General features: G+C 38.4%; 6 protein-coding genes across 8 annotated transcripts in view; 4 read left to right on the forward strand and 2 right to left on the reverse strand.

Annotated features, from left to right (window-relative positions):
* Positions 1-3,362, reverse strand: part of sspn (sarcospan (Kras oncogene-associated gene)) — a 6,354-nt gene extending 2,992 nt beyond the window's left edge. Inside the window, exons 1-2 of the mRNA XM_083552142.1 lie at positions 2,818-3,362; positions 392-478 (exon numbers count right to left, since the gene is read on the reverse strand). Of these exons, the coding sequence (XP_083408268.1) occupies positions 392-478; positions 2,818-3,051 (321 nt within the window). The 5' untranslated portion in view covers positions 3,052-3,362. The remainder of the gene's footprint in view (positions 1-391; positions 479-2,817) is intronic.
* A 2,103-nt stretch (positions 3,363-5,465) lies between these two features.
* On the forward strand, positions 5,466-10,054 carry bhlhe41 (basic helix-loop-helix family, member e41). 2 transcript variants are annotated; one of them, XM_083551541.1, is made up of 5 exons: positions 5,466-6,244; positions 6,365-6,428; positions 6,586-6,693; positions 6,788-6,899; positions 7,015-10,054. In XM_083551541.1, the coding sequence occupies exons 1-5, from the start codon at positions 6,183-6,185 to the stop codon at positions 7,884-7,886; spliced, it is 1,218 nt and encodes a 405-aa protein (XP_083407667.1). In that variant the 5' UTR covers positions 5,466-6,182; the 3' UTR covers positions 7,887-10,054. The 2 variants fall into 2 exon arrangements, with proteins under 2 accessions (XP_083407667.1, XP_083407666.1); XM_083551540.1 differs by having other exon boundaries at positions 5,526-6,244; positions 6,583-6,693.
* A 12,818-nt stretch (positions 10,055-22,872) lies between these two features.
* Positions 22,873-29,149, forward strand: ctsd (cathepsin D). Its single transcript, XM_083552119.1, has 9 exons — positions 22,873-23,453; positions 24,860-25,016; positions 25,857-25,980; positions 26,112-26,230; positions 26,480-26,679; positions 27,037-27,159; positions 27,743-27,887; positions 28,040-28,138; positions 28,410-29,149. The coding sequence occupies exons 1-9, from the start codon at positions 23,392-23,394 to the stop codon at positions 28,569-28,571; spliced, it is 1,191 nt and encodes a 396-aa protein (XP_083408245.1). The 5' UTR covers positions 22,873-23,391; the 3' UTR covers positions 28,572-29,149.
* A 546-nt stretch (positions 29,150-29,695) lies between these two features.
* Positions 29,696-48,269, reverse strand: slc6a15 (solute carrier family 6 member 15). Its single transcript, XM_083552069.1, has 12 exons — positions 48,154-48,269; positions 46,739-47,073; positions 39,014-39,171; positions 38,719-38,833; positions 38,444-38,625; positions 35,202-35,312; positions 33,821-34,062; positions 33,178-33,367; positions 30,999-31,191; positions 30,747-30,906; positions 30,224-30,386; positions 29,696-30,117 (listed from the first exon to the last, which is right to left on the reverse strand). Exons 2-12 carry the CDS (start codon positions 47,043-47,045, stop codon positions 29,896-29,898), a joined length of 2,043 nt encoding a protein of 680 aa, XP_083408195.1. The 5' UTR covers positions 47,046-47,073; positions 48,154-48,269; the 3' UTR covers positions 29,696-29,895.
* A 6,142-nt stretch (positions 48,270-54,411) lies between these two features.
* lrriq1 (leucine-rich repeats and IQ motif containing 1) lies at positions 54,412-90,270 on the forward strand. Of its 2 annotated transcripts, none has more exons than XM_083552020.1 (26): positions 54,412-54,594; positions 58,998-59,124; positions 59,285-59,387; positions 59,469-59,569; positions 59,826-59,892; positions 61,362-61,579; positions 61,670-61,741; positions 62,285-64,141; positions 65,151-65,303; positions 65,382-65,532; positions 66,288-66,481; positions 67,890-68,017; positions 68,147-68,220; positions 69,120-69,213; positions 71,405-71,575; positions 75,037-75,450; positions 76,209-76,383; positions 76,939-77,058; positions 78,495-78,584; positions 79,209-79,336; positions 79,967-80,038; positions 80,125-80,216; positions 86,130-86,286; positions 86,471-86,531; positions 86,751-86,871; positions 89,556-90,270. In XM_083552020.1, the coding sequence occupies exons 2-26, from the start codon at positions 58,999-59,001 to the stop codon at positions 89,693-89,695; spliced, it is 5,079 nt and encodes a 1,692-aa protein (XP_083408146.1). In that variant the 5' UTR covers positions 54,412-54,594; position 58,998; the 3' UTR covers positions 89,696-90,270. The 2 variants fall into 2 exon arrangements, with proteins under 2 accessions (XP_083408146.1, XP_083408145.1); XM_083552019.1 differs by having other exon boundaries at positions 54,412-54,571.
* Positions 90,271-93,389: 3,119 nt separating this feature from the next.
* On the forward strand, positions 93,390-99,456 carry alx1 (ALX homeobox 1). Its single transcript, XM_083552545.1, has 4 exons — positions 93,390-93,726; positions 94,981-95,297; positions 96,410-96,538; positions 98,611-99,456. The coding sequence occupies exons 1-4, from the start codon at positions 93,522-93,524 to the stop codon at positions 98,947-98,949; spliced, it is 990 nt and encodes a 329-aa protein (XP_083408671.1). The 5' UTR covers positions 93,390-93,521; the 3' UTR covers positions 98,950-99,456.
* Positions 99,457-134,117: the final 34,661 nt, after the last annotated feature.

Below are 134,117 nucleotides of genomic sequence, written 5' to 3' on the forward strand. Positions count from 1 at the left end.
ATGAGATCATGTGGCACTTTAACTGCACATTTTGAGTTCATTTTGGGCTTTCATTCTTGCTTATACAAGATATAAGATTCATTTTCTTCATATATGTATACTGCACAGTAGTTACCGTATTATTACAGTATTATTATTATTCCTAACTATAAAATGTAATAGGTTTATGTGCATGTACTTCAAAATGGGTAATTTTGGGTAAATTTCTGTCCTGGTGGTGCTATAATGCAGCTCGGCACACATTTCAGGTGTCTATGACCAATTATACAATCCATTGCTAATGTGCAAATGGAAAAGCTAAAGTGTTTCTAATTATATTTTCTCTCATCTTCCTCTTTCTTGTCTTAATTTCTCTTTTTCACCTTATTTTCCCTTTCACCTTTATTCTCACCTTTATGATGAATTGTGTGTAGGTCCTCTCATCAGGCAAATAGGTGATGAAATAGAGCACAAAGCCCAGGACAGATACAATGCACAACTGCAACAAAGCAAAGAGAATATTGTTTTAATGCAAAGAATTCTGACCCCGACAGTAGAAAAATATTTTCGGCACCAAAATAAATACAGTTCTATGATATTGTGCGCTGTGCGAAGCATGAGAAGCACATGTGCCTAAACGTGTTTAAAAACACTTCATTGTGTCTCGAGGCTGCTTGATTGGACTAATCTTATTTGCCGGTCTATTCATTTCTGTGTTTCTGCCAGGCTTTCTGTGATTGTTGTAATTAGCATTGTGCAACTCAGTGCTTCCTTGTCATCTGATAATATAATCACTGATTTTCCAAATTGAATATCTTTTCCCTCCTTTCTAAGATAGCACACTCTTTCTCAGTCCTCCAGGAGTCTTGTGACCAACATGTCGTGTCCAATTTAATTGTTATTTTCCGGGTTCTTAAGTAGAGAAATCTTGATGACTCCAGTGTTTTTTTCTTACAGCACTGGTCTCGTGAGTGGTGAACTGAGGATATCCAGAAACACTGTATTGTGTAAATGCATGTTTGTGTGTTTGAGACCTTGCACCTGGCATTCAACATCTCACATGATACGACAATAAAAATAAGAAGTAAGAAAAGCAAAAACTAAAGGAATGATCATACCCAGAATTATTGTCACATTAATGATATAAAACATTATTAAAACTAAGTGGCATTATTAGTTGTAGAACATTTTCCCCAACAATTCACTTGATTTAATATTGGCATCTCTTACGATTAATATTTTGTGGCGTCTGCTTTGGAATAACAGCACTGAGTAGTTTTAATAATGTTCATAGTTTGGAGACGCCTTCATGCAAATCATTTTAAACATATTTTTAATCTTAGTTTAGATCACAGGTTTCAAAGCAATAGCTATCAAATCTGGAGATCAAGGTGATCATTTAAAAAATGCTAGCAAATTGTTTTTGTGCTTTTCTTCAAACATTTCTCTCTTTCTGAAAGCATATTTGGCTTTTCTTTGTTTTGAATGCTCTATCTATGGGCACTTTCTAGCTGAGGGAATGAAATTTCTGTCTGGACTACTTGGTAATTGGTAGTCAGATTTATGATACCGTTAATCTTCACAAGAGCCCCTGAACAACAAACCATAAAACAGCCACAAACATCAATAATTCACATAAATATTATACAAGTTATCATACAATTTTCACTTGCACTTTTTTATTATCATGTCCCTTTTTGTCACCGAACCTAATGATTTTTTCCATGACCAAAAAGTTCTCATTCTAATCTCATTTAACGGTAAAACACCATACCTAATTAGCTATGAAAGAGCTTTTCCGATGCAATGCTTCCAAACAGTGTATTGTTGTGAAAGTAGTATTTAACAAGCAATTACAACAATACAATTCATACTCATTTACCCTGCTCCTTAAAATGGGGGACAATACACCCATGGATTTTAATGCTTGCAAATTTCCAGCTGTTTCACACATGTGAAGATTTTTTCTTATAACCCTAATTGTGTATAATGATATTTTAGGTGCTTATGTATCTAGGTTTTTCAAAAATGATCTTTTACCTAATATGTGCAGGCCAACCACCGTCTCTATCTTTTGTTATTTTTTTCCCCCCAGATTTTTCCCCATGTGTGCAACTTTATATTCATTCCACAGGACATGACATGCTTAAAGGTAAAGTTTTTGGAAATTGACATAAAATAAACATTTGCATTACATTAACCACATATTTTATATCATTGGTAGTGTTACCGTTAAAAATAATTGACTATTTTCATGTGGTCTGAAGATCATATACATATACTACACAGAGCTCAGAACTGAACCAAAAGCATGGAGCTGTGAGACAGCAATGGTACTCTCTGGGCCATCATGGATTGTTAACAACAGCAAAAATAGTTTTGTTAACTGGATACACAATCAGGACAGAGTTAGATTTAGAACACTGATCATCATATATGCCAAGATGAACCAAATATTAAGACAAAGAATTGAGCGGGAAAACAAAATTTGACAAGATCTAAAAAAAAAACATATATCTGGAACAATCAGAGTGAACATCTGACATAATTGATTTTGAGCACAGAAATTTAAATTGATTCTCAGTAAAGCTGTATGTTGGTGATCTCAGGTTTAGTAATGTTGAAAAATTTCTGCTCAGGTACACAGTATAGAAATGTTTCTACATAAAATACATGCACACTGAAACAGTTTAATTTGAAATGAGGCTCCAGTACAGCTGCAGTAATGGTGGCGTAGCTACTGGCACAGTAAGGTGGAGTGAAATGCTGGCCTCATGCAGGGCCCTGGCAGTGAAAAAGCATGCTGGGAGCTGAGGAAGAGGATGGTTAGATGCTTACAGTGATTCCAGCCCAATGGGGTGTCTCCCTGGCCAGCAGAGAGGGGCTGATGGTGGTCATGAGGAAGGCAATGACCGTGATAGCGATGCCCAGTATCAGCTGAAGCAGGGCAATAAGCAGTGGGAAGCGGCAGCCGCAGCATGTATGGCTTCTCTTAGCGTCTGGGCCTCCTCGATCCTGCTTGGCCTTCTTCTGCCCTCCACTAGACCCGGTTGGACTCTTCTCTGACCCCATGCTTTCTCCAGTCTTCCTTCCTCAGGCACAGACACTTACTCTTCCCTCAAACCTAGAAATTTATTTTCCTCTTTTTTCTCTTCACCCCCTTTTTTCGCTTCTTTTGTCTCCTGTTTCTCTTCTTCTCTCCTTTCCCTGACTGGCCCTCTGTACTGTTTACCACCCCCCCTGCCCTGCCCTACTCCTCCCCTCCCTGCCGGGGGCTCCTCTCCGAGCCAGCCCGCTTGGCTGCAGCTATTTGGAATCAAAGAAGGCTCTGAACTAATATGGAAAACATTTTGAACTGCCTGAGAGCCACATATAGAGCAGCATGCAGTGGAGCAGAGGAAAAGGAGGGAGGGAGCGAGAGGACAGAAGCCTGAAAGGGGGGACTCCAACACACGACTACAATAAAAACTGCAGCAAACTGCCAGTCTCCCAGCAAACAGAACCAGGAAACTGAATCTTACACTGAATGAGAAAGGGGCAGTATGAGTTAATAAATAGCATTAACATCCCACATCACAGTCAAATGTGGGCGAATCTGGACTCCTGCCAAGTGTACACAGTTCACAACACCCAAACTGTCACATGATACCAATTGAGAAGTAATGTGACCTACAGGCATGTGAGGGAAGAATACAACTAATTCTTTATTGATTCTGCATGTTTATCATACTGTGTTGATAGACAGCATCTATGTATTGGGGTTTAATATATAGTATTTGTGCATATGTGCATACATTCAATAAATAATAATAATAATAATAATAATAATAATAATAATAATAATAATAATAATAATTCAATAGAGTACAGTTACATGTTTAGATATATGCATGGTTTACTTAAAAAAAAAAAAAAAGAGAGAGTATAAAACTTTATATTGTTATAAGGTTGAATCAATTTACAGAATAAAAACTGCTTGTTTTTAAAATCTATTTGTAGAGCTTAATGCTTATATTATTGTACCAAAAGGCCATAAATCTGCTCACACAAGAAAGCTAATTGCACATCATCCTTGAGTTAAATTATACTTCAGTTTTGTTTTTTGTTACATAAACAAGTACATGTTGTGTTATTAGCAAGAATGTTAAAGTTAAAATAATCAGCCTACGTTGGCTCATAAAGTTTCTGAAAAATGATATTTATATTAAGGCTGTTTCTCATAGACACATATGTCTAGGACAATGCTAAAATTTTGAAGGTGTTGCTCATGAACTGGAAAACAAACTGAAAAATACAATTAAATAAATATAACTTATTATTACTACTTATATACAACATATTTATTTATGATGATGTGATCTACAGTGGTACCTGAGACATATTTTGCATTTGTTATTCCTCTTTGCTGACATTTTGGTCAGTTTGAATGCTTTCTTTCATTACCCACAGTGCTCTTTGAGTACCTACTCAAATACATTATGCCATTATAAAATGATGACCAGTGAGCGAATAACACTGATTATCAGACAGCAGGTGAACAATTTTTGCCCTAAAGTTGAAGTGTTAAAAGCAGGAAAAATGGGCAAGCGTAATGATTTGAATGAGTTTGACGACTGGGTCAGAGCATCTCCAAAACTGCAGCTCTTGTGGACTGTTTCCGGTCTGTAGTGGTCAGTATTTATTAAAAGTGTTTTAAAAAAGAACAGTGGTGAACCGGCAACAGGGTCATGGGTGCCAAAGAGAAGGCTGTGGTCCTGTTTGGTCTGATCCAACAGACTAGTTTCTGTAGCTCAATTAGCTGAAGAAGTAAATGCTGTTAATGCTCAATGGGTCAGGACTGGCAGGTGGTCATAACTTTATGCCTGTTCAGTGTAGATAATGTACCAACATATCTCTCTCTCTCTCTCTCTCTCTCTCTCTCTCTCTCTCTCTCTTCATGTTATTAATAACATCAATAACATCATGCTTGTCATTTCATAGTCTCTGCCATAACTCAGTGCAAATGTGCTGAAGAGATGCTTTGAATTGAGTTTTAGTTAGAACTTCCTGTTTTGTCTACCTCTCCATTGAATATGATGCTGTGTGAAAAAGAAATGTGAGAAAAGAGGCTCTTTTGCTTGTAGGAGCTGACAGAGAAATCTGAGTGTTATCAGTAGTCTGAGATCCTTGAAAATGTTTACTCCTGGTAATCCCCCATGTAACTCTGTAAGCAACTTCCCCATGTGACGTCAGCACAGCGCATAACCATCAGCTTCTCACAAATGAAAATATTAATCCAACCAGGCACCAGGATCATAAATATTGAACGCACACATATTTAAAAGTGGGGTATATTTTTTTCACAATTGTAATTGCATGGTGTTAGACTCGAATATCATGGTGTCCTGGTAAATATACAAATATGGTCGAAAATCATGTTTGCGTGTAGGATTACAGGTTCACACGGGGCAAGTGAGGTTGCACCTGCACGAGCCAGCTTTCATTAGTGCGAGTGCACTACAGGAGCCATGGCGCACGTGTTAAAGCACGCAGCAGCGCGAGATCATTGAGTACGCGCGCGCGCGCGCCGATCGGCTTTTCAAACGCAGGTTGCAGGCACGCGAGCTGAAGATGATATCTTTTTCTTAATTTTTTTTTCTTTTTTTTGATAGATTACCGGATTGATATTTGCTCTAGGTCCATGTAAGTTTGTAATCAAAGTTTAAACTCCATTATGGAAGCTCCAGTCTGTTTATGAAAAGCCATCGCGGTGTCGTCATCCACGTGCCAGACAGCTGATTGGTTGCACGGGCTGTTCAGACGACTCTCTGCGGCGGCGCGGGGTCTTGAGAGGTCGCTCATTAGCGCGCAGGCTTTTTCGAGCGGCTGCCGTTTACACGTGAGCTCGAAGCGGGTTCCGTCGTCGGAGGTGGTGCGCGCTCCCCCCCCCGCCTCAACACCAACACCACCCCGCCTCCCCGCGCATAGTGGCAGCTCGCGCTGAGCTCCGGCGTCATTCTGTAGCGCTGCGCTACCGGACATAACGCACGGCGCGCGCGCTCACTCGCCGTCTCTCTCTCTCTCTCTCTCTCTCTCTCTCTCTCTCTCTCTCTCTCTCTCTCTCTCTCTCTCTCTCTTCTTGCTGCTCTCACAGCACTTTCCGTCGGCTCGGAAATTACTCACGCGCCTTCACCAAAGAAGCGGATGAGAGAAGGTGAAAAGTTATGGATGAAAGAATATCTCGCCTGCAGGACAGAGCGTTTCTCGAGCACGCAGACTTTCTGGGGTATGATGTCTTTTTTTTTTTTTTTTAATAAACACGAATCCACTTTCTCACTTGAGTGCTTGTTGACATGACCGGATTCGCTTCCTGAGACCTGGGATTTTTTGCCTTTTTTGTTTTCAGGGTCGATTATTCGTCTCTTTACATGTGCAAGTCAAAAAGAGGCATGAAACGAGAGGAGGGAAAGGTAAGTGTGAAGCCGAGCCCTTGTTCCCAGTCAGGTATACACACTGTATAGATGGTGTGTGTGTGTGTGTGTATAATGTAGATAGTTCTAGTTGTTCTTTTTACAGACCATGTGCGAAACTTTCCATTGTTTTCTAATTGTGTTTTATTTAAAGCAGGACGCTTATAAGTTACCACACAGGCTGATAGAGAAGAAGAGGAGGGACCGGATTAATGAATGTATTGGACAGTTGAAAGACTTATTACCGGAACACCTTAAATTAACGGTATAAAGTGCATATTTGATTTTGTTCAGTGATTGGGTGCGACCTTGAAGATAAGGTTGACTTGATGAGACGTGTATATTGTTATATGGTATAGACGCTGGGCCACTTGGAAAAGGCGGTCGTGTTGGAGTTAACTCTGAAACACCTGAACGCTTTGACAGCCGTCACTGAGCAGCAGCACCAAAAGATCCTGGCACTGCAGAACGGTAAATCACATAATCCAAATAAGCAAAAAATCCAAGCATATTATGTGGCTTTGCTATAGTCTATGCGCCGGCGAGACTTTTCTTTTTCTAAATCCAGTCCTCTGTGTGTGATTAGGAGACCGCTCTCTGAAGTCCTCCATCCGAGCAGACGTTGACGCTTTCCACTCGGGGTTCCAGGCATGCGCAAAAGAGGTGCTGAAGTACCTGAGCACGGTGGAGAAGTGGACCAGCTGTGAGCAGAGGTGCACGCAGCTCATCGAGCACTTGCACAAAGTTTTGGCGCGACTCGTGCAGCCGCAGTTGGGCGCGCAGGACAGGGACAGCCAGGCCAACTGTGTCCCCGTCATCCAAAGGACTCAGAATGCCGAGGCCAACGAAAACGACACGGACACTGACAGCGGATACGGGGGCGAGGCGGACAAGAGCGACGGCAGAACGGAGAAAGCGTGTGACGCGGTGCGGGTCGGTGGAGTTAAAATAAAGCAGGAGTTCGGGGACGAGCGCGTCGCCAAAAAGCCCAAAATGAGCTGGAGCGAGAGCAGTGGCGCAGGAAGCGCAGATCAGCCCAACCTGGCGTTTATGAACTCGCTGATAGGAATGGCTGGAGTGAGCCAACAGGCTCCGTTCTGCGTCCCGTTTTACTTCATAAACCCGACGGCAGCTGGTTCCTACATGCCTTTTTTCGATAAGAGCAGTCTGGAGAAGTTAGTGTACCCAGCGCTGAGCGGGCCCTTCCCGTGGCTCTACCCCGGCATCACGGCGCACACTTCAGCCGCCGCGGCTTCTGCTTTCCCCGCAGGATCGCTCGAGAAAAGCCTGAGCTTCGGGGTCGCTTCACAGGATAAAGACTGCTCTTCTAACCCCGACGACGATCAGCAATCCAGCAGGGTCTGTGCATCCTCTTCTACCGACGAGGAACAGAACTCAGACAGCGAGTTTAACCAGGATCGGCCCCACATGAAGGAAACCAGCACTAATGCAGTCTAAAGGAACACTTGACCTTTCGGTCTCTACTGTTGGCTTGTGACATTGTGTTGATCTTTTTCTTAATTTAATCACCATTAAGTACTCTGTGGCCTGTAGTGTTTCTATGGATTTTACCGATAAAAGCAGTTGTCTGTTTGATTTATTTTATTTTTTTATTTTTTTTGTGTGTGTGCAAAACAGGGTTTTGAAAAGATCTTTCTGTAGAGACATTGTAAAAGAGGAACAATGGATTTGGAACAAAACCTAGTGCCTTTTGCACTGAATGCTGACACTGGAATGGGAATCGACAGTGACTGACAACAGCATACAGTCTGTCTTTAATGGCTATTGTTCTATTTTACAAAAAAAAAAAAAGAAGTTACACTGAGATTTTGCTTTTATTCGCTGAGGAAAGTAATGTATGTGCAATACTGTCGAAACGATCGCTGAGTTATAACCTACTGCACCTCTTCTCATTGATTTAGATTCATATTGGCATCTTGGATGTATTGTATGACAGTGACCTCAAGCAAGTTGAACCGACTGATGCAGTACTTTTTTTTTTGGTAGAATTTACTCTACAGGATTTGCCACTGATATTGAGATTCTTCTTTCACAGTTTAATCTTCAGTGCTTGAAAGAGTTACTTAAATACCTCAAGCTACTCTTGCATTGAGAGCCAGGTTCATTTCTACAGACACTCCTCTGGTAGGGGCAGTGCGGTGAGCTGAATAATCTTTGTTAGGAGGAAACTAGTCTTCGTTCTTAGTCAGGCAAAACCTACGAGTAGCCTTGTAAGTTCTTTGAATTACTACTATGACAGTCCTGTCTCTCTTTCTAATAACTCATTTGAACTTGAGTTTAAGTGAGGTGTGAAATTACACTTAGATATTTTGGCGTGTCATTCTTAAGCAATCTCTAAAAGTATTTGCCCTATGAAGATAAATAAAAAATAGATTTGACTGAGTTCAGGGCAGTTTTCTAAACCATTTGGCTTTTGGAATCACCGTTTCCATTAGGATTTTCTGACCAAAGTCCCTTTTAGTCTAGCACATGAATCTGGATTGGTCCACGTGGCCACGATGATAAAACATCTCAGTGTGTGGAGAGCTTCTGTATATGACATGCATCTCCAGATACGTTAGCACCTTGTGGAACTTTGATATTGAATGTAATCTGTTTTCTGTCAATATGAACGTTTGTAAATATTCTGATAAAAGTAGATCTGCGAGGTAAAGTGCACTTGTTGATGCCTTTCTTTGTTTCTCTAAAACTCTTCTCATGCATTATTTATAATCCATTACCCTTTGTATTCTGCCTGTAATTTATATATAAACAGTATATATTTTCTTAAAGAAATCCTCATGATTAATAGGCAAGTCTTGGATTAATGTATAAATACTGAAAAAAACTATAATAGCTACTGTATAGCTGCACAAATTTTAGTTGAAATCTTCAGAAAGCTCTGTTATACAGCAAATGCTTCTGCAAAATTAATCCTAAACGGCTTCTATAAATTGAGTAGTAGTCTGGCTCTGATAGGGCAAAGACTTTTTTTGCTTAAGTCAGTACTGCCTTCAATGCCAATATTTTGTAGTCCCAATCAAGAATCCCTGCACTGGTTCTTCAAGTGGTGTTATTACAACTTTAAGCTTTTGAATAATTACAATCAAGCATACAATGTGCATATACCATGCTGTCTGTTCATGTAGTTCACAGCTGATTAATGGCACAAAATCTGAAGTGATTGGGAATCTTGTAAAACATGGTGTACTGCACATAATCAGTATAGAATGCTAAATAAATGGTCACCGGAAGAAAAATATGAAATAATGAGGGTTTTTTACAAGAAAAAAAAATTTTTTTTAGATCGACTGCAATTAATACATTTCCATTCGATGCAAGCATATGTGTATTTAATCAAAATTTGCCATTTACTTTTGCATAAAATACATTTTATAGGCCCCTTGTAGCCTCTTTGCCTCAACTGTCCTTTTGCCTATGTAGTGGCATGTGTATGTAAATAGTTTGTGAATACGCAAAAATGTCCAATGTTTATCTTGTAGAAGGAATCTTTGGATTTTATAAAGGATAATCTTAAGCAAATGTTGCACATTTCGCTAACGCTTTACACTGCTGTAATAAATTATTGCTCACAGTTGTCAAATAAATATATGCTTAAAGACTAATCAGCTCCTTTTTATTTTTATTCTAGGCACCAGAATGATTTTCATTTGATTACTTTTTAACTACACATTGTTCTTTACTATCCTTTAGACTAAGGGTAAGTACCTTCAGTTCTGAGGAAGTGCTACTCTGCACAGTTTTCCCTCATTCTTAAACACCTGATGCAACTTGTGAAGGTTATGGTCATCAGCTGATGTGCTGATTGAAATGTGTTAGTGTAAGTTCAACAAAAAAAACTGCAGAGAAGTGACTCGAAGTTTTCACTGTAAAATAAATAAATAAATTACCAAGTAAAAATAGTTTAAATGTAGGAAATGCTGTCAAATGAGTTTATTACAAATCATGTAAAAGATTATTTACTAGGTTTAAGATAAAAATAATTCTTAGATTCAATATGTGTTTATTCGCCAACATGTATGGAAGCAATTTATTGAAGCATGATGAAGGTGTGAAAATTCTTTAGCATCTAGTGAGATCCATCACAACCTTGATAAGAATAAAGCAGTTACTGAAGCAGTTACCTAAGATGAATGAACAAATGAATGAATGACAGCACTAATGACTCATGCTCACTGTTAATACAAGCCTACACATTCTTACTGTTTGATATCCGGGGGTTAACTTTAATGGTAGCTTGATAGTTCTATTTTTGAACAAATCAGGTGACTTGAAAGTCACTGAACTGGAATGTACAATAAGCCAGGGCTTAGGTCCAATCATGTGACATGAGATGGAAAAAGAATTGCTTACTTTTCACTCCAGTAGCAAAACAACACCCAGAAGGTAAAGGCGATTTTCTTTTATAGCAGCCTTATAGAAAATGTGTACATGTTATCACACAACTACAAGCGGATCATATTTGGGCAAAAAATATCAGCGGGCACGTGGCGCTGTTATTACTCCAAATGTCCAGAATTAAATGTGTTCCTGGAATTAATGAATTATACACACTTTAAAAGCATGCTGCTATAAAGCTGCTTTTGTTATTGTAATCTACTTCGACAGATCGGTCTCAATCTGGCTTAACAATTCAATACTGTTCATTACAATACACTAGTGAATATCCAGTGTGAATCCTCCTATAAATACCGAAATGCTAAAAATACATACAATACTTAAATCTTTGCTGTTCTTTACTATTATATCTCTACTTAGTCGTTTTTTAGGCTGTACGATGTGTGATAAATTTTGGCCTTTCATTCCCATTCACTTGGCTGTTAAGAAAAATCTTTGTGGTTCCAGGGTAATTTTCAGATTTAGGCTTATTTATAGTGCTTTTGATAAAATCAGGGGTCACAGTCATTCTCTCACCTCCACACATACAAGTCCTTGAATGGGTGCTACTGTAAAAAGCTAATCTTGGCAACCAAAACATTCAGTTTTGCTTGGAATAAGCAGACCTTTCTCACCACCTGCCCTCTTCTAGTGTCTCATTAATCAGCTAACAAAAAAAAAAAATACAATAAAAAACCCAGAAAAGCAGTGTACCATGTGACAGAGAAAGTCCTCAGTTCTGAACACATCATGTCTAAAAATTACTAAGTGCTGACAGTCAAGAGTCCATCCAGGGATGGAGACTATAGAACTCAATGCATTAGAGCAAAAAAAATTATTATAGGCCAGAACTACTGCACAGGCTGCTGTTATAGAAAATTAATCAACATTCATTTGCCATTTTACGCATTATTCAGTATAGTATTTCAGCTGTAAAACTTGTGCAGCTGTATTTGTTGATTTGTCAAATATAGGGTGTCAGACCTAATACAAAAATTACTAAAAATCAGTCTTTAACATAATGATCAGTAAATCTACTCAGTAAGTCTACTCATAGGCCATCTCCAAATTTTTCTGACAGGCTGCTCTTTGTAGATAACAGGCATCATGTCTTATTACCATTTAATGTAACTGGTATCTTTTAGAAGCTTGGAAACCTGTTTATTACATAAAGAACAATGCAGTGTGCTGTAATAGTAAATAATTAGCAGAACATGTGATACAGTCAGTCATGCAAGCAAAGTTACTGTTACCATTACCCAAGGATCATTATTTTCTAGCAACAAGGGTTTCTTCTTCTTCTTTCGGCTGCTCCCATTAGGGGTCGCCACAGCGGATCATCCGTCTCCATACCACCCTGTCCTCTATATCTGCCTCTTTTACACCAACTACCTGCATGTCTTCCCTCACCACATCCATGAACCTCCTCCTTGGCCTTCCTCTTTTCCTCCTACCTGGTGGCTCCATCTTCAGCATTTTTCTACCAATATAATTCATGTCCCTTCTCTGCACATGTCCAAACCAGCTCAATCTCGCCTCCCTCACCTTGTCACCACAACATCCTACATGTGCTGTCCCTCTAATAAACTCATTTCTAATCTTGTCCATCCTCGTCACTCCCAACGAAAACCTCAACATCTTCAGCTCTGCTACCTCCAGCTCCACCTCCTGTCTTTTACTCAATGCCACTGTCTCTAATCCATACAACATCGCAGGTCTCACCACAGTCCTATAAACTTTCCCTTTCATTCTTGCAGATACTCTTCTATCACAAATCACTCCTGTCACTCTTCTCCACCCACTCCACCCTGCCTGCACTCTTTTCTTTACTTCCCTAACACACTCTCCATTACTTTGCACTGTTGACCCCAGGTACCTGAACTCCTCCACCTTCTTCACCTCTTCACCCTGCAACCGCATCACTCCACTGCCCTCCCTCTCATTCACACACATGTACTCTGTCTTACTCCTACTGACTTTCATTCCCCTTCTCTCCAGCACATATCTCCACCTCTCCAGGCTCTTCTCAACCTGCTCTCTACTCTCACCACAAATCACAATATCATCTGCAAACATCATAGTCCAGGGAGACTCCTGTCTGACCTCGTCCGTCAACCTGTCCATCACCACTGCAAACAGGAAAGGGCTCAGGGCCGATCCTTGATGTAGTCCAACCTTCACCCTGAACCAGTCTGTCGTACCTACTGCACACTTTACTGCCGTCACACTGTCCTCATACATGTCCTGCACCACCCTCAAATACTTCTCTGACACACCTGACTTCCTCATACAATACCACAACTCCTCTCTCGGCACCCTGTCGTACGCTTTCTCTAAATCCACAAATACACAATGCAGCTCCTTCTGTCCTTCTCTATACTTCTCCATTAACATCCTCAAAGCAAATAAGGCATCTGTGGTGCTCTTCCTCGGCATGAAACCATACTGTTGCTCACAGATGGTCACCTCTTCTCTCAGCCTGGCTTCCACTACTCTTTCCCATAACTTCATGGTGTGACTGATCAACTTAATTCCCCTGTAGTTACTGCAGGTTTGCACATCTCCCTTATGCTTAAAGATCGGTACCAGCACACTCCTTCTCCATTCCTCAGGCATCCTCTCCCCTTCCAGAATCCTGTTAAACAATCTGGTTAAAAACTCCACTGCCATCTCTCCTAAACATCTCCACGCTTCTACCGGTATGTCATCTGGTCCAACCGACTTTCCATTCTTCATCCTCTTAATCGCTGCTCTCACTTCCTCCTTACTAATCCTATCTACATCCTGCTTCACCAACTCCACATCCTCCAACCTTCTCTCTCTCTGATTTTCCTCATTCATCAGCTGCTCAAAATACTCCCTCCATCTTCTCAACACACTCTCCTCACTAGTCAACACATTTCCCTCTCCATCCTTTATTGCTCTAACTTGCAGTACATCCTTCCCAGCTCGGTCCCTCTGCTTGGCCAATCGGTATAAATCCTTTTCTCCTTCCTTAGTGTCCAACCTCTTATACAGTTCCTCATATGCCTTTTCCTTGGCTTTCGCCACATCCCTTTTAACCTGCTGCCACATCTCCTTGTACTCCTGCCTACTTTTCTCATCACTCTGTCGATCCCACTTCTGTTTTGCCAATCTCTTTCCCCTAATGCTCTCCTGCACTTCCTCATTCCACCACCACGTCTCCTTGTCTTGCTTTCTATTTCCAGATGTCACACCAAGTACTTTTCTAGCTGCCTCCCTCATCACTACTGCAGTAGTTGCCCAATCATCCGGCACCTCTTCACCACCACCAAGCCCCTGTCTGACCTCTTCCCTGAACCTCACACTACACTCTTCCTCCTTCAGTTTCCACCATCTTATTCTTCTTTCAAACCTTACTTTCCTCTCTTCTTCTTCGCCTCCAAAACCATCCTACAGACCACCATCCGATGCTGTCTAGCTACACTGTCCCCCGCCAACACCTTACAGTCTCCAATCTCCTTCAGGTTGCATCTCCTACACAGAAGATAATCCACCTGTGTGCACCTTCCTCCACTCTTATACGTCACCCTATGATCCTCCTTCTTCTTAAAATACGTGTTCACCACTGCCATTTCCATCCTTTTAGCAAAATCTACCACCATCTGCCCTTCCACATTCCTCTCCTTAAAACCATACCTACCCATCACCTCCTCATCACCTCTGTTCCCTTCACCTACATGCCCATTAAAGTCTGCCCCAATCACCAATCGTTCTTTCCTAGGTACACCATCTACCACTTCATCTAATTCACTCCAGAATCTTTCCTTCTCCTCCATCTCACAGCCAACTTGTGGAGCATAGGCACTGATGACATTTATCATCATCCCTTCAACTTCCACCTTCACGATCATCACCCTATCAGAAACTCTCTTCACCTCCACTACACTCTTACTGTACTCTTCCTTCAGAATCACCCCTACACCATTTCTCTTCCCATCCACACCATGATAAAACAGTTTAAACCCACCTCCAATGTTCCTGGCCTTACTCCCTTTCCACTTGGTCTCCTGAACACACAACACATCTACCTTTCTCCTCTCCATCATATCAGCTATCTCTCTCCCTTTACCCGTCATAGTACCAACATTTAAAGTACCAACCCGAACCTCTACTCTCCTACACTGCTCCTTTTCCTGCCGTCTCTGTAGACATCTTCCTCCTCTCCTTCTCCTCCTTCGGCCAACAGTAGCCCAATTTCCACCGGTACCCTGTCGGCTAACGATACCTGTGGCGGTCGTTGTTAACCCGGGCCTCGACCGATCCGGTATGAAATTCTCATTTGTGATCCGCATATTTGATTTGGCACATGTTTTACGCTGGATGCCCTTCCTAACGCAACCCTCCCCATTTACCCGGGCTTGGGACCGGCACTAAGAGTACACTGGCTTGTGCCCTCCTAATGGCTGGGTTCTAGCAACAAGGGTTTAAATCCCCAAATAAATTCACAAGTGCGTTTCATTTGTTTTTATTAATTAAACAAGTACCATGAGACTTTTCACATTAGCTGTAAAAACTACAACAATCTGTTATTTTTCTCTTTCTTTTGAAATATTTAAAACAGAATTAGCAACAAAGGCACATATTAAAATTTTGTTCATACATGCCTTCTGAAGACGTTAAAAAATTACTAGTTACTGAATTTAAAGTCTCGTTCACTACTTCACCAATGCAACATTTATTATCATTTTATGTGGACCATCCACCATACAAGTCCCTGTGTAACTGCAGAAATGATCACGTGTTAGCACATAAACACCCCCCCCCACCTAAAGACATAACAACCATAACTATTGTTAGAGGCCTGTAGATATAAAAAATTATTCAAAACTTTCTAACCAATAAGCAACAAGCATAAAAAAAAACAAGCAAAATATGCAGAGGACTTTAAACATTCTCTGCTACTCATTGAATTTTCCAATGTTATGCTTCTATAATGAATCTTAAGTCAGTTAAAATAATTATTATATATAACAATAGCTCTAACATATTAAATGACTAATAAGAGAAAATAACCTCTCATATGAGACAAGCACAGGAGTCTTTTTTATTTCATTAACTAGAGCACAATCCCACCTAGTGTTCATTCTGCAAAAGCACATACATTTACAGTGTGGATGAAGCTGAACACTACCTGAGCTTCAGATTATGTATCATTTATTGTTTTGCGCCCCCTTATTTAAAAAAAGTAAAAAATGTAAATAAAAACAGAATGATGCAAATTTGACAATATATAAACTCATATTTTATTCACAGAACATAAACATATAAATGTTTAAACTGAGAAAAGGTACCATATTGGGGAAAAAATAGTCATTTTAAATTGAGTATTTCCTATCTCCAAAAGATTTGGGACAGGGACAAAAAAGTCTGAAAAGATTAGTGGTACTTAAAAGAAGCACCTGAAGAGACATTTTTTTTTTTTTGAGAGAGACTCATTCATATTGGTTTTGATAAAATTTGACACTGTAATTTAACAGTATGAAGATTTATTTAGTCCAAACAAATATAAATGTGCCATGGTTTAACTTTCTTTTCATTAAAAATGATCCTCCCTCATTTGAATAAAAGTTTTACACACTCATGGCATGTGGAGAGTTTGTTTCTCCAAACATTCAGCTAAAAGACGTTGCCATGCATCTTGTAAAACTTGCTAAAGATGTTCTTTGCTAGTTAGAGAATACTTTCAGGCCTTGCAATCCAGTTCATCCCAGAGCAGCTTGATAGGATTTAGGTCCAGTGACTGGGCAGGCCATTCCATGATCGATAACACTCCAGCTGACTGTTTGCTCTCGGGGGAGTGGTAGCTCAGTGGTTAAGGTGCTGGATTACTGATTAGAAGGCGAATTGTGGAAAATTATGGCCTTTCATTCCCATTCACTTGGCTGATAAGAAAAATCTTTGTGGTTCCAGGGTAATTTTCAGATTTAGGCTAATTTATAGTGCTTTTAATAAAATCAGGGGTCACAGTCATTCTCTCACCTCCACACATACAAGTCCTTGAATAGGTGCTACTGTAAAAAGCTAATCTTGGCAACCAAAACATTCAGTTTTGCTTGGCATAAGCAGACCTTTCTGACCACCTGCCCTTTTCTAGTGTCTCATTAATCAGCTAACACATTTTTCTTTTAAACCCAGAAAATCAGTAAATCATGTTACAGAGAAAGTCCTCAGTTCTGAATACATCATGTCTAAAAATTACTAAGCGCTGACAGTGAAGAGTCCATCCAGTGATGGAGACTATAGAACTCATAATGCATTAGAGCAAATTATGAAAACAACCTACACAACACAACACAAGTCCCTGTGTAACTGCAGAAATGATCAAGTGTGAGCACCTACACCCCCCCCCCCCCACACACACACACCTAAAAAAAGAAAATAACCTCTCATATGAGACAAGCACAGGAGTCTTTTTTTTTATTAACTAGAGCACAATTCCACCTAGTGTTTATTCTGCAAAAGCACATACATTTACAGTGTGGATTAAGCTAAACACTACCTGAGATTCAGCTTTTGTATGATTTATTACTTATTCCTGAGCATCTATATGCATACTTTATAACTTTATAGATTATTTCAGTAATCCAGAATTCTACCAATTTTACCAACAATTAATCGAGTAATTGGATTAGAAAGTATTTTTTCTTTATTAAAGAGCAATAATAACTATACAAAAGTAAATAAGACGGGTCTCTTAGAAAAATTCACATTTATTGCACAAATTATATACAAGAATGTCTGTGAAAACCAATCTGATTTCATTTATTTAATTGCCATATTACATCAAAATGTAAATACAAATATATACTTTAATAAATCATGAATAAAAATACATTTCAGATTACTCAAAAAAAAGAAAAGTAAACGCACTGTTTGATGATTTCTTTATGGTTTAGATCGAAATGATCCCAAACTTATTTTTTCTCGAGATTCCGAGTTTTTTCTCTCTTAAACATGCAAAATTTCTGGTGTATCCACCGGTAATCATGTTGTCGGCCTGAAGTTTTAAGCTGTTGGTGTATGAACAAAGCTCCTCTGCTTCATCTGTCTTGTTCTGTCTCCTCCAGAGCTGATTGTTAGACAAAGTCAGAGGCTCCAGGAATCAGAGGCTCAGTTTGATAATGCGATTCTATTGGTTGAAGCCTTTTTCATTTTCAATGTGTAAAGCTTTCTGACTTAGGCAAAACCTAACCTTATGCTCAAACTTTTTATTTAATGTGGCGGAAACATATAAATCTTTTCCTCGCCCCTCCATTTTTCATTCTGTAGCATTTTCTGTTTTCCATTTTTTCTTTCTTTTTTGTGTTCGGCCCAAAGCGCTCCAGTTTAGCGGGTGGTGTGGCAGTAATAATGGTTCGTGGGAAACGCAGTGCTTCGTGTGTAGTTAAATAGACTAAACGCAGCATTGAGGCATTGTGCTCATTTAAAATGAACCGAGGTAAAGTGAAAAACTGTATATACTGTATGTATACAGTAAGTTTTCTTCTCCCGTTCATCTCATAAAATCGAACAGTTAATTTATAAGATGTGATACAGAACATTGCTAAAATTAAACATTTATTGATCAACACAAACCTCTCCAATCAGTGCACTTGTTAGCAGGTTTTGGTCCCCATGCTTACCTGTAGCCTAAATTACAGCTGGGTGAAGGATCGCTAACAATACAATTCCTTACTCTCATTCTCTTCCCAAATGTAGCATCATATGACATACATAACGCAATATTAAGTACGAATGAACTTAAAGCCTGGGACACACCAAACTGATGGGGGTTGAGCGTCGGTCGGCTTTAGTTTTTTCTGCACTGTTGGTCACACGTCAGCTGTTTCTTTATGTCGCATCAGCGGCGGAAAAAGATGTTTTGACGTTTTAGGTTGTAGCACAGCAGTTATGCTCTCACCTACTTAAAAATAACACTTTCTAAACATATTAGTCAGGATTTAGGCCTCATCATAGCACAGAGACAGTGCTGTTTAAAGTGGTAAATGACCTGCTATAGCTCTTTGATCAGGGCTGTGTCTACTTGCTTGTGTTGCTTACCTTAGTGCAGCTTTTGAAACATTGATCAATAATATCCTCCTGCTTAGGTCTTATTTTACTTATTCTAACACTAACACTAACCCGAACCCTACACTCTCTGAGGTAAAGTTTGGTGTTCCGCAAGGATCTGTCTTAGGCCCACTGCTTTTTTTCTTTATATATGCTGCCTTTGGGTGAAATAAAATTTAAACATGGTATTAGCTGCCATTGCTATGCTGATGATACACAGTTGTAAGTTTCAGCAAAACCAGCTTAACAATGCTAAGGAATGTGTAAAGGACATTAGACAGTGGATGCTTAATAACTTCCTTCTGCTTAACTTGGATAAGACAGAAGTACTTTTATTAGGACCGCATGCAGCTAGAAGTAAACTTTCGGATTACATACATTACTTTCTGTCTCAGAGTGTACAGCATTCAAAAACCTTGGTGTGATTATTGACTAGTCTTTCCTTTCTGGCTCATGTGAATACCTTTACCAGGATAGCCTTCTTTTACCTTAGAAATGTTAATAACATATGAAATATGTCATTACAGGGTGCAGTGATGTATAAGAGCGGAGAAAGGTGCACACAGGTGGACTATGTTCTATGTAGAAGATGGGAGACTGTAAGGTGTTGGCAGAGTCTCAGGGACAGTGTAGCTAGACAGCATCGGATGGTGGTCTGTAGGATGGTTTTGAAGGTGAAGAAGAAGATGAGAGTGATAAGGGAGACAGCTAGAAAGGTACTTTGGTCACATAAGGAAATAGAAAAAGAAGAAGAGACTAGTTGATGGAATGAGCAAGTGCAGGAAAGCATAGGGAGAAAGAGGTTGGCAAAACAAATTTGGGATCGACAGAGTGATGGAAAGTGTATTGAGAAGATGAAGGGAGTATTTTACACAGCTGATGAACGAGATGTGCAGACCTACAGTAACTACAGGGGAATTAAGTTGATCAGTCACACCATTAAGTTATGGGAAAGAGTAGTGGAAGCCAGGCTGAGAGAAGAAGTGACCACCTGTGAACAACAGTTTGGTTTCATGCCAAGAAAGAGCACCACAGATGCATTATTTGCTTTGGAAATGTTGATGGAGAAGTATAGAGAAGGTCAGAAGGAGTTGCATTGTGTATTTGTGTATTTAGAGAAAGTATATGACAGGATGCCGAGAGAGAAGTATGAAGGTATTGTATGAGAATGTCAAGTGTGTCAGAGAAGTATGTAAGGGTGCAGGACATGTATGAGGGCAGTGTGACAGCAGTGGAGTGTGCAGTAGGAACGACAGACTGGTTCAAGGTGGAGGTTGGATTGCACCAAGGATCGGCTCTGAGCCTTCCTGTTTGCAGTGGTGATGGACAGGTTAATGAATGAGGTCAGACAGGAGTCTTCATGGACTATGTTGTTTGCGAATGATATTGTGATTTGTGATGAGAGTAGGAAGCAGGTTGAGAAGAGCCTGGAGCGGTGAATGTACGTGCTGGAGAGAAGGGGAACGAAAGTTAGTAGAAGTAAGACAGAGTACATGTGTGTGAATGAGAGGGAGGGCAGTGGTGTGGTGCGGTTGCAGGGAGAAGAGGTGATGAAGGTGGAGGAGTTCAGGTACCTGGGGTCAACAGTGCAAAGTAGTGTGTGAAGAAAAGAGTGCAGGCAGGGTAGAGTGGGTGGAGAAAAGTGGCATGGTTTGGACATGTGCAGAAGAGGGACATGGGGTATATCGGTAGGAGAATGCTGTGGATGGAGCCACCAGGAGGGAGGAAAAGAGGAAGGCCAAGGAGAAGGTTTATGTTAATTAATCCATGAAATAACGGACCAACGCAGGAGCTTTGAGGATGGATTTGGTCTTTACTTATTATCAACAGTCTGTTACAATGGCTCAGGACTACAGATTGCATTTGATCACATATTTAACATTTGTTTGGACTTTCTGTGCCACCCAGATGAGGATAGGTTTTCTCGAGTCTGGTTCTTCTCAATGTTTGTTTTTTATGTTATCACAGGGAGTTTTGTCTTGTCACAGTTGCCACCAGCTTGCTCATTAGGGACAAGCTTACAATTATAAAGAACAATCTTATTAATTCTTTAATACTGTATTATCCATGGAAAGCTGCTTTGAGACAATGCAACTTGAGGATATCTACTTTTACCTAAAATCAACAACACATGATTTTTAAATAATTCATATTAAATTCTAATGTATATTGTTTAAGAAAAAAGACGTTGGCCAGCATTGTATTGTATGCACCTTCTTGTTTACACAACAAGGATCACAAGAAATAATTATGTATGCAAAACGTTATGATGAAACATAACAATTAATTTTGTTACACACGTGGTGTTATCAGTAGCTTCACTGTTCTTACCACGCATTCGTGGATACAGTACTTCAGGTCAGTGTTTAATGTTCTGAGTAAAATGTTGTCACATCAATGTGAGATTTATGGGTCTGGTAATTCCAAATAATCATCTATTTTTACATTTTCATTAATTTCTTAACTATTCTGTTTTAGTTAGACTTAAAAAGTGTTAGTCATTTTGTTTTGACATGTCCGTGCTTCAAAAATGGGGCCATCGAAAAATGCTTTAGGACCAGACATTTTTGCAGTATCATCAAAACACATTTGTTATTATTTAATTTCTTGAAATTGACTTTGGATTTATTTTACTTTGATCCAGAATAAGTCTCCAACCTTCCCTGCTCCAAAACAACCTCAAACCATTAAGCTTCCTCCACCATGTTTGATGGTGGGTGTGAGGCAGTCTGGTAACATCTCTCCTTTTCCCCGTCTTATATAAGTTCTTCTGTTAGAGTGAAAAGGTCAAATCTGAACTCGTCTTTAGGTGTTTCCAAACTTGAATGAGGAATATGAGGACTGGGGGAAGTATTAGTCAGTTGACAAATCTTTATAAAAGGGAACGAGTTTATAATTCCAATGTGGAAAAAAAATTTAACTGTGCCAACTAAAAGGGAAGGAAAAGATTAAAATTGGCTCAGTATGTGTGTGTGTGTGTGTGTGTGTGTGTGTGTGTGTGTGTGTGTGTGTGTGTGTGTGTGTGTGTGTGTGTGAGAGAGAGAGAGAGAGAGAGAGAGAGAGAGAGAGAGAGAGAGAGAGAAAGAAAGAACGAAAGAACGTAAGAAAGAAAGAAAGAAAGAAAGAAAGAAAGAAAGAAAGAAAGAAAGAAAGAAAGAAAGAAAGAAAGAAAGAAAGCATGAACAGTGTACTGTGCAGGTGTGAACAGGGCCAAATGTCCCAATGATGATAAGCAGAGGATTGCCCATGTGCAAATTGTAGTATGACCTCTTGGTTGAGGTAAAGGTTTGGGTTATATTTAGGTGTAGACACAGCAATATTAAGCTGTACTATTAATTATGCCCATAGAATATCTTTGCAAGCAAGTTGAGATGAGCCTGGAGATGTGGAGGTACATGCTGGAGAGAGGGGGAAAGAAAGTTAGTAGTAGCAAGACAGACTACATGGGTGTGAATAAGAGGGAGGTCAGGGCAGTATGGTAAAAGTACAGGTGGTCAAGGTGGATGAGTTGAAATATCCAGGGTCAACTGTGCAATGTAAGGAAGAGTGTCATTAGATAAGTGAAGAAAAGAGTGCAGGCAGGGTGGAGTGCATGGAGAAGAGTGATAGCATGAGTGATTTGTGATAGAAGAGTAAAAGAGTAAAAGGGAAAGTTTATGACTGTGGTGAGACCTGCGATGATGTACGGTTTAGAGACAGTGGCATTGAGTAAAAGACAGAAGGTGAAGCTGGAGGTGGCAGAGTTGAAGATGATGAGATTTTCATTGGGAGTGACGAAGATGGACAGGATTAGAATTTAGATTATCAGAGGAACCGTGCAGGTAGGATGTTTTTGAGACAGGGTGAGAGAGGCTAAATTGGAATGGTTTGGTTATGTGCAGAGGAGGGACATGGGGTATATTGGTAGAAGAATGTTGAAGATGGAGCCACCCTCCAGGAAAAAAAAGAGGAAGGTTTAAGGATGTGATGAGGTAAGACATGCAGGCATGCAGGGTTTAAAAGAGACCGGAGACTATTGATCATCTGTGGCGACCCCTTAAGAGAGCAGCCGAAAGAAGAATAAAAATAAGAACAAGAAGACCTTTGCAAGGATTGTGTGTGTGTGTGTGTGTGTGTGTGTGTGTGCGTGCGGTCAATCAACTATACGTATGAGAGAAACCGAGAAATCTAGAGGGACCGACAGAGCATAACGAAATCCTGACTCCCACAAGCCGTGCTTAAACAGTTATTGCGACATTTGCATCCTATGACACTCACTCACTGTGACGCTCGATTTATTTGCACACTTGTTTAAAAACCAGCGCAGTTTAATTGCGCAACACTGAGAGCGGCGAGCAGAACACGCCCGGAGCGCGTGCTTGTGATCACGTGACCTTGGCGTCAAGTGACCGAGGGTTTTTGTGTTTAAAGCAGACAAACACTCTCGCTCTCACTTATACACACATACTGTAACTGTTTGACGGTTTTTATTTTTGTTTTTAAAACAGCAGAGATGAAGCTCGCTTGTTTGCTGCTCCTGGTTTTTATTGCCTGGACCGCCGACGCACTGGTTCGGTAAGCTTACTGTTGTTTTCCTTCAGCAGCGGATCATTTGCAAAATAGCTACACTTAGCTTGTTAGCTAGTGACCCTGCGGTAGTGTAGAGCTCAGTTACACACGTTACAGCTTGTGGTATTCTTTAATTTTTTTTTATTTTTACTATCTCGCTAGATCATCTTTTTTGTCGTCTTAATGTTGGTGTGACTCAGCAAAACTCTTATTATTATATTCACATAGAAGGGACCCCTTCGAGTAATGACTAATGCTTTGGAAACAATAGCTGGTTTGGTAAAAGGCGAAACAATAAAATATACTAAATGGTGTTATATAAGTGTTTATAGCGCCAACCTGCAAACGAAGCTTAAGCCAGTGTGCAGTGCGTTTGGACGTGTTTTTAATGAGTGACTACAGTGTAGCCGGAACAAATGTCTACTGGAAGTGTTTCTGTGCGGTTAACTTCAACGGTTTACAAATGACAGAGCAAAAAGCGTTCACACCAACAGTTTTACACCTCCAGTGTGACCGCCTGTAGCTGAACACGGCCGAACCACAGACACACACAAAGAGAGAGAGACAGACAGACAGACAGACAGACACAGAGAGAGAGAGAGAGAGAGAGAGAGAGAGACACAGACAGACAGAGAGATAGAGAGAGACACAGACAGAGAGAGACACAGACAGAGAGATAGAGAGACACAGACAGACAGACAGACAAACAGAGAGAGAGAGAGAGAGAGAAAGGCAGACAGACAGACAGTGATAGAGATGTGTGTGTTTGTATATGTATGTGTGTGTGTATGTATGTATGTGTGTGTATGTGAGAGAGAGAGAGATACATACATATGCACGGGAGTAGAGACCTATACAGAGAGCGAGCGAGAGACATGCACAGAGATAAAGACATATATATATATATATATATATATATATATATATATATATATATATATATATACACAAAAAGAGAGATACCTATGCACACACAGATACCTATGCAAAGAGATTAATAACTACATATATACAGAAAGAGACCAAATGATCGTATAGTGTTTAGCCAGCAAAGACAACTGGATGTACTTTTGTTTCACTGCCTGGTCACAAATAAGCGAATCCTCATTTGTTTTGTGAGGAATGTTTTTTGCTGTTGAGGCTTATGTAATGGTGAGAAATGCTTTTGTTTAAGCCTGGCTTTTGTTTTTGTGCCCAACACTTCCCAAAGAGCAGGGTATTAGGAAAATGTCCGGGCAAGAGTGCAAATCGTGCTAAATCACGATTATTCTTTTAATTAGACAATTGTTTACTCTCAGTCATTACTATGGAGTGGATGCTGTTTCCACGTGAGCTTGATGTCCTGCTGGTTTTATTTAGAGTATAGTAAATGGCTGTACTGAATCTTTAACCATTTGCATGCTGTTTTGCAGGATTCCTCTAAAGAAGTTTCGCTCGATAAGGCGCACAATGTCCGATTCGGGCCGAGCCGTGGAGGAACTCTTGGCCAACTCACAGAACACAAAATACAACCTGGGTTTAACAAACAAATTTGGACCAACCCCTGAAACACTAAAGAATTACCTGGATGTAAGTGTGGCCTGATTTGTACTTCAAACCTACCAATCTTAGATGATCAGCACTAGCATCTAATCTCGTTGAGTGTTTGTAAAGTGGGTGGCCCTCCTAATCAGTATCTAAAGCTCTTTAGTTCGACCTGTTTAATTTGACCTAATTATATACAGAGAAATTTTTTTGAAAATAATTGCTGTCCAAGTAATGCCCAACATTGTTTGCACGATACCATAAAAAACTGTAATACAGCAGATGACGGAAAAAATAATATTTCTCTGATCTGCTGTGCAGTTGATTGAAAGGCTGCAAAACTTCTGCCAAAATAACACATTTAATCAACAATGGCTATTTCTGTAAAATGGTGCTACTACTTTATGGGCTTGAAAAATATGTCGCCAGGAATGGTGCATATGTAGGTCAGAGAGGTTTTTTTTTCTTTTTTTGGTCCTTTTTTATTTTATTTTAAAGATAAACAGAAAGGAAGTAATTCAGAAGTAAATTGCTGACCGTGTGGGAAAATGAGGTCATGCGTTTAGACATGCTTTGCTTTTTTCTTTTTTTTCAGTAAGTCTTGAAACTGGTTTTGTCATGGTCTTGGAAAGCATGACATGACATTTGATCATGGGTTATGTTGAGGGTGTTAGTCATGCCGTTTTAACAAATGGAGAACTATCACAGTTAGCTTTGGCAACCACCTTGTGCATTTTTTTTGTTGCCTAATATTTGCTACATTATTTTAAATTATTATTATTTTTTTTTTCCTCTTTGTGTTTGGTTTCATTAAATTGCTCTGACCTAAACATTTTCACCCTATAATCTTCAGACAAGCACATTTTTGTATTTGTTATATTATAGGCCCAGTACTATGGAGAGATAGGTCTTGGTACTCCTGTCCAGACCTTCACTGTGGTGTTTGACACCGGATCCTCGAACTTGTGGGTGCCTTCTGTTCACTGCTCCCTTACTGACATCGCATGTTGTAAGTCAACATTTGAGACGCTGCAAAATAGTGTGATTTTTGTGTTCCTAAATAATTGATTCCATTGTTAAATATTTAATGTTGGTCTTGGGTCATTTTAATGCAACTCACTCTTGTTGTTGGTCATACAGTGCTTCATCACAAGTATAATGGGGCCAAATCCAGCACCTATGTGAAGAATGGTACTGCTTTCGCTATTCAGTATGGCTCTGGGAGTCTCTCTGGTTATCTTAGCCAGGATGTCTGTTCTGTAAGTTTCTTTTGCATGTTTTTGTTTTCATTTATGCTTTTGTTAATCTAAAGCTAACTGTATACAATTTGGGTGATGCCTGATCTTGGTTGTTAAAACACAAATATACACTTAATACATATACATGCACACAGCTGCTACTTAGTTGTGTACATCTTACATACAGCTAAAGGATTAAAAAAAAAACCCGCATAGACTAGACGGCATGTTATGTCTTGCTGGCTGGAATTGAAAAAAATTTCTTTGCAGATAGGAGACATTGCTGTAGAGAAGCAGATATTTGGCGAGGCTATCAAGCAGCCTGGCGTTGCTTTTATTGCTGCAAAGTTTGACGGCATCCTGGGCATGGCCTATCCTCGCATTGCTGTAGATGGCGTTCCTCCAGTCTTTGACATGATGATGAGTCAGAAGAAATTTGAGAAGAATGTTTTCTCTTTCTATCTGAACAGGTGTGTATTGTGTTTACAGCAGAGTGGATTTTGATAGTTATTAATCAGTAAGTATATGAGTATATGAAAAAGGTTGACTAAAGATGGATGGTCAGCATGGGTGTGCCTAAATGTGCTGAATACAGAAGAGACGTTTCAGCTCTCTACTGTGCCTCAAAGTTCAACAAGCCCTATTAATCTAATTGGATTAAGCAGAGAATGATCACATGGCTTCAGATTTATAATCTTTTTTTGACACCAGAGTAGAGTTGAGCACAGTGATGAGGATTCCTGATTAGATTGTAAAATGTGTAATTGAAACTTGTTTAAACACATGATTTGTTTATACTTGTACTGTGTATTTTTTTTTTTTAATAGGAACCCCGATACTCAGCCTGGTGGTGAACTCCTCCTGGGAGGCACAGACCCAAAGTTCTACACTGGAGATTTTCACTATGTCAACATCACCCGACAGGCTTACTGGCAGATTCACATGGATGGGTGAGAGCTCATCTTCGTCATACTAACTGCAATGTCATGCTTTTGTCTTCCTTTCTTTAGAGGAAGTTGGTATGTTTCATGTAACCCTCATGGCAAAAACTGTCACGTGCACTTGAAATCACATGTTTCATTAATAACTTAAGTGTATATGATCTAATGATTCCCCAAGGATTGAATTCTTCCATTTAGTGGTCAATGCAGTGCTCTGTATTCATGCAAAGTGGTAAAATGGAAAGCTGCTGAGGTTGGCTCGTGACTCTGGCAAGCTTTCTTTAAAACAAAAAACAATACAAAAGAACAGCGTGAGAAGCAAGCTGCCAGACTTAGCCTGACAAGATGTAATATAATGTTTTATATTTATCTATTGATGGACAGAATTTATCATACAAGTTTTTGTGTTGCATAAACCGGACTTTTTGTTACTTTTAAACAAGTAATTTTTTAATTACAGTATACTTTTCTTTTCTAGATTAGTTTTTTCTTCATTATCATTATGCTCTTCCATAATGTGTGCTACATAATAATACGTTCCAACACAACTCAACTTTTTTTTTTCCTTTCCACTTTATTTTACTTAAATCAGCATGAGCATTGGCAGTCAACTGAGCCTTTGTAACGGAGGCTGTGAGGCTATTGTGGACACTGGAACGTCTCTGATCACTGGACCTGCCGCAGAGGTCAAAGCTCTCCAAAAGGCAATTGGAGCCATTCCACTGATCCAAGGAGAGGTATACAATAACCTACATGCACTAGGGTGTTTGTAGTTGAATACTAAAATCCTTGAATACTATTAAAATGCGTATTTGTTCCTACTAATGATTCATTTCAATTTACTGAATTTGTCGAGGAATGTTACTAATATCATCTTGTTTAATGGTAGTACATGGTTGACTGCAAGAAGGTTCCTTCCCTTCCCACTATCTCTTTCAATCTGGGTGGACAGACGTACACACTGACTGGAGAACAGTACATTCTCAAGGTAGTCAAGTGTGTGAAAATGGCGTGTTGCTGTTTTAAAACACTTCCTTTGTTTCATATAATTGCATAATTGTTTAGAGAACAGCTGCATCACATGATGTTTTACTTAATAGTCGAAAACATTCTTACTTTTCTCAAGCCATGTGCCCTTTCGGTCACTGAAATGTGAATTATGTTGTTTAACCCAACATCAGGAAACCTATACCATTACAAGTAGACCAGGGTGTGTATTTTTGGGTTCATAAACTCCTTGTGTGTGTGTGTGTGTACAGGAGAGCCAGGCTGGTAGAGAAATCTGTCTGAGTGGATTCATGGCTTTGGATATCCCTCCTCCTGCTGGACCTCTGTGGATTCTGGGTGATGTGTTTATTGGACAGTACTACACCATGTTTGACCGTGAGAACAACCAAGTGGGCTTTGCTAAAGCAATTTAGGCCCATCTCTTGGAAACAAGGGTAGGAAAGGAGTAAGGAGGGGTACAGGAAGAAAAAAAACTCTAAACTCTCCACTAAAATCATATCAGCTGCTATAACAATATCTGCTTAGCGATATGATAGTATTGTGTTTGCACTGTGCTTCTTTAGCTCCTTAATACGCCGTTTCAATGAGCTTGAGAAGTAGAATCATTCAGGGAAAGGCCAATAAGTACAATACATGCTATCAAAGTAATGACTTGGTTATGGTTTTTAATTAGCAGTAGCTAGGACAGGATGTGTAGATTTTTAATAGGCTTTGTCATTTTCCTTAGCTACTGTGATTCCTAGTACCCTTGGATATTTTAAAACAAACATTTTAGAAAATTGAATTTCTCAGCCGATCAAGTTACTACCTGTCCATTGATTTAAAATGTTATTATATTTTTTACATTTATGTGGCTTTGAGGACCTGCTTTGAATTTGTCTGCAACGATTTGAAAATTGTGACCTAATTGTTCTACAATTACACTGGTGATTATTGCAATATATACTTTCCTCCAGACAAACAGTTCAGTTTAATAAATGTGTTGAACAAATATGACTTGTATGGGTTTTTTTTTTTTTTTACTTATTTAATTGAAATGCTGAACAAATAATTTTAAAGGAAAATTATATTTACAGTTTTATTAACAATCTAATATCCAAAGAGTAAAAAACATAACGTTATGTTCATAAACAGAGATGCTTTTACATTACATTTGTATATTAAATTTACAGCAGTTACATGCTATAAACAAACACTTAGGTACCCATCATTTAAACAATAATTTTAGGTTGTACATGTCATTCGTATGGTACACATTCAAACTGTTATTTTACCAAACAAATGCAATATAGCATGTTTTATTTCAAGTCAAGCTTTAATTGGCATTTCAACCATAAGAGAACAATGAGAATGTTTCTCCAGAACCCTGGTGCTACATAAAACACCACATTCACATTTTTTGCTTACAGTACATTTAGCAGCTTTTGAAGCTGCTAAACTGTTTCTAATCTTGTTAGTGATTGGACTAAAGGCAGTCGCTGTCAGTGATGCTTTTTAGAGACCCGAAACGCAGGTTAAAGGAGGAGACATGAAGGAGACATGAATAAGTAATGACGTACAAAACATGATCTATATTTTGCTCTACGAGTTTGTCTTCAATATGAAAAACAGTTTCATGTCTCCATGATATGTGGAGAAAATTAGATTGAAGAAATCGTATGTACATGACATTTAATGTTAACCTGATGCACAGGTGCCATGGGCTGGCAAATGAACTGTTCTGTTCCCATGTAAGCCCTAAGGCAGACAATGTGAATTGTCTTTATCAGTCAGATTTGCGTGTGTCTGTCTGTCTGTATTATTATCATCATTATTTTGTTCCGAGGACCCGTTGTTTTTTCTGCATAAGTTAAAATATTTGAAGATGAACACCACGGGGATGGGCAATATAGCAGAGATGAAAAGTAGGAAGCACATAGCCATGCCCCATGAAGGATAAAGGACTGACTGCTCCTTAGCCTGAAACACATGTAGATAATTATATTACTCAAAAAGTAGATGCATCATTATCCATTTAGCACTGCTTTACAGTCATATAAACACTAAAACTTGCAAAAGAACCAACCTCCTCCTGGATCCAGGCAGTGTAACTGGGAGGACTCATGGCCATTTGGACGACGCTAGCAATCACCAGAACAAAAAGTAGCAGAGGAGTAATATACTTCCACATGTAGTAATAAATACGGTATGGCGCGAAACCAAGCATCTGCTTTAGATCTTCAAAAAACCTACGGAAAGATTGGAGATTAGACTTGTCAGTCTAAGACTGGGCTATCATGGTTTTATGTGCATTAAACACGGAGCTTATAATAATTATGTTGCTAGAATGTGAGGTTTATAACCACTTCTTAGAACACACGTGGACACAGTTTCCAGACTTATGCAATAGAGGATGTTTCAAATAATGTTAAAACTACTTCCTCAGTTTTGTTTTACTTTGACTAGATGTGTTAAACTGTTTCTTTTTTAACAGCCTTCAACCATGTCCATCTTTGGATACAACAGTCCATGCTAACAGGACACTTGTTGATAATAAACATAGGACACAGAAAACTCCCAAGTGAATGATTTTTTTGTGTGTAACGTACTTGTCACTGCCATAGACCCAGGCTACAGCTAGGTTTTCCATTAGGACCACGATTAGCAGGGGCAGCGTAGCAGAGTAGTCGTCAAACATGGACACAAAGTAGTTGCCTGATCGCTGGACAAAAATTAGACCAACAACGAACGACAGCAAACAGCAACTGACTACGAGAAGGCCAGAGAAAGAGCTTGTAAGTGACTGCAAACCAGACCATGAAATGTATGTAATCTTGCATTGGGTGTAGTTGGACTTTTACCAGTCAGGATTTCTTTGCGAATTTTAAAAGTGTCCACGAGCGGTGTGATGATCCCCTCAATTGTGCCGAACATGCTGCCCAGCCCCAAGTTCAGCAACATGAAGAAGAACATGAATGACCAGAAAGGAGCGACAGGGAAGAAGGTTATGGCCTCGGTGAAGGCGATGAAAGCAAGTCCTGTTCCCTGCACTGCCTGGGAGAGACAAAGAGAAGCAGTATAATGATTTGCTAACTGATGTTTGCCATATTTCAGCATGAGTGGAAAAACTTATCGTGTAAAATAAACTGTAAAGAATAAACTTGGCATAATTCCCTAAACCTGCTCTCATATCAAATGTAGAAACAAAGATATGGATTTTTAATCATAAGCAATCACATCTATGCTTAAAAAAGACTGCAACATGCAAACCTGTACATTATATATTATGGAAGATTATATAAAAAAAAAAGAACTACAACTTGAACTAAAAATCTAACTGGGTTACTGCCAGGAATAAAGGTAGAGAGACTGTGGTCTCATCTTTGTGTGTCAGCAGAATCTTACAGCATCATGCTAGCAGATTCCAGCCACACTTCTCCCCTGTTTCAACCATGCGAGAAAGTCTTTTTTTTATCTTACTGTCTAATCACACTTGTGCTGCTGCACAGCTCAGAGTGGCAATTTTTATGATTGCGTTTTATTTTAGCTTCTTATAAACCTAATAACTCACTCACTCACTCACACACACACACACACACACACACACACACACACACACACACACACACACACACACACACACACACACACTAAATTCACTCTCACCTCACTCACCCTCAATAGTCGCTTACTCACTAAATTCACTCACTCACCCTCAATAGTCACTTACTCACTAAATTCACTCACTCACTCACCTCACTCACCCTCAATAGTCACTTACTCACTAAATTCACTCACTCACTCACCCTCAATAGTCACTTACTCACTAAATTCACTCACTCACCCTCAATAGTCACTTACTCACTAAATTCACTCACTCACTCACTCACCTCACTCACCCTCAATAGTCACTTACTCACTAAATTCACTCACTCACCCTCAATAGTCACTTACTCACTAAATTCACTCACTCACCCTCAGTCACTTACTCACTAAATTCACTCACTCACCTCACTCACCCTCAATAGTCACTTACTCACTAAATTCACTCACTCACCCTCAATAGTCACTTACTCACTAAATTCACTCACTCACCCTCAGTCACTTACTCACTAAATTCACTCACTCACCTCACTCACCCTCAATAGTCACTTACTCACTAAATTCACTCACTCACTCACCCTCAGTAGTCACTTACTCACTAAATTCACTCACTCACCCTCAATAGTCACTTACTCACTAAATTCACTCACTCACTCACCTCACTCACCCTCAATAGTCACTTACTCACTAAATTCACTCACTCACCCTCAATAGTCACTTACTCACTAAATTCACTCACTCACTCACCCTCAATAGTCACTTACTCACTAAATTCACTCACTCACCCTCAATAGTCACTTACTCACTAAATTCACTCACTCACCCTCAATAGTCACTTACTCACTAAATTCACTTACTCACCCTCAATAGTCACTTACTCACTAAATTCACTCACTCACCTCATTTACCCTCAATAGTCACTTACTCACTAAATTCACTCACTCACTCACCCTCAGTAGTCACTTACTCACTAAATTCACTCACTCACTCACCTCACTCACCCTCAATAGTCACTTACTCACTAAATTCACTCATTCACTCACTCACTCACTCACTCACTCACTCACTCACTCACTCACTCACCCTCAATAGTCACTTACTCACTAAATTCACTCACTCACTCACTCACTCACCCTCAATAGTCACTTACTCAATTCACTCACTCACTCACTCACTCACTCACTCACTATTCTCATAAATACACTGACAATTTTTAAGTTTAAATATAAAATAAGACCTTAGAAGAGAATATCAAATCTTGACTAACCTAAGAGTATTTACATTTATTTGTATGGATAAACTAAAAAAGAAAATGTATTCACTTACGGATGTATACATTCATTCACACAGACAGTAGCCATAATCAATATGGCATTAAATGGAGCACACCATGTTTAAGGTCTAATTATATTGTGTGGAGGAATTTTTAGTTCCTACCTTGTTAAGCTCTTCTTTAATATCACAGGGATCCAGGCCCAGGCCAGCGTAACCGTCCCCCATTGAGTCGTGGAAAATGTTGATCAGCTCATGGTAGCCGTCTGCAGTCATACTAGTTAAGTCGATGTGAGTCGGAATTAAATCAGGGCTTATATCGTTCCCCACGTATCCAACAATCTTTTCTGTGTTTCTGGAATGAAATAAAACATGGCAAAAAGTTGTGGATCGCATTTCCACTATTGTGCAGACTATGAGTGAGTCTCAATCAGTTTCTATGCTGCCTACATGGTAAATCATTATACCGTGCACACGAGTGTGTGCCCGGTTAGGGACCCTTGTTCACTACAGTTCAGGACACGGATGACACAGTTTGACTCGTGACTAACTAACATTGAATTTCCTCATCAGTTGTTGTAAATATAAATAAAATATTTTAGGTTTATATGTATACATATATGTATAATTGTATTAATCACACACTTATCTTAATCACACACATTTCGGTCATGGTACTTTAAAAAAGTTAATAAACACTTAAAAAACGTCTAAAATGCTAACGCGTGTCCGCCTTTTTGTTTCAGCTGAAATGCTTTCGAAAATCAATCATTGCCGATTTTAGTTTTCTGTACGGTAGTGGACTCACAAGTTGACACAGGCCGTGTTTTTGACGTTGGCTTTAAAGCCGAGCACGGCGAACACCACCACTGTGGCCAACACAGATGTGAAGAAGTTGATGAAGGGAACGAGGATGGCATCAAAATGGCAATTGTTGTTGCGCTTGTTGAAACTGGAGAAGGCAATGACTCCGCCGAAACCTAGGCCGAGAGCGAAGAACACCTGCGTAGCAGCTTCACGCCAAACTTTAGCATCCAGCATGATCTCCACCTGATGCGGGACACACAAAAACACACCTACAGTCTCCTCTACACTATTGAGTCCTCTGCTAATGTGCAGTGAAAAACGCTGATTAAAAAAATAACACATGCAGCAGAATATTGTCTCTATTTTTCATTCTGTATTTGCTAGTGTTGCTGTTACTATGGAAATAATAGCCTGAGTGGATTGATACATACTTATCTCAAGTTACTTCTTTTCAAATTGTACTCTTATACAAAAATAATGCACACCTTTTGACTGATCAGATTTGAAAATTGAAACCAGGCCTTTAGTTATGTAAGGGATAAAGCACACCATGCTGTGTGCATAAATTTATTATAACTACACTAGGAGGTTTCACTTCTTGAGGGAAATCTATTTCTGCCAGCAGAGCAAAATGTTCTTCTGAATATCGTCAAGCTGTAATTAGTTATGCGTAAAAAAATTAGCACGTAGCAACAACAAACAGAAATCTTAAAATCATCTTTGAAAATGTACAATTGTTGATTTCCTTTTCTGTGGGGAGATGATTAGCATTTTGGAATGAGTGTCCAGTGTCTTTGTAACAGAGGTGAAACTGTAATTAAGTTTTCCGACACAAGAAAGCCCTCAGGATGCAGGGTTTAACTGTACGTTGGTAACACGGCCCTGGATTATTTTGTGCTACACTTCTGAAGCGTAAGAATGAGGTCATTCTTTAATAAATAAGACAAAATCTGCTTTTGTTTAAGAGAAATAAAATATGGATGCATTGCACCATCCTGTTGGTCCAACAGTATACCTAATGTCTTATTATATACTAAATACTTATTATATTCATATTCTCATTAAATACTGAAAAGTGTAAGGACTGTAAGAAATAATAATGTAAGAATATAAGGACTGTAGTAAGGAGTGAGAAATTAGGTATTATTTCTGTTTCCACAGCTACTGTCACTGTTTTCTAAATATTATATTAGGCCATGCAGAGGAGCCCTTAGAGGAATTGATGAACAGTTTGTCGGTGATTGTAGTAAATCAGCGATGTTGTTTGCATTAGAGTTATAATAAAGAAATAATAGATCCTAACTGTTGTCCCTGGCTTAAGATTACAAATGATATGCATCAGCATATACATCCACACGCAGCTGGGGGTCTCTGTCTCTCACCTTGGGGGTGAACATGTGGATGATGCCGTCCACAGAACCTTCCAGTAGGAGTGATCTCACCATGAAAGAGAATAGCACCAAATATGGAAAGAGGGAGCTGAAGTACATCACCTGCAACCAATCAGAACCGAGCATTTCGTTAATCACAATTAGGCTTCTGGAAAATATAGTAGGCTGTAGTAACATAGCAGAATATTTAATATCTTTTTAATATTATAAGAACACAACATTTAGCAGAACATGATATAAATTTAAGGACAGTGATTACATTTAAATTGATGTTGCATATAAAACATTCTTTAAAAAACTGCAGGAATAGTGGTAAACATAGTGCCAATAATAATAATAATAATAATAATATTAATAATAATAATATTAATAATAATAATTAAGAAGAAGAAGAGGTAAAAGGAATTGTCAAGCAATTGAATACAAATTTTGTTTTATTGTAATTAGTTTATTTGGTACCTACATTAACATACCTAGAATTCTGCACCATCTAAATTTTTTTACCCACCACCTTCCACCCCCAGTATAAAAAGCTCTTTCAACCCTCCTACTCATTAATAATCATGTTTCTCAGCTTTCTTACCCCTATTAAGCATAAAACTTTTTAATTATGCAAAAGAAAGCACATGCTAAAAAAATGCATGACAGGAGGAGTTATTAGTATTAATTTAACTAGCGAATTTAACTGAGCCTTTTGATCCCCAAACACCAGCAGGCTTTACAATGACCATGTTACTGGATATTTCACTCAATCACCTTTAAAAAAGTATTCATCTCCTTCCATAGTCTTTACTTCGGACGTATTTCTGTCCCTACCAAATGGCCGGCACCAGCAACCCTGCCACAAAGTCACTGAGATCCCATTTTCCCCTGTTCTGTTGTCTGATGCGAACATTAAGAGAAGCTCATTACTTCTAGCTGCATGACTGACAAACTGAATAGTCACATAAATTATATGTAAATATAAATTATATATAAATTAGTGTATATATAAATTAGGTACCAAAATATTTTTCTTTTATATGTATTTTTTGCAATATAAAATGCCAATGACTTAGGGGGAGGATTAAAGCATTAATTGAAAAGCGCTAACATTTATTATTAATATATAATAAATATTAAATGCATTATAAATATTTTTATATTTATAATATTTATAATAATACGATAGTATAACATTTATGAACTAAAGTATCTAAAACAAAGCAAATATTGGCAACAAATGGCAACTCAGAAGATTTCACAGTTGAGTTGACTCATACATTTCCAATTGGAATTTTCATAGCAACCTTCTGGATTAATCCACTGTCTCTTAAACCCTGAAGTCTCCCTTCTCGCTACATACTGTGCTCAGAGAGCAGCACATTAAATTGCCAATGCGTTGTTCACTTTGCTTTGCTTTCGCACTTTGCACAAAAAACTATGACAACCTGCAAGGGTTGTTTTTTCTTGAAATTGCTTTAGTGGAAACTCTGAATAGAACATTAAGATTCTTTTGTTGTTAATCTTCAAAGACTTTGCTGATCCCATTCAGTTTTCCAGGCAATGAGGATCATCAGATTGAGGACCACACTGAGATGTCAAGGCCACAGCCACACTGTAACAAGCGGCCTAGGAGGCCATTAATATATCACAGATTTTGTTTTAAACAAGACCAAAACAAAAAAACCTCCCACAGAAAAACAACTGCAGATTTTTATACAAGACTGGACACTGGATCTGAACTGAAATATTACTTCAAGTTAAGTTTGAAACTCCATCCTCCATTGTCTGGTCTAGAAGAAACATGCAATCCTTTAGATATTAAATGAAATTCAATTCATTTAGATGCTATGTACTGCTTTTCACAAGACAATAAAAAAACTAAAAGTGAGATAGAAGTTTTTAGGAGGACACTGATGTCAAACAGCCCAGAAATAAGCCACATCATGTTCACATGGCTCATATGAGGGATATTACTGGGGACCTGCTACAATCAAAATGAAAGGTCATGCTGCAATTACCGACCATGTCACCATTTCACCTGCATTGCTTTTTTTTTAATGCCTTCATTATTATGGCTGTTTTCAAAGAACATTAAATCGAACGCTGAATTTAAAGCTTTCTAAACTTTTAATCCTGTTTTTTTTTTTTTTTTAAAGATTATTTGTTGCCATTGTTACAATCTTTCTTTTAGAAATAAATCTATTAAGTATTTGAATTACTATCTTCATTTGACATCTTTTCACCCGCTTGAGAAACCTGTGGGGCTTCAAGTGGAAGGTGGAGATGCGCCATGTGTCTAAAATCCAGCAGCTCTGTGATGTCATAAAAAGAATCCCCATAAACAACCTGTGCAGCTCTGGTGATCTCCATGCCCAGGAGTATTAAGGCAGTGGTAGATAACAATTGTGCTCACAAAAAATATGCACTTTGGACACACAGAAATGTTCTCTCAGGGTGTACTTACTTCTGTAGCCAGCTAATAACAATAATGGCTGTATGTTGAGTTATTTTCAGAAGACAGTAAATCTGTACTTCTATAAAAGCTGCAGACTGACTACTCTCAAATATATCCAAGTTCCAATCCTCTTGTCCTTTGAGAAGATCTACTACAATAGTTGCTGATATGTGAGGGGTGTACTCACTTTTATGAGATACTGTATCCCACCCACTAACAGGTGCCATGTTGAAGAGATAATTACTGCTATTCACTTCACACATCAGTGGTCACCTGTCAAGTTATGCCTGATCAGTGTATCTTTTTCTTCTTTCGGCTTCTCCCATTAGTGGTCGCCACAGCGGATCATTGTCTCCATACCCCGTTCTCTATATCTGCCTCTTTCAACCCAACCACCTGCATGTCTTCCCTCACCACATCCATAACCTGCTCTTTGATCTTCCTCTTTTCCCCCTTCCTGGTGGCTCCATCCTTAGCATTCTCCAATTAATATACCACATGTCCCTCCTCTGCACATGTCCAAATCATCTCAATCTCGCCTCTCTCACCTTTTCTCCGAAACGTCCTACATACGCTGTCCCTCTAAGAAACTAATTTTTAATCCTGTCCTGACCCATTCTCACACCTTCCTGTTAATCCCGGGGGAATCTCAGTCCTGATGCACGCCTCTAGCAGTAGAGGTGCTTAATACTAGAGTACCTCTATTATAAAACACTAAGCTTTTACCACAGTACATACTATATGTTTACAGTTATCTGATCTGATCTATTTGACCACTCTAATATTCTCTTACCTTCCCTGAAGACTGAATGCCTTTGATCATGCCCAGACACACCATGACCCAAGCACCCATTAGGCACAGTGCCATCTTCCAATTGATTCCTCCACTCTCGGAGATGGTGTCTGATATATTCAGAGCCCCACGGTACCAGTAGTAGGTGGTGGCCGAGCTCTTCTTGCACTCAGGTACCACATCTAAACATAAGGGAAGGGAAAGATGATTGGGGCTTGTGCCCTACTCAAGCTTGTTTTTGCATAATTGTTAGTAATGCTATTTACTCTACTTACCTCCTTCGATTACCGGACAGTGCTGCCAGGGCAGATTTTTAGTAAAAGACTGGGAGAGGTAGTACACGCTCCATCCGATGATTACATTGTAATAAAGACCCACGAAAAGGCATGTCTGCAAGTGGAGAGGACACACGTAAGAACCATGCAGCAAAATCAAGTGCTTTCAAAACCCCCTTTTAATAATGAGTTTAATTGTACTATTTTCTCTCAGGCAGTGGCCATGCCTGCCGTTGGCAATTTTTTATCATAAAGCTGAAATCACATGTATGTATACAGACTGGGCTGAACTAACCAAACAGCTGGCAAAGCCGAGGCCACCCAGTCGAGGGCTGATGTAGTTCCAGATGCCGATGCTGCCTCGGCGCATGCGCTGGCCCACAGCCAGCTCCAGGAAGAACAGTGGAATCCCAATCAGAAAAAGAAGAATGACGTAGGGCAAAAGGAAGGCTCCTTTTAAAGTACAGAAAGAAATTTGCCTTATTAAAACTAATAAACTTTAAATGAGGAATAAAACAAAACAGTGGATAAATCCTTTTATAGAAAAAGTTACATGAAAGCATTTATACTTTTTTATTAAGTAATCAATGTCAAATTACATATACCATATTTTCCGAACTATAAGCCGCTACTTTTTCCCACACTTTGAACCCTGTGGCTTAAACAATGAAGCGGCTAATTTATGGATTTTTCCTGGGTTTTTCCCGGTTTCACAAACTTCAAGGCAAAAAACTGAGCCCCATAACATTAGACCAATGAAATTGCTGAACGGGTTCAGGTGAACCAATGAAACTCTTTATATTAAATCAGATGCGCTCCCACTGAATCGGGCCGCAACACATCATAAATATGGATGAGGTTCCTCTGACGTTTGACCTGCTGCTCACTCGGACTGTCTACAGGAAATGCAAATCATTCGTCACGCTGAAAACAACCGGGCATTAAAAAAAAAAAAAAAAAAAAAAAAACAACACTTCACCTGTGTTCTGAGCTGCACGGCATCGGGAGAAAAGCTTCACCGATGGTAATTTTTAAACGCACGACGATGCCAAAAGAAAAACTCCCGAGAGAAATAGTTGTGAAAGGAAGGAGGAAGACAGTGAATAATTCTTTCTTGGTAGGCTACTGTTTGGATACACGCAGTGTTACAGTCACTGTCTTTCATTAAAACCTGTGTAAAGTTTTGGTTTTACACAATAGTTTCAGTGTAGGCACCTGCGGCTTATAGACAGGTGCAGATTATTTATGTTCAAAATAAAAATCTTTGTAAAATTCAGTGGGTGCGGCTTATATTTGGGTGCGTTTAATAGTCTGGAAATTACGGTAGGTTTTGTGTTACATTTAGCAATGTGGACTGTCTGTAACCTTTGGTATTTCCTTTTTATCATTTATGTTACTGTACCACTAAACTAATTCCCTCACCAGGTTCTTTTTTATTCTTTGTCCTGAGGTCTTAACAATAGGAAAAAGCCTGCTTTACAGCTTTATCACTAACTGTTCAAAAAATGTGAACACTGGAGAGAAAAAAGAAAGTTGCCATTTATCCAGTAAGAACGCACACTGGCCTTGCATGGTGGATGCTCCACATATACAGTGTATAATTGTGAACAGATGTTTATTTATAATTTTTAGAAGGGCCTCGAGTGTCACCTGACAGTGCTGGGGGTCTGCTAGCATGCTAAGCCTGTTAGTAGCTGATGCCGTGTGGTTTGACGGTGTCAGGGAGCACCATGCACTCCCGCCCGCACATGCCCCGCCAACACGGAGCTTCTCGCCTGATTACTAACTCGGCGCACCTGACTTCTATCAGACTCCCTCCCATATAAGCAGCTTCGCTTCCCACCAACACCGTCCGTTATTGCCCTTATGGACTCAAGCTGTCAGCTCTACGATTCCCTTTCTGCTGCCAGTTTTGCTTGCTATTTCGACACGCTACTTTCGATACAGCCCTTTTGCTTTCGCCGCTTCGCTCCGGGTTTCTGTTCTGGTTGTGTGAGTGCTCATTGGACTTTACATCATCTGTCATTAAAACCCTGGTTTTGCACAGCTCCGCTTTCCGCCTCGTCCGTGCGTAACAGAATAACGGACCCACAACAAAGGGGAGAGAGAGAGAGCCGCCCCTCACCTGGAGATGGACGCACACGCCGGCGCCACATCGGACACGGTAGGGGATAGTGCCGCCGCCGCTAACCCCGCCCCCGCGGCCGCCTACGTTCCAATGGCGTTTCCCTCTACTTTCTCCGGCGAACCATCTGAATGCCGCGGGTTTTTGATGCAAGTGGATCTCTTCATAGAGATGCAGCCGCGGCATTTCCCCACCGCTCGAGCAAAGATTGCGTTCATCATCTCCTTGCTTTCCGGGAAGGCGTTAGCCTGGGCCCAATCTCTCTGGGAAGCCGCAGGACCGGTGGTGTATTCCTACACGGCATTCACCGCGCACTTCCGGGAAGTGTTCAGTACCTCCCCCGGAGTCCTCTCCACTACGGATCAGCTGCTCGGGTTGTGCCAGGGTGAGGATTCCCTCACCGATTACAGCCTCCGTTTTCGCACTCTGGCGGCATCTTGTGGCTGGAACGATTTAGTGCTGCTCGGTATTTATCGGCAGGGTTTGGCTCCTGAAATAAAGCAGGCGATGGCCATTCACGAGGATTCGGTGGGATTGGAAGATTTCATACAGAAATCCATCGGCCTCGCACAGCGTTTGGCGGCATGCCGGAGCTCGCCACCATTGCCCACGTCGTCGTTTCCCGTCATGCAACGTTCAGCGCCTACGGCTTCAGGGGACGAACCCATGCAGCTCGGAACCCAGAGGCTGACCCAGAGAGAGCGAAACAACCGCTTGGCCACGGATAATGTCTGTACTGCGGGAAGCCGGGTCATTTCATCGCCGGCTGCCCCACTCGCCCATCTCGTGCCTCGGTGAGTTCAGTCCCGTTTCCTACTGAAATCTCTCCGTTATCTAAGCTCTTGGTGACACTGTTAACGCCTGCTCTCTCTTTATCGGTTCGGGCGCTGGTCGACTCCGGTTCCGCAGGGAACTTCATCTCACAGGACTGCCTCGACCGGCTACAGCTCCGCCGAGAGAGGGGCTCCCAGGACTTAGCCGTCCAAACCATCCAGGGGCGCCCGCTGGGGAGAGGCTGGGTGAAGTATTGTGCCCCGGTGATCACACTACAGGTCGGACTGTTCCACCAGGAGGAGATCAGGTTCATGGTGCTTGAGGACTCCACTGTCAGCGTGATCCTGGGAAGACCCTGGCTTCAACAACACGCGCCGAGGTGTTCCTGGGACCCGTGCGACACCCTGGAGTGGAGCCCTCACTGCCTCCAGCACTGCCTCTCCGGACTTCCCTCCAGGATCCCGCGGGCCATCGTGGGTGCCACCCAGGTGGAAGCAGCGACCACAAACACCCAGGTTGAGCTCCCTGAAGCGTATCGGGCCTACAAGGACGTTTTCAGTGCACAGGCCGCCACCCGTCTTCCTCCTCACCGGCCTTGGGACTGTGCTATTGACTTGCTTCCGGGGGCGAAGCTACCCAAGGGCCGGATCTACCCCCTGTCAGCCCCTGAACACAAGGCGATGGAGGAATACATCGCACAGGCCCTCCGTCAGGGGTTCATCGCCCCTTCCACTTCTCCGGCGGCCTCCAGCTTCTTCTTTGTGGGGAAAAAGGACGGTGGTCTCCGGCCCTGCATTGATTTCCGACAGCTGAATTCCCAGATCGTTCCCCTTCCTTATCCCCTGCCGCTCGTTCCGGCGGCCCTGAGGGAGCTACGGGAGGCGCGGGTCTTCTCCAAGCTCGACCTACGGAGCGCCTACAATCTGGTGCGCATCAGGAAGGGGGACGAGTGGAAGACGGCCTTCATCACGCCCTCGGGACACTACGAGTACCGGGTCATGCCGTACGGCCTTTCCATCTCCCCGGCCGTGTTCCAGGGGTTCATGAACGAAGTGCTCCGACCATACCTCCAGAGGTTCGTGATGGTTTACATCGATGACATCCTCATATACTCACGGACTCTGGAGGAACACCTGGACCACATGAAACAAGTCCTAGGAGCGCTCCGTTCACAACATCTGTACTTGAATCTCTCCAAATGCGAGTTCCATTGCCCTCAGACCCGGTTCCTTGGTTACATCATTAGCTCCCAGGGGATTCAGATGGACGAAGGGAAGGTCCAAGCAGTGCGGGACTGGGATCCCACACATCCCTTTGTCATAGAGGTGGACGCTTTCTCGACAGGGGTAGGGGCGACCCTCTCTCAACGGACGGGCTCCCCTCCAACGCTCCACCCGTGTGCGTATTACTCCCACAAACTCACTCTGGCAGAACAGATTTATGACATCGGGAACTGGGAGCTCCTGGCCATCAAACTCGCCCTGGAGGAATGGAGGCACTGGTTGGAGGGCGCTAAGCACCCTTTCACTGTCATCACCGATCATAAGAACCTCCAGTACCTGCGGGAGGCCCGAAGATTGAACCCCAGGCAGGCTCGTTGGGCCCTGTTCTTCACCCGCTTCCGCTTCCAGGTCACCTATCGAGCGGGGGCCCAAAACGGCAAGGCGGACGCCCTCTCCCGCCTGTTCGGGCCCGACGAGCCCGGGGACCCGGTCCCCATCCTTCCGCCCGATCTCATCATGGGGCCGATCATCTGGGACTTAGATGAGGACATCCGCACGGCCACGCTCCAAGAACCGAGCCCGGAGGGGTGCCCCGAGGAAAAGGTGTATGTGCCGACCGCATGTCGACGGGAGTTAGTCCAATCGGTCCACGAAGGGTTAGGGGCAGGCCACCCCGGCGAGAAACGCACCCTCCAGCTAGTTCAAGCCCGGTATTGGTGGCCCGGTATGACGAGGGAGGTCGCTCGCTTTGTCCAAGGGTGCCCCACATGCGCCATGGCCAAGGTACCGCGTCGCCTACCCGTGGGCAGGTTGGTGCCACTCCCGGTCCCGCAACGTCCTTGGTCCCACCTGGGTATCGACTTTGTCACCGATCTCCCCCGCTCCGAAGGGAACACTTGTATCCTGGTGGTAGTGGACCGGTTCTCAAAGGCTGTCGCTTCATCCCCCTGAAGGGCCTGCCGACCGCCCTGGAGACCGCCGAGGCCCTGTTCCACCAAGTCTTTCGCACCTTCGGCCTCCCAGAGGAGATCGTCTCGGACCGAGGACCGCAATTTACGTCACGGGTCTGGAGGGCTTTCTTTCGTCTCCTAGGGGTCTCAGTCAGCCTTACCTCCGGTTACCATCCCCAGACCAACGGGCAGGCGGAAAGGAAGATTCAGGAGCTCAGCCAGTATCTTCGGGTGTATTGCAGCCAGGACCAGGAGAGCTGGTGTCGCTTTCTGCCATGGGCCGAGTACGCCCAAAACTCGCTTCGCCAGGACGCGACGGGGCTTACGCCCTTCCAGTGTACGCTGGGTTTCCATCCACCTCTCTTCCCTTGGTCCGACGAGCCCAGTGACGTACCCATTGTGGACGCATGGTTTCGGGAGAGCAACCGGGTCTGGGAGTCGGCGCACACACAACTCCGGAGGGCAGTGCGGAACACACGACGGCACGCCGACGCCCGTCTCTGCTGAAGCCTCACCGTCCGTCTCTCTTTTCCTCTCTAGGTGGCCCCGACGCGTCTGTCCAGCCGGAGATCTTAGACCAGCCAGGGGTCTATGCGGTGCGCGAGGTATTGTACTCACTACGGCGCGGGGGTCGCCTTGAGTACCTGATCGACTGGGAGGGATACGGTCCGGAGGAACGCTCATGGGTGGCTCGGCAGGACATCCTGGACCCGGCGCTGTTGGTGGAGTTCCACGCGGCTCACCCACATCGCCCGGCGCCCCGGGGCAGGGGTAGGCCTCGTCGCAGGGCTCGGGCGTCTGGTGCCGCCCCTGGAGGAGGGGGTGGTGTCAGGGAGCACCATGCACTCCCGCCCGCACATGCCCCGCCAACACGGAGCTTCTCGCCTGATTACTAACTCGGCGCACCTGACTTCTATCAGACTCCCTCCCATATAAGCAGCTTCGCTTCCCACCAACACCGTCCGTTATTGCCCTTATGGACTCAAGCTGTCAGCTCTACGATTCCCTTTCTGCTGCCAGTTTTGCTTGCTATTTCGACACGCTACTTTCGATACAGCCCTTTTGCTTTCGCCGCTTCGCTCCGGGTTTCTGTTCTGGTTGTGTGAGTGCTCATTGGACTTTACATCATCTGTCATTAAAACCCTGGTTTTGCACAGCTCCGCTTTCCGCCTCGTCCGTGCGTAACAGACGGTGAGCAGCCAGTGTTTAGAGTAAGAGACAGCATGCACACAGAAAGACAGACAGGCATAGTCAGTGCCACACACACTGCCTGGTCTCATCTAATTACAGACTAGCGCAGCAGTACAGCCGCACTCGCTTATAACAACCTGAAATACATGTATGCTGATTACCACTGGGTCTTGAATACCAAAAAATTTCTAAGATTGACCATACTAGCATTAATGCATTGGGGGAAATAATGATTTGATCCCCTGCTGATTTTGAGAGTTTTACAAAGAAATGAACAGTCTAGAAATTGTATGGTAGGTTTATTTACACAGAGAAAGACAGAATATAACAATCCAGAAAAAAACATTAAAGAAAGGTATTTGATTGAGTGAAATAAGTATTTGATCCTGTATCAATTAGACTTCCACAGACCCGAAATAGTCCTGACCCTTAAGGAAAGAACTCCTAATAACAACTCGTTATGTGCATAAAAGACACCGGTCACTGTTGGCGCAATAATTTATAAATGGAAGAAATACAAGATTACAGGACTCATTTGGGTGTCTTGTGGTCAGGATTCTTGCTGGTTGGTAGGGGATTGAATACTTATTTCAATCGATTAAATACAAATTAATTCATATATCATATTCATTTATTATTTCTTTTCAGATTTTTTTTTGTCTCACTGTTAAAATCATCCTTCCATAAAAATTCTAGACTGTAAATTTTTTTGTAAGAGGGTAAATTTGTGAATTTGGTAAAGGCATTTTATTATAAAGACATTTGCAGATAAAACCGGACACCCCTGATAAACACACTATCACTATCACTCCGGGCACTCTAATAAGCAATGATCCAAAAAGACATCCATATGATGTCAGCACAATGCATAAAATCATAATAAAAATCAAGAGCGTCTGTTATAGGAAAGAAATTGATCTCAAGAATGGTTTGATGAACAAAAAAAACCCATCCAACTGGAGGTTTCTGCGACTCCAAGTGGAGAGCTAGAGGAGAATGTTTCGACTGGTTGAAGCACACAGGAACACAATCACTTTTTTTTACAACCATTCTGAGCAAAAAAGCATCTAAGAAAGGACAATGGACCATACCCCCATGAAAATTAGCAGCATAAAACCACACTGGCTTCCATTTCGGTCAGCAAAGAACGAGGTACAGTGGGGTCAGGCTCATCCAATCTGGACAGTTGAAGAGTTAGAAAACATCTGGTCTTTTCCCTCTGTTTCCATCTGGTCTTTTCCCTCTGTTTCCCTGATCTTTAAGTAAAAGATCGAACTCAATGTGGACTTGTGTTCACACTGTTATGGTGTGTTATGCATCTAAGGATGCTTTTGATTTTACCATGGGTATAAAGAGTGATTACTTGAGTTACTGTAGTCTTTATGTTAGCTTGAGGTGCCCGGTTTCAGTGCAACACGTAGTGATTCCACAGGATAATTCCTACATTCACATCTTTATCCTCATGACAACCACACTGACAATTTAGATGTAGGAGAAAAACTCCAAAGTGAGTCAGGTTTATATTTTATTTCTTCACTGCCAAAACCTTTTGAAGTAGTGAATCAGCGCTGTAAATTCAACACTGGAACTGTTAAGCCAGTGGTGTGAGAACTGGTTTTATCAATTATTTTACATTGATGCATTCAACTTCATTCGAAGGATGCTCATTTGGCACTTCAAGCAGTTAAAGGCATAAAGAAGTTTCAACATAAAAAAAAATAAAAATAAACAAAAAGGATTATTTTTGGTCGACTTACCGCCTCCGTTTTTCTGGCACAAATATGGGAATCTCCAGACGTTGCCAAGACCCACTGAGAAGCCCACCTGGGCGAGGATGTACTGGAACTTGCTGTTCCATGCGTCCCTCTCCTTGCCTTCATTATCCTCTTCAAGTTCACACGCGGCTTCCTCAATTTTCCGCTCTTTAGAGCCGACCACGTGCATAAAGCGCAATTCGATATTTTCAGACGAATTGTCGCGTGCATCCTTGTCTTTTGAAGACTCTGGGATAATACCTATCAAATCATTTTTATCTTTGGGCATTTGATAATTCTTCGAATGCATATTTAAATGAAATATTGATGAGTAAAGGCTGTTGAGACAAAAAACAACAACAACAACAACAACAACAGATAAGTGAACTTTTAGACCATAGTACACATAAACTAATTTACATATTCCTCTCACAGTGAGGAAAAGGCATAATAAAGGCATTTAACAGGTTCCTTGTTGTTTTGGTGTTACAATGAAGGATACATATTTTGCAGACCCTTAGCTAGTAGCTTTTACGTGGGAACATATTGTACTTAAAAGATTATTTATAATTTGAGAATAAGTACCAACTCTAAAACTTCACTCTGAAACTAAAAGCTTGACTCCTTACAGCCAAAAATAAGAATCTGAGTCTACAGTGATCACAGGCTCACCAAACTGGGACAGATGAACAATGGAAACAAACCTTTCCTGTGGGATCACTAAAGTATTTGGTACTTCGAACTTGTAACTTGTATTGGTATCATTGTATGCACAGCTCTGATGCAACTGAAGATTGGCTGCAATGTGAACAGGTGAACTGGTTTTCCATTTAATTGCCAATTCATTAAATAAATAAATATACACACAAACAAATAAATAAATGATTTCCAAGATGTGGTTTTAACGTAGTGTTTGTGTAAGTGTTCACACCATCGCACATATTTTTCTATATGTTGTAGTGATAGTGTACTGAAATGAACTTAATGAAGAAATACATACATTATTTACATACATTACATTACATACAGTAAAATATTTTGCCTCCACAGAAACGTCCCCCTGTGAATCTTTCGTTTATTTAATGTCCATGAAAAGTTTTATTTTATTACAAATGATTATTATTTTTTTATTTTGTGCTTGATTCGGGCTACATGTTTGGTCTGGTGTCCATATCCTACATTCTCAAAGTATAGGAACATCCAGAATGCATAAAAAAAGGTGAACCCTGGATGCTGACAAGGACAAAGTTTGATACTTTTCCTTTCTTTACGTGTTTAAAATAATGAATAAATAAATATAGCCTCGCATGTGGAGTGGTACAGTGATACCAATATAATTTATGCTAAGGATAAAAAGTGTACTGAAAGTACTATATTATATCTTAGTAATATTTCACAAAACAAATATATACTGTTACCTTTGGATCAAAAAACAGATTGAGATACTCGCATTTATCCTATATAAACAACGAAGTTTGATGTACTACAGCTAAGGTTCGGCTTGTGCTTTATTACGCTTGCTACCTCTTTAAAGTTAAACTCAACTGTGACGGTGCCGGTGCTTCGCCCTGACGCTTTAGCTTTCCGACTGCTACATTCTCACGATGTCGTAGGGGTGCTCTTCGGCGTAAACACCCACAACAAAAAATAAAAGCGTAATTTTTTTTAGCATAACACACAAGTTAAAAATCAATTAAATATTTTTATGTTACATTTAATAGTTGCATCATGACTTTATTGGTATTTTGTTTTGAGAAACGATATTTGGAAAAGTGTCCCTCCCCAAAGAAAATACAACGAATGGTTCGTTCTACTACGTAGGTCCATGTACAGTGAAACATCTACAGGTGTTGTGCCTAATTCCGACACCCTGGCTTAAAAGAGTCACTAAACTGGGTTTGATACACTTGCAATAATAAAGAATTAATGTATGTGTAAAATACTACATTCATTTATCAACATAGACAGCTTTAGTATTTAGAGGGTATTATTTAGGCAGGCTACTTTTAACCCACCTGCCTGAATTAGCCCCCCCCCCCTCCCCCCTTTATTTTGGCTTAATACCTAAAGAGTTACTAAAATGGGTCTGATACACCTACACAAGTAATAATGTATGTGTAAAATACTACATTTATACTTAACTTGCACAAGTACTTTATTGTGCAAGCGTACCAGACCCATTTAAGCGACTCTTTTAAGGGTGGTAGAATCAAGGCGGGTTGGTTTAAGAAGCAACTGTGAGCTGCAAACTTTCCAAAAGTTAGGGACAAAAGCAAATATGAGGGAGATGATCAGCTTTTCACATAGATTTATCCATGTAGTGTATGTATTTGGTGCTTTATGCAGAAGGCCTATTTATTTAGCCCCACCAATATTGAGTTTAAGGGTTCAATAAAGAGATTATTTCGTCCTTTAAGGTCTGAGCTGATTCCCCCTCCGCTGTTGACCATATCACTGTTAAAGAGTGGTGGTCTCACAGCAAATTGCAGACGATACCCTTGTATTGTAATGCACATTCGTGCCAACTCGAGCAGAGAGCGGGCCGCTGCAGCTCCCGCTCACAGACAGGTGGCGCCATCTAGCGGCGGAGCTGGGGGTTGCAACTCTTATTTTGTTTTTTTTTGTGTGTTTTAATATGATTTATTTTACACGTCTGTGCCTGGATGCACAGAACACATTTTTATTTATTGTTAAGAGAACGATTGCAGAACATTCTGACCTCTCTCTTGAATAACCACGTGGGTGGAGAGGGAATAAGTAAGTTTTTGGGCTCTGGGTGAACTGTTGCTAATACTCCAACCAGAGAACCTCCGTTTACTGAACATTGTTTTTGAATCACTCCCCAATGCTTCTTCGCTGGGGGGAAGAGACTCTGTGAGTGCTGTAGCCTCTCTTTTGACCCAAAAAAAGACCACAGGTTAGGTTGCCCGTCTTTTCTCCGGCCCTGAGGGTTAGCTGGGTGATGCCTAGCCGCCGCTGCCACAAAAGAGGCCTTGCTTCTGGGCTGGGGCAGTTTTTGTAGAGCCTATACGTGCATTGACTGCTGGGGTGGGGGCTAGGGGCACTGAACCCTGGTTGTCCCCCTTTTGTAAGTTGAGGCGAATCTTGGGGGCAAGCAGTAGGCTTTTTTGGGAGGCATGCTTTAAACGCTTTCCCAACCTTCTTGCGTAGGCCGCACTGCTGGCGCATATTTGACACCGCAGCCCCGAAAAGGGCTTTTGACTCTACTGGGGCGTCAAGAAACTCCACCTTCTCCCTCTTTGATAAGCCTGTCAAACCCAGCCATAGGGCCCTTTCGTCCACCATGGCCAGACCCATGCTGCGGCCGCAGCTCTGGACTGTTCCCCTTGATGAACGCAAGGTGAGATCTGCAATGACGCAGATCTCTTCCCACAAGGCAGAGTCAGCATCAATATGATCCCCCCTTTTCTTCCATGAGCTCCGTTTGGTATGCTGTGAGCAGTAAATGGCATTCAAAGCTCTAACTGCCGGGGCAGAGGAGCGGTCAATCTATTGGAAAAGAAAGGCAGACAGTCTCTCTTCCTTCATATTGAGCACCTCCTTTCTAGAGAAACCCTTAACGGGTACTTTATGTAAGATAGGTTTGTCCCAAAAACGCAGCATTTCTGCGACACACGCAGGGATGGCTGGAATCAGCTGCTTAACCGGGGAAGCACGCGATGGCAGCCTCTTCCTATCATATAAATACCTCCCAGCATCCTGGTAACTTGTTGAGATGGCCAGTCAATGGAGAGCTTTTTGGCTGGTCTTTTACACATCTCAACAAGGTCAAGCTCACCTGGCATGGGGAAGGGCCCATAGCACTTCCTCATCATCTTCCTTCTCCTCTTCCTTGTCCCCCACTAAAGGGTTTGAATCAAAGAGTGGAGGAAGGTCAGGAGACACTTTATCGATTAACTTTCCCCAGCTACACCATGCCTGAGAAGCAGCCCCGTCCCTCTCTGCGGGATAAGAGTCTTTGGATTCTTATCCTTTGGATGAAATCATTGAACCGCATGCACATGGTCGTGAGGGATCTTTCCCCACCGCCGTGCAACCGGATCGGTTCGCAGTCGCCGTAACGGAGATGCGAACACCGGGAGATACACGAGATCACCACAACGTGCCTCTCGAAATCGGGTCTCGTACAATTATCCTTGCTTCCAGGATTGGTCATGCCCGAGGTGATTCCCATAGTGAGATATTGAACAGATGTTTAAAAAAGAACCCTAAACAGTAAAATATCTCTGGATATTTAACATCACAGCAACAGAGCAATTCTGCCTGTATACCCAGGTTTCATCTGAAGAAAGATTTCTTAGTAATTATATGTGAAATCGATTTAAAATTCTGATTAAATGTGTGAAAGAAAGACACTTGAGACAGAATGTTGAACAAAAAAAAAAAATATTTTTTGAATATATAAAATAAATTTTCCTGGGAAAATTATGTTAAACTGATCATAAATTATTAACATATGTACATAGGCCTTATTTACATGTTAATGACTAACAGACATATGCATACATTTTATAATATTAATTGATTCATTGAATAAATTATATTATATAATTATATATGTTCAACAATAACTTGATAAAAAAGTACAGACTGATTTATTTGAAAGCTTAATTGTTATTTGTTTAAGACAATTATACCACAATTAAAATAAAATCAAAATTAAACAAAAAAGCTGGTAAAAATTGCCTGGATACCTGAATGAGCTCAGTGACTGGTCTGAACCAGGTGAACAAAAGGTGAAGCTCTTCACCTGGTTCTCTTTGATGTTAGCATGACGCGAGATGTTGTACAACTGAACACACTAGGTTGGGATGAAGGTTCTTACTGGGCCTAACGGTTAAAAATGGTGTAATATCTACCATAAATACTTACTAGATAGATATACATAGATATAGCAAATTTTAGGATTCATTCTCAGGCTTCTTAACAGGATCCACAAGCTGCCTTGTTCTAGGAGAGGCAGCTTCATGATCTTCCTCATCATTCCTTTTCATCCTCCTTGTGATCCCCTGGTGCAACAGACTTTAACACAATGCCTCATCACAGGGGTTGAGCGGCTTTAGAAGGGGGTTTAGAAGACAGCCACCAGAAAGGATTCCTCAAGCCACTCTGAGTAAAAGCCCTTTTAAAAAGGCTCAGGATCCCTAGAGGAGATGGGCTTGATAAAGAAGACTGGCTTGATGGAGAAGATGGGCAGCTCAGAGGAGGCAGATTCCTCAAACTTGCCTCATCTCTGTTATCTCTCTCCACATGTGGCCTCGTGGTTCTCCTCATGGTCACCGTCCTCAGTGTTGTAATAAAGTTTGTCTGGAGGAAAGTAGTCAGAAAAGAAAAAACACACTGTGACAAAGCTACACGTTTTTTTTTTATTAATTTTTTTATTACTTTCCAAAGTGCCAATTTAATGTCTTGCAGGAACATAAAAAAACGTAGAAACGTAAAAAAATAGAGAAAGAAAAAGAACTTACCACATTGTACACAATGTACATCCAAACACACTGCATGCCAGTATAATTAGATTGTTGCTACATGCCAGAGGTGGGAAGTAACGAAGTACAAATACTTCGTTACTGTACTTAAGTTGATTTTTTTGGTATCAGTACTTTACTTTACTATTTTTCAACTTTTTACTTTCACTCATTACATTTTTACACAAATATTTGTACTTTCTACTTCGTTACTTTAGTTTTAATCCATTGATTTGATGAAATGTCAATATTTTTTATTTTCATTGTGCTTCTTTTTCAATCCACTGGTGTATAAAGTCCTGACTCTCACTCACCAAAAGTAGACTAGTCTACGAAGCTAAGAATCAGCAGGGCAGAAAGCAACAAGAAGTAAAGCTAATGTACAAGTAAAGTAAACCATGCTATCTCTCTTCACAAACACATCAATAAAACAACCTGAATATCAGTGAATATTTGCCTTACAGACATAATAAATATATGTATAGAAAACTCGAAATGTCTTTTTCATAAACCACATTCGAATAAAAATATTCTCTAATTATGTAATCGGTATGATTTATACTATAAATCCCATAAAACCATACCATAAGCATAAATCAGTATGATTATGATCAGTGTTGGGCAACGTTACTTTTAAAAGTAATGCATTACAATATTGAGTTACTCCCCAAAAAAGTAAATAATTACGTTACTTAGTTACTTTTAATGGAAAGTAATGTTCTATATTACTTTTGCGTTACTTTTGCGTTACTTGTGTCTCTTTCACGCCTTACATGTGTAACAGGTGTAATATAGATAATTGCCATTAAGAAACAAGTTATATTAGGGCAAAAGACATTTCTTAAACATTTAAATGCTTAATAACTTCTTAGAGAACAATAAGATGATCGACTACATTTTGACCACAAGGCTGAACACTTTCCAGTCGCTCTTCTGTACACTGCTTTGCAATCTGCCTTCGCCGTCAGGAATGTAACTATCGTTCGTGTATATAAGGTTAAGGGTGTGGGCTGCACACCGGTTATGTGGAGGGAGAACATACCTCTCGCTGTCATCTCATAAAACTTCGTGCAATTCCGTAAATATGACCTCGTCCTCGTCTACATCATTCTCTGCTTCATCATCATCATCTTGAAACATTCTGAATGCTTTTACAAAGTTCACGCTATTATCAGTGACCGTGGCAGTTTATCTTCCCACAATGCAGATCTGCAGTGGTGGAAAGTTGGCAAAGGTTTTCTATATTTCTGTCTCCTTTTCCATATATGCCACATTGCATAATGTTGCATATATTCAACATTATATATATATACACACACACCATCTTCGTTTACCATCTCCGCTTCTGACCAGCTTCTGTTCCCGCCGTTTGCACGCATGAGTGCGCGATTCTACGTGACTACGTTCATTTTAATTCAGTATTTTTTTTTATGCAAAATAATTTAACTGAAAAGTAACTCGCATTACTTTTTTAAAAAAGTTACTCAGATATTAATGTGTAACTCGGTACTCCAGAAAAATAATATTATTACGTAACGCACGTTACTTGTAACGCGTTACCCTCAACACTGATTATGATAAAAGCTTCTTGACTTGAAGAGTTACAGTTTCTCCGGTATCACCTTATTAACTGTCCGTGTGGAAACATAGCAAAGGTTCAGTTTGGTGTCCTGATGATTTACGTAATTGAAACCATCATTATTACTTAAAAATATTTACAAGAATTTTTTGTCTTCATGCTCTATGTTGCATCCATATTTCTCCATGTCCGTGTTGTTTAAAGTATTGAAAACAGGAAGTATTAATATATGGTACATTTAGAACAGATAAAAATAATTAATGTTTAATTTGATTGACAGCCCTAATATTAATATGATGTGAGGTCCAGTTACCAACGTGACACTAAAACAGCGAGAAGTAATAACTACTTTTTACTTAAGTACATGTTAAAGCCCAAACCTCTATACTTTCACTTGAGTAAAAAGTATAATCAGTATTTTAAAACATGAGTATCTGTACTGCTTAAGTAAAGGATGTGTGTACTTTTGCCACCTCTGCTACATGCTGAATGTCGTGGGTGGTAACAGAAACATCTCAAAGAAACGCGCATTACTCCTTGCATTCTGTGTTCAATCCTGAAATAATCCTGGACAAATTTACAACGTCATATGTCCCTCACAGCGCCCGGTAATTTTTGGTTTCTATGGCAACCGCGACTCATTAAAGCAACATACGCTGGTAGCGGTCCAACTCGAGTTTCTCTGGTAAATTAACGGCAATAAAAGCAAAACCATTTGGATTTTAACAGAACATCGCATCAGAGACCGTCTTTATTTTGACCCGAAAGGTATTTATACAGCGCTTTTGCTGGTAAGCCACACTAGAAAACGTAGACTCGTGCAGTGTGTGTTGTTGTATAAGAAAGACAAATGCCTGCTTAGGGGATACAAAGTGCCCTACATGCGATTCAGAAGCCTTTTAATACATTTACTAAAAAGTGCACGAAGGTAGTGAGTAATGAGTGATTTGTGATTGTGAAAACAATTTGCTCGTATAAAGTAAGAAAAACAACAATATGAATAACAATTTGCATTTACTATATATGTGTGTGTGTGTGTGTGTGTGTGTGTGTGTGTGTGTGTGTGTGTACATACAGGTGCATCTCAAAAAATATTATTATTTTAGTAATTCAATACAAATATTTAAACTTGTATATTTTATAAATCATTACACACAGACTGATATATTTCAAATGTTTATTTCTTGTAATTTGGATGATTGTAGCCTCAAATTTAACAAAACCCCAAAAGAAATCTAAAATAAATTGAATACTTCAAAAGACCAATAAATAAAACATTTTTAGTAAATTGTTGACCTTGTATTTTCATTTACTGTATATATCCTCAATACCTGGTAGGGGCTCCTTTTGCTTTAATTACTGCCTGAATTCGGTGTGGCATGGAGGTGTCAGTCTGTGGCACTGCTGAGGTGGTGTGGGGAGTCCAGGATTCATTGACAGTGGCCTTCATCTTATCTGCATTTATTGGTCTCTCGTTTCTCTTTTTCCTCTTGACAGTAACCCATAGATTCCCTATGGGATTCAGGTCTGGTGAGTTTGCTGGCCAGTCAAGCACACCAACACCATGGTCATTTAACCACCTTTTGGTTCTTTTGGCAGTGTGGGCAGGTGCCAAATCCTGCTGGAAAATTAAATCAGCATCTCCATTAAGCAGAGGGTAGCATGAAGTGCTTAAAAATGGCTGTGCTGACCTTGTACTTGATAAAACAAAGTGGACTAAAACCAGCAGATGACACGACTGTGCAAACCTTACACTGGACCTCAAACAACTTGGATTTTGTGCCACTCCTCTCTTCCTCCAGACTCTGGGACCTTGATTTCCAAATGAAATGCTATTTTTTTTTCCTTTCATCCGAAAAGACGACTTTCTCCCACTGAGCAGAGTCTGGTCTTTTTGTCCTTTGCCCAGGTATCTTTAAATGTTCACAGATTAAACACTAACTACATTGTGAAGCATCTGATGATCTTCTTCTTCTTCTTCTTTCGGCTGCTCCCATTAGGGGTCGCCACAGCAGATCATCTGTCTCCATAACACCCTGTTCTCAACATCTGCCTCTTTCACACCAACTACCTGCATGCCTTCCCTCACCACATCCATGAACCTTCTCCATGGCCTTCCTCTTTTCCTCCTACCTGGTGGCTCCATCCTCAGCATTCTTCTACCAATATAACTCATGTCCCTTCTCTGCACATGTCCAAAACATCTCAATCTCGCCTCCCTCACCTTGTCTCCAAAACATCCTACATGGGCTGTCCCTCTAATAAACTCATTTCTAATCCTGTACATCCTCGTCACTCCCAACGAAAACCTCAGTATCTTCAGCTCAGCTACCTCCAGCTCTGCCTCCTGTCTTTTACTCAATGCCACTGTTTCTAATCCATACAACATCGCCGGTCTCACCACAGTCCTATAAGCGTTCCCTTTCATTCTTGCAGATACCCTACTATCACAAATCACTCCTGTCACTCATCTCCACCCACTCCACCCTGCCTGCACTCTTTTCTTCACTTCTCTAACACACTCTCTATTACTTTGCACTGTTGACCCCAGGTACCTGAACTCCTCCACCTTCGCCACCTCTTTTCCCTGTAACCGCACCACTCCACTGCCCTCCCTCTCATTCACACACATGTACTCTGTCTTACTCCTACTGACTTTCATTCCCCTTATGTCCAGCGCATATCTCCACCTCTCCAGGCTCTTCTCAACCTGCTCACTACTTTCACCACAAATCACAATATCATCTGCAAACATCATAGTCCAGGGAGACTCCTGTCTGACCTCGTCCGTCAACCTGTCCATCACCACTGCAAACAGGAAAGGGCCCAGCGCCGATCCTTGATGCAGTCTAACCTTCACCCTGAACCAGTCTGTCTTTCCTACTGCACAATTCACTGCTGTCACACTGTCCTCATACATGTCCTGCACGACCCTCACATACTTCTCTGACACACCAGACTTCCTCATACAATACCACAACTCCTCTCTTGGCACTCTGTTGTACACTTTCTCTAAATCCACAAATACACAATGCAATTCCTTCTGTCCTTCTCTATACTTCTTCTGGTTAAAAACTCCACTGCCATCTCTCCTAAACATCTCCACGCTTCTACCGGTATGTCATCTGGTCCAACTGACTTTCCACTTTTCATCCTCTTAATCGCTGCTCTCACTTCCTCCTTACTAATCCTATCTACATCTTGCTTCACTAACTTCACATCATCCAACCTTCTCTCTCTCTGATTTTTCTCATTCATCAGCTGCTCAAAATACTCCCTCCACCTTCTCAACACACTCTCCTCACTAGTCAACACATTTCCATCTTCATCCTTCATTGCTCTAACTTCCAGTACATTCTTCCCAGCTCGGTCCCTCTGCCTGGCCAATCTGTATAAATCCTTTTCCCCTTCCTTAGTGTCCAACCTCTCCTACCGCTCCTCATATGCCTTTTCCTTGGCTTTCACCACATCCCTCTTTACCTGCTCCCGCATCTCCTTGTACTCCTGCCTACTTTTCTCATCACTCTGTCGATCCCACTTCTGTTTTGCCAACCTCTTTCTCCTTATGCTCTCCTGCACTTCCTCATTCCACCACCACGTCTCCTTTTCCTTTCTATTTCCAGATGTCACACCAAGTACTTTTCTAGCTGCCATCCTCATCACTCCTGCAGTAGTTGTTGGATACACCTCTTCACCACCACCGAGCCCCTGTCCAACCTCTTCCCTGAACCTCACACTACACTCTTCCTCCTTTAGCTTCCACCATCTTATTCTTCTTTCAGTACTCACTCTCCTCCTCTTTTTTTTCGCCACCAAAACCATCCTACAGACCACCATCCGATGCTGTCTAGCTACACTGTCCCCCGCCAACACCTTACAGTCTCCAATCTCCTTCAGGTTGCATCTCCTGCATACAACATAGTCCACCTGTGTGCACCTACCTCCACTCTTATAGGTCACCCTATGATCCTCCTTCTTCTTAAAATACGTATTCACCACTGCCATTTCCATCCTTTTAGCAACATCCACCACCATCTGCCCTTCCACATTCCTCTCCTTAAGGCCATACCTACCCATCACCTCCTCATCACCTCTGTTCCCTTCATCTACATGCCCATTAAAATCTGCCCCAATCACCAATCGTTCTTTCCTAGGTACACCGTCTACCACTTTATCTAATTCACTCCAGAATCTTTCCTTCTCCTCCATCTCACAGCCGACTTGTGGAACATAGGCACTGATGACATTTATCATCATCCCTTCAACTTTCAGCTTCACGTTCCTCACCCTATCAGAAACTCTCTGCACCTCCACTACACTCTTACTGTACTCTTCCTTCAGAATCACCCTTACACCATTTCTCTTTTCATCCACACCATGATAAAACAGTTTAAATCCACCTCCAATGTTCCTGGCCTTACTCCCTTTCCACTTCCTGAACACACAACATATCTACCTTTCTCCTCTCCATCATATCAGCTATCTCTTTCCCTTTACCAGTCATAGTGCCAACATTTAAAGTACCAACCAGAACCTCTCCTCCACTTCTCCTTTTCCTGCTGTCTCTTTAGACGTCTTCCTCCTCTCCTTTTCCTCCTTCGGCCAACAGTAGCCCAATTTCTACTGGTACCCTTTTGGCTAACGATACCTGTGGTGGTCGTTGTTAACCCGGGCCTCGAGCGATCCGGTATAAAATTCTCATTTTGTGATCCGCATATTCGATTTGGCATATGTTTTATGCTGGATGCCCTTCCTAACGCAACCCTCCCCATTTATCCGGGCTTGGGACCGGCACTAAGAGTGCACTGGCTTGTGCCTCCCTAATGGCTGGGTTTGAAGCATCTGATGATCATGTTAGAAAATAAATTCAGTTATATTCCTAATTGTATTTGTATACATTAATTAACTTGATTGGTTGATGAATTTAATAATAAGATACTAAACTGAGCCTTATAAGTGTATAGAGTTCAGTCATGGATTGAATGAGAAATAAATGAAGTGAGAAAGAGATTACTGAGATTTGTAACAAGTACTTTAAAATATTTTATGTTTTAAAATAATAACAATAATATAGTAAAAATAAAGCAATAGTTGAACATGATAGAAAAGTACAGTTACTGAAGTGGTCTAAATGGTAAGGCTAAATGATGTCAACTATATACAGTAACAGACAAAATAACTTTACTTTGATTAGGATGGATGTGCATGGCATTGAACAAGCTCTAGAAGAAGAGCTGAAGAAGGTGAGCGTGAATCTGTCTGACATGGGCTCTGAAAGTGACACAGACATTGAGGAAGATTTTACTGCATCTGATGAAAAGGTGTGTGTGTGTGTGTGTGTGTGTGTGTGTGTGTGTGTGTGTGTGTTACCTTTTGCATGCAGCTTAATATGAAACTACATAATAAGAACTGACTACTGCATGAATTTGAGTTGTCTGTGTGTTTTTCTTCTTTTTTTTTTACATTCTTCTCAAACTACAGCTAAACAATGACATCCCTGCCTCAGTGTTCACCTACTTTCAAGTTTCAAGTAGCAGACTAAATGCTTTTGAGCAGCTCATCCTTGAAGATATTGAAGATCTTGGTGAGTTCTGGTTTTATCATGGAAATAAAAACAGTTGTTTGCCTGTTGTCACAGTTTAATTCAAATGTATTGTATATGCAGAGAGCATGTGTAATGAGATGTTCAGCACGAGGCAGCATGCTGATCTTCCGAATGAACTAGGATCCGATTTCGACGAGGATCCATTACAGTTGAAGGAAAAAGTAAGCCAGAGTTTATTGCTTTGTTGTAGCTTAGTGGCCTTAGAAGTGCATGGGATTGTAAAAGCACTCATTTTTGGGGGAGGGACGGGTAGCTGAATTGTGCTCTTGATGTGTTTTCCTTGGTGTGATTTCAAATGAAAGAAATTCAATAAATGTGTGTATATATATATATATATATATATATATATATATATATATATATATATATATATATATATATATATATATATGTCTATGTTTTTTTTTTTATTTGCAGATAATGTCTGAGCTTGAAGAGGAAGTAGGCCTTCCATGTGAATCTCATGACTCGACTGGAGATTATGGTTGGTTTGCATAATTGAGAGAAAAAAAAGTGTGATAGAGAGACAGACTAGTACATTTTTATTATTTTATTACATCACTTAATTTTTTTGCTAATCCTAAAATTAGTGTGGCAAGAAAAAATACAATGTGGATATTATGAGCCAAATGAAGTTTACTGAATTTGGGAAGGACAAGATTCAAAATATCACGAAAAATCAAAATCCTGAATATCAGAGCACATTATACAGCAATTATATAGAATCTATTTAGTCTCGTCAGACATAACTATCTGATCTTGTAGCTGAATGAGCACAAATCAACCACTTCCACCCTCCAACATTTAGTGGAAGGCCTTATTAGAAGATGAGAGGTTATTAAAGCAGCAAAATTGAACCAACTTTTAGAATGTTTAGAAACCATGTATGGGATTAAGGGTCAGGTGCAAACAAGATGTTGGCTTTATTGTGTTCATAAACCAAACATTCATTTATTTATCTTCAGTAAGTTCAGTAAGATCCTATTCAGGGTCATGGTGGATGTGGAGCATATTCAGATTCACCATGTCACAAGAAGAGACAGATAGAATATGCTTTATGGTCATTGCACATGCAATCAAAATTTGATTAGTAGCAATTTAACCCCTCTTAAAAATACAGTGCAACAAAGTGTTTTAGTGCAGTTGATAGACAAGACTATTATGTTATTTAGATATCTTGCAGAATGTAAGGATTAGGTAATGAAAGGTAGTGCTTATATAGTAACCCGGAAATTATGAGGTGGCCATTGAGCCACTGTGCCAGCCTGTAAAGCCAACATTAAACCAAATTGATATCGATAGTCTAAAGATTGCACTTACTTACCTCAAGTCTCATCCATTATTCAATAAATTCAATCGGAAACTATGGATTTGAACCTAAATTTGGATCCCCTAAAGACAAGAACAACGCTTTTATTAAATAATTAGTATTGCTTAGCTCTATAGCATGCATTAACTTTACTGGTTTAATTAATTAGCTGATAAACCTCTGATTATTAAGTTAAAAGTGGGTGTATTATAGGAGGTTAATTAAAGTCTGTGTGTACAGTGTTTGTTACTGTGTTTTGCTATTCTAGTTTAAACAACCTCTGCTGGTTCAGGATGGTGTAGAAAAAACCCTGAATAAATATAATATAATAATATATTATATAATACAATATTATATATAATTATAAATATCATATATATATATATATATATATATATATATATATATATATATATATATATATATATATATATATATATATATATATATAAAATAATAAATATATATATATATGAAAATGTATGAAAAATATGAGAAAAAGGTTGCTAAAAATATATCAGCCAATATTTTATATTCTACCGTACATACAGGTCTCGAATTTTGGCTTTTACTTGTTATTTTCACATGTAGAACCCATTTTAATGTAGGATTCTAAAGCTTGTGGATGTATTTGTTGATATTAGATATTGAATATGACACACACAAGGATACTGAAAGACAACTAATGCTTGAATGGAGACAGCTGGATGAGGACCTGAGGAAAGAGGAGGAGCAGAGACTGGCTGAGCTTAAGGCAGAGAAGGAGCAGTGTCTGAAATCAGCCAGAGAAGAAGAAGAAAGGAAGAAGCGCAGAACTGAGCAGTTTAGGGAGGAGCTGAAGAGGAACGAAATAACGAATCAGGTACATTTGTTTGTGTAAGAGCTGCATGAAATCGCTGTGGACTTTTGGTGGAAGAATGAAAACTCAATCCCTTTCCATATTCATTTGCAGTTTGAATATTTGCAACCTGAAGGAGATGGTGAAATAAACCAAAGCTTTCAACTTGAAATAGTAAAACAGCAGGTGAGTGTGAACGCTGTTTAAAACACCTGCCCATGTATGTATATCAAAAGGAAGCGACAAAAATGAAATTCCAATAACAGCATGTTCTGAAATGTATGCATTTTTTTAATAAAGTAATTTGTCAATCATGCTCAATTATGATTATTTATTTATTTATAGTTATGTTCAATGCGGAAGAACATTCACACTTGCCTTTATTATACCTATCTACCTACTAACAACTTTATGATATCTATCTTAGACTTTTTCTCTTTTTTATGCCTATAAATGTGGGATTATATAATTCTCTAATAAATAAGAACATTGGCAAATAATTGTGGTGCAAGAGGAATAAAGACCGAGAGCATGCGTTTCACCCCATTGTTTCTCATGTTGGTATAGCAGCATTCTTTATCTATTGTCATCTGTACTGTGTCATAATCAAACAAATTTGATGCTGCTATTCCCTATATGAAATGCCAGAACAATTGTATATCTTTTGTATGTATAGACAAACTGCTTGAATAGATTTTCAAAATATGCTTGCATGTAATTGTGTCTCAGGAGCTGATCCAGAAATTAGAAGAACAGATAGCGGAGGAGAGACGAGTTTTTAAGGAAATACAGCAGGAAGAGGCGAGGAGATCTGAGGCACGGTGCATTGCAGCTGCAACAAAGTTACAGGCAGCTTTCAGAGGGACACTGGTGCGTCGCTGGAGCAAACAAGCACTTATCAGGAAGAGAGAAGAAGAAAGGATAAGAGAGGAAGAGAGGAAAGAATGGGAACAGAGGCAGGAAAAGGAGGAACAGATGAAGATGGAGTGGGAGAAGGAGAGAAGGAAGGTGGAGCTGCAGGAACAGCTTCACAGAGAAGAGGCAGAGAGGAGAAGAGCCGAGTATGAGAGAGCAAAAGAGCAGGAGCGCCATCGCCTGGAGAGGGAGCGCAAGCTGGAGGAGCAGAAAAGAAAAGAAGAAAAGGAAGATGCTAAGAGGAGAGAGTATGAAAGGAAAAGAAAGGAGGAGGGGAAGCAGAAAAGGATGGAAGAAATGACTGTAGTAGAGGAAAGGAGAAAAGTGCATAGGGAGGAGGAGGAAATTAAAGAAGAGGAAAAAAGAAAAGAGGAGGCAAAATCACCAGATGGGATAGAAGAGTGCAGACTGGATGAAGAAAGAAGAAAAGTAAAGGAGTCTAAGGAACAGAAAAATGAAAAAGAAAAAAGAATTGGAGATGAAATAAAGAAGAAAGATGAGGTGGAATTCCTGGAAAGGATAGAAAATAAGAGAGTGGAGAAAGTACCAAGAAAAGCACAGGAGGATGAAGAGAAGACAAGAAAAGCAGAAGAAAAAGCAAGGATTGAAGGTGAAAGCAAAAGAAATGATAATGAAAAGCAGAAAATGATGGAAATGAAAACAGTGCACGAGGAGAGAAAAAGAAAAGATGTAGAAGAAGCAAAGAGGGTTGAGAATGAACGGAAAAGGCGAGAGGAAGAGGAGCAGAAAAAGATGGAAATCAGGAGAGTGGAGGAGGAAAAGAAGAAGTTACAGGTAGAGAAGGAAAAGGTGGAGAGAAAAGTAGTAGAAAAAACAAAGAGAACAGATGATGAAAGAATAAGAATAGAGGAAGAAAACCAGAAACGAATGAAAGGGAGGAGAATGGAGGAGGAAAATAAAATAAAAGAAGGAAAAAAAAAAGAGGAAGAGGAAAAACATGAAAAGTTCAATGGAAAACAATTTGTAGAGGAGATAGGTGTAAAGCAAAAGGAACAAGTTAAAAAGAATAAAACTGAAAAAGAACAAATAACAAAACTTAAGGAAAAGAACATCAAAGGAAAGGACATGATCATGTTGAGAAATGATGAACAGAATATGGAGGAACGAAAGCTAAATAAGCACAATCTAAATGGACTTGTTGATCAGACAGAAAATCCCGAGACTGACAAGGAGAGCAGGAATACTACAAAATGGGGGAACGCCGAGAAATTCGGTGATAATGAATCCCAGATATGTTTTTCTCAGTCACTTAGTATGTCTAAAAGTGACTTAGCCAAACCTCTGTGCTCCAGAAATGAGCAGGACGAGCAGCTCAGCTGCCAACTTGTATCAACGCTGTCCACCCTGTGTCCTGATGACAGCAGTGTAGCATTGAGTCCAATTGGAGAGGAAAGTTTAATAGATAACAGAGAGTTGCAGTGTGCTCTGGATGACTCGAGCTCTGCATGTCTTCCTGAATGCACTGAGCAAAAGCGATTAGCCTGGATGATGAACTGCACTCCCTGGTCCAAGCTCTCCATGCAGAACAAGAGGAAGGTGCTCAGTGCTGCACCCAAGAGAAGGGTTCATAGGAAAGCTTCAGGGCACAACCTGCTACCGTTACCTGTGGACACTATTCTCAGGTTCGGTCCCTGGAGCTCTCTTAAACAGGTAGCACAACTTCTTAGTCATTCATTCATTCATTCATTCATTCATTCATTCATTCATTCATTCATTCATTCATTCATTTATAGTAAGAACAATCCTAATCCCTATCCACTGTATCTGTAGTCTATTCTTGATGTAGATTGACGCAGTCACAGTCACAATCCAAAAAGTTCATTATTTTCCAATAATAGCAATACCCTATGTATTTATACTTCGTATTCCCTAGCCAAAATCCCTATTATTTAAGAATGATACAGTATATAAAGCATTTTAGTTTGTTGCACATCCATAAAACAAGTCAGTTACTGTTTTCACTAATATTATTGCCACCCTATATTTTCCCTCACCAGTCTTTGTCATGTTTTTGAGACATTGGCCTCTGCTAGGAGGCCAATTGCCCTATTAAAATACTAAAAAGTTAAAAGCACTGAAACTAGAGACTTCTTCCTCCTTACAGATGAGAGATACACAGTTTTGTATTAGTTTATTTGAAGTGCATTTAATTGCTGTTCAAGTCTATATGTAAGTTATAAAATTGATAAAAATTGTAATGTGTATGATTGAGAGTCACATTGAAATAACCAGTGACTTGCACCTGAACTAATGTCATTGTTGTAGAAATGTAATCAACACCTTCTGACCAATCAGAATTAAGTATTAAACAGCATCAAATCAGGCAGTCTGGATATGCAAACTACTGCATGGTTGTATATTTAAAACGTTTTTCTCTTATATTTAATATGTGGCAGATGTCCTTATCCAGAGTAAATTACATTTATTTAATTCAAACAACTTAAGGAACCTGCAAAGGGGCCGAGTGTGTCAGATTGGTGTGACTGGGAATTGGACTCATGACTTTCTTAGCCAAAGTCCAATACCTTAACTACTAAACTACAGTACCACCTCCCCTACCATCTTATATAAAGTGCTTAATAAAGAGACAGGCATAAACATATATAATAATATTGTAATGAAATCCTAAACAGTGTTACTCCTATTAACACCATACCAGGTAACTTCAGTAACTCTGGAGGATTTGTCCAGCTGCAGTCTCTCCACACTGTCTGAGTGTAGCATGTTACAGAGTCTGACACTCAGACGATGCAAACTTCAAGCCCTGGATGGACTTAACCAGTGCACCGAACTTCGGCATATTGACTTACAGGTATGCACTAGTGCTCTCGAATGGCTGTCGTGGTCGTATAGGAATCGTGTCTTTAAAAGCTTCCTGTTCTTTCTCAAGGAAAACAATATCACATATGTTGACTGCGGGGGTCTGGAAAGACTTGAGGTTTTGCTTTTGGGAAGGAACCACCTTATGAGCATCCATGGTCTGGACGATGCTGTAAACCTGACTGTGCTTCAGCTTTCCCATAATGTCATCTCCCGCATCAGTAAGTGATTTACTTAAGGCTGAACATGTTTGAAATCATTGGCAACACTTCCTGTCGGAAGTTCAGACATTTAAACTGCAGTAATCTTCAGTGTAGATATCTAAAAACCTTTCATTTAACCCTCTCACTCTTTTCACTGCTCAAAAATAGGTTTTCTTAAAAAAAAAAGAAAAAAAAATGTTTTATCTTGATTTTGCATATTGACAATAACAACCATATAGATATTGACTATATTATATTTTTAATGTGCTATTTTGACCGAAATTGGCAGCGAATCTGGTGGAAATTGATGTCATAGGGTGCACTGAACTCATTTGAACCCAGGAGAAAAAGGAACACAAAGTTCAGAAACATTCATCATGGTTTAAATATGGCCCATATACAAGCTGATGGTGGTGCTAGAGTGTTACCTGAAATTTGGCCACAATGCTTTTTAGACCCTTCTTAAACAGTCATAGCCAGAAGAAGTAAAGGAAACAAAAGAATAATAAAAAGGTATATTAACTACGCTACCTTTTTATGTCCTGAAACCTGTTTGTGTTCCACTAGATGGCATTGTCTTATTACGTAGCTTTCTCTGTAGCGATTTGTGACCTTCTCTTCAGTAGTCATGAATAAATCCTTCATTAACCAAAGGTTAAATGCTCTTAAATCCTACTTACTTTCAGCTCTCATGATCTGAAATCAGATTTCAGTGTGGCTGATGTTAGATTTCTACTTGCTTTCTCCTATATGAATGCTGTTGTTTCTGTTAGGTGGTTTGGGATCTCTGAAAAAGCTTCACCGCCTGACAGTTGACCATAACCAGTTGATCAGCACGAAAGGACTCAGTGAAGCTTTTACGCTTTTGCATGTGGATTGCTCGTATAACCACCTCAGTCATGTGGAAGGCCTGGAGAACTGCGCTCTGCTCAACATGCTGGATCTGAGAGGGAACAACCTGACCGAGGTGAATAAAATGATACACAGGCACAACATGTAAAATAAGGAGATGGTGAGATAATTCCTTTAAATGCCTTCTTAGATTTATTTTCTGGAACTTCTGTCCCCTCTTACTTCTGTCCCCCAAAATATAAACAACATAGGCAGTTTAAACACAGCAACACTGACAAGATAAAATTCTTGGGAACCGATGGTCTACTGGCTGAGTTGCTGATCAGAAGTTTATGTGTTCAAATCCCACCAAGGCAAAGTTGCCTTGATCGTGCCCTTGTGTCTTTAATCGTCATATGCTCATTTAAATCCTGTCTAAGTTTTAAGGGTCTTCGGATAAAAGCATCAGGCCGATGAGCAAATGTATTGAAAATGTAAACATTTACTCTATAAACACTATGACCAATACACAAATATGTTAACAAATGTGGCCTTTCTTTGTCATGTGATTTTGATACCTCGCCATCCGCAGCACACACGCATTAAAAATTGGCTGCTGTAGTGACTATTTTGTTTGATTCCGCAATATTTCGGCTCCAATGCATGCAAAACAGATGCAAACAATCTGAAAGAAGGCCAAATAAATTCAAAGAAGGAAAATGGAAAAAAGACAGTTACAACTTTGTATCCCTTTAATTTTATACTGTACATGATTACAAATATTACGGTCATATTGTGTCCAGACTGTATGGCAGGCTAAACTGTGATCTGTTGTTAATGCTTCATTCTGGTGTCTCATAAGCATGGATGGTTGGCCTTGTTCATCGTGCGCTTTAAAAAACCAAACTGTTTCCCGCACATTTTGGTGACGTACACAAGATTTAAAGTCTCTTCAGGGTTATGTCAAAAATTGCAGATTGTATTCCTTAAATGATAATGACACACAATCGTATAGGAATATATTGCAAATCTCATAAAGGAGGAGAAAACAAGCTCAGTCTACTGAGTAATATTTAGTGACATCTCATTATTCTGAATTGCCTTTTAACTGATGTAATTTTTGTTTCACTGTGCTTTTTTGTGTCACGGCTAATTAAAATGAGGCGAACAGCCACATGAAGGAGCTCTGTTTAGAGTTTTAAGCTTTCCAGAATTAAATAGATGTATATATATACACATACACAATGTCCTTTTAATCACCAGAGTAGGATCCGAGAAAAGACAGAGCCCTACTGACGACGACTATTGTTTACATCATCGTCGCATTAAAAACGGCTCATCCATTCACCTCCTGTTAGCGTCTGCCGTCACTTTAATTCAATTTCCACTGCCAGTCTGGCTCAGAGCTCAGAAATGTGGTCTTGTGGTTTCATATTTAGGGTGAGGCTTGTGTTTCTCAGCTCATGGGACATTTAATGCTTGACATGATCAGGATGGTATTTTGGCAGTTTGGTTTTATACTTATTTTTTTGTCTTTGGCATAGCTGCCTATGCTTAAGAACCATGTCCTGTTGAGGGAGCTATATCTGGATGATAACAGCATCTGCTCTCTGCATGGCCTGGATAGCTGCTGGCTGCCTCTGCTGTGGTGTCTGTCTGTGTCTCAGAACAGGTGGGTGCGCTCTACCTGTACCATGCTGTCTAGCTTATGTGATTATTTCTGTGTTTTTTCACTGTCTCATTTTTTTTTTTATCTTCTTTTCAGTTTTATCACACTGATTGTGTTCAAATTCTTTTTCAGTATCACCCAGCTACCACTGCTAGTGGACTTGCTTTCATTGAAGACACTTAATGTTAGTCACAACTGCCTCTCAGGTAGGAAAAGGACTAAACAAATAAGGTTCTATGTTTAAACCACAGCACAGTTCTCACGTCACAATGCTTATAAGATGTTATAAATAGTTTATAAGCACTGGTTTATATTAATGCACATGTTCTATTATTATTATTTGAATTGTAACAGCTAAGCTACGAATGTGTATAATATTAATAAATAAAATAAAAAAGATTATTGTTTAAACATAAAAATTATATTGATTTATGATATAGTTTTCTGAAAGAAGACATTCTTTTAGCATGGTTTGCTACAAAGTTACATTTTGTACCAATGACCTCCTCCATGGGGAACTTTTTTTTATTAATTTCTTCAAAGAAAAAAGAAAAGGAGCCTGGTGAGGGAATGATTGCTTATAGCTGCTATTACATCATATAAGCTTGTTTAGTAGATGGTCTGCAGCTTTGAGTGTAACTATAAGTGGGGAAAATTACATGTTGTTTTTTAGTAAATACAAAATTGTAATCATTGGCAAATGATTGTGGTATAAGAGGAATAAAACACATCGGGACATGCTGTTATTGAGAAACAGTCCTTTATTTTTTTATTGATTACATGGAATTATTAGGAATTTAAAATTGGGAAAATATTGCATATTATGGGCTCATTCACATTACATTTGATTTATTTTCCCAAGTTAATAATAACACAATTTTATATCATATATTGGATTGGTGTAAAGAAGTGATTTATTAAATGAAATCTATCCCAATATTTTTTTTAACTTTTTAATCAGAAAGCAGTTCAGTTTAATTTCGAAATAAACAGATAATAGTTGCAAAGCTTCACATGTCTATGATTAGATTTGTATCTGCAATAAGATTATGCATCATTATTTTTTCTGTGAAAGAGAATATAAACACCTCTACCTCTCTTCTAGAGCTGAGGAACGTTTGTATGAGTCTTCAGGGATGCACTCATCTTCAGGAGCTCAGCATTACTGATAATCCCGTACAGCAGGAAAATGACTGGAGGTGAGGTTAATACTGCAGGTTATTGACTAACTGAAGGATTGTTTTTTTTTATGTTAGCAATCGCCTACACACATCTATTCGACATTATAATGTCAAAGATGCGAACAATCCGAGAGCCCTAGTACTTTAATAAAATAGAAGGGCAACCCGACCTCCTGTTGTAACGGAAAAGTTAGTTTTTTTTATTGGCAGACACAGCTATGTGTACGTTCCAGCAAAAGACACTAACATTTAAAGCGTGTCCCAGAGTGTAACATGAATGGAGATACACTGATGGATCAGGCAAACTCGGGAGAATAAACATTCCACTTTAACATGGAGTTTCCGGGCCGGGACACCAGGCTAGCTAGTGTATCAGCGTGTCAGTTATTGGATTACCTGGTGACATCTATCTGCACGTGGACTTAAGTGCTTGTAATTCTTTAAAATATTTACTCAGCAGAAGAATATTTGCGAAGCACATGCCTTACAGCCCTACGCTGGCTGTTTTGTTTTACATGCACTTAAACAGAATGATGTGAATGATAAAAATGTAAAAGAATTATGGATAAAGTGGGAGTTTTGAAGATGACAACAAGTAAATTGATGTAATTTTGCATATTTTAAAAAGGTTTTAAATGTGCAGTAGTATTAACCTGTATTAGTGTTAAGTAGTGTTAACTTCATTAATAATGTAGTTTGTAGTTTTTATATCGCAGTTTGTATAAACCCTTTATCTAATTGCATGGGCAATACATAGTAATGAGATATTTTTAACTCACATATACTTGTAATTTCCTTTTAAACATGTATCTGTTGTATTGTTTATTAATGAGATCATCATGACAGAGATACGGACGTCAATCAAAATACTCTTTATGTGTCTCGCGTATGCATTGTGCAGACAGGGAATTCGCTCAGGTTGCGCTCATTATTGGGATGAACTTTATCTAACCCTCAATGACAGCAGTGGTGTTACGCTCTCTGTTTTCACTGCTGTCCTCAGGGTTTTTAATCTGCAGCCAATGATAACAGCAGCAAAATTAAAAGCACTGAAGAATATCACAAGCAGGAACAGAGAGAAAGAAGAGGGATTTTACCTCCATAAATCTTTCTGCTGTATGAGCCTGTGTTTGCAGGGAAGTTTTCACTAAGTGATATATGGATTTAGTCGTGATCTTAAGCACACTGTTTTGCACGGCGGGCCTGTTGAATCTTCGATCCATCCGTTCTGACAGCCATATGAGCCACACATTGGGCCATATTTCAGTACTATATGATATGTTCAGTGACAAACTTCCATTACAGGGTATACAGTCAACTTCATTATTACAGAATGTATATTTCAGCCTGTATTGTTAATATTTTATCTACTTTACTTAAAGCATACTAAGACCAAATCCTACAGAGTTTTCTGTTATTCTGAACATGATGTAAATAATATGGCGTTTCAAGCTTACTTAGTATATATCAGTTTCTTTTTCTTATACACATGCACATCCACGCAAATGTTGCCACAGACCAAAGCACTCGAGTCTGATGTCGTACGATTTTGGGAAAGAAAAGGAAAATGGACTCTTTGTGATTGGCAGCCTCGAGACTGGACAGAGGCCAACAGAGCCCTTTTCACTTCTAATTCAAAAGTGTCATCACCGTTTCTCTCCGCGAGGAGCCGACTTTGACTAAAGCTCTTTGCTCTGCACGCAGACGGCCTGCAGACTCTCCTGTGTTTGAAATGTCAAACTCATTAAACATTTCATCTCCATTTCTTAACTGATTTCATGTGCTCAATGTAAATATTCTGCAGTTGAGTTGGGGGAAAAGAATGAGAGGGAGAGAAAGAGAGGGGTGGGGGAGAGATACGAAAATATAGTTTCCTTGATATAGAATTTCCCTGGGTACAGTTGATACAGTATTAATCCTCTTGATGTAGTGTACATAAAGTGTATTTACATTCTTGGAATCAGCTTTAAAAAAAAGGGAAAATCTCTCTCTTTATTTTCAATGTTAAATCATGAAGATCATTTATTTGTCTCTTGATTCGGCAAATGATTTCAATTTTATTTATGTGCAGAGACAAAATTCAGTGACATGTCAGTCATTTCTTACATGCCCATCTCATTTTTACAGTGTTGTCTGTTTAATCAGGTGAATGAACTTAGTTTATTTGATTTATTTGTTAATTAATTTGTTCTTAAAATATTTTATGCAGGTCTTCTGTTCTGGCAGTAAATCCAAACTTGATAAAGCTGAACGGAGAGCAAAACTGTGCCTCAGGAAAACTCTCTGCATACTCAACACAGCTGTGGAGCTTCCAGGCCCTTTGCCAGTCGCACCAAGATCAGATTGACTCAGTACTACAGAGACACAGCATGGAGATCAGGTAGGGGATGTGCTCAGAGCACAGGCGATTCCCATGAATTGGTGGGAAAAATGTGTGTATTTGTTATAAGCCCATTTTTATGCATCAGACATCACCCTGCCCCAACCAAGCTTTATGAAGCTTGACATGAAAGTATTTCAAATACATGGTGAATAGCAGGAAATGCAGCTAATCAGAGCAGACAGGAAATATAAAAAGAGAGCATACACAAATCAAACTCACATTTAGGTATATGTTCTTGCAAAACAGGTGAGGCATTAATTAGTTTTGATTGATGGGATGCTGGTAAATGATAGACCTGGTACTGTTACACAGCTGTGAACTGAAAACGTAAGATAGACACTAATTGAAGGTTTTAAATTTGGTTATAATGAGTAGTAAAGAGAATCTGTGTACATCTGAGTGTATATTTATTGTCCTGTATATGAGCTTGTCTGTCAGAATAATGCTTTTGACAAGCTGGAAAACAAAATACACAGAATTATAATAAAACATAAAAAGAACACGTACAAATATGCACATGTTGTTAGTGATTGTACGTGATCATTTAGTTGATGTACAGGTACTTCAATTAGCTAGCTAGACAGCCTGTAGGGTGAGATTCGTTGAATTTGGCGATATGCAGGTCGCTGTATTTAGCGATGTGTATTTTATTGATGCGTTCAATAAAATTGTTTTCATTTTCATAATGTTTCTGCAGTATTGAGCAAATGGAATTACATTATCAGAGCTATAAAAACCGCATACTGCATTGAATCATTGGAAATCCTTAGGCACATTATTGTGCTGGGTGTTGTTAAAATGTAGGCATATTACTGTGCTGAATTCTCTGATTATTGAGTTGTTCCTGTGAGAATAATCAGCACAGTGGACAAGATGAAGCACAAATGATATATTTTGCAGTGACTTTTTTATGTATCACAAAGCACAAAAAAAAAAAATATATATTTCAGTGACTATTAATAATGAATAAGTGCATTTCTGGTTCTGGTTACAGAAGACTGATGCTGACAAAATGTTGTCACTTCTTTATTAGCAGGCGAATGAATTTTAAAAGACGTCTTTAAGGTGGAGTGGTAAAGAACGACACTTTGCAAGGATTTAATAAAACATGTAAGCGTTAAAAAAAATTTAGTAGACACCTTGAGGGAAAATTGAGCAATGTATAGAAGTAGTAAGGGATGAATCATAAAAAAAAATATTGCTTATAAATAAATGTACTGAAGGTACATTTGAGGTAGTAAGCATGTCTGAAGTAGTAAGTAGACAGTTTTCTGTTCATCACTGTGAATGCAGCATATACAGATTTTGAGAGAGATGTGTGCAGCTGTTTATTATTTAGAGGCAAATTGTTGTTGAGGGAATGATTAAGCCCAGTGTGTTTGTGTTTATGCCAAAGCTAATGAAACATGCTCATAATGTAGTGTATGTACACACATTGTCTCTCTTGCATAACGTACACTTTTTACTCTTAAACACCTCCTCAGGCTGACTGCCTTACACCACCTTCAGACAGCACAGTGGTCATTGGTCAGCATTTGCATATGAACATATTTGAGACAGGTCTGGCTGATCCCGTGTGATAACAAGACTCGTTGTATTCTTTAATTTTATTAATAAAAACAGTTTGGATCGAACTTTTGCACCTAAATAGCTGTGAAAACTTGTGATATCTAGCCGAATCCTTTTTGCTTTGCATTCTTCATATTGCACAAAGCCTCTTTTCGGCTTGTACATGGACCACCACAGCCAATTAACATCTGACCTGACCTAGAGTCAATCCCCAGCTCACCCGGGGGAAGGTGAAGAGTCCACCGCCTGGCTGTTTGGCGTTGGAGCACTGGGTTGCCGAGCGGGCACGAAGTGAAGAGAGGAAACGCTGTCTAACAGAACACACACGCACACTGGATCACTTTAGTCTCTTTTGTACCTTTGATTTGCACATAGACAGCTTTAATTCTCCAGAATTGGCTGCAAGTTTGTTCTGATCATAGCCTTTGCTTACAGAAAGCTGTTTCAGCAATCGGTACACAATGTGAACGTCTCTCTAAAAAAGTTGGTCTATTCATTTGCCTTGACATATTTTCTACTACTTACAGCAGTGTTTTGATTATAGTAGGTCCGTACCAGATGTCGAACTGAGCGGACAGTAAATTGTTTAATGACTGAATCAAATTAGTCACTATTTATTTATTTAACAAAGAACTCAGTAAGTGTTCTAGCAGCACTTGTGTTTCTGTTCATTTTACTATACTGGGAATTTTACTACAAAGAGTGAATGTGTGTGCAGGCGAATGACTACGGGCATATTTGTGTGTATGTGCATGTGTGTGTGTGTGTGTGTGTGTGTGTGTGTGTGTGTGTGTGTGTTCGTGTGTGTGTTCAGATGCCCCTGTGCCTTGTCTGAGGATTGAAATAGCAGGGGTTCTGTATGGCCTGGGAGGATTCAGGGAGCGAAGAGGGCAGGATTAGAAAGGGGAGAAGCAGCCGTTGCTAATAGAATAATTAGCGTGAGAGTGAGATGCCTTTGTACACATTTAATCCACATCATGAAAAGTTTCATTATATGACAGTGAGACTTCCAGCAGCAGCTGCCTTAAAGTATGCAGTTCAATGACTTCTGTCTCTCTTTTGATTTTTTTCTATTCATTGAATTAAAACACATGCAAAGCTAGAAAGCAAGGTTTAAATCTCAAATGCGTAAAACGGTCAGTTTATTTATATGATGATATAATGATATTTGTAGTTAGTTTGAATAAAGAAAATATAATTATATTCTGCATTGTAAACCTGAAAGGATTTTCAGCATAATCTTGTTTTCTTGCTGACTATAAATGGTTTCAGTTTAAATACAAAAACAACAGCAACACAGGTCTTCGGGTTGGGCTTAGAAATTTCAGCATAATAGAAATAATATAAAAAAAATATATTGATGCAACAAAAGTTTATACTATTTATTTATTTATTTATTTATTTATTTATTTATTTATTTATTTATTTATTTATTTATTTATTCATTGCTTCAAATAGTTTCATGGAAATCAGAAGTGGTTTTGGTCCAATCAAGCATATATATATATATATATATATATATATATATATATATATATATATATATATATATATATATATATATATATATATATATATTTATTTTTCCATCATTTATAAAAAAAAAAAAAAAAGACAAAAAAAAAAGACAAAATAAAAAAAAAATGAAAAGATGTTTTTTCTGGAAGAAAACTTAAAACCTATAGTCCACCTCCTTTCCATATCTGTATTTCTAACCGCTTAGAACACATTATTTGTGCATTCTTAATTGAGTGATCATGTTTGATGTTAATCTTTTTTTGATGAATACTTTTTATGCTTACTTTTACACAGTTCGTTATTATTGGTCCCGCTCTGTTCAAAAACAAAGGTTTCATCTAGTGCAATGTGTGTGTTTATGTGTTTTACAGCTCAGCTACATCTCCGCTGCATGCTCAGCTCCTGGTTGGTAATCATGCTGCTGAGCTGTTTCAGCTGGCTGAAGAGCAACGCTATGCTCATGAATATGGTGACAGTGGTGTTGCTGAGACTGACATACATGAACCTGTGGCCTCCAGCCACCTGCAGAAATTATCTGACTGGGATTTAACATACAGGAAAAGTGACAAGGTCAAAACCCAGCAACCAGCAGAGCACACGACTCTGAACCACCAAACACCGCACGTGCCGGATTTTACCCACAAAATCCAGCCACCATCTGGTGACCATAATGCTGATTGTGCAGGTAGCTGCATGGGTCCTGCCCAGAAATGCAGGGAGACACAGTCAAGTGAAGACAGATCCAGCAGAAATGGTTTCCAGGCATCCAGGATGAACCTTAAAACGTATGAGCGATAAAAGTTTTCTCTGTATTCTTGCTTACTGTGCATTTATCTAAATTAATATATGTTTTTTTATTTTTATTTATGTGCATTTTTTATGGTTTAGACAGGAATATTGCAGTTTATTCTCGGTTCTCCTTATCTGTAGACTATACAAGTATTTGCCACAGAAAGTATTCGTAAATCAAGCTCTTAATCTTCTTTAAAGATTGTGCTGTAATGTAGCTGTTTGTGTTTGTGTGGGTGGTTTTTTTTTTTTTTTTAACGCTTTTTTTTTTTTTTTTCTTCATTGTAAAATATGTTGAATGCTGGGATAAATCTCTATAAGAATAGCTTCAGCAAGACATTTGCTCACATAGGCCCCATTCTAAGATCGTTATTGTTGGATATCAATTCCATTTTTGTGTCCTATAGTTCATATAGTCCTATAATTCAGCAACTGCAATTAGACATTCTTTATAAGTTTTGAGTAAACAGTCTTTCCTTCTTTCTTTTCAAAATGGTATGTTGTGATCACACATCTACTTCCTCTGTAGTATAGTTTAAAAACACTGCTGTATTCCTTTAGCAGAAGTGTTTCATGAGTTCCCATCTGTCATTTCTAAATCACTCTCACATGACCTCGAAGCTTCAGCCTGTCCTTATCTATCAGTTGACTGTTGATAAATTCATTTGATTCGTGACTTAAGAGATATAGATCTAGTCATTTGTAATCTTTCAGCCTTATATCATCCTTAATGACTTTCTTTGCTATTATTCAGACTGGCAGTTATGGTGATCCAGCGCCACTGGCGTGAGCACAGACAAAGAAGACGCATGGTTTATTTAGAGCCACCTGCAAAAGCTCATGTAAGATTGAGTCCTAAAAGAGAAGTGAAATCCTGCAAAACCAGGCCTGAATGCCTCAGTAAAGATGACGCTGCCACTGTCATTCAGGTACGTCTTGCTTAGTGCTGTGGTTAACAAGTATCTAAATCAGCACTGTAGTACACTTTTAAAAGGTATTTTTGTAGTGCCTCATTTTCTGTATATATAATCAAGAAAGCTGGAATTCAATTAAATCATCTTCATTACCCTATTACTGCCAAAGGCTTGTTTTGAATAACACGACAGCACTTTTGGAAGCAGGCTGTTCTTTACTCGCATAACTTCTGAGACGGATTTTCCCCGCGCTTCCCATAGTTGATGAGTCCCCAAGGGTTTGACATAAAAAAAGATGAATCAGATTCCAGTGCTTTGGTGAAGTACGAACACTTGGATTGTGATCTGCACTGGTCTAAAGCCTTCCTTCCCCCAGTCTGTTGGGAATATCAAGATTTAAGGGTGTCCCAGTGCTCCATTTGTCTTATACTGCTTAAGTCACTAAAAGTTCAAACAGCAGACCGCAGGACAATTAAACAGAGATTAACATGTTTTATCTTCCTAATGGGATAACACACAATATTTACGTTTGCGTGTGATTCATAGACCTGCGTTTTTTTGCCCCCACAGGCAGTATGGAGGGGCTACGTGCTGCGGAAGAGGCTGACTCGTGCTCTTATGCTTGCCCAGATTGCAGAGGGAGATGAGCCCTTCGAGGAGGTCGACATGGATGAATTCATTTTTGATGAGGTAGGGTCAGACTCACGGTGTGGTAGTCATAGCTGTGAAATCACTACACAGATGGACGGCTTGTCCTGTGACACTGACGGCACCCCTCGCTAGTAGCCGTAGCATGGAGGTGGGGAGTTGTCACTCGGAATTAGCGTTAGACAAAGGAAAGTCATAATAATCAATGAGCAAGGAGGACAGGAGGCAATGCTGAGCCGTATGCGCCCAGTGTACTATCACTCTATGGCTCATATCCTTAGCCTTATTGTCTTTATTGCGCAAAACTCAAATCCATGTCATGCATTCATAAAAGAGAAGTAGAACAGATGTGTATGATGTAACAGATCAAAAGTTTGTGGACCAATTCTGTTGGCATAAAGTTGAAAGCGCATTATTGTAAAGAATGGCTTTGTATGTTGTAGCGTTAAAAATTTTTCTTCACTGGACTTGTTCCAGCTTAAAAATGCACCTGACCTCAAACTCACCAAACACCTTTGAACTGATCTGGGATGCAGACTACACTTCAGGCTTCCTTACCCAATATCAATGGTGAACCTCGCTTAAAGTGTTGTAAAAGAATGAACGCAAATCTCCACAAACAATGCTTCAAAATCTATTGGAAAGCCTTTCCAGAAAAGTGTTTAATTAGTATATATGGTTAATGGTCTGATCGTCAGATGTTTTGCCATATAATTTATATGTGTTCACTACAGCTCTGTTGAATGCTCAACTGATTTATCTAGGCATGTGTCAAAAAAAAAGTTAACTTTGTGCTGACTATTAAGAAACCTTTTATATTAATTATAAAACACTTAAAACTGTACATGTTAATGGATTAAAAATCTTGATATAGTAAAGTTATTTTCAGAGATTTCTGGAAGTCTCTAGAATCAAAGCTGTAAACCTGTAAGGTTCACTTATTGATTATAACATGACCATTTTTGGTCTTTAAATGATAAAGTGTAAAAGATTTTTTCTAAATTATTATTGTTTTTATAATTTTTGTTATTAAAGTTCCTGTCCTGAGGCATAGAGATGGCATAGAGATCCACAATAACGTAACTATAACTGGCTAAAAAGTAGTTGGAACAAAAATGAAAAAAAAATTGTAAAAAAAACTTTTTGTGAAATGCTGATTTAAAAAATAATAATCTTTTGAATAAATAAATGTCTAATAGTAACAGTATTGTGGTGTTTTGTGGAAGTGTTTTTGTCCTCACATATGAAGAGTCATCATTTGTCATCTATACCATTAAGGACTTTAATGTTCCACTTAGATAACGCATCAGTGTAAGTTTCGTTGTTAGGATAATATGACTTTTCTTGCTTTGATTCAATAAACCATATAACAGGATGCATTTTTGTAATCAGAACAATTCCCCAAACCATGCTGATGCATGCTCTGAGATATAAGCTGATGTTTCAGTCCTCATATGTTGGACATGTGTTGTTAACAGGAAGCCATGGAAAGGGACTTGATTACTCTGCATCCCGACATGTCGCCATCCTCAGTGCTGCCGTGTTCAGAACAGCTGCCGCTGCCAAAGGTAACAGGCTAAGAAGCCCTCCCACTGTCTGTGGGCTGGCCCAATCTGGGAACCTCTGGGTGATTAATCATCAAATTTATTACCTCTAAAAACACCATTACCCTCTACGCAGCTTTAAACTTCCTTTGAATCAGCAGATGTCGTTTTTCAACCGTGCCGTCTGCATCACAGTAGCTCAGCTATGAAGCAGTGCAGCTGCTAGGAAAGGAGCATCTTAATGCCTACTAAATAAAGTTAAAGCTCAGTTTAAAAAAAAAGATGAAGCTTAAAAAATGTGGTGCATGGAGAAGGAATTCAACTGGCTGTTTAAGCAGCAGATGTTAACATCAGGATGATTTTATCTTTCTTCACCATATGATTTGTGAAATTCCATATGTAGTTGCTGGGACCGTTAAGAATAAAACTCAGTGCCTAATGTAATATCATTCATTCTGAGGAAAAAGATGTTGTATGATGATAGGACTTGATTTTTTTTTTTTTAACCAATGATTTGAGAGTAAGGCTTGAACAAAGGGCTGTATATTAATGCTATTATGGAAAAGCGTTCCTTGTCCGTAAAGCAGGATATTATAGTATCTGATTGTAAAGGTCACATTAATGATATGCACATTGGGTTGTTTTTAGCCTGTCCTACCTCTGGCTGGGGTTCATAAGAGTGCCTCTGTGCAGCCATGGAATCCTAAACAGGCCTGGATTAGCGATGAGGAAGCACGAGTGTCGGCACAGAATCGATCTCCTGATATAAGCACCAGGTAAACACCTGTGTAAAAAAGTGTCACCCTGTTATGTCATTGTGTGGTTTTTGCCAGTCTGAGAAGTTATAATAAATATATTTCAGTGTCATTTAATGGCTGAGAACAACATTTATAATATTAATTATGAGAAACCTGAATAAATAAAGGAAATAAATGGATGAGTGCAAATATTCCTGCATAATGCAAATAAGCACTAAACATCTTATATAGAATTAACCATCCACAGTGGTTTATACAGTATAACAGTGATGACTGATCACCTTTACCTTATGATAAAACATTTTTATTCTAAAGGAAGTGGTCACATCCAGTATTAACTCATCAACAGTGCTTGAGAGCTTGTAGAACGATTTGATGAAGATCAAAATGATGAAATTCATTTATTTTTGATGCTATGTGAGACAGTGCAGTGCAGACCAATGAGGGAACAACTTAGAAAATAATGGTGTTCCTTCCACAAGTACAGACCTGAGAATCAAAATCACCACATTGCAAAGCCATTCTTATCCTTTTATTTTTATTTTTTTACCCTTTGTAGTATGATACAGGATTTATGTGGCAGATTTCATAATAGTGACCTGTGTATAGGCAAATTGTTGATTAAATTTGTGCTTTTGTTTATTCCAGTTTGCAGTCTCCAGCATCCACACTAGGAAATCGTTCTCTATTGGAAAGATCTGAGAAAATTCTAGAAGAATGGTATCAGCAAAAACCTTTTTTCTCATTTGGTTTTCAAGATCATAGTGAAGACTTTTATAAGGTCTGGTATGTTCCTTTTCTTTAAGGGGCTTTACCAGTGACTCCACTGCCCTTCTTATGCTAAAAAGGGCTCAGAGGATGAAGAACAGAAAGAAGCAGCATCATAGAAAATTACTGGGTAAGCATAACAGCAGAATTTATATTGATTCTGTTATTACATTTTTTTTGTTCATTTAACTGAATCATTCTGTTTATCAATTAATAATACAGGCTTTTACGGAGTAAAGAAAAACATCTAGTATAAAAGTATTACCAGCATGTATTCATCGTTATAACACCGGTTTTCACAGCAGTTCTTTCTTTATTTCTGCAGTTATCCCCATGCCGCTATTTTCATGGGAACTTTGAAGCATTTCACTCTGGTTGAGAAACATTACTAAAATTGCATGTGCTGATGTTTTGCATGGTGAACATGTGGACTATAAATGAACAGTTTAATGAAAAAAAAAAAACTTCTCAAAGCAATGCCTGTCTGTCTCTAATAAATTTCTTGTCTTTGTCTCTGGTTGGTATTATGCTAGCACGGAGGCTTTTCTTTTGCAGAGCAATAGATTGTACAGTAACAGCAAGCAACTGTCCTTCTTTCTGTCAGGATCAATTTGCGTGAATTTCTGAGCACTTGCCGGAATTTACTGTTCTGTACTGTGTCGTGTGCTTGGCTATTATTACAAGGAATTATAGACGAGTCGCTTGTCCTGAGGTTACTTCATGGTAAACATGAGAAGGGCCTTAAAGACATGAGCAGGAGAAGAGCCCTAAAAAAAGTAGTTCTGATCTCTGCCAAATTCCTTAAGGCCCGGCCTGGAGCTGGATTTGTTCTGGGTCAGAAGAGCGTGACTCTTAATGCCACAAATCCAATCATGGCCCCATGTAATGAAGGCCTGTATGGAGCTCAGAAAGCCTCTGCTCCTGTTGAAGCTTTTCGCTGTGCTTATTCAAAGTGATGGTGTGGTTTGGGTCAGTGTCTGAGCATGAGCTCATGATAACTCTGTTTTTGTCTGTGTTCTGGTGTCACAGACACAGCGGTAGATTTAGCTCTGTTGAGGAACCACAACACGAGGCCTATGGAGATAGAAATTCAAAGATTCAGACTTAAATTCAGGGAGGAAATTAAAAGTAGAATTGAGACATCACAGCTCAGCTGACATCACCATTGCAAAAACAAAAAAGCAGTCTGTGTATAGGGAGTTTTGAATAGTAACATACAGTAAAGTGGATAATGTTAACATTTTTGGGGAACATGGTCTGAGTTAGACCTCTGTGGTTCACTGGGAAACCTGGGCAGAGCTTACCTTGATCAAATTGAAGGCACATGACATGGCGGTTAATCGCCAGCCATTAAGTTGTTTGGGATGATAGAGAATAAACAAGATGATTGTATTTCAAGAGGACTTGGTTGCAGAACCGAAGTGTGAAATCGAGTTAAGTGCAGAGGAGGTAGAGCACTGAGGGGTTCCAGATTCCTCAAAGTGAGCGAGCGAGAGAAAGAGTGCTGTCTGTAGTTCAGTGTCACTAGTAAAGACAGAGTGAGAGAGAGAGAGAGAATGAAGCCTTTTAGCAGGAGGGGGCTGTTAGGCAGTGGGGAGGGGGGTGGCTGTCATTTACATGGGATAGGAGAAGAAATAAGCACTATGGAGCAGAGATAAAGGTCTTCTTGCTTATGTTTTCTCTTTTTAATGGCAAGGAGCATAATAAGTAAAAGGATAATTTCTTGATGCAAAAATGTATCTATTTTTGTACTCTCTTGCTCTTCTTTTTCTCTTTCTGCCCCTTTTTGTGTTTTGTTGTTGCGATTCCTCCAGAAGTCCCCTGGTGTATGTAAACTGATCCCCATTTTCAAGTGGGTTACTTCATGTCCAGCACATCCACAAAAGAGAGCCTGGATAAAATAAACACGACTGAGTCGGATATCTCAGAAAGAATCTGTCACGGCTTTGGGGGCTAATCACCTCCAGAAGGGGGCTCAGAGCAGGGGGTTGAAATGCAAGCCGGGGGAGAGCAGGGGAGCAGCGCGCGGCCCGAGGCGCGAGGGCATCCCTGGGGGTGCGGCGTCAGTGCCGCACGCAGGTCAGAGTCGACCATGCACCCCGAAGCACATCATCTAGCGAAGGAGCGCTTAAGCTGTCAACCACCTTGAAGACTTTTTCTCCTTCAGAGGAAAGTAAATATGAGTCCTGGAACAGATCAGAGTTTAGGCCCTAAAGTTATACACATTATTATTCAAATGGAGCACATATCTGAAAAATAGGAAATAGTTGTTGGCAATAGTGCAAAAATCTAATCATTATATATATAAAACCCCCAAAAATTATTTTTAGAATATGCTTTTTAAAATGAATCACATGTTAGTAACATCTTAAATAAATATGATCCATGAGTTATATGAAAGGAACATACAGTATACAGCTGTAGCCAACACATTCCCCTCTCACTGCTGCTTTTACTCATCCCTGGGGTTGGATTTAAACAGCCAGTAAAATGCTGTTGTTCTGTGAGCGTGTGTTCAGGGAATGCACATAAATCCTGTGCCCAATATTCTGACCGCGCGAGTCTTTATCTGCTCAATTTCACACTTCTTGTGTGGAAAACGAGGTTCCCGAAATGATTCAGTCCAGGGACTGTACTAATTATAGAATTGAGGCAGGTCTATTGAGATAAGTTATAGCCAATCAGCACAGTAATGCATCAGTGTCGCACTACGTGTAAGCTGAATGGATTCATTTGACTATGTAAGGTTATGTGTTCCGCTTATCCCAGGGGAAGTTGTAGGCTTTGTTTAGTTTGTTTTTTTGTTTGTTTAAACGTTTTGCAAACCTTCCTCGGCTGCAGACATCTTGGCCTTGTAGCCCGTGTTTCCGTTCCGCAGGTAACATGATTAGTGAGATGGTCATGCTGTTGTAGATAAGTATGATAAATATTCAGAGAGATCATGTTCAGTGCAGAGCAACTCACATAGTCCGGTGATTATATTATTTTTTGTGTTTAATATTATTTTTTTGTATTGTATTGCATGGTTTTTAATCGGGGGAATATTCTTTCTCAAGAATACAATAACAATACTGTGTTGTTAAAACATTGCTCGTTTGTCAGTTTGGTCACCAGTTCTTATTTTTTGGTCGTCACTTAAGAAGGTTTATTCGTTGACACTTTCTTTAGATAAGACAATTTTATCGTCTTCCCCAGAAACACTCATCGGTGTGCAATCGTTGACCTGGACACATGGAGCTCTATTAGTTTAGTTTTATTTGGCTTCGATCTCATGATGACTGTTATAGATCTGCATTGTAGCCAATGTTTCATACACCCTTTGAACAGCATGCAATGTTGTGTGTGTGTATGTGTGTGTGTGTGTGTGTGTGTGTGTGTGTGTGTGTGTGTGTGTGTGTGCGTGTGTTGACCGCTGGTTGACCACCTATGGTCTGCTCTCTGGAGGTGAATGGCTTGACCTAGGGCAAATGAAAGTAGGAGACAGAACCTCACGATAAAAGACCTGACCTCTTCCTTTGAGTCTGCCAAGAGAACTCCCAAACACTCGAAGCCCCATGGGGTTAACACACGCACACGCACACGCACACACACACGCGCGCACGCGCACACGCACACACACACACACACACACACACACACAATGACACACTTGCACTCTTATATACGCACACAGACATGTAGAGTATTACATCCTTTCAACACAAGAGGCCATTTAATGTTTGGTGTGTGCGTGGGTGTGTGTGCTTGCACACCCATGGCTTAATTGTGGTCAGCTAGATGATCTGCCATCTCCAAAACTGAATTCCACTTGAATGAGCTATTCCCACCAAAAGATGAATCAAAATTTTGTCATCAAGCAAGTGAGCATATTCTCTGTATTATAGTGTAAATCAATAATCAATAATGTAAACTTTAACAATATATTAACCGTTTGATTTTTTTCTTCTTCAAAGCAGTAATGTTTAATAATTATTTCCTTCACTGGGAAAATGTCTTGCAAAAAAAGCATAGTAATTAGAACCATGATTTCGGTACATTTATTTCCCTTTTAAGTCTGTAAACTATGTTTGACCTCGTGTTTGTGTTCCGGGGCGGACAGGGTGGCCTCAGGTACGTTGCCCACTTTCTTTTACATCCCAGTGTGGAGAGGCTGAAGGAGCTGATTCTCGGATATGGTGACATGTCTGCTTCGTTGCTGCCTCACTCAGCTCCATATTACCTAATGTGTTTAAGAGCGCAGCTTAATAGGCGTGACTCCTGGGGCCTCTGACGTCCCGAGGCTGTGATGGTCAGGGGCCATGCTGGGACCGGAGGGAGACTAATTTCTACTTATCCCAACCAGGGTCTTACGTTCAAGCTAAATTCTTTATAAATGCTGTTTTAGGGTGCAGTTGCCAGTGTTTGCCAGCATACACAGTAATTCAGGGTTATATATTATTATACATATTCATTAGAAGTTTCCTCACTTCTTGATTATGCATTAGAAGGTGATAAACTATTTAGATATAATGATTTATCTTAATATGTTGTCAATAATTTACAGCTAAGATCACGTCATCTAACTGAGTTTTGTTTAAATATATGACAATATATGAGTATGTTTGTTTTTTTATGGACAGGGCAATTTTCTTATAAACCAGTCTTGCTCATTTGTCAATAATTTACATTTAAGTTTTTTATTTTAGGATTAATTATGATTTTTAAATCACTGTTTTCCAAATGTTTTTCTATTAATTCTTTATTTTTCTTTATTTTATTTTATGTCGCTATTTCAAATATATGTTGATCAGCTATATTTAGTTTACAGCAAAAAAATTTTAAAATAAAATTTTTTTTTTTTAAGCACATGGTTTATTTAAAAATGTATAAAGCAATAATTTTCAGTGAAATAAGTATTTTAACTTTCACTCTACATTTTTTTTTTTACTTGGCTTTTTATTGAATATTTAAGTTTACGCATATACAATTTAATCTTTTATACATGAACAGAAGTATTTTATTGAATTCCATAACCATTCCATTAGCAAAATATATTTTTGTTCATATTTTGTACATTTTTATGGAAATGTGAAAAAGCAGTTCGATTTACATGCAATATTATTACAACTAATTAACAATTATATTTCTTGCTAAATTCACTGTTTCTTGCATTGACAGTCTCGTTAGGATGCGTTTCATCATAGGGACTTGCCTTTATAATCTGTTTAAACTCTATGAAGGAGCTATTAATTTATAACTCTAATAAATATCTGACTAGTCTAAATGTTTCCTCTTTGGACAATTTGTGACTTTTCAGCACCATTAAGTGCTACCTTTTTCCTCCATTTGAACTTTATGCGAGAAGTTAATCACTTGACATTTTTAGTGGATTTCCAATTAACCCATGACGACTGTACCCCATAAACCCCTGCCGCTCTTTACATCTTGCCAAAACCATGAGAAGGATCTAAATGTGTCTCATTAGTTCCAGCACTTGGCTGTCAGAAGTTGTTATCGATTCACACTCCTCCCCGGCTATGCGCTCTCCACTGGAGTTTGTGTTTTTTTGCTTTGAGTTACAGCTTTCTGGTGGCGTGCTCCGACACTGACTGTAAATCATGTGCTTGCTTCCTCTGTGGATGTTCAGGATAAAGTAATATCACAATCCAGAAGGTTTAAAAAGAGACCACAAACCTAGTGAAAGCAAACCTCTTTATTTGCCTCAGTGAGCTACCGCTGGAGCGTTATAGGAGTTGCTCTTCAAAGCATTTCCAAAACAAATGGCCTCCTAAGTTTATGTGTAAACAGGCCAGGCTTGATAAACTCTAAATTGTTAACTGTCTGTCAAACATTTAGCTTTTTTTCCCCAAGGGTTTGAATAGACCTTTATTTTCCAGTCTCACTCATATTTACTCGATCTATGATACATGTGCCGGGAATATTGTGTCATTTTTCTTTTTTCCCAATGCCTTTTCCTATGCCATGAAAAAACCTCAGAGCCGTTCATGACAAAAACAAATGATTTTAATTGGGAACTGACTTTGATGTTTGATGTCAATTGTAGCTTGCAGAGGAGATGTGAGTGTTCAGGAGGCACTGAGAAGAGAGCCAGAGCCAGAGCCAGAGCCGACCCAGACACAAACTCAGACACGCCATAGAACTAACCAGTGGCTCCAAACACAAGCCATGCCGAGCCAGAGAAGCTCTGCCTCCTATGTGAGGTGAGTGTGTCATGCATGATGAGAACTTTCTGATCTACAACTGATGGAATAATCAGATTACACTTTACACAGGACAGCATGATTCTATATTTAAGAAATCGAATTTGCTTGAGGGTAATTCTTTTGTATAAGCAACATAATTGGTTGAAGTACTAGTCTGGTAACTTTACCTGTACATTTCTAGTGATCATTTCCTCCCGGAGATTGACCCTGAAATTCTGAATGGTGGAAGGGTTCAGCTTGTGGTAAGGAACTTTATTTGACATGAGAAAAGTCACAGTGCTTCAGGGATGATCAAACTCTATATGTAGTGACTCATACAAATATTCACTGATTTTATGATCCTTTTGTTTGTGTGGTTATATTACTTTGCTGGTGTGTGTGTGTGTGTGTGTGTGTGTGTGTGTGTGTGTGTGTGTGTGTGTGTGTGTGTGTGTGTGTGTGTGTGTGTGCTGAATTTTTAGGCTTCTGTAGGGTACAGAGAAGCTCTAGATTCAGACATGAGACATTGGATTGACGGCACTGGATTCACTTCACCTCAGAATCACCAGGCTCATACTCGGACACATTTGGCTGGACATGCGAGTGGGTACCAAAATTCTATGAATTACATGATAAATATTTAAAATAATTGACATTGAGCTTTAAGATTAGATGGGTTATAAATTATTTCTAAAACAGTGTGTTTCACATTAAATAACATCAAGGAAAAATGATTTTATTATATCTGTCTAACTATGAATCCATCCATCCATCCATCCATCCATCCATCCATCCATCCATCCATCCATCCATCGGCATCTAACAAAATTATCAGTGACATTGGGTCACTGAATCATATAAGTTAGCTATATGCTAGGTGCAATTATATCTACTAAAGTTATTATAATTTATGATTCAGTAGGAAAAAGAAAAATTATTCCACTACAGGTTTCACATGCTCATAACAAATTTTAGAATAAAATCTAAGTACACACATAAACCCCCGAGAAATCAGTTGAGAGCGCCATCAAGTGATATTAGTTACATATTTTATAATCACTTCAATAAATTTTTATTTGAATAGCATATTAACGATAGACATCTTCACAAATCTATAGATAGAAATGAATACATATTAAAATATTTTATTCATAAATGTATCCCTATAAGAATTGAACTATATTATTTTAAGTTTATTTTTAATGAGTATGGCAGAGGCAACAGTGACAAGAAAAAACATGGCAAGACTAGGAGATGTCAAAGTCAATCTGGTGATGGTCAGGGGTCTTTATTTCTACAAGAAATGTCAGTCTCTCAGCAGGAAGCAGGTCTCAATTGTCCCTGAATCTCTGGGTGACATCTCTGTAATTGGTTTGTCTTCTAATTGCCAAAGATGTCACTGTAGGACATAAACAGCACTTATTTAACACCATGAGCCACTGAGCTGAAAGCACAGCACTGTTGCGTCTAATGAAGCCAAATTAGATTCTGATGATTTGGAAATGAAATCCACGAGGATGTGCACTAATACACATGACACTTGTTTTTTTTCTTTACATAGGTACATTGGAATGTTGGAGAAAAAAAAAAAAAGTTTGAAACAGAGCCCTTTATTTAGAATGGGCAACACTGCTTATTTAAAAAAACATTACACACTAGAATTAAAGTTGCGTATGAGAATGCAACAGAAACTACTTACTTTAACAAAAATTAATTTAATGGCATTTTCACTTAGTATTTTTCTTGCATTAATAGATAACTACTGGGTACATGAAAGATCACAATGTGATTTGTGTTTAATTTTCTCCACAATAATTATTTTTGCATTCTTTGAAATTGATTTTATGTTCCCTCACAAAATTTTCCCTGCAGTCCCTACTTTAATCCAGACCCAACAGCAATGTGCTTTACCATGATAGATGCACTTCTTAAATTTCACTTTGAAGCGGGAGTAAAATATGGAGATTTATTGTCATTGTTAATTACACACTGGTCATGTACTTAATAGGCGAGAGAGATTGAGGTTCTGTAATTTACAACTGAATGCATGAAAAGTTTGTTAAATAAAATAAAAAAGAGAATACTATCATGAGAGAATGCAAAAAAACGCATTGTGCGAGAATGCAAAATGAGTGCAATGGAATGCAAATGTATTTTTACAAATATAAAATCATCTCATGCTGACCTCTTAAATGTAATTAAATTTTATGGAACCTAATTAATTTTGGTTTAAAAAAAAATAATTCTTTAAATATTTTTTTAAAATAGTATTCTCTTTCTCCAAAATGTAAATTCTTTATTTCTACAAGAAATAACTTGGGAAATATAGACTGCCAGTCTCCTTTTTGTCTATATATAAATATATGCATATATAGGATGGTAAGACTGATTGAGCCACCTTTCCAACATGTTTTATTTTAACTGTGGCCCACCTACCTAGTTGAATAGCCCCTTTTCTATAACATTCATGCCACACGTTACCCGCCACACATCTAGTCAAGTTACAAATATTTTCTTTACTCCACTAGAGGAAATATTCCGAGGTGTGTATTTAATGTCTTGATTATGTCCTTTACCAAACCTAATGCAAGCAAAATGACTGCATACATAGCAGTTAGGCATGTGAAGCTGGACAACATGTGTCTTTTTTTAACCAATGTTTTTTAAAAGACATGTTTAAAAAAAAAACATGTATTCTTTCTCATAGTCTAAAATTTGCTATATATTTAAAAATGATTGGAAAAAATTCTCAGCATTATTTGCTCATTAATGCTCAATTGGTGATATTTAGTGTGCCTCTAATCATCCTTCTCCATGCTCCTCTTCGAGTAGGTAGAAATGTGTTTTATGTTTTGCAGTACCTACATTGTGTGTCCTTATGCTGAGATACCTGCAGTATGAACGTGTCCCCACTCCATCCTCATTGGGATTGTACACGTGGAACACATCATCCACAGAAAAGAGCTTGCTTTGTTTCCTATGTTTAAAAGATCTGCATTAAATACACACTCAGCAATGAGAGCAGCTCTGACATGTTCTGAAGCCAGCAGCCCAGGGGCCTGATGCTCAGCCTGCAGAGAGCTGTGGAGCTGCACTATGACATAGTGGGCATGGAGGTCTTGGCAAGACTGTGGCAAGAGTGCATTAACGCATTAGTGCCTTTGGAGCAAAAACCTTTGATTTATGTTTTCGCCATGCAGCACAGATGTGTAGGAACACCGTTTCTGGTTCCATTTGGCGGTTTTGTGTCACAAATCTGATTCAGTTTTTTTTTTTTTTTTTTGCAGAAAGAGAAGTGCCGTCCCCTCAAAGAGTCACCTTGGCTCCATATCGAAAGGAGAGAATCTCGTTCCGAGACAATCCATTGCAGCTGAGTGGAGGCTGGGGAGGAGGCAGGAAGAGGTCTAAAGCAAACAAGTTAGAATAAACTCACTGAGAGAAGTAGACAATTATTTTTCCAATGCCTTGTACATTTATTTGTCCATGTGGGTGTATGCATGTTCGGGGAATGAGGGATGTGTGTTTTTTAGCTTACGCTCATACCCTTTAAACCCTAATAAGCCCCAATAAGCCTTATGATGCACATTCGATCTCCTCTGAAATTCCCTGCAGCTTCTGTTTCATTCGAATTCAGCGTCTTCCGCTGTAAATTAATTAAAGGCAATGGATGAGGTATAACCCAAATATCTGCAGGCAGTCCTCTGTGTGTTATTCTTAAATATCAGTGACCATGGCAAACCGTGCAATGTGTGGAAACCATTTTTTAAAAGACATGCTTAAAATGCAAACAACAACAGGCAGTAGGAAGAAGCTCATAATTTTTCTAAACTAGTAGTGCTTTATTGCATTATTTACATTTTGCTGATTATATTTTTGTATTCGTTTTCTAATGTTTTGCAATTAATTATCCAATGGTGGGACAACTCCCTAAAGTGCATTTATTTATGATGAGAACCAATTTTGCACAAATGTCTAATCCAAGTCATTAAAGAAAATAAATCACTCTGGAGTCTTTTATTTATTTATTTATTTATTTATTATTAAAGATGACAAATATTATCAGGTCATATGCATTATCATAGGGATCGGTCTCGCATTTAGTGTTTTTGAAAACTTCACAATGTGAATTTAGTCATAATTTAGCAAGCGCCTAAAGCTCAAGCAGGCGACTGTCTGGACTGCAGCCCATACCTGATAAGATAATCTGTGTAAAAACAAACAGCCTGTAGTAGAGATATAGGGCACCGTATTAGTTCACAGCATGTAGGATATTTATGTTCTTTCCTCCACTTTCATGTGCTTTACTGATGTTTAGGCTTTTTGGTTAAATAGAGTTTTGGCTATGTGTAAGATTCCTGCACACACTGAAACGCCTGGCCAACTCTTACACTTCCACCTTCTGTACATGGGAAAATGTGTGTACACTTCTTCATACACTTTAACACTTCTAAAATAAAATGAAGACAAGTTATAGCTAAGTACTTCTGTTCTTCTGTGCTCATATGGACATTTATTGGTAAATATATCCAGTGGAGACTAATTGCTTTTGATAGGCGAACTCTTTCTTCATGTTCTAAAAATGAAGAACGTTGGAAATTCATTTGGGTTCACTAAAGTGAGATTGGTATCTTTGTATGTCTCTGAAAGTTCATGACAGCACAGTCTTTGAGGTGAACAGTATACATTTCCATTTGCCCTCATGAAAAAACCCCTTTATATGAGATTGGCAGTCTAGGCTAACCCCTGTCACTGGAGAATGATTCACATTACTCGTTGTCCAAGGCCAGAGCCGAGAGCCAAAACCAAGAGATCTAATCCTTACAATTACTGCAGATAGCACAGGGTATGCAGGTTTAAGGAAGATGCTTTAAAAAAAATGAAATCCACTGTAGCTTTGTTTTCTTTTCTAATGGCTTACATTCATATTTTATTACCCAGAAACACATTAAAGGAAAAATAAAAATGTAAGGGGTAAAGGTTTTTTTTTCTAACATTGATAATGTGTGTTGAAAAGACATATTGGGGGCTTTGTAGGAACTCAACACACGTCTCAATGCATGTGTTCATGGTTGGCCTTGTATATGCAGCTGCTCTTTATAGTTTATTATTGTTTTAATTAGGCCTCCTTAAGCGACTGAAAGAGTGTGTATGCAAAGCCGAGTGGCACACTTACCCAGATCCCCAGCTTATCCAGCATTAGCGTACAAACCCGTTACCCTGTTCTGAGTTTCATTGTATCAGCAGAAAATAATAGCTAGACTCACTCAGCTCTGCAAATGGGAGATTTATTTTTAATGTATATATTTATCATAATAGTAATAACAGCAATTATTATTATTTTTTGATTTTCACAAGATTTTTTTTTTTTTTTGCAAATGCATTAGCAGACTATGAGGAGTTGACTAAAGTTTTTATAGTTCATCAATATCTCACTACAAGTTAGTGCCAATTTATTATGTATGGCAAATACATGTATTAAAATTATTTGCATAATATATAAATATTATAGACTGATTAATTCCGTGTCGTTTTTTTTTCCAATTCTGAATTTTAAAAAGTGCACTAGATATTTTCATAATAATAATAATAATAATAATAATAATAATAATAATAACAATATTAATTATTATTTCACTTTGTCATGAGCTTGAGAGAATTAAAAGTTAAGCATCTTTACTATCATGACATTTTGGTGAAATATGAAATGAATCTGTCGGGTAACTTTTTCAGTCAACAATCTGGCTGGCCAGAAAAAATGTAAACGCACCTCCACGAACTTCTCGCATTTTCTCCTCTGCATGAGTTCTAAGGCCACATCAGAAAGCTCCCTGCTACTTAAGAGCGAGTTATTTATTTTGCTTTGCAGTGGAGTGGCACCCTGTAAGCCTCGGCTTTGTTCACTGGATATGACTGGAGTGGCAGGTGGTACGATTTACCGCTAAATGAGAAAGAGCTTCTCGACGTGTGATCTCTTTTATAAAAATCTGCTTATAAGGAATATGCGCTCTCAGATATCTGTGTTACCCGGTCACATCCCAGCGTTCAGGTGCTGGGCACCGCGGGCCTCTTTGACCCTGTGTTCACACTGACTTTACATGCCACATTCAACATATAAAAACCCCGAATGATCACTTTTATACGTGTTATTGCTGAATATTTTTTTCGGTGAAATAAACAAAACAAAACATTAAATAACTCAGAAATTGTCTGAAATCTCTACGTGTGAGCGAAAGCCATTTCGTCAATGTGGCATTAATACAAATAATAAATAAAAAGCGCTCTACATGGATAAAAATGATAAAAAAAAAATTAAACTGATAAATAATAGAGTGCAGCTTATATTGTTTTCATGATAAACCTGAAATTTCAAGACATAGAAGGTGGAAGATATGCAGACAAATTATAATAAGAAAATAACTTTGTGCAGCCCAAAATCTCAGGAAACATACAGAGCAATAAAAATATTTAGAAATTAGTTCACGTATATAATAATAATAATAATAATAATAATAATAATAATAATAATAATAATAATAATAATAATAATAATAATAATTTATAGGCCTACTTTGCAATAAACTAAATATATTTACGAAAAAATATTTTAAAGTGTATTATCAAATTATTATTATTATTATTATTATTATTATTATTATTATTATTATTTAACATCAAAACACATGCATTGATATATGCATTATTTATAGTGTGGTTTGATGTTTAATAATAATAATATTAATAATAATAATAATAATAATAATAATAATAATAATAATAATGTATAGGCCTACTTTGTAATAGTAGTATAAATTCAAAATATTATTATTAATACAAATAATTATTTTCTATAGAATCTGATTCAGTTTGCAGATTATTTCTCTCTTGATATCCAGCAATGTTATTCTTGTCCGCTGCCTAAATATTGAATTGAATGCACTTTTCCTCAGCAGCTTAGACAGCCAGTAAACACTCCAGTTGTCTAAACACACCATGAGCAGGGTAAGTCTAATTGTAACTGCTTCAGAGTTTCCTAAGCCTCTGCGCTTGCATGTGGGTCATGGGTGGAGTTTCAAGTTCTCCATATTCAAGTGCTTGGGAGCTCCGTGTGCTCGGCCATATAAAGAGACTCTGAGGCTCTCGGTCACTTTACAGCAAGACAAATTAACGGTCCGAGGAAACCCCTGGCTCCACTCGTGTTTACTATCCGTGTAACTTCTCCAGTGCACTCGTTCAGAGCTGAAAGCCAGTGGACCATGATGGACTACATGACGGACAAGTTCCCGCTGAAGTGTGAAGCGGGGAAAGGGACAGACTTTTACTTGGAGCCGCTCATGGAGCCTTTAGAGAACATGCAGTACTACAGCAAGAGCTCCAGTAAGAGCGGGCAGCATTACACGCTGCAGAACCCTGAACACCACAGCATCCTGGATAGATCTTCTCCCTGTGACAACCAAACCTGTGAGTTAGCACGTTCTTACCCTAGCATTTCTTCACACCATAAATATAATGCATTATTACATTATTAGTTAGGAACTATGCGAAACCTTTATGGGCAGCTGATGGTACACGATAATATTTCTAATACATTTTTAAAAGAGAATAAAAATATGCATGGTCTACATTTTGAAAACGTTTCCCTGCCAAGAAAACTTGCCAAGATACTTCTTCAAATAATATTAGTTTCAATCTCAAAAGTGTTGGGGACGTTAATGATCTAAGACAGTTATTAATAATATAAAGTACATAACTGGACTACTGAGAAAAAAAACAAAAAACTAAACTAAACTAAAAAGTTTTCTAGAAGCCTAATTTCCTTTAGCTTGAAATAGAGATACAAATCTTAATTTGTTAGGCTTGTTTGGCTGCACGTGGCAAAAAGTCTTATAACATATTTTGATTAATAGCTGATTAAGATTGATCTTGTGTGTGTGTGTGTGTGTGTGTGTGTGTGTGTGTGTGTGTGTGTGTGTGTGTGTGTGTCCATTGTGCTCTTACACAATTTTGTTTAACCCTTGAAAAGATTGATCTCAATCTAATATATTTTATTACAAATACTGTAAGTAATTTATTTACTTATTAGTTTAAAAAAATGTTTTTTTTAAATATTTTTTAATAAAATTGTTATTATAAGTTGCCCACAGTATACCATAATAAACTAAATATCGGCCAAAAAAAAAAAAGGAATTACGAATGTTAATTATCATGAAATTCAACATCTTTTCTCCCAAATAACAAATAATAACCTAAATAAATGTCAACATTAAAATGTATTTCTGTTGAACTGTCTAAGGATTAACTTTACTAATATGTCTGTATTATTTTGACCTCTTTCCAATCTTAGTTAGTTATCGATACTTATAGATACTAGTATTTGTAGTTCTCGATTATATTACGTTAAATGATGTTAATATACATTTAAATTATGATATTTATTATATGATGCTAAACTATGTTAATACAGATTTGAAATATATGCTACATTATTGGTTTACTCTTTACTGCTAAAGTCTATTAATAGGTTGTCTACTCAAACAAAGGTATTTATAGTCTATTGGTCGTGTATGTTTATATATTATAGACATTTATATACTGTATATGAAACATTTCAGGTCATTTCATATTAGGGTTACTGTTGGATGTGTGCTGATGATACATTTAGAATACACTTGCTATATTAGTTGCCTGATGACTTATGTTTTTGTCTATAAGCAGCAGCCGCAGCGCCTCATTACTGCAGCGCGAAGGCGGAGGACGGCGGTGGACATGCGGATCTCAACGGGCAGCTGGAGGAGCGCTGCAGTGTGAGGACATCACCGGGGACTACAGCTCGGGACAAAAGCGACTTGGACGACATTGGCGAAAAGTGTGACAGCAACGTGTCCAGCAGCAAAAAGAGACGCCACCGAACCACGTTCACGAGCGGCCAGCTTGAGGAGTTAGAAAAGGTCTTCCAGAAAACGCATTATCCAGATGTGTATGTGAGGGAACAACTGGCCATGCGTACCGAGCTCACCGAGGCCAGAGTGCAGGTACTGCTCTTAAATCTCCCACATTCATGACTTACTTACATTATACAAAAAACAGGATCTGATTGATAAACAGGCCTTTTCTGGGTTTATATTTCAAAAATAAGTGTATAATGCATATTTTTAAGTAACGTAACAAACTACTTATCCAGTGAACTTATCGCTGTTTGCGTACATTCGCAGGCATACGCGGTTATTTGCAAATGTTTGCAAACCCTTGAGACAAATGACAGAATTAAAAAAATCTGTTTGTATTTTTGTTGATTTTTCAAGTTGTGTTTGGTTTAGTTTATTGTATTATTTATAGATTTTTTTTTACAAATAAGAAATAAAATAGTGTACATTAATGCATTAATGGCATAATAGTTATTCAGAATTTCTCTTTATAAAATGTTCAATATGTGTAAATATTTTCTATGAACTTTGTACCTCGTAACACCAACTTGTTTTGCATTTTCTGTCTGGAATCCTGCAATTCATTCCAGATCCGCCGTTATTTTCTTCGACTTATTTTTTCATCTTTGTGTTGTGTTTCTGACCACAAGACAATATAAGACAATGCTTGGCTGTTCTTATTGACTTGTCTGCTCTAACAACAACAATGCACTTCCTCAACTTTAGGTCTGGGGGCAGATTCATTCATTCATCAAAACATTTTAAACACATTTTGTTCTATATTTGGATTCGTTCTTTGCATGCTGCATTGACTTGTTTAGAATGTAATATTTGTAGATATGCTATAAAATACAATATATATATATATATATATATATATATATATATATATATATATATATATATATATATATATATATATATATATATATATATAAAATCTATAGGGGTAGAAAACAACGACATTGTTTTGATAAAAATGAAAAGCTAAAATTTAAACCCTATTCTGCAGAATTGAAAGAAAATATCTTATTGATGAATTTATATGACAGATGTTGGTGGATCGCATTAAAAAAAATCTCACGTGCAGAATTCGGAATGCACTCACACCTGAGTAACGATTATATATATTGTGTGTGTGTGTGTGTGTGTGTGTGTGTGTGTGTGTGTGTGTGTGTGTGTGTGTGTGTGTGTGTGTGTTTTCCACCAATATGATGAAGGTGTGGTTTCAGAACAGAAGGGCGAAATGGAGAAAGAGGGAACGCTATGGACAGATCCAGCAGGCCAAAAGTCACTTCGCAGCAACGTATGACATTTCAGTGCTGCCCAGGACAGACAGCTACTCACAGGCAAGTGGAGCTCTTTATTCATTTATTTGCAGATTTTATAAAACGGCAGGCTACACTAATTATCCCGAAAATGCGAAAATCAGATTTTTGATCTTTTTTTAATTTGTGCATGAGGAATTGAAAAATCCTGTTGCGATATAAATCTATGGATCAGCTGATCTGCATCAGCAAGTCTAAACTCCTTATGCCTAAGGAGTAAATATATCAGTCTAATGTATTCTGTTTGCAAAATACTTGAGACTTCCTTTGCTTAGGCGTCGTTATAGCTCATATTCTGATGTTTCTGGTGTCTGTTTTTGATTCGACTATTTGACGTCCTATTGCGCAATCCTATTCACACTGAACCGAATGTGGAGAATTATTAGTATGCATTTTAAAGATATACTGCTTGTAGACCTCTAACTTACATGCCACCCCCTTCCACATTGTAGGTAACTGTGTGAAAGGTATTTAGGCGTGTTGCTATCGATATAGCTGCAAAAAGCGAGCATGAGAGGCAGAAATTACTCCTTTGAGAGCTCAAATAACATAACCTGCCTAATCAACTTAAGTTTTTAAGAATAAAATAATTAATCTCTTTGGGGTTCACATACATGTAAATCTGGCTTTGTCTGTTCAGTGCCACACTTGTCCTTGACTTTACTGCATGTCCCTGAATGATTTTAGAACAATAGTCCTGCAAAAGAAAACTTTGAAAATTAGGATGTAGCATTTAGTCAGTAGTAGAGAAATCAATTGGCAAAATTATGCTGAAAGAAATTAGAAGACACTAAAGCGTTTAAAACTACACTTTAGTTTTTTTTTTTTTTTTTGCCTATACTTTAACAGAAACGCTTTTTAAACCCCTAACATTATGGCCCCCAAAATAACTAATTGAAAGTATGGACTGCCAGATCCATCAATCCATAGTTATCAATTAACCTGTAACTAATAACACCAATACATCTGCACTTTACATGCATACTCTGTGTGCTGTTACATGACTGTAGATCATGGCTTGTTTGACTTGTGGATAGTGAAAGTCATGATATATAAAGATATATATATCATTGTCAATTTTTGATTGTCAATTAAAATTATTGAAGTAGGCTTTATTAGAGTGGTTGTGGATACCACGGTATCCGAGTCCAGGTGACTAAATGACTATTCTTGTACAGCGATTGGTTTATATCATTAAAAAAATACAACTAACAAAAATGGATTCTCATTAAAAGTCATTCTGAATGTTTTGAGAAAAAAAAGAACTAAACATAAATATATATATATATAAGAAGGTGTTTAGCGCTAAAATTACTCAGGTAATGTAGACAGACACAGGGAATAAAGGTAGACAGAGTGCAACACAATTTACAGTTGACTTGTATTCTGGTTTTATTCTGGGAAATAGGTCATTTAAACTGTGGTGCCTAACTTTATATGCATTGTGTTCATAGTTAATTTGAGACTGACTGCTGATTGGTCAACTGCCTGGACAGGCTAGGTCTTTCATTTCCTACTGCATTCACTTACAGTAAACCAGTGACCATTGTTTTGTTGATAGTTTCCCAGTGAAAAGTACGATCATCTGTTTTCTTAGATCTAGGCCTCATAAGAGTATATCTACTTCCCTAAAAACATCTAAGAAAATAAACTGTTCTTAAAAAATATACTAATATTCAAATCTTTATGTTGTTATTTAAAAGGTTTATAAACCGTTTTACCATCATCATCATCATCATCATCATCATCATCATCATCATCATCATCATCATCATAATTTATTAATAATATTATTAATTATCCAAAAAAAAGTATTTATCATTTTTAAATAAACTTTGAGAACTTGCTCAAGATAAATACTTGACATAACAGACATAAAAAAAATATATATTATATATATTGCCTATCAACCCATTCAAGCTAAATAAGGGTCAACAGTAATAATAACTGCACTTTCCTTTATTAAATCACTAATTTCTCATTAAAATTGTCAAGTCCTTTGTCAATTGTCAAACTATATTATACACATTTTTGATAGAAATGTATCTTTAAAAAACTTTTTGATAATTATTTGTATTTTTTTATCCAAACAGATACCCAATAATTTGTGGCCAGCTCCAACCCCCGGTGGCTCAGTGGTTTCCTCCTGTATGCTTCCACGTGGTTCTCCACCGTGTGTACCATCTCCGTACCCCCACTCACCACGGGCCCCTGAACACAATTACATTAGCTTCCCCAACCATCAGCAGAATCAGTTTGGCGTCAATCCCGTCTCGCTCAACAACTTCTTTACTGATTCGCTTTTGACTCCAGCACCAAATAGCCATGCAGCCTTCGAGAGTAAACCTGAGTTTGAAAGACGGTCATCCAGTATCGCTGTCCTCAGAATGAAAGCCAAAGAACACGCAGCTAACATCTCATGGGCCATGTGATCCCTGTACTCAGGCTCTTATTCTTAACAGTATTAAATAATTAACGTATTCATAAAGACACAAATAAGGACATTTTTTTTTTTACTAAGAAGGACTCGTTGCTCTTTAAACTAATTATTGACTTGAAAAGGAGCTTCAATTTGAGCAAGCATCACTTTTTGGTCTTACTTTGAACAACTTGGCAATACAAACCATTACTTGATTTGCATATTATGCCTAAATGAATGTCTTATGAATGTCCAAAAACTTTTGTATTAGTGTGCCTTATTAATGTATAATGCACTTATGGTGGTGTAAAAACAGTAACACAGGGAGCTTTATGAGCTTTACTACATTCTGTACTCAGGACTAAGATTGGACGTGCTGTCCTTTGGCATGCTTATCTCACAAACCGGTGTGTGCGTATAAGCTACACATAAATGTTGCTGAGTGTTGATCTGCCACAACCAGAGGAGCACTTTGCACTCTGTAGGGTTTGTATTTTAATAAAATTATTTGGAGATTTCACATTTATTGTGATTTATATGCTGTATCATGACCAGTTTCTGAAACGAATCCAATTTTCAATTTTTACCTTAGATTTTGAAAATATAAATCTTTAACTCACATTCAAGCCAATGGTGATATAATAAACAAAAACCTAAACTGACATAAAAACTATTTCAGTGTTAAGTTTTTTCACCAGCTCCATCTTCACTTGGGGCAGTACGGTGTCTATCTTGGGAACACTGGGAGTGAATTGGAAAAATGTAATGCACACATATACACATAGTGTCTACAGGGACAGGGACCCAAACTCAGGGCAGAACCTGGAGCTGTAAGGTGCTACAACCTTATTGTTTCCTATTCAATAAAATTTCAGTATATTAGGACATATCTACACTTAACTCTGACTGAAATGGTATGCTGTTTTTCTAATATAAATTTAAACAACATAATAATTAAATGTAAAAGTCTGGTGGTACCTTTGTGTGTTCATTTGTAAATGTCTTTATTTTATACAACGAAAATGAACATGACTGTATATATTTGTGCTGCACAAATACTGTAAATACAGTAGTTAAAATGTTTTACATGGTAATGTGGACAAACTGCAGTCCACTTCGTTATTAGATGTACAGCCTTTACCCTGAATGTTGTGTAATCTTCCTTTTAATAGCAATTAAAAATATTTCCTTCAGACTTATTGATGGAATTAGTTACTGTATGTTAAAGTACATTTTTTGTTATTCTTTTAACATACTTATAAAGAACTTATCGATGTAAGTTCTTATAACAATAAGGAAAACAATAACAAGGAGTTTTTGTGAGAAATATATGCTACGATATGCCACTCGATATAAAAGTAAGGAACTATTGCTTCTACACAAATATAAGGGAACATTTTCAATTCTTAAAATGTTCAGAATTGTGAGAATAATGACCTTTAGCCTCTGCCTACATTAAAACATTTGCTTTCAAGTGTATATGTTTCCACCATGCAGTGTAGTCAAAGCTGCATCAATTTCTAACTTGTGTGCATATGTGTGTGTGTGCGAGTGTATGTGTGTGCATATAAGGCTGTAGATGTTTGTGCATGAATTCTTGAGCTTTGTGGCAATCTATCTCCTAATACCCCATCTCTGCAGCACTCTTCGCTTTCTGCAGTGTCCGAATGGTCCTCCCTGCTGTAGTCCTGCAAGACAGATGAAGCAGGACATGTATGGAGTGTAGACGAGATCCATCAGCAGGGCTTAATGGGTTTGACCCAGTGAGGTGAGCCTCAGTCATTAATACAGAGGCACACACGTGTGGGGGAGGAGACGAGTCTCCCTACAGCTCCACACTGCAGCCCAGATTTTAGGCCTGCAACCGAGATGTTCAATCTCATCACATATTTTCATCTGTTTTTCAAAAAACTCTCGGCTGTTATTATGGAAAGTATTTTCTCGCCAGTCCTATGCCTAAATTATCTGTGCTTGGATTTGTCTTTACAGTGGAAGTGTGTCCAAATAGTTTTTTGGCTGGGATCTGTGTCTCATACCCAGATAAGATTTTTTGGCATCATTGTGAACAGCTTAGTTGTACAAAAGTTCCAGTCATATTTGCTGGCCTTGAAATAAATAGCACTGCACGATTGGAAATGTATAGATGAAATTGCAGTTATTTCTAGGCAAATAAGGCAGAAAAGCAACCACAGGATTTTAAAGGTCTTTTAACTGGGGTAAGGTGTTTTACCTTGCGCTGAGTTACCTGAATGGGATTACAGAAAGATCATGAAACCTTTTTAAATGTTTCATGTTCTAACTACTGTCTGTGTGTCTGAAAGATTCAAAATAAATTCATTCATACATCCTCTGTACCATCTGGATATTCCACCTAAGTAATCTGAATTAAAATGCCTTAGATATATTTTTGTCGACAATATATGTAAAGAATAACATTTTATGAAGTATGCCAGTATTGGAAAATAATCACTGACAGGTTAATGTTAATTAAAGGTGTCATTCCAGTTTTATACCACGACAATATGGCAACATGAATGTGATGCTTTTAACCTATTTGTATTTATTGAAACATCTAAATTTTATGTCCCAACACAAGCATTTCTTTTTCTGTTGACACAACAACAAAAACACAGCTTGACAAGTTACAGAAAAAATTCTATTTGAAGACTTTACTATGGCGGAAAACATTCTAAATTTTACAAGGCAATGATACCAGTGACCCCTCCCATAAATGTTAAACAAGCATCTTGCAGAAATATCTATTCTTTGAATCAAATATACAATACAAGTCTCTGTTTGTTTTAACAGTAAAACAAAACACATTGTACTAGTTCACGTTGTTTATAATGTTGCGCCAGACTTTAAAAAATTATATATCAGTGTGCCAGGAGTAGATTGTCTATGAGTCAAAAATCCGTTCTTTAGGACCCAGTGCATTCCAGCTCCCTGTCAAATTTAAAATAAAAATAAGTCAGTCTTTTACATTACTAGAATGATGACAATATAATGAAAATAGGAAAGATTAATATCTATCCAAGGATCAATGTTTAAACACAAAAATTCCCTACAATATGACTTATTTTACTTTATTTTTGTATTAACCTGGCACACCATTTAAACACTCAGTATTTTTTATTTATTTATTTATTATTAAATTTTATGTTATGAATTAATCATTTTACTGCATGTTGCACTGTGGGTTTTTATGTAACATACAATTAGAATTTGATGCACAGAGACTCCTGCCGATTCCATGACACACTCCTGATCATGGATTGTGAGAGACGTTACAAAAATTTAGGCGTCTCCTCCTATTAAGACACAACATCTTTGCTACACACCAAGCATTCCTGATACATCTTTAGCAAACCTGGTCCAGGATTCAATGTTTTTGCTCCAACACTCGAATGAACTCATCAGATCCAGATTTTTTTTGATGGGTTTAATATGGGAAAGCTCTAAAATGTGTGTATTCCAGGAGCGGGTTCTGTGGGACTCTGGAACAAAATGACAAATAAAGGTATATATTCTTTGGTGCAACATCATATCATGATTCCAAACAAGGAGCTAAGAGACTTGACTGTAACAAGACCAATATGTACTGAGCCCATGCTAGGCCCCTGGCATTACATCTGGCATGACTTGTTTTTCTTTCGATCTGAGCCTTACATACACTCTGTTATGGAGCTTCCATCCGAGCCCCATCACTCAGGAAAACTCCCAGCATGAAGCAGGCCTTGGTGTTTTTAGAGCCTGCCGAGCCTGGGGCCGGCGATCGCTCTTCTCGCTCAGACATCTCTGTCTTTTCAGCAGAAGCAGCATTGCTCCCTGCAGCACACACAACTTGATGATTTATGAACCGCTTCCAAGAACCATTTCTGCTGTGCAGTGGAGACCAAATGACTTATTGGGTGTGATGTGATTTTTTTATTGGCTTCTTACCCAGCACTGTGCTGCATCTGAGGCCTGGTATGAAGTCAAATAGATTAACTCTAACACTTGTGGCTAAGATGCGTGTGGACACTGGTAAATAAAAATGTCAGACTGAAGAGTGTTGGGATCGCTGTTGTGACATATTCACCACAAGAGTTTTTTTTATAGTCTGTATTGATGAGTAGCGTTAATAACAGAACAATCATGTTTCTGGATACCACATTGTTGCTGAACACTTGAGTTTGATTATAAAGTGTTGATTACTTTTCTATATAAGGCATTATGCATGCTGCAAGTAAATCACTCAGACATGTTATTTCCAAAACTAACTCAGTCCACAGACCATTTATTTTGTGTTAAATCTAACAAGAATTGCATTGAAAAAACATTATTTAACAAAGAAATATGTCTAACCATTTTTATAATGAAAATGTCTGTTTGGAAATGTCTAGCAATTGTAAAAGGAATCTACAGTGTCAGGTGTCACATTTTTAGTTACTGTTAATAGGACAAGCTGCAGTACAAGAGTAGGAGGTTAGTAACAAAACAACAAGTAACAACATGAACTCATCTCACAAAAACTCCACCACATTGAATCCACATGTTTTTTTAATGCACATAAACTGCAATAATAAGTAAGTAAGGAATAAAACAAATTGGAAGATGTGTAATTAGATAAGTAATGCCATCCCATGCCATGTTGTGTTTAACTGTTTACTTTGTTAATTCTTATGCACAGCCTTCTAGCCATAAAAATGGAACAAAACCCGAATGGCACATATCAAGCTTTTAATGGCCTTAAGATCACTGGTCAGAAAATTTGCAACAATTCAACAAATGCATCCATGAGGACTCCTGTGCCACCATTTACTTTTGCAATGACCTGGTGAGGGGAAAGCTAGAAGTAGGGAAATACACGTATAAAGTCACTCAGAGGTGAAGGAAATATCTACAGCATTTGATTCATTCTTGCTTATTTCCTGAACAATGATTTATTGCTAAGACTATTAAAAGACTTATTTAGCTTCAGCTTCTATTGCCCCCATTCCTCCCTACCTCCAACATTTTAGGCTTGGATATTTTATTTTTGCCGAAAACATGTTTCAAAATATCTAAATAGGAATAAACACCATTTTTAACTGTGATACAATTCATCTGATCAAATTCAAATAGTTTTTAAAAGACAGGTATGTTATAAAACAGCTGACAGAAAAGTTATCACTTATTTTGTTATAGGAGCTATGTATTGTTCTCTGACCAACCAAATATAAAAATTCAATATTTCTTCAATGAAAGGTTTTTGATGAGTCAGTTCTTTTTTTTTTTTTTTTTTTTTTTTTTGTAAAATGACATTTGATTATTTTTGGTCTTCAATTATATACATTATCCATCAAACAAATACTTGTGAATGTGACTTGTGTTTTCCTGCGTGGCCTTAATACACACACACACACACACACACACACACACACACACACACACACACACACACACACACACACACACACACACACACACAAAGTGAGAGCAGACAACCCATCCAGTCACTTTGCTGTTAAGGATGAGTCAGACAGTGAGTGTTGATTTGTAGTGTCCTCATGAATAGCGAAATGAGGCTGCTCTGCTGCGCCTGCTGAGATAATGATGTTTACTAATGCCATGACAAACAGAAGCAATAAACACACAATTAATTATCAGAGACAAACAAACTCAACATGTGCCAACATTTGCTTTAACGTCCATGCATGAGCCAACAAATTACAGGTCTAAGAAAATTGATTCATTTTCCTAATCAATATTTTACACCTAATTTCAATGGATTCAGAATGTCACATTCTGCCTCGTCATGTTCAAGCTGAACAGTTTATCTGTAGTTTTTTTCTACAAAGTCGATTATTGCTGCACGATTAGACATGATCACATTAACAATATGGCCCAAATAATTTTAGTAAAGTTACTGTACTGATAGAAGTGAAACAGTTTTCTCTATGTATTTAATCAAGCACATAAAAGTGCTTTGTAAGTTTTGCCATTAGCTTCTCTAAATCCAAATCCCATATCAGATGATGACAGATGAGTGACCCCTCCCCTGTAATCAGCATCCAACATGGCTCTCAGCAGGCATTAAAGCTTCCATCATTAGCACCAACTAAATGGCTTATTGATTTACAAGCACCCTTGCAGCTTCTGCCTACACGGTACCAAGACATGTTGCATTAACACTGTCAGCTTTTTTCTTTTTCACCTTTAGTATTTAACACTGTAAATATGTACAATTGAACTATATTTTTTTTGTTACATTTTGTTTCCTAAGAAACCTTTCTATTAGGCAAATAATTAAGAGTTATGGGATAAATAAAGACTTGCATCCAATCCAGGCTGTACATACTCTGCCTACTCTCGACCTATCACATACCTGACCAGGATAAAGTGCCTACTAATTATGAATGAAATAGTGAAACAAATAAATAGTATTTGTTGTGCAGCATTATTCAAAATGTAAACAGACACAATGTGTAGCAATATACTGGTCCAAAATAGCACAATATTAAGCTTTTATATAGATTTTAACAACAAATCATTTGTCCCATTGTGGTGTTTTTTGCAAAGTGGGCACGAGCATTGTCTTATTAAAAATGAACATGAAGCATAAAGTAAGCCTTTATGCAATATTCTCCTGTATTAATTGTCTTTTTTTTACAGTGAAACAGCTGACCAGAGATGCATTCAGTCCTCTCTGTAACATCAACATCTGCTGTTTCCACTTTTATAGCTAAAAGCAATTTTTCTTTACTTTTCAAACATTCGAACACTTTAAGGCACATTCTGACTCAGTGATAAACGTAGTGTGTTGATGGAGACACTGACCTGCCCTTTGATGATAAAATATGCGTTTTGAACCTCCTGCTACATGTAATCTCTACAGGCTGGACAGTGACACATCACCCCTTCACAATCTCATGAACTAATGGTGGACGTGTTCATTTTCTTATCACGTATATTGATGTGATTGGGTGACCCTTTCAGCCATCTGAGGACTGTCTACTTTGTCAGACTTTGCCTTCTTCTCCCATTGGACTTTAAAGTTCTATATATTTCCCTCTGTAGAAACATCTCACTGGTGGAAAAAGTTGGACATACAATTTTTTAAATAAATAACTAGGGAGAATCTGTGATTCAAAGCTTAACTCTTATGTGAGATTTTATGTTCGGTTGTGTCACCAGGTCATCTTCATTTAGGTAATTTTTCTTTCACACATCCTCCCCAAAGTTTCCTTGACATTTGAACTTGACCAATGAGGCATTAGAAGTCAATAGAACACTGCTTCAAGATTAGTTTGGTACAATATAGGGCATGTTTATCGGTTTCAGTTTATATTGTTATATTGTGGTGATATATACTGTATTCTCTGCACACTTGAGCTCTTTGTACAGTCAGAGGTAACAACAAAAAGGCACAGAAAATGTTGGAAAACAGAGGTGACTTGAGGAACGCATCCTCTCATCTGCATCTAGACTGCAACCTGGATTACAATCACCTCATTAATCTCCAGTGAGGGAGTAGAATAGCACTGCTCAGAGATAAGATTACCCAGATTATTCAGCACAAATAATTCTTTTTGCAGGAAAATAAGATATACAACAAGAACATAAACAACATATTAGTGCATTAGGTTGTTTATGTTCTTGTTGTTTTATGGGTATATTTTATTTTATACTTTTTAAATAAACATTTCTAAAGATATTTTCAGCATTAACATTTTTTTTTAATGGTGAAAATATCTTTATAAACGTTTGTTTAAAAATTCATCACGAAATATTACATCCTATCAAGCTAAACTAGATGTGGGTAACTTAGTGTAATATATCTTCTGGATTTTTCAACTGTTCTCCATAATTACAACTACGAGATTTTTTTCCACTTATTTGTTTATTTATCAAAGTCACTGAGTAAAGGGATAAGATCTCTGGGTTTCTCTGTGTGTCTTCGTTCTCTTCTCAGAGCCATAATCAGCTGCTGACAGACAGAAGAGCCCAGTGTGATGCCCACAAGCTTCTCGGGTGACACTGTTGCTCTAACAGATCTGCTTTAAAGAGGTATGTGTCACAGAAGCTGGCATCATGGAGCACAACAAACAGCAGCCTGCTGACAGCCACTGGGTGCCTTTAATCAGGCAAGGAGTGAGGAGGGGAGACCTAACACACTGTGATTGAGTTCCAGCTCCTTTGTTTGGATGATTAGAGAAGTTAAGGAGCTCGCGTTTATCCCCATACCGATCCTGAGGGACTCTGCCATGCAAGCCATTCTCTTCCAGGCACCATGGATCCAGCTAACAGAACCACTACATTCAATTTGGCTTCTTGAACCTCTTGAAATGAAAGACAAAAATCTCAGATGGAATTGCAAATGCACATAAATGGAACAGGGTCTTGCATGAGTCAGCATTAATTTTAGCTTTTAACACAAGATGAGTGGTGGGAAAATGATCTTTAACATTTTTTTAAAAATCAGTGAACAAAACTCCAAAACTCAAGCCCAATTACATATTGAGTCATCAGTGAATTTACAAAATAATAGGTTTAAAAAAAAAAACATGTTGGAGATCGCCCTCTGTAGGCGAAACGACCACTGATGAACACACTGTACACCACTTCTAACAAAAGGCAAATAATATAAGCACAAATACCATATAAGCACAAATAAATATATATATAAATTGCTTATGTAATGGATTCATAATGATAATGTATACACACACAGTGGAGCTCAGTGCACTGGGAAATGAGGACTATAACTGAGACATAATGTAGTACCTTCAAAGATCAGTTTATTATTTTTATGAAATATTTCTTATTATAGAAAAAAAACTAGAAAAAAACAAAAAACAAAAAACAAACAAAAAACAAAACAAAACAAACAAACAAAAAAAAATTAATATATATATATATATATATATATATATATATATATATATATATATATATATATATATATATATATATATATATATATGTATGTATGTATGTGTGTGTGTGTGTGTGTGTGTGTGTGTGTGTGTGTGTGTGTGTGTGTGTGTGTGCCAACAGTAACAGAAAGAAACAGAAAGAAACAGAAAGAAAAAGAAAGTACATCCTTCCTTCTGCACCAGTACTCAGACAGCAAAGTGATTTACCATATGCATGTTACAATTGCTTTATTCAACAATTTACCAACACTTTTTGTTGAAACCTTTTATGTCTGTAGTTCTGGCCCCTTTTATAGAGATATCATTACCTTTCAATCCCCAGCCAGATGTACAACAACAAATGTGTGGTTGTATTCAAAAACCCACTGCTCGGCTGCAGGCAGAGAAAGTGCAAGTCCAGGTGAAAAACAAAAGAAGAAAACAGGTTGCACTGTCCGAACTACATCTCACCAGTCCTTGGATTTTAGTGTCAACAATCAACAAATCACACTAAAACTGAAAAACCGTATAACCCCTATAATGATTCCCTGTTTAAAATAAAAAAACAAACAAACAAACACCACATTTTGTAGCTATGTTGTTAATTTTTGTTTAGTTTTAACTTTCTACATGCACACCAGATATTATGTATTTTTAAAGTTTTGGTGTGTCTGGATAACAAAAAAAAAGTTTGAATGAAACCATCACAAAAATCACAAGAAATTACGAAGTCTATTTAATAATGCATGTAACAAAAATTTTACCAGCCATGCAATTAACATGTAACACTCACTAAAATAGGTACATATCCAATAGTATGTAAAACATCTCTGATACGTTTTCTGGGGATATCTTCTTGCTCTGCAGGCAGTTCAAGGGAATTGTGTTTTTTTTAGGATGATGTGTGTCAGCAATTACCACAATGTTTTGAAGCATTTCATCCACAGCTAGAACACAGCTGCAGTCAGGTAAAAATCTAGGCCACTCTAATCTGGTGTTTACACATAATAACATATTTTCAGATGGCTGTTAATGTACAATATTTGCTACAATATTTCATGATCTGCAAACAAATTAATTAAAGTATTCATCATTATTTATCATTACTTAATAATGAACATGAACGTAAATGTGTTGACTAGTGAGGAGAGTGTGTTGAGAAGATGGAGGGAGTATTTTTTAGCAGCTAATGAATGAGGAAAATAAGAGAGAAAGAAGGTTGGATGGTGTAGAGTTGGTAAAGCAGGAAGTTTTGAGGATTAGTAAGGAGGAAGTGAGAGCAGCGATTAAGAGGATGAAGAGTGGAAAGTCGGTTGGACCAGATGACATACCAGTAGAAGCGTGGAGATGTTTAGGTGAGATGGCAGTGGAGTTTTTAACAAGATTGTTTAATAGGATTTTGGAAGGTCAGAGGATGCCTGAGGAATGGAGAAGGAGTGTGCTGGTACTAATCTTTAGGAAACAAGGGAGATGTGCTGACCTGCAGTAACTACAGGGGAATAAAGTTGATCAATCACACCATGAAGTTATGGGAAAGAGTAGTGGAAGCCGGGCTGAGAGAAGTGGTGACCATCTGTGAGCAGCAGTATGGTTTTATGCTGAGGAAAAGCACCACAGATGCATTATTTGCTTTAAGAATGTTGATGGAGAAGTATAGAGAAGGTCAGAAGGTGTTGCATTGTGTGTTTGTGGATTAAGAGAAAGCATACGACAGCGTGCTGAGAGAAAAGTTGTTGTATTGTATGAGGAAGTCTGCAAAGTAAGTATGAGAAGAGAACATGTATAAGGACAGTGTGACAGCAGTAAAGTGTGCAGTAGGAACGACAGATTGGTTAAATTTGGAGGTTGGACTGCATCAAGGATCGGCTCTGAGCCCTTTCCTGTTTTTCAGTGGTGATGGACAGGTTGACGGACGAGGTCAGACAGGTGTCTCCATGGACTATGATGTTTGCAGATGATATTGTGATTTGTGGGGAGAGTAGGGAGCAGGTTGAGAAGAGCCTGGAGAGGTGAAGGTACCCGCTGGAGAGAAGGGGAACGAAAGTCAGTAGGAGTAAGACAGAGTACATGTGTGTGAATGAGAGGGAGGGCAGTGGAGTGGTGCGGTTGCTGGGAGAAGAAGTGGTAAAGGTGGAGGAGTTCATGTACCTAGGGTCAACAGTGCAAAGTAATGTAGAGTGTGTTAGAGAAGTTAAGAAAAGAGTGCAGGCAGAGTGGAGTGGGTGAGGAAGAGAGGCTTATGGATGTTGAGGGAAGACATGCAAGGTCGTTGGTTTAAAAAAGTTAGCTGCAGAGGACAGGGGGATATGAAGACGGATGATCCGCTGTGGCGACCCCTAATAGGAGAAGCCGTAAGAAGAAGTAGAAGATTTATATGTATTTATTTATATGTATATGTATTTTTACACTATTTTAAATATATTGCAAAGGACAGAAACAAAATGTCCTTTAGAAAATGAGAGCTCAGAGACAAAGCAGTTGAACATTTGATCAGAAAATCATGAGCTCAAATCCCAGCACCACCAGTCTACTGCTTCTCGGCCCTTGAGCAAAGCACATAACTCCTTAATTGCTTAATTGTATAAATAAGAGCAGTTGTATAGTTCTGGATAAAGATGTCTGCCAAATGCAGACTGCAAATGCAATCTGATTTATAATAATGTTTTATGATTTTGTGGAACAATTTTTTCCTTATTTATAACCTCTAAAGGTTTGGTAACTAAGCTACAATAAATACAACAGTAATCAAGCAGGACACTTTTACCCAGAGGAAATAATTTCACATTGATTAAGTGACTGTTTCCCCCCCATCGTTCTTGATTAGTTTTCCATGAATGAGCGCTGCTCTGATTCAAACTCAGCCAAAAATAACACAGTGCACACTGAGGCACTCTTAATTAGGAAAGAAACAATTGAAGCACTTTAACATCAGACAAAGGAAGCATTAAGTTAAATAACTCTATGCTCACATTTAAGCCTTTTTTTTCTTTTCCCTTCAGTAATAGAAGGAACACAAACAATTTCAGTTAAAGTGGCAGCAAAATGTAAAAGGCTACAAAAAATAGTCACTAAAATAATGACAAATTAACTCTTTAACACAACAAATTGTAGACTGTAGAGTTTTTTTTTAAACACGTTTGCATTTTTAAATATTCTTGTTTAACTTGTGCAAGTAATTTCATTTTCCATTATTTATACATAAACATTTAACGTTTAATTAAATTAAATTGAGTTAAAGTAGACTTTTTACTATGAAAGTTAAATACCGAAAAATGTCCAAATACCCTTCCATTGTATAAATACTTTTATATACACCATTTTTATGTTTTATCCACTGTGCTCAACCGTATATTTTATTACGGTTGCATTTTGTATAGGTTGTATTTTATTAATGCAATGTTCAAAGCTGGTAAATTGCCCAGTTAAAAGTTTTTGCTCTGAGGATGACATTATATGAGCAAATTAGAGATACCACTAATTCATGAAGGTTATGATGGCCTTTGATTGTTTACTATGATTGTTCAGGACCGCAATTCCCACAAATACGCAATGATACATTCAGGTGTTCATCAGTGAATAACAGTTAATAACTTCAGCTAAGACTTCATAATCAACCTTTTCTAAATTTCTGGCTGCGCAATTGTACTATATGGCCATATAGTACACAGTTATAGACGAGATTTATTGTACTTTTAGAATTGTACTTTCCAGTGTTACCCAGATGAGGACGGATTCTCATTTAATTCTGGATCCTCTTGCCATTAGCTTTTTCATTACCCTATCGGGGTTATTAAAAAATAAATAAAAAAATTTCAATTTGTTTGATTTCGTAACACTTCTTTGTGCCAATGTCCACTGTTAAAAACGCTATACACATGAAAAAGATTTGACAGAATTCTCATTATAAAGCACTGTAAAAACAACTTGCGCATTTGTCTTGAATAAGGCCTCTTGTATGAGGCATGTTATTCAAAATAAACCTTACTAACAGGATAATTTTAATTCTTAACAATTTTGTCGGTTTGTATAATAAATGTAACATCACATACTGAACCTTTCTGATAGAAGATATGGTTGTGTGGTATAAAGATTACATTTAGAGAAAAGGTAAAACAAAAATTATTATGTTTTATCATTTTATAATAAGGCTACCTAATTCATTATGTTGTAATGTCTAAATTACCAAGAAGCAACTAATAATGTGCAAAGCTTAACTAAAGCTGGAGTTATGATAATTCATGTGTTAATAACAGCCACCTCAACTACATGCTAACACATTTGCTAGTTAATGAATTAATTAAATTTAATTAAATTTAGCCCAACTTTGAGCTGAAAGACATTGATATGAATTACATATGCATATTACCATTAATGTAACATCTGCAGCTGTTCGCTGGTTTACTGCTGGTTCTGACTTGCAATATCCCTCACGCCAACAAAAACTGACATTTCATATTTATTTACTGTACACTGTTGCTGCTTAAACATTTGTAGACATGTAACTACCAATAAATTACTAACTATCATTAAATGACCCATATTGAGAGATGGCAAAAGTACACAGATCATTCAAATAGAAGTACAGATACTCATGTTTTAAAAGACTCTGGTAAAAGATGAAGAACTGACTACACTTTTTCACTCAAGTTAAAGTAAAGAAGTTTGTTCTCTGGCATGTACTTAAGTAAAAAGTAGCTATTACTACTACCTGCTTTAGAGTCACGCTGGTAACAGAACCTCACATCATATTAATATATATTTACACAAAAGAATTTAAAATGTTGAACCTAATGAATGTATCCAGGCTGAACATCCACCATACAAAACACAAGCAGAGAAAAGATGATGATGATGGTCAGAAATGTCTCGGTTTTCAGTCATGTTTACGTCGCTGACTCTCTCTGTCTCATCTACGTTAGGAATACTTCTTGTTGCCTTCTGCACTTCTTATTGTTTGCTTCATAAACTAGTCTACGTTTGTGGTGTGTGAGATCCAAGAAATGATACACCAGTGGTAGATTGAAAAAAAAAATGCAATGACAAGAAAAAAATATTGATCATGTCACCAAATAGATTACAACTGAAGTAACGAGCTTGCTTTGAAAATGTAAGAAGTGGAAAGTACAGATATTTGTTCAAAAAATGTAACGATGAAAGTAAAAAAATCAGAAATCAAAATATCAAAAAAAATATAAAATATATGTCCTAACATTTGTTCATGTGATGATTTGCAGTAAAAGCTAGAGCTAGAGAGGTAAGTTGCAGGAAAAGGACAAAAAACTCACCTGAAAATGAAGCGATATTGGCAATTAATTGGTAGTTTGGTGTATTTTACAGCACGAACAGTGTCAAGCAAACGATTATGAAATGTGATGATCATCATGTTATAGCATAAGAAATATATAATTGTATGTAATATGTAACACTCCCTGAAATTGAACTGTGTTTGGAGCAGCTATCCATGTAACCACAGCTGTTGATGTGAGGTCAAATGTAATATGTTGCATGTTTAGATTAGGGTTTAAAGTAGGGTTTGGCACTTATTGGTCTATATTTAAGAGTCCATTTAATAAAATGTATCTGTACGTGTTAACTACATTTACATTTATGGCATTTTGCATATGCCCTTATCCAGTGCGGTGTTCAAAAGTGTGTTGAGTCTCTATCAACAAATAAATCAACACTGGTTCACTAGATTACAAACAAGATACCATCAGCCTAAAACTCTTGAAATGACTTTTTAAAATTAAGGTGTTCATTAATGCATTAACTAAGAAACATTTTAATACATATTAAATCAGGGACCATTAGTATAAAATGTAGCCCGTTTTATTAAAACCACTGGAAAGTGCAGGTGAGCGAGTCAAATCTACCAGCAGGTGGCGGTGTTTGAGTAAATCAAAAGCAAAGTGAGTGACACGAGCAGAAACAGCGGATTTAATTTAATTCAAATTTATAACTAGATGGATTCTACAATGCTGTATATTAAATTAATATTGTTTTTAATAGCCCATCAGACATGCCCAATTGGTTTCAAGTCTCATTCCTCTGAGAATATCAAATGAAATTTAAATACATTTAATGTATACCATTAACATCACATCCCTGCAACAAAAGAGGGCTTTAAAAGCCCTAATCTTTAGTCCAGATCTGTAACTGAGATATGATGGAGTGTTTATTTTGGTCTTAAAAGTATGTGTTTGTTTTTTTTATAACATGAATTATTATTATCTCAATCAGAAAACAGATGAGGAAAGGAAATGGAAAAAGAAAGAATGTGTATTTCGGTTAAATGTATTCATCTATCCATGCACAGTCGCTACTTTATTCTGGTCAGAACTGTAGTGGATCCAGAGGCAGAAACACAGGAACTAAGAAGGAACAACCTGTTTAAAGCAGCAGTCCTTTGCAGGACACCATCACAAATATGCACACACTCAATTACAGCTACAATTTCAACATTTTACATTAGGTGCATTAATACATTTACACATTACACAGAACTGGTTTAAACAAACAAACAAACAAACAAACAAACAAACAAACAAACAAACAAACAAACAAACAAACAAACAAACAAACAAACACAAACAAAAACCCTAAAAACAAATATTCTTGATCTAAAAGACCAGATTTTTAACCAACTAGACATGTGTTAAACTGGCCTATTCAATAATGTTTACATTCCCTCCTGTGCTATATAACTCCAAACATCAGTGGTATTACTGCAGTAAAAGTCCTCCTTTTACATTTTTTAATTTAAGAAAAGTTTTCAGTATCAAAAGCAAAGTACTGATCAATGAGATAATTAATGCAACTCATTTTTCCATTCCTCAGTGAAATTCCTTTATAACCTTCACTCCCTAACCCTAAAAGTTATGGTTGTGTTCTTGTGACTGGTTCACATTTAATGAAATTTCAAAGTAGTCAGGAGCAGGATGCTTTCCTGAAATGTAGTAAAAAATAATTGTGTATTAAAATGTCGTGAAGTAAAAGCGAAGGTTTCTCCTAATCAAAATAATGAAGTACACTGGCTCCCTGGTGGTATAGTGGTTAGGATGCGGCGCTCTCACCGCTGCGGCCCGGGTTCGATCCCCGGTCAGGGAACCAACCCCAGCCATTAGGGTTGCACAAGCCTTAGTGCAGGTCCCAAGCTTGGATAAATGGGGAGGGTTGCGTTAGGAAGGGCATCCAGTGTAAAAACATGTGCCAAATAAAACATGCGGATGGTCCGCTGTGGCGACCCCTAATGGGAGAAGCCGAAAGAAAGTTTTTTAAAATAATGAAGTACAAATACTTTAAAATGTACTTAATGACTTAATATACTTTACATCACTGAATATTTATTCATGTTTCGAGTCTATCCTGTGCTAGTGAGTTCGCTAACAAGTGCATCAAGCAAAACATTACTGACAGGATTTAGACATTTCATTACTGTTTAATACAATTTGTTAAGTACTAGTTAGCTAGCTTATAAATGTTAACCTGACAATATGTGCAAGCACTTTTAAGCCATGTCACTAAATCCTTTTTGTAGGCCTTTGTTGCTGTACAATATGCCACAGGCACAGCTGTACCTCAGGATAGGAAAATCTTTGGTCCTGATTTGGAAACAGGGGTCTTAGAATGCATAAAATGACATAATCAATGCTCCTCATGATTTAATGCATCTGCTACCAAAGACAGCCGATAATAAAGTTCTGGCAGTACCATAAAGATTTGTGTAAAGTTTTAGAGTATGAATGCTGCTATAAAAGTCATCATGAATTTATGGGAAGATGGCTTAGAATTACCAGCAGTGGCAATGCAAACTGCTGCAAACTAAACATATTCTATTTAAGAGAAAAGCAGTCATGTTGAAACATCTCGTTAATGCAATAGGATTAATTACAGCTTCCTGGCAAGTAACTAGTTAATCAACAAATGCTCTGTTCAAATAGTTTATTACTGCATTGTAAAACTATTTTTATGCTTCTCATATTCAAGAGATACAGTACAGTATGCTGCGTCATTAATCACCAGTGTATTAGGTCGTACTAATTTTCTTTATTGTTTTATCCAACATGAACAATGCATGCTTTGTTGTAGAATTCTTAATGGGAAGCTCTTGTCCAGTGTGGCTGCTGGAGCCATAGGTTGTAACACTGACTTAACATAACTAATTAGGATCTTATCAAAATGTTGATAATTCTGATAGGTCAGTTCCTATTTACTAGGATTAGCAGAGAAAATGAACATGATTATTAATATGATCAACCTAAAATGGCCTTCTTGGCTTTAAAGCATGCTACAATTTTATACACATACTGGGTTGCAATAGGGAGGTGTCGCTCCTCATGCTGTTCCATTACGTTCCATTAAATCCAGCCTAATAAGGAGAGTTGTTTTTTCAGGACCTGCCAAAACCTTTGTATGTTTTGTCCCAGGAGTCCTGGTTTGCATGGTCTCACCTCCCCAAACATCAGCTCATCAGCATTCAACTCACTGTCTGCTGCACTGGGCTTATCAATGGTGCATATGCACCTCTGGTTTTAAGCCTTCATCTATAATGCAAAGCCACATGCAATATTTTCCCTTAGAACCAGAATGATCAATATGAATTGTCGAACTGTCAAGTTGCTCATGTTTGCATGTGTGATCTCAAATGTGGTCCATGCAAATTCCGTTTTCATTGTTTTTTACAGTGCTTTCACTCTCTTTCAAAGCAATAAAATAAGATGGAAAATCAATTTGATTTTTTTTCTTTTCGAAAGATAATGGAAATATAAATTGCAAGGACATCTGGGGCCTGACAGCTTTCCTTATATGACCTAACAGAGCTAAGCACACTTAAAAAAACATAAAGAATTGTTCTGGTAATTTTAGCATGCGTTATGTCTATCGGTGGTACTTATTTTATAAAAAAAAAAAAATTATATATACGTATATATAATTGATATATATGATTTCTTCCTTTCACTGACTGTAGATTGATTCATCATTGACAGGTATGGCAAATGGAAAAAAAAAATTACAGGTGTAATAAAAATGGAAAAAGTGCATGAATCAGTCTGTTTTCCTTTTCCCCAAAATGCTATTGATGTAGAAACTACTGTAAATGATCTTGTCCTGTAAATGCAATCATTGAATAAAGATACAGATGTTTTTGTTGGACATTTTAAATTAATCAGCCACTGCAACTCACCCAGCCGATTCACGTGATTGCTTGAGTACCTGATTAATTAATTTTGACATTTATGGATTTGGCAAACAGCCTTATCCAGAGTTCTTTTTCTTGTTTTTCATGCTCAGGTTAAGGTTTTTGTTGTTCATGTTGTTAGATTTGTATATTTGCACTGAAACTAAAATTTAAAATAATCTGCATTGCATTCCACATCTGCTTGCAATGAAATGACAAATCAACCAACCAAACAAACAAAGTAACAATAAATAAATGAATAAACAAACCAACCATAAACAGTAATCCTGAATGTTGCAGCATACGTAAAATGCATTCCTCAACCTTTAATAGCTTTGCTGTCAAACTATGACAAGCCGTGGCAAGCTAATAATAAACGATAAATAACACGACTACAAAAGTGTAAGCATAAGTATAAATAATAATTACAAAACGGACACAACAAAAGTGTACGATTCTTTTCTTTTCGACTATATATTTGACTTGAATAGAAATTTTGAATACTGCTGCCTATGTGTGTATGAGTGTGTGTAAAGGTGTGCAACGCACTGTTCTTAAACTGCTATCGATGAGACCTCATGATAAAAATGAATTGCTAATAGTTCTGCTGTCAGGGCTAATGACATCTATGATGATCGGTGACAACTTTTTTTTAATTCAAACACATTTTTTCGAACGTGATGCCACAGAACTAATTAAGATCGCAATTTAAATGTAATTATGTTGTTTGTGTTTTTGTGCTTCTGTTATTAACAACAGCCAAATGATTCGGCTGTTGATCTTTTGTCATTAAGTGAAAAAGCAAATATCCATCTACTTTTCAGGTATGAGACAGCGCTATGATTTCTGCATGGTCTCTTTGCTTCAGATACTATCCTGTGTGTATGTGTGTGTTTGTGTTCACTCTCAACTATAAAAAGTACTGTGCAGAAGGCATGACTCATCTTGGTTAATCTGTATTTGTGGGAAGTACAAACTTATTTTAAATGAGTGTCTGAAGTGTGTCTGAGGTATCAAACTAAAAAGCTTTCTGTGACATTCCATACATTCCTCAACGGCTATTATATTGGAAATATTTACTCTAGAACAAACTGATTGCTCTCTTTGTTAATGATTGTCCCGCTTGATGCTTTTGAGTGTTTACTCACTGACTTTTTATACATGAATGCACTGGCATGCTGGAAATTAAAGACTGCTTGGCTGTTATTATTTAACTTGAATCCTACCCTTAGACATGAAGAAAAGGGGCTTATTTGAACTAGTCATCATTTTTCTCCGCGCTGCTTCCTTCTCTGAATTCATTTCAGTTTGGATGATTCATAAGCCATCTTCTGTATTCTCCTTCTTACATGCATGATGTATAAAGCCAATGTATAAAGATGTAAAGCCTCTTTAAGGTGTGACCACACACACACACACACACACACACACACACACACACACACACACACACACACACACACACACACACACACACACACACACACACACATACACAGCCAAAATCCATCTGCATATACTGCACTTTTCATTTACTGTCAGTGAATAATGGTCTATTTAATCACTCTGAAATGTTCAAACTACTCACAATTGGTCAACAATATGGCTGCACACATCATCATTTGTATTTTATAATAGCATTTGGCTGAAGAGGGCATAAAATGAACTGCATATGGTCTTTTGCCGTTTGTCTTGCTACGTCCCCCTACACACGCACACACGCGCACACACACACACACACACGCACACACGCACACACACACACACACACACACACACACACACACACACCATATACTCTCACTTTTTCTCTTTTATTTTTTCTTTTGGTCTGTTTGTGTACTCTTCCATCAAACAGCAAGCAGTCAGAATAAAATATCAAAAGTGGCCTGGAATGTGATTGACCTTTCTCAGAGATTCATGGTCTAAGCCTACACTTAGCTTCTACTGTACCATTAACCTTATCTAAAGGGCTCATAATGGACTCCTAACTGTTGCCTTTCCTCAGTTTGCTGCCCGCTGATACCGTCCGTCCTTCGTGTCTTTTCCCTTCATAGACAGCAGAATTGATTGGAGTCTCTACAGTGTTTTCGTTAGCCTTTGCTCTTTTTTAAGGTTTAGCAGCTGCAGGCCAGCAGGGGGCGTTTAGATTTGATTTGAATTTTTCTTCTTTTTTTCCCCTTAGCTGGTCCTGCTGTTTTTTCTTTATATCGCAACTTGGTGTTTCCACTAGCTGCTCAGATCATGAAAAAAGACATGACCATTTAAAAATGTTAAAATCTTTTTGATTGTTAGATAATCAGGAAGATCAGTTCACTATAGTTTTTAGATAATGATTACATTTACTTATTTTTATTTTTTAGCAATGCAATGAAATCATTTAATAAAGCTTAAGCCTGAAATGTGCATATAGTTTCTTTTAATAATAATAATACTAATAATATAAGTCAGAAATTTAAGAGCATAAGAAGTAAAACCACTATCACTCATGGACTCCATGTTATTGTCATTTTATTAATATACGATTGGTACAAATACATGAGACAACACAGACCCAATATTTAAACAGGCCTACACCCAGGACTACATAAAGTGCATAAATAATGCCAAACTGTGACCTAATAAGCTAATGTGAATATGGAATTAATTGCAAAGTTTTTGTCCATAATATAATAAACAACACTGTGTACATAAATATTCATTCAATATTTTGCAGGTTTTTAGTGCGAAGTTGAAAATCTGTCCATATGTTATTACAAATCATTATAGCTACCATTGTTTACGCTAGTTTATAGGCAAACCAAACATGGAACCAATCAAGCACAACAAGAGCTTGCAGTTGCCTGATCAGCTGGCTAATAAATGAGCTAATTTGCATGAAAAATGTATAAATGCTAATTGTTTTTAAATAAAGGTTATATTTACAATGATTAGATTTATAAGGTAATGAAAAGTAAATTCCTATATTTGAATTGCTTCTAATCCTTCTAGCACAGTGTAACCTTCAAAATAAGTTATTTTGGTGATGATCCTCCATATGTAGATTGGCAATCTATGAGAGTGAGCTCTCAGAAACAGAGAACTGGAGCCCAGCTGATGCGATTGATTTGAATCAGTGCATCATAAAAGCCAAAGCTCACTGTCACTCTGTTTACAAGTGTCAGGGTAAGTCACTCAGCCTGAGATGAAAGATCTAAGAGAGGCAGAAGCTAGTGTATAAAGTGGTTTGAAGGGCTTTTTGGAAATCACTCATGACTTATTTAGGCTAATAATAAAAACTAATTTTGAAACAATAGCCACTGGTCGTTGGCACCTTTCCTGCCTACCTGATTACTTAAGCACATGCTCAAGAGAATCTCCACAATGTTTTTCTGGTATGTAGTGTCTAATATTTGTAAAGTTTTTTTTGTGTATGTGTTTATCATGCTTCAATACACTTAAGTTCTTGTTGAAGAAAAAGCGCAAAAGAGAGAGAGAGAGTTAATAAAAACTAGATGTTCTCATGCACTTCAAAAACCAAAATACATATTTCACAAATTTTATTGCAGTATGTTATAATACACCAAACATATTCATATAAAACATCCATTCAGCATATGAATTTTTTCCTCCAAAATAATTATTTAATAGCACAACTGTTACAGTATTGATTTAAATAATAATAGTGTTCGCGAATAAAAAAAAAATAGAAAAAAGAATCTAACTAATAAAAATGTAACAATCCAGCATGTGTTTTTGCTCTGTTCTGGCTAAAGAACATATACATCAAAATAATTAGCCTCTATTACATACATTATTAATAACAAAGTGTCACTTCACAGTAAATAAAATTAATACGTTTCTTGAGGAAAATCTTCCACCATATGTAACATTCATTTCTAGACCTCTAGAGGAATTGTTCTTTTTAAAGCCTTTTTAATGTGAAATAGTGTTTGTGCAGTAATTTACCATGGGATTTAAAAGTGTAATTTTTAGCCCCAAAGAATCAAGAGATACATTTTTATTTGTTAAGCCGCCTTTTTTGGTGTGTAGTAAATGCAGCTTGATGTAACTTAAATGCATATACACAACCTATAAAGCACAAAAACATTTTTTTTACACTGGTAATGAGCATCAGATCTAGTACGTTTATATGATCAGATTATGGTGATGTACCAGATATAAGGCTGGCAAGCATTTTCATCGTGTGTAATTAAGATAGGGAAGAAAAGCAGGGACACTGTTTACTTCTATCACATATTAGCAAGTCAGTGCATTTGTTTTCTTCACACAATTAGAAAATTACTGCAATCAGGCTTTCCACCTCATGCCGTGCTCTCTCTAGGATGTTGCCAATATGAACCTAAATTAGTTGTAGAAATCTTTCTGACTCACAGCTGTGCTGTTTTTAATGAACTTAATCTCCACAGTTGCACACTAGGCCTGCTTAATTGCCACATAAAAAAAAAAATCAGTGCTTTATATGACCTGTACAGTGTCTTACAAAGCACATGTGAACAAGTGTCGTTTCACCTTTAACAAGTGTGTGACTGGTTTTAACACATAGTCCTGGATAAAAGGATGATGTTAATTAATTCATAATTAATTACAGATGTGCAGCAAGACTTGAATAAACAAAGACATTAAGAGATAACATATTAGTGATATTAAAAATGTTTTGTAATGTAATATGACAGAATTGACAAGTAATACTTTAGTCACTTTTTTTAAATATGCATTATGTCATGTGCTGCACTAAACCCATTTATTGGTTATAATGGTAATTGTATTGGTTTTAATTTAATGATCTCTGTGGGTTTCTACTGATAATGTGTGGACATTTACTTCTGGTTATGTTTAATGGACAAGCATCCTGATTTTTGTGAATATCTACAATGGTTTCTTTGCTGTGATGATCATGATTCAATGAAGTACACAAACACCCTACAGAACCAAACCCATTTGGTAAATGGGTTGAATGGTTGTGTTTATTTTTGGTAAAAAAGTTATTTTTATTTAGAATGGGTTTGGCCAACTGTATGTAAGCATGCAATTGTAATATTTGTCTTGTAAACCTGGTTTCATCCTAATACTTAAAAAGATTTGCTAAATGTAATTTCTCTTAAAAACACTTAAATTCACGGAATAGAAAGTGAAGGACATGCATTAGCCAATCATCCTATTACAGTGACTGTTAAAGCCAATGAAAATGCATTTCAGTTGGGGTAACAAGTTTTCCCACCCATCATTGCAAAAGCAGTAAGAATGACAAACAATCTGTACTGTACTATTATGGCACCTTGATGCTTCCAAATGTGTGAACTGATTAATAATCTTTTATTATTTTTGCTGCTAAACCTTAAAAAAGAGCAAAGGTTAACGAAAACACTGTAGAGACTCAATTCTGCTGTCTATGAAGGGAAAAGACACGAAGGACGGACGGTATCAGCGGGCAGTAAACTGAGGAAAGTAAACCTAAGTTAACTTTAATGCTATGTTGCTAAAATGAAGGCATTCGGAACTATGCACCCTTTTTGGAAATGCAAAACATGGGTTCATCAGTGGGATTTTATTAGGGGGATAGATATGGTGCTATTTTGCCAACCTTCAGCACTGTGATTGGGAGCAAAAAAACAACAACAGTTATTGAAAATGAACAATGAGGTATAATCTTTTGGTCCCAACCAATATTGTGTCTAGAGGCCAAACACCCAGACCTCTGTTCAAACATAATTGTTGTGTTATTGGATACTGCTTTGTGGCTCACCTGCTTGAAGGTTAAACATAATAATTACTTTAAGCAGCAGTAAATGCCATTTCTGTTATATAGCAAGGTTCCTTTTAAAAATATAGCGAGGACTTGCTCTCTCTCGGCGTCTTTCAAACAAACTTTGCTATCTATCCATCCGTTTTTCCTCCTTTAATAATCCTTAATTGTTTTTGTCTTCCTGACTTGTGCCTGTAGTTAGTTAACTCGACTATAACTAGTGTTGTTTATATTTATTTTCTCTCACTCACATCTCTGTATAATAAATCTGTTCGTGACGATAAGCACTATGTCGGTTGTTTGTCTGCATTCGAGCACAGGTGAGGACTCGTTCGAGTTGCAAACGGTGGCGTTGGAGATGGAGGCATTGGAGAAACAGATTCGCGAGCTGCATGTAAAGCATGACCGGCTGCGAGAGCGGAAAACGGCGCTGGAAACATCCCGGGCGGACGCGCACTCATCCCAGGTAAACTCCCGGGTTGAACCTAACGCTCCCAGCACATCAACTCCGCGTGCTTCTATGCCCAGGCCCAGCGCACCTACAACTCCGGCACCGGTGCAACATGGACCCTGGATGCGGCCGCGGCGGAAGAGACAAGCCAAGCCCCGATCGAGGACGTCTCCACCTCCACCACCGGCCTTCGAGATCTCGACCGAGAACCGCTTCGTCCCCCTCCGCGAGACGGAACGCGACACTGTTATTCTCGGAGATTCCATCGTCCGGCATGTCCGCGCTACCCGAGCTAAAGGTAAGGTGCACACTCGCTGTTTTCCTGGTGCTCGTGTTCTGGATGTCGCTGCGCAGGTACCCGCGATCCTGAACGAGAACTTCGGAGCGGTTGTTCTCCATGCCGGATCAAACGACACCAGGCTGCGGCAAACGGAGATCTTAAAGAGGGACTTCAGGATCCTGGTGGAGACGGTACGCAGCACATCACCCACAACGAGGATCATTGTGTCAGGACCTCTTCCCACTTACCAGCGAGGGGCTGAGAAGTTTAGTAGACTTTTAGCACTAAATGAATGGTTACAGTCATGGTGTCGAGAACATAAACTTCTCTTTGTTAATAACTGGAACTGTTTCTGGGAGCGTCCTAGGTTCTTCCGCCCTGATGGCCTGCACCCCAGCAGAGTTGGAGCAGCAGTGCTATCAGATAACATCTCTAGGATACTACACACCATCTGACTGGTAAGACATCAAGAAATCTTCAACTATAAGAACACGCATACTACAGACCAAATAGTTACAAGTTCACACACAGCCCAGTTTATAGAAACCATATCTATTCCTCGGGTAGTAAAACCAAGAATTACATACACAAGATCCAGAAATAATCTTATTGCAGTTAAAACTGAAAAATGCCAGATAAACAAACACAACAAAGTTCTAAAGTTCGGTCTTTTAAACATTAGATCACTTGCACCCAAAGCACTGATTGTAAATGAGATGATCACAGAGAATAATCTCTCAGCACTCTGTCTCACTGAGACCTGGATTAAACCAGGTGATTATATGGGTCTAAACGAGTCGACACCGTCAGGATATGTTTATAAGCATGAGCCCCGTCAGACTGGTCGTGGGGGGGGGGGGGGGGGGGGTGTAGGAACCATTTATAGTGCTTCTCTTAATGTTAGTCAGAGATTAGGATTCAGCTTTAAATCATTTGAAGCGCTCGTTCTTAAAATTGCACTTTCAGACATGCACAGAAAACTCGCTCTGGTCACCGTGTACAGACCCCCAGGGCCCTACGCTGATTTTCTTCATGAGTTTGCTTGTTTTCTCTCAGACCTCTTGATCAGCTTTGATAAAGTGCTGCTTGTAGGAGATTTTAATATTCATGTAGATGATGCAAACGATGCTCTAGGATTATCATTTGTCGATTTACTAAACTCTTTTGGAGTTAAACAAAACGTCACCAGACCAACCCACCGTTTTAACCACACACTAGACTTAATAATATCCTACGGAGCAGACGTCACTGATATAGATATTTTACCCCAGAGTGATGACATCACAGACCATTATCTCCTACTGTACACACTACCGGTAAAGCAGATTAACCGTGTTTCACCACGGTATCGACTTGGTAGGACTATTATTCCAACCACTAAGGACAGATTCATAAATAACCTGCCTGATTTATCTCAGTTTCACATTAAACCCATAACTGCTGATCATCTTGATGAGATGGCGAACAACATAGACCTTATCCTCACTAGCACTTTAGACACTGTTGCCCCCATCCCGTTAAAAAAGGTTCGAGAACAAGCACCTGCACCTTGGTATAGTAGTCATACGCATGCCCTTAAGAGAACAACACGTAATCTGGAGAGAAAATGGAGGAAAACTAAATTGGAGGTATTTAGAATTGCGTATAAAGACAGTATGCTTAGCTACAGACAGGCGCTAAAAGCTGCTAGAGCTAAACACCTGAGCAAACTCATAGAAAATAACAAAAACAATCCCAGGTTCCTTTTCAGTACAGTCGCTAAATTAACAACAAATCAGGGATCTGAAAAATGTGTTCCATCACAGTTTAGTAGTGAAGACTTTATGAATTTCATCACTGAAAAAATAGATAACATTCGAAAAACAATTGTGGCAGTTCAACCTCTGACAGCATCTCCCGACACAATCGTACTTACAACCCCACAACTACACTGTTTTACATGTATAGGACAGGAAGAGCTGTATGATGCTATTATGAAAGCTAAATCAACAACATGTCAGTTAGATCCAATTCCCACTAAACTACTGAAGGAAGTGTTATATACAGCTGGTGAGCCTCTTTTAAATATTATTAACTCCTCACTATCGTTAGGTCATGTCCCTAAATCCCTCAAGTTAGCAGTTATTAAGCCCCTCATTAAAAAACCTAATCTGGATCCAAGCACGCTATCGAATTACAGACCAATTTCAAATTTCCCATTTATGTCTAAGATTTTAGAAAAGATTGTCGCTGCCCAGCTATGTAACCACTTGCAGGAGAACAATATCTTTGAAGAGTTTCAGTCAGGTTTTAGGCCCCATCATAGCACAGAAACTGCTCTAGTTAAAATCACTAACGACCTGTTTTTAGCTTCAGACCAAGGCTACATCTCCCTATTAGTTTTACAAGATCTTAGTGCTGCGTTCGACACTATAGATCATGATCTTCTCCTCGATCGCTTACAGAATTACATCGGTATTCAGGGACAGGCATTAAGCTGGTTTAAATCCTACCTGTCCAATCGTTACCATTTCGTAGATTTAAATGGAGAGCTATCCAGGATAATGCTAGTAAATTATGGCGTGCCACAAGGGTCAGTTCTGGGACCCCTGCTTTTTACAATATACATGCTTCCATTGGGAAATATTATTAGAAGGCATGGAATTAGCTTCCATTGTTATGCTGATGATACCCAGCTATATATTTTATCCAAACCAGGCGATACAGCTCAATTAGCTCGCATAACTGAGTGTGTTGAAGAAATAAGAGATTGGATGACCCATAACTTTCTGCTATTAAATTCTGATAAAACGGAGATTTTGCTCATCGGCCCAAAAAATAGTACACAGAAGCTCCAGCATCTCAGCCTGCATTTAGACGGTTGTTCTGTAACTACTAGTTCAACGGTAAAAGACCTGGGAGTTATTTTAGACAGCAACTTATCTTTCAAAAATCACATCAATCAAGTTACAAAAACAGCCTTCTTTCACCTTAGAAATATTTCTAAGCTAAGAAATATCTTATCTATATCTGATGCAGAGAAGCTCGTCCATGCGTTTATGACCTCTAGAATAGACTACTGTAATGCATTACTAGGTGGATGTCCTGCATCATTAATAAACAAGCTTCAGTTAGTTCAGAATGCCGCAGCAAGAGTTCTTACTAGGTCAAGAAAATACGATCATATAACCCCAATCTTATCGTCCCTACATTGGCTTCCTATTAAGTTTCGAATAGACTACAAACTACTGCTACTCACTTATAAAGCACTAAATGGTTTGGCTCCCATGTATCTATCCAGTCTCTTAACACGCTACAATCCGTCACGCTCCCTGAGATCTCAAAACTCTGGGCTTCTAGTAGTTCCTAGAATAGCAAAGTCCACTAAAGGCGGTAGAGCATTTTCACATTTAGCTCCTAAACTCTGGAATAGTCTTCCTGACAGTGTTCGGGGTTCAGATACACTCTCCCAGTTTAAGTGCAGATTTAAAACATATCTTTTTAGCAAAGCCTACACATAACACACATCACACACATCACATCATAACCTTGTGCTCCAGAACATCTGATCACATGCACATTATCAACTTGTGCTGTTAATATCATGAACAGCAGCTACGCTAATTCCTCTCCACTGCTTCTCTTTCTCTCCCCATCCCGAGGCATCCTGAGGTTTGGCCAGCTCCAGTCACGTCCCACCTCGTGAAGATTATGGACCTATGGATGATCGTGGAGAAGTAGATGCCGAGTGTTTAAAGGCCCTGGCATGGAGAAGCTGATGCTGGATTTATGATGATCACAAATTGTTCTGTATTGTTGAAAGATTTATGACCAAACTTTTGATGTCACCCATATGAGGATGGGTTCCCCTTTGAGTCTGGTTCCTCTCAAGGTTTCTTCCTCATATCATCTAAGGGAGTTTTTCCTTGCCACTGTCGCCACGGCTTGCTCATCAGGGACAAACGCACACCATTCACCTTCACTGTTGTTTTCTGTAAAGCTGCTTTGAGACAATGTCTGTTGTGAAAAGCGCTATACAAATAAACTTGACTTGACTTGACTTGACTTAAGCAACTCTCTGGTAACAACAAAAACATGCCAAACATTTGTCTTTAATCTTAAGATTAAGCTAGACTTGAATTGCCAATAACTCCAATAACTATTTTAGAATAATTATTAAGTAATCAAAAATATTAACCAATGTCTGCTGTGATTAAAACAGTGTGCAAATCAAGAGCATATTATATAAGGAACTTTTTTTAGTCAGAATTGTAAACACTTGTCATTCTTTTAATCAGCTTCATTAGGTAATCACCCAGGATGCTTTTCTAACCTTTTTGACCCACACATGCTGAGCACTTTGTTGGCTGCTTTTCATTTACTTGTCTGTCGAATTCATCCCAAACCTGCTTCACTGGATTTATGAGCCAGGTGACCCTGATGTACCTATCAATAGCAGCAGAGGTGACTCTAAGTCTTCATGAAAACCTACTTTCTCCTATTATTTAATGGTTTTGTCAACAGCAATTTTCTATTATTATTTTCATGTTATGTGCAACCTCGATACTTGGGGGGGGGGGGTTACGTTTAATGACCCCTTGCAAGTAACAAAAAAACACAGTGTTTTGACTCTCTCCTTTTGATGGTTCATGGAATAGTACATGTACTGTACTGTAAACTCAACAAAAATTGTGAATTACTTGTCATAAATGATTTATTTACAACTTTAAATGACTAATACAATAATAAAATATTTTTTCAAACATTTTCATGTAATTTATTAGTACAAACTCTGTTTTGAAATGTTACTCCGAACTTAGGAGCCACACATGACTTCTCAGATTTTGCACGAGTTACTCTTAGTCCGGTTCCAAATGAAAAGTCGCCAACTATCGAGGTCACGTGTGTCAAGGTCATGAGTATCGAGGTTTCACTGTACTACTAATCATAAAAACTACTATATGAATTAAAGTTATTTATTCTCACATTGTATTCCAACACAGATGACTGGCTGAAATGCAGTAACTTGGATCAATAAATGTTACACAGGGTCATTTACATAAGGTTATATTCCAATAAATTCCCAATTTGCTAGGGAAATAAAAAAAATTCAGTTAATCTGATATTTCTCATTTAATGAATAAATAAATGTTTATAAGAAGTATAAGAAACACCCTGGAAAATGTTTCAGAAGAGAACAGAAAGCGAATGTTGTATAATGCATGTAGGCATTAAAAAATAAAGAAAAAGATATGTTCCACCATCCATTTTTAGCTCTGTGACCCCTGAATCACTCAAATCATCCTTGGGTCTGTGGTTGGCTGCCTCTTGGCTTATTCATCAATTATTTATTGCAAAGCATATAATTCACTAACTACTACGAATTATTCAGTAACTACAGAGTAATTAATAAGAAAGTTATGTGTGTACAAGAATCATTTACGTGTTATGGGGCAAATTGTTGCCTGAGGTCATTAGTGTGTTCCATAAAAGCGTATGTTTTTTTCATGCCCAGTATAAACATGTTTGTGCCCAGTATGAGCATGTTTTAGTGGACTTCCAATTTTTTATTTGCAAATGTATAATAGTTTTTTTTATGTTTATAAATAAGATAGTTCAACATAAAATTGGGTGAGAACCTGTAAAATTTTATTTGAAAATGAAAAAGAAATTTTATAACTAGAAATTGCAAAAGTCCACATTTAGTTATATCTCTGATTCTGCAGGCCTCAGTTAGCATGTTAAATGTCATGACAATACAACTAGAAAAACACTAAACAAGGCTTGTTTGTTACTATGAGAAAGCCTCTTGTCTCAAAAAAGAACATGGCAAGTTGCATCTAAACGAACCACAAGACTTCTTGAGCAATGTCTTTAGACAGATGAAACCAGTGAAAGTGAAGATGTTTGGCCATAATGCAACAGTGCCACTGCTGGCAAAATCCAAACACATAGAATATCAGCCCAAACACCTCATACCACCTGTCATGTACAGTGGTGTTTCGGTAAAGATTTGAGCTTGTTTTGCATCCACGGGTCTGGGCAACTTGTTGCCATCGAGTTGGACATAAACTCCTCTGTATACTGAAGTATTCTAGAGTCAAATTTTAGGCCATCTGTCTCATATAGCTAAAGTTTGGCCAAAACCTCAACATGCAACAGGTCATGCAACAGGACAATGATATCAAGCACATCAGCGAATCTACAATATAATGTAATGGCTGAATATAATGGCTGAAAAATAACAGAATCAAGTTGCTGCAATGGCTCAGTGAAAGTCCAGACCTCAACCGAACTGAAATAGTGTTGCAGGACCTTTAGCAAGTTGTGTCTAGACAAATTCACACAAACCATTATAAACTGAAGCAGCATTGTAAAGAAAGATGAGCCAAAAATCCACAATGATGTGGAGACTGTTCAATTTATTCAGGACATGATTACTTCAAGTCACTGATGCTAAAGGTGGTTCTACAAGCTATTAAATCACAATGTGTACTTTGTTTTTCACACATGGTTTCTTAATTTTGGCTTGTTTAGTAAAATAAATAATGGCGTGTAATATGTCATGTGCTGTTCTTCATCTGAGGTTGAATTTACCTAATTCTAAGGCCTACTAAGTACTAGGTGATAACATAAATCTCTAGAATTCGAGGTGAATAAATTGTGTGTTTATACATTAATGTATAAAAATCAATATTATTAGCTGGAAAATATATTTTTTTTAGACATGCAGTGGCTCAGGAATCTTCCCTTTAACCAGTATTGGTGATAATAGTCGAGGAGGTAAGCATATAGATTTTTTTAACTTTTGCGTGTATCCGGTGAATGATAATTACATGGAGGTTTTATTATTTGGTATTGCTTAATGTTACTGTGGGTAAAATTTTAGTCAGGAACAGAATGACCTGAGAAATAGGAGAATGTAATACACAATGGAGAGACATTCTACAATATTTATTGTTCCTTGTTGGCAGTATTGGACTGACAGCTGAATGCTAGATGATGCTAGATGATACTCAGTGGAAACATGCCGGTAAGTGGATTGGCTATTGTGAATTAACCATTGATATGAATAAATGTATGAATGTGTGTGTAAAGTGCTCTGCATTCAATCCAGGGTGTATTCCTGCCCTATACCTAATGTTTTTGCTATAGGATCTAGACAAAGACTCCGAACGGGATAAAGCAGGATAAAGTCCTGCAGAATTTCGTAAATTGTAGCCATTGGTGAAACTGAACCAACTTCCATTATCCTTACACCCCAGGACCATGATGTTCTATTATTCAAGATAGACAGGAACTATTTAACCACAATAGCGCTATAATGTTGAAAGCTTTCCCTGTAATTGCAATGATCCTTATGAACACAATCCTTCTTGTGCCCATAATAAGCAGTAAATGTTTGTAGTCATCTGCAGTTGCACAGTTGTACATGCTGCACCAAGATGGATTTTACTGGGTTTAACTGCATTTAAAAGGATTTATGCATACCTCCAGTTGGTAAAAGTGACCTAGACTAATGAGTGTTTAGTGTACTCAAATGATTGTGGAATAAAATATATTATGAATTGCTGCATGAAGGAAGCATATTTAAAGTCACACACAATGGTTGTTTATTTTATTTAGCATGGGTGCCTTTATACATGTAAAGCAATATGTTTAAATAATATAATTTTATCCAAATGACTCAAATGTAGTCATTTAAAAGTAATATTTCATACATTTGATTTATATACTCAAACAAAAGAGGCTTAATATTTTTAAACTTTCACATAGCCTGGAGCTGTCACTGTTATTTTTCATCTTCTTTTCACCTCCTATTCAAAGGATTAGGTAAAAACTGGTTTAGGCTACAATATGTACCATATGAATACATCATATCTTGCACAATATTTCTAAAAGAAAATGGTCCTGTCATGATTGTCTAAGGAATCTGACTTTTTGACACATATATTATACAGTGGAACCCGGTTATGTCGATGTCCTAGGTGGTTGCCAAAAAGCATCGAGGTAACCGATGATCAAGATAAACTAAAATTAATATGGCGGCAGTATATTAACGTGCTTAAAATTTCTTTATGTACATGATGTGCGTTTATCATCATCACCAGCTCCTATTTAAACTTCCACACTCTCACTGTCCGTTATTGTTGGTATATGTTGGTTCACGGCGGTCGTTGTTATCGCTCATGCGTATACGTGCTTCCCACCGGCACTCTCTCAACGGCTGTGCTCTTCTTCCCAAAGCGCATCGCGGATTCCCCCCCTATCCTGCCGGTGTTCATTCTATGCTTTTGCTGCTCATCCCACGTTCAAAAACGTCGACTTAATAGGGTTGTCGAGTTAACCGAGGTCAAGATAAGTGGGTTCCACTGTATATACTATATCACAGTACACTATGACCATTTGTACTACTATAGTGTATCTATACAACTAATTGTGGTAAAATATAGATTCTTATTGCATTCTTATCTACATGTAAGTCATTTTTCAGTTATTAACACATTAAAGTTAATTTGAATCTCACAAACTTTATTCCCACAGGAGTCTTCTTAAAGCTTGCACCTCTATGGGTTGCACATGAAAGCCTCACTGAGTGTGTGTGTGTGTGTGTGTGTGTGTGTGTGTGTGTGTGTGTGTGTGTGTGTGTGTGTGTGTGTGTGTGATGGGGTGGGTTTCTGAAGAAAGAGAGATAAGCAAGAACAAAGAAGCCCTTCCAAGACTGTCAAAACAAAGACTTCCCATTTCAGCCTCAGTTTGAACTGCGTTAAAGTCTACACAGGAGACTCCTGAGACTTTTATTTTTTTTTACTAAAAAAGTAAACGTACCCAGACATAACCAGCTTCTGTGCCAACTGTGCAGGATTTTTTGCACATTAGGCTGCTATGGTGAACAAATAATAATGCACAGTACAGTGTGTTTGTTGTTTACATAGACTAAAGATTGAGAATGGCTCTTACTAGAAGATATTCAACTAACCAAGTTGTAAATAGTGGGAAGCATATTTACAGAGATGATACGCCGCCCCTGGAGCAAAGAGGGCTTAAGGGCCCAAGAGTGGCCGCTTGGCTTGAACCCCCAACCTTCTGATCAGTAACCCAGCACCTTAACTACTGAGCTACCACTCCCCCACTGATCATATAAAGCAATTAAAACAATTAAATATAACCACACAGGAGGCAATATACTTCCCATTATATTCCAATAGAGTATTGAACAAAACTACACCCAATACCGTGCCATGCAACCATCTTTTTGTTTTTACAGACACTATAATAGTGTCTAGCAGGCGCATATTCTGTGTGTTTGCAAGTCTCTATGCATTGACAAGAATGACAGGTAAACTTGTAGACTTGTAGACTTGTTTTCCTTGAACAACTTTGAAACGGCCGAAGAAAAAAGTGTACCATTCACTTGCAGGTATTAACCTTTTAAAGGAATACTCCACCTTGAAATACATCTAATATCTTTCGATTTCAAATATTTGTGATTAATTTGTGATTGTGTTTAATGATTCTACTGTTTTTTTTTTTGTTTTTTTTTGCTGATTAGTTTTGTATAATGAATTTAATATTCCTGTGGTTTTGTGATGTTCTTATGCCACAGTAGAGCAGTGCTAGAGCAGAAACAATCAGAATGTTTTGTAACAGGAGAAATTTTGTCTCACTCAGCATTTTCAGCATTTCAGCAGGGCTGTTAATGAGAAATCCATCATGGATGTGGTTGTGCGTAATGTATCTGTTAACCCGTGTGAAAATCCAACAAAGAGTTTCATTCTATTGTAAGACACTACTGAAGCTGACATGTTAATTAGATTAGATTAATAAGCAAGTTGTATAACATGGATCTTTCCCCTGTATTAGTGCTAAACATGTATTTGTTATAATTAATAAAGTGAAAATAATTTATTCTAAACTTAATATTAATTAGTATTTGCATGTAATGAAGTCAAGGGTCAGACTGGAATGGTTGAATTGGTCATCTTACAAATACCACTCAGGACTTATTTCTACTTTCTCTCACATACCAGAGCCACCCAGCAGGAACAATTGAGCGTGTTTCCTGTTGAAATTAAAGCAGTGACCCTTAAATGCAGCCTCCCTGATTGTGAGCAGGAATGATCAGGGTAGTCAGGCAGATCCACAAAGCAGAGGAAGTACATCACCTCTTTTGGGATAAGTTAAAAAAACTTTGTAATACATGCACTAAAAAAGGACACAACTACACACACACACACACACACACACACACACACACACACACACACACACACACAAAAACACACACACACACACACACACACACACACACACACACACACACACACACACACACACACACACACACACACACACACACACACACACACACACAGAGAGTGTTGGATAGATTCTCTGAAGAGGGTATTGTGACCTCTTAGCCTACATGCCACAGCTCTGTGCGTAATTCAGCAGGTGTTCCCACTAACCTCTTTGACATCATCGTCCAACACAAAGGCACATCAAATTCAGCTCCAGCCAAGGCAAGCAAAAACAGGAGCTGGTGCCAAAATGGATGTATGAAAGACAAAAATATAATTTTTGCTCATATTCCATCACCCCCTTCCCCCCGCCTCCTCAGGATTGCTGTGTGCATTATGTACACAATGCCTGCCATCTCCACTCTCA

Source organism: Silurus aristotelis, assembly GCF_946808225.1.
Source record: "Silurus aristotelis genome assembly, chromosome: 10".
NCBI lineage: Eukaryota > Metazoa > Chordata > Actinopteri > Siluriformes > Siluridae > Silurus > Silurus aristotelis.

What these genes read in the sequence shown, in the direction of transcription:
- bhlhe41 (XM_083551540.1), top strand. Translation starts at nt 6,183, where the DNA reads ATGGATGAAAGAATATCTCGCCTGCAGGACAGAGCGTTTCTCGAGCAC. An exon ending in TGAAACGAGAGGAGGGAAAG is followed by an intron (nt 6,429 to 6,582) that starts GTAAGTGTGAAG and finishes TTTTATTTAAAG; the next exon opens with CAGGACGCTTATAAGTTACC. An exon ending in GATCCTGGCACTGCAGAACG is followed by an intron (nt 6,900 to 7,014) that starts GTAAATCACATA and finishes GTGTGTGATTAG; the next exon opens with GAGACCGCTCTCTGAAGTCC.
- ctsd (XM_083552119.1), top strand. Translation starts at nt 23,392, where the DNA reads ATGAAGCTCGCTTGTTTGCTGCTCCTGGTTTTTATTGCCTGGACCGCC. An exon ending in TTAGCCAGGATGTCTGTTCT is followed by an intron (nt 26,231 to 26,479) that starts GTAAGTTTCTTT and finishes ATTTCTTTGCAG; the next exon opens with ATAGGAGACATTGCTGTAGA. An exon ending in GAGAACAGTACATTCTCAAG is followed by an intron (nt 28,139 to 28,409) that starts GTAGTCAAGTGT and finishes GTGTGTGTACAG; the next exon opens with GAGAGCCAGGCTGGTAGAGA.
- slc6a15 (XM_083552069.1), bottom strand. Translation starts at nt 47,045, where the DNA reads ATGCATTCGAAGAATTATCAAATGCCCAAAGATAAAAATGATTTGATA. An exon ending in CTGTCCGGTAATCGAAGGAG is followed by an intron (nt 38,626 to 38,718) that starts GTAAGTAGAGTA and finishes CCTTATGTTTAG; the next exon opens with ATGTGGTACCTGAGTGCAAG. An exon ending in TGGGTCTATGGCAGTGACAA is followed by an intron (nt 30,387 to 30,746) that starts GTACGTTACACA and finishes ATCTTTCCGTAG; the next exon opens with GTTTTTTGAAGATCTAAAGC.
- lrriq1 (XM_083552020.1), top strand. Translation starts at nt 58,999, where the DNA reads ATGGATGTGCATGGCATTGAACAAGCTCTAGAAGAAGAGCTGAAGAAG. An exon ending in TGACTCGACTGGAGATTATG is followed by an intron (nt 59,893 to 61,361) that starts GTTGGTTTGCAT and finishes TGTTGATATTAG; the next exon opens with ATATTGAATATGACACACAC. An exon ending in GGAACGAAATAACGAATCAG is followed by an intron (nt 61,580 to 61,669) that starts GTACATTTGTTT and finishes ATTCATTTGCAG; the next exon opens with TTTGAATATTTGCAACCTGA.
- alx1 (XM_083552545.1), top strand. Translation starts at nt 93,522, where the DNA reads ATGATGGACTACATGACGGACAAGTTCCCGCTGAAGTGTGAAGCGGGG. An exon ending in TCACCGAGGCCAGAGTGCAG is followed by an intron (nt 95,298 to 96,409) that starts GTACTGCTCTTA and finishes AATATGATGAAG; the next exon opens with GTGTGGTTTCAGAACAGAAG. An exon ending in GGACAGACAGCTACTCACAG is followed by an intron (nt 96,539 to 98,610) that starts GCAAGTGGAGCT and finishes TTATCCAAACAG; the next exon opens with ATACCCAATAATTTGTGGCC.